Below are 138,241 nucleotides of genomic sequence, written 5' to 3' on the forward strand. Positions count from 1 at the left end.
CTGCTATCCAACATTGTACTGGAAGTTTAACCAGACCACTCAGGAAAGAAGAAGAAATAAGACATTCAAAGTGAGAAGGAAGATGGGAAACTATCTCTGTTTGCATAAGACATGATCCCATATATAGAATATCCCGTAGAATCCACTAAAAAGGTATAAGAGGTAATAAATGAATTCAGCCAAGTTTCAGGGTACAAGTCAAGACACAAAACCAATTGTTTCTATATACCACAATGACCAATCTGAAAAGGAAATTAAGAAAACTTCATTTAAATAGCATCAAAGGGAAAAATAGGGCACCTGGGTGGCTCGGTTGGTTAGGCGTCTGCCTTCGGCTCAGGTCATGATCTCAGGGTCCTAGGACCAAGCCCCAAGTCAGGCTCCCTCATCAGCGGGATGTCTGCTTCTCCCTTTCCCTCTGTCCCACCCTCCCTCCCCTCTCATTCTCTCTCAAATAAAATCTTTTTAAAAAGAAAAAAACCTACAAATAAATTTAGCCAAGGAAGTGAAATACTTGTTTCCTGAGAATTACAAAGCCTTGATAAAAGAAATTAACAAATACATAAATAGTTAGAAAGACATTGAGTCCATGGACTGAACTTAATTGTCTTACAATGTTTGTGCTATCCAGACCAATCTGCAAATTCAATACAAACCATATCAAAATTCCAACAACTTTTTTTGCAGGAATTGAAAAGCCCTCAGATTCATACAGAATTACAAAGGCCCCAAATAGTTAAAACAAGCTTGAAAAGGAAAAACAAGAGAACTCATACTCACCAGTTTCAGAAATTACTACAAAGTTTTAATAATCAAAACAATTTGGTACTGACATAAAGCTATACGTACAGATCAGTGGAATAGAATTGAGAGTCTAGAAATAAACCCAGACATGTGTGACAAATTGATCTGCAAATTGAAGTCAAGACTACTCAGCAAGAAAAGATAATTCTTCAACAGGTGATGCTGGGACAAATGGATATCCACATGCAAAAGAATAAGCTGGGACCCCTACTTCACACCATATACAAAAAATAATTCAGAATGGCCCAACAACCTAAATAAAAAGCTAAAATCATAAAACTCTTAAAACAGGGATAAATTTTTGTAACATTGGGTTTGGCAGTGGATTCTTAGTTCTGACACCAAAAGCGTTCGGAATAAGAGGGGAAAATAGGTAAGATGGACTTTATCACAGTTAAAAACTTTTGGGTATCAAAGGACATTATCAAGAAAGTAAAAAGACATCCTATAGAATGGGAAAAAATCTTAGCAAATTGTATTTCTGGTAAGAGTCTAGCATTCAGAATATATAAAGAACTCTTACAACCCAACAATAAAAAGACAACCCAATTTAAGATGGCCAAAGGACTTAATGCTTTTTGAAAGAACATATGCAAATGGCCAACAAGTACATGAAAAGATGCTTAAATTCATTAGTCATTTGAGAAATGCAAATCAAAACCACAAGGAGATAACCACTTCACACCCACTAAAGTGGCTGTAATGCTTCAGTATGTAACAAGTGTTTTCAAGGGTGTAGACAAATTGAAACTCTCATAATTGCTGGTGGGAATGTGAAGTGGTCCAGGCACTGTGTAATAAAATATGACAGTTCCTCAAAAGTTTAAACATACCATTGCCATAGGACCCAGCAGTGCTAGATAAATACGGGAAGAGTTGAAGACAGATAGGCAAACATGGACCTGTACATCGTGATCATAGAAGCACTATTCACAGTGCCCAAAAGAAAACAGCCTAGATGTCCATCAGTGGAAAATACAGTATATCCGTACAATGGAATATTACTCGAACCAAAAGTGGGGACAGGAAGCAGTGACAGATGCTACAATGTGGGTGAACTTGGAAAAACTTTAGTGAAAGTGAAAGAACCACACCTAGAAGTTCCATGTGATATGATTCCATTTATGTGAGATACCAGGAATAGATAAATGCAGAGTGCGGATTGCCAAGAGTCGGGGCGGAGGGACGTAAACTGACGGTTTAAGAGGCTCTAGTTCGCAGTGACTGCTCTGTTCTGGGACTGGATAGAGGTGTGACGGCACAACATTGTGAATGTACTAAATGCCACTTAAATGTTTTAAACAATTTTATGTTTGTAAATCTCGCCTCTGTAAATAAAGTAAATGAAAAGAAAACCCACTCAGGAGACAGGAAACTAGCGGGGCCTCCACCTGAGTTTGTGCTGACACTTGGGAGTCTGTGCTGCGGGTGGCTGGGTTGGGTGCTGGGTCAGATGACTGCTGCGCCACCTGCAGCCAGTGCACCGCAGGCCCACGTGGCACTCATGTGAGCATGGCTTTGACCTGGGTTCTTACCTAAACTGTTTTCCACAAACCCAGAAGCCATTAATCATAAAGGTCTGAAATGACTGCTTTCTCTCAGGAAAAACTAAGGGATTTGTTGTGTTGTAGATGGGCTCAGAATGCTCTCTCTTTTCTCCAGTGGGGATCAGTCATGGGGGCAGTAAGGATGGTGCAGGCAACTCCATTTGTTTTCACATCTTTCTTTGCCCTTAAACCCAGTTTTTGCTGTTTTAAAAGATTTTATTTTTAAGTCATCTCTGCACCAGGGGCAACATGGGACCCAAATCTACAACCGCAAGGTCAAGAGTCACATGCTCCACTGACCGAGCCAGCCAGGCACCTCCCCTTAAGTCCAGCTCTGTGTGTGTGTGTGTGTGTGTGTGAGAGAGAGAGAAATAAGGGAAACCACATTTCCAATTTTACATTTCCTTTCAAAAGAGAAACTTTCATCATTGTTCCAACAGTTCTAAAGTTGCAGAGAACTACATCAGATTTAATAAATCTAAAGTGACCTCTCACCATCCTCACCCACAGGACTGTTTTATCTCGTGTCTCAATAAAAAGGTTCCAGGTCAGCAGTGGCATGGGGCTGAAAACCAGTCATTGCCACCATCTCCTGAGCCACACTAGTGATCTTATTTCAGGGTCAGCAGATGTGGCCCACAGGCCAGATCCAGCTAACCAGGGATTGGTTGGGGGGGGGGGTTGTTTTTTTGTTTAGCGCCTGCAAGCAAAGAATGGTTTGAGGTTTTTCCAGGCTTGTAACAAAGCAGATCATATAACCAATACCATACAGCCACAAAGCCTAAAATGGGTACCCCGTGACCATTTATGGGAAAGCTCCATTGACTCCTCTGTGTTACTCCCTTCTGGTCCCTACTCCATATCCAGCCAGAGGAGGGTGGGAGGCTCCCTGGGTCAGTTGCTGCAGCCTATGGGGGCATAGTGGGCTTTGGACCAACCTGTGCAGACCCTTGTTTTCCTTAGCAACCTCCCTGTCCCTGCAGCCCTCAGTGAGCCCTCTCCCCATTACTCCTAGGAGCCTAGCCTTATGTGGACATTTCCTAGACACCCCCAGGTCCAGGGCTTCTGACCTGGGGAGCTCTGAGACTCAGAAGAGCATGGTCAACCCGTGTGCAGCACGTGATGATGGGCCTGTCCGAGGGTCAGCAGAAGGGTAAAGCACAGCACCTGTGTGGCTGAGCTCATAGGAGAGAGTCTGACACAAACTCCATGCAAGGGGCAAGGAGTGTGCAGGGGCTTCCAGATATGTGGGCATGACAGGCAGACAGACTGTGTAACCAGGCCAGGTCTGCATTGAGGTTATTCTGGTGGCTCCAGAGGGAATAGAAGTGTCCAGATGAGGCAAGAACACAGAATGCTGTTAGATCCTAGAACTTCCAGATGGGGCGAGGCAGTGTCAGCCTGAACTGAGGGGCCATTCAGAGGGCAGTGAGCCCAACGAAGTATGGGGAAGGGTGTCCACCCACCTACTCAGCACCACTGACTGTGGCCAGATGAGGGGTTACTCCAGTCTGGGGATATGGGGCCCCGTCGGGGAGCGATCAGGGCCGTACAGAAGTATGGGAGGAGCAGTGGAGGGGCAGTGATCAGAGATTGTCTCCAGTGAATTGTGTTTGAACAGACACCAGGCAGAAGTGAAGGAAGAAGCGTGGTACAGTCACTTAAGCATCCGACTCTTAATTGTGGCTCAGATCATGATCCGGCTTCATGCAGAGTCTGCTTAAGTTTCTCCCTCTCTCCCTCCCTCATGCTCATTCTCTTTCTCTCTAAAATAAATAAATCTTAAAAAAAAAAAAAGTGAAGGAGCATGAGAACCATCTGGGAAGTGCTCCCAGCAGGGCAGATCCTAAGGTGAATGTATCCATCCTGCTGTGGGAACAAGCACAGTGGTAAGGGTGAGCTCAGAAAGGGCCTTGGAGAATGTTGTAGTGCTCTGATGTCAGGAGGCTGGCTGTGGGCCGCAGGGGAGGGTGGAAGGCCAGGTAAGCTAGTCAACATCCAAGCAGGAAAAGACAGCCAACAGAGTGGCCCGGGCATTTGACTGAAACAGAGACTTAAGATCTGTGTTCAGCTGAGTGATCCAGGGGAGTGAGGGTTTCCTTGTTCCTTCAGATGTGCGGAGAGAAGAGGGGGAGGTGACCGAGCCCTTCTGGTGGATGAGGAACCTTGTGCACATTTCTGCCTCCAGAATGATGGGGACGACAGCTTTACCGTTGTACCAGGGAAAAGCTGTCCAGCTACCACCTGTCAGAATTTCAGGTTTTGGGGGGTAAGGATTGCTTTGGTAGGACAGTGCACAGTCTCTGAAGCCACCTCTGTTGAACAGGACAGAATCTGGTGTTTCAGGCAAGTCCCCACTGCCATGCAATCAGAAGTACCTGCTTCTCTGAAGGGAACAGTCCCTTTCTGCACCTGCCAGCAGAGAGCCCACACACCCTACTGGTGACTCCTGAAGCAAGGTCTGAATGCCATTAGTTGGTGCTAAAAAAAAGAACCAGCTCTCGAAACACTGTGGGAGAGGCATAAGAGTTCGATGTATAACAGTATAGCATGAGGTGTAGACTTGCTAGTGACCTGCAGTGGGAGAGGGAGGAGCCGTCCAGGGGCATGTGGATTTTTACTTAAAGCAGTAGGGAGCTGCAGGTGATTTCCTGAGATGTGGGTCATGGGGGTGAGCGTCAGTCTTGTAGGTTGAAGGGCCCTGCTGCATCATCCCCTCAGAGCCCCCTCTCTCGTCCCCTGAGAGATTTGGGACTCCCACTCCCAGTGGGTCACATGTTCCCTGACGTGTCATCTGTATTTTCCTGTTCCCTTCCAAGTGACTTTGTTTGTCGTTTCAGATTGGGACACCAGCACTAAGGGCAAGGAATCTCTTCAGAAGAAAGAAGTTTCTGAGGATTTGGAATCACAAGCAGAAATATCAGAAAACGATACCAGTGATTTTTCCCAGGCACCTGAGCTTGAAGAATTCTGTGATGTACTGGAGGGAGAGTGGGGAGTTCCTGCCAGTGAGAGATGGGCGCTGTCGCTCTGCCCGGAGGGAGGCTGCATACCGGTGGCAATGCTCCGTAGGGGCCCCTCAGAAAAAGAGCTGGGCTGTGATGACTTTGTAAGAAGCCTCCGTCTGAGCCCAAACCCAACAGTGTCTCAGGGAATTCCTACAGAAGAGAGGCCACATCTGTATAACATGCGTGGCCAAAGCTTCCAGCACAATATGGACTTAAGTAGCCATGAGGGCCTTCACATAGCCGAAAGCCCACTCATTTGCAATGATTGTGGGAAAACCTTCAGGGGAAACCCTGATCTTATTCAGCATCAGATAACGCATACTGGACAGAAATCCTTCATATGCAGTGAATGTGGAAAATCCTTCAGCCAGAACTCATTTCTTAAAAATCATCAAAGGTCTCATATGAGTGAAAAACCCTACCAGTGCAGTGAGTGCAGGAAAACCTTCAGTGTGCACTCAAACCTCATTAGGCATCAGATTAACCACAGCGGAGAGAAGCCTTATGTATGCAATGATTGTGGAAAAGGCTTCAGCCAGAACTCAAGCCTTAAAAAGCACCAGAAGTCTCACATGAGTGAGAAGCCCTATGAATGCAGTGAATGTGGGAAGGCTTTTAGGCGGAGCTCAAACCTCATCCAACATCAAAGAATTCATTCTGGAGAGAAGCCGTATGTGTGCAGCGAATGTGGGAAGGCCTTTAGGCGGAGCTCAAATCTCATTAAGCACCACAGGATTCACACAGGTGAGAAACCTTTTCAGTGTAGTGAGTGCGGGAAAGCATTCAGCCAGAGCTCACACCTGAGGAAGCATCAGAGGGTTCACACTGGAGAGAGACCTTATGAGTGTAATGAGTGTGGCAAACCATTCAGCCGGGTTTCCAACCTCATTAAGCATCACAGGGTTCACACTGGAGAGAAACCTTATAAGTGCAGTGACTGCGGGAAGGCCTTCAGTCAGAGTTCAAGCCTCATTCAGCATCGGAGAATTCATACTGGAGAAAAGCCTCATGTATGTAATGTGTGTGGAAAAGCCTTTAGTTATAGCTCGGTGCTCAGAAAGCACCAGATAATCCACACAGGAGAGAAGCCGTACGAATGTAGCATCTGTGGGAAGGCCTTCAGTCACAGCTCAGCCCTCATTCAGCATCAGGGTGTACACACGGGTGACAAGCCCTATGAGTGTCACGAATGTGGAAAAACATTTGGTCGGAGCTCCAACCTTATCCTTCATCAGCGAGTTCACACTGGAGAGAAACCCTACGAATGTACCGAATGTGGAAAAACCTTCAGCCAGAGTTCAACTCTGATTCAGCATCAGAGAATCCATAATGGATTGAAACCCCATGAATGTAACCAGTGTGGTAAAGCCTTCAACCGAAGCTCAAACCTCATACATCACCAGAAAGTTCACACTGGAGAGAAGCCATACACGTGTGTCGAATGTGGTAAGGGCTTCAGCCAGAGTTCACACCTTATTCAGCATCAGATAATCCACACTGGTGAAAGGCCGTATAAGTGCAGTGAGTGTGGGAAGGCCTTCAGTCAGCGTTCAGTCCTCATCCAGCACCAGAGGATCCACACTGGTGTGAAGCCCTATGACTGCTCTGCTTGTGGGAAGGCATTCAGCCAGCGGTCCAAGTTGGTCAAACACCAGCTGATCCACACCAGGGAGTGAAACGGCTCCATTCCCAACTCTGCCCATGTCCCAGCTTCACCCTCCCCCCAGACTTGAAGCCAGGTGCACTTGCTGTCCGCTACCCCCCCCCACTCCACTGTCCACAAAGCCCAGACCCTCCTTCCCCTGCCAGCACTCCTGCTTCCTGTGACCTCTTATTTCTTGCTTGTTTTGCTTGTACATTTTGTTATCAGACTGCCACAATTGTTAGGAGGGGAAGGACGATAGAAGCTTCATATTCACAAATAGAGTTTATTACTATAATCAAACAGAACCAAAAAAAGTAAACTGACATTTAGTTTGAAATAACCATAGGAATGCTTTTCTTTGGTAATTAGAATGAACTCTTTGTCTATGGTTTTAATTGATATTCTGCTTACATAAAGTCAGGTCAAGAGTTTCTCTGGTCTGATTCCAGTCATCCTCCCCCAGAAGTGGTGTGCAGTCATTACAAGTTCCTCACACTTTCTTGTCCCTCCTGTGCAGTCACTAGATGCAAGATTCCTTCTGCCTTTCCTTTGTGCAGGATCTGAGGTCATGCTTTCTTACAGTCGCACTCAGGGCTGCTGTGCAGTTATGCAAGCAGCTGTTTCCCACCCTCTGGCCCTGTGCCTTATGATCCTGGCCATTGGCCCCACAGAGGCCTGCCCTCTCCGTGTCCCTCCTGTTCTCACAAGCTCCCAGGCTCAGTTTTCTCCAGTTATGGAGCACCTGTGACTGCCCCTAGTAGGTGGGGACTGACCTCCAAAACTAGTGATGGTTAGCATTTACAGACTGTTATCCACAGTCCCCAGAGCTGTGCCCTTCTCAGTGAGCAGTGGGAGTGGTCCCACAAGCAACACATCTGCCACCAGAGAGGACCTTGATGCCAGCCAGTCCATCCCAACTTGGAGGTATCCAAGGGCAGGTGGACAGAGAGACACCTGTGTTTTTCCAGGAGAACAGGCAGATGTAGTCAGGTTTGCAGTTAGGGTAGGAAGATAGGGGCTTGGCTTTTGTGCTTTCAAGAAAGTAGAGGCAGAGCCATCAGTTGCAAATGAGGGAGGGATTTGAAGAGGGAAGTGTGGGAGAGTTGGTTCAAGGGTGCACAGATCAGGCTTGGGCTACAGTGGGCTGCCTACGCTTCTCTTAGAGGCCATCAGAGGAGTGCATCACTGCTCATCTCCTCCCCTCCACTTCAGCCTCACCTTCCCAGGGAAACATCCTAGACAAGAAATGCCACATTTGCAGTTTTACTGACACCGTTCCTCTGCTAACCCGCCAAGTCACTTGCTCATCTTTCCACCCCATGGAGACCTCCATCTGTTCACCCTCATGCTTCCTAACGCTTGGGCAACCCTCTCTGGCTTCACTTTCCCCCTTGTCCTGCCTGGATTCCATCCTTTTTTCCAGTAACTACTTGAGGGATGCTTACTACATACCATTTGCTGGGGACACAGGAAAATGCCTGTCCTTGAAGACTTCACATTCCAGTGGGTAGAGAAAATGCCAGTATGATTATGATGATCATGAGGCAAAAGGAAAGCAGGAAATGGGGTCTGAGTGTTTTGAGGGGTTCTGCTTTAAATAGCTGACCAAGATGTCCTTTGAGTGATAACTTGAAGCAAATGAGAGAAGGGCCAGTGAAGATGGTGGGCGGGGTGTGGCAGCAAGAATAGCTGGTTTTGTTGGGAAACCAGAATTGGGTGGTAAATTAGGAATTTGCAGATGTGACCTGCTGAAGGAGGCACAAGCCACCCACACAGGTCACCAGGTAGCTCCCTCAGCATCCAACTCCCACTTTGGGAAAATGAAAACCCTGGGGTCTTTTTCATTGAAGACACAGTTTCAGTACACTCACGTGAAGAAATTAAGTTCACAAGATTTAATACACAGATCCCAGAAGCAAGGGGTCACAATGACCCAGGAGAAGTGCAGACCACAATCCCAGGTCATGAAGGTTCTTAGGGTGGAGATCACTAACTAAACTCAAGTTGCAATCCCAGTGTCCACACTCTGGGTGTGTGTAGGGTTAGCATACAGTAAAATGGGCAGCAACTGGGAAAAACAAAAGTTTTCCTCATCATCCCTGTACAGAGGCCCTGAGCAGAGCAGGCCTACAGTGTTCAAGAATCGGAACAGGTCAGTATGGCTAGGAGCTGGGTGAGCAGAGGGAGAAGCAGATGGGGTGGGAGGTAATGGGCCATACCACGAAAGGCCTTATGGCCATGACAAGGACTTTGGCCTTTTATGCTGGGTGAAATGGGAGATGTTGAAGGCCTTCAGCAACATTTTTAACAAGGTCATTGCTATGTGAAGAGGCTCTAGTGGCAAGCATGTCCTCTCTGTTGCTCCCTCCACAACTCCTTTTGCCCCTTTTCCTGGCCTCCACACTGTTGGCACACCCCCTTGGGGCTGAGGCATAGCTGTGGGAGGCCAGAGTCTAGACACAGGAAGGAGGAATGAGTGTCAAACTCCACGGGACCCTTGTCCGTACCCAGTGACTGGGCAAAATTGACCAAAATTTAGGGACCTGCTCTCTGCAGCCTGAGGAATTTTTTTTTCAGTATTTTATTTATTTATTTGACAGAGAGAGAGGTCACAAGGAGGCAGAGAGGCAGGCAGAGAGAGAGGGAGAAACAGGCTCCCCACTGAGCAGAGAGCCTGATGCGGGGCTCGATCCCAGGACCCTGAGATCATGACCTGAGCTGAAGGCAGAAGCTTTAACCCACTGAGCCACCCAGGCACCCCCAACCTGAGGAATTTTAATTTTAGAATATCATGTTTCCAAAGAGAATGTCTGGAAAGCAAATTGTCAACTCCAATTTCTTTTGACTTTCATGATGTCCTTGGAAATGTTCTTGGGGAACAAGTTCTCAGAAGCCTTGGTGCCAGCAGATTTCAAACCATTCAAACCCTGCCGGATAGGGGGTGTGATGGGTGTGTTGCTACCTCATTTCCAGCCACAAGCAAAATTCCAGGCCAATGCCCTTCCATTGCCCCTCAAGCCACTTTGGATCTGCCCTGGGATCCCTCCCCTGCTGACCTCAGGTATCCAATGTGGCATGGGTGGCATTGTCAGTCTTGACCTCTGAGCCAAACTGGGGTGGTGGGGCATCCCCCTGCAGGTAATGAATGGTAAGGATTGGAGTTGGCACTGTGAGCAGGATGTCTAGACGATGGCACCCCAGGGTTCTACCTGCTCTTGCTTTGGTTCACTATCCCGCCCATCATCTGCAAACCAGCGTGCACTCAGCCATGCCACACGTGCTGCATGCTGCACTGCAAACAGAGACTTTGTTACAGATGTAGCTGTCTTAAATCACTTGAGAACTATTTGATGCTTAGAGACAGCAGTGTGGGATTGGAACCCTGCTTAAAGTGGCCCGGATTTGTGTTTCTGATCCCAGACCTACCTGTACACTTGAGACCAAGGCTGCCCTGATTCTAGCTCAGGGGAGAGACCTTACCCTATGTGAGATCCGTGTCCATTAGGTGGCCACTCGGAAGGAGCACATTTGCAAGGAGGCATTAGGTGACATACCAAGTCAGGCCCACACTCCAGAGAGCAGATGCTCACTAGAACCCTTGAATACGGCCACCATCAGAACAAGGATCCTGATCCTCTGGGTTCTAGGGAAGAACACCCCCAGCACAGCCACGAGGTTAATTCAAACCCAAATTAAGCCTGTAAAGCAACCACTGCTATTGGAAGGCCTTCCGACTGCTAAGGCCACCATGTACAGTATAAAGCCAAACCTGGGCTCTCCAGTATATTCCGCCTGCAGAAGGGGCAGCCTCCCTGTCCCCAGTCCCTACCAGATGCCAGGATATTGGAAGGCAGCCCTCCTCAGACCCTTTGACTACCTGGGGAGCCTCTTGGGATGAACTAAGTGAAAAGCAGTGGGGATTCACAGACTATACAAGCAGCACTGCCAATCATCATAGGTGATGGGGCTCAGTGGGGAGCTTCTGTTCCTCATTTCTTAATCAAGACATCCCTAATAAAGAACCAGATCCAAACATCAGCACAATTGGCCACATCCAGGCATTTATCTTAGCCCTGGATGGTCTGGCTAATGAACGGCCGCATCTGCACGTCTTTACGAACTCTTGCGCCATTGCCTAAGAGTTGCCCCCTTTAGGGCAAAGAACTCTCAGAATCTCTTGCCTCACAGATAGATGTCCCCAAAATACCAATCAAGGTCATAGTTCTCCCTACCCATACATAGACCACAGTACAAGGGTCTCACCAGGACCCCCTCATCCCCTCTAGTAGCTGAGGCATTCTTGTCACTTCTTAGAAACACAATGCTGAGCTCTTGAAGAAGGATTCGGTGGGGTTTTCATCTTCCTTGCTGGCTTCAGGCTGCAGGCTGCAAGAGTGCTGGATAGCTTATTTAAACAAGCACTAATTCAATTAAATATGGTGTGTTTCAGTCATCAAATACCAGAGATGAGTTATAATGAGTGGTCTGGTTCCATTTTATGATGCTTGCTGATAGCTTTGGAACCTCATCCCCCTTATTTTCCATGCCCACATCTGGAGAAGCTGATAAGAAAGCTGAGTGCTCTCTCGTTTGACACCAGCAGGAGGTTCAAACCACACAAGACTTCACCTATGCTTGGCAGTCCGCCCACCCACCATACCCACTGACCACATAGAAACCTTAAATCAGTAGCCCTTTCTGGGCTCTCCTCTCAAGCCATTTCAGAAGTGAGAGGCCTTCCCTACTCTCCTCGGACACTTCCATTAGGTAAGTAACAAAACTCCATGCCTTCAGAAAGAAAGAAAAAAACAAACAAACGTTAAGCATTCTTTGGCCCCCATACATTCCAGTCTGCTCTTTGGTTTATGGACATCAACAAATTCGTCTGTGTTGTGACTTCTCTGAAAGTTCCCTTCAATTTCCTGGGTTTTTTAAGGATTTTATTTATTTGTTTGTTTATTTAAGAGAGCACACACAAGCAAGGGGAGAGGCAGAAGGAGAGTAAGAAGCAGACTCCCCACTGAGCAGGGAGTCTCATGAGGGACTGGATCCCAGGACCCTGGAATTGTGACCTGAGCTGAAGACAGATGCCTAACTGACTGAGCCAGCCAGGGGTTCCCCCTCAACTTCCTAAACTAAAACCTGGTTGCCCCCGATCACACAGGTCATCTGAAACCTTCTGCCTCCCCCAGAGGTGGCAACTGGAGGTTGGGAGGACGTTTTCCTTGCTCTTTATTTGCACTCCCAGACATTATTACTATCTTCAACCAACAACCCCAGTTCCTTTGAGAACAACAGACAAGCAGCCCTAACAGTTGGTAGCTGGCCTGGTACAAACTGTGCCAAAAGATTTGTGTGCTTGGTAGAGTCCTAGGACATCTCCCTCATACAACCCCACGGTTCATGCCCGCGAGTGGGTCCTGAAACTTCCAGGGTCAAAGACTGATGAGGGGGAAGAGTTCCCCCCAATGTCCACAGGCACTCCTCCACATAAGGTGAAGCTGGGAAACTCTGGAGCATGGTATGTGCAGAGCAGGGCCAGGATACATGCCAATCCTAAAGCCTCCATGGCTTGGAGGGAACTCCTGAGTTTTAAGGGAGAATAGGACCCTGATGGCTGAGTATAATGCAGGCCATGCCAGGGCAGCTATGACAGCAGCAAAGTCTTAACTGGACCATTCTCCTGGGGCTTGGCAGGCAAGAACCAGACAGTCATTACTGGCTACTGGGCTTCCCTGGAAGTAACGTGAAGGGATGAGGGCAGCCTGGGTCCCAGGTACCCCATGTAGCTTATTCTGCATGTCTTCTGTGCCCATGGGCTAGGCTCGGAGCCTTTCCACCTGCTAGAACATCTGTTGAGAATACCACTCCCATATGGAAATCTGATATAAGAAGAGGGTGGCATCCCCAATCCTCTAATCTAGACTATGAGAGAGAGCCGCCTAGGTGGCTTAGTTGGTTAAGCGTCTGCCTTCAGATCAGGTCATGGTCCCAGAAGTTCTGGGAATGAGCCCCACATCAGGTTCCCTGCTCAGCAGTGAGTCTACTTCTCCCTCTCCCTCCTGCTTGTGCACTCTCTTGCTCTCTCTCTCTTTCTATCAAATAAATTAATAAAATCTTTTTAAAAATGGGGGAAAGGATAAACTTCAAAATATGTGGGTTGGGATAACCAGATAGCCATTTGGGGAAAAAAATAGATCCATTCTTCATATCATATAGCAAAATAAATTCTAAATGAAGATATTCAAATGTAAAGAAACAAAACCAAACAAGTAGTAGATGAAAACATGAATTCCTGTAGAACCTAGAAGTTGGGGAAATTGTATTAGGACTCAGAATCAAGAAACAGTAAGAGAAACAATAAGAGAAAACAGTGATAAATTTGACTACACAGATATCAATATTTGATTAAACACAATCAAAGTAAAAAGACAAACTGGGGGAAATATTTACAATTCATATTACAGATAGCATTTATAAAGTTAATGTATAAACATTTATTTTAAAATTAGGGCTTTATTTCTGTACAGCAAAGGAAACAGTCAACAAAACAAAGAGGAAACCCATGGAATGGGAGAAGATATTCACAAATGACACTACAAAGGGCTGATATCCAAGATCTATAAAGAACTCCTCAAACTCAACACTCAACAAAACAGATAATCACATCAAAAAATGGGCAGAAGACATGAACAGACACTTCTCCAAAGAAGACATACAAATGGCTAACTGACACATGAAAAAAATGTTCATCATCACTAGCCATCAGGGAAATTCAAATCAAAACCACATTGAGGTACCACCTTATACCAGTTAGAATGGCCAAAATTAGCAGGACAGGAAACAACCTGTGTTGGAGAGAATGTGGACAAAGGGGAACCCTCTTACACTGTTGGTGGGAATGCAAGTTGGTGCAGCCACTTTGGAAAACTGTGTGGAGATTCCTTAAGAAATTAAATATAGAGGGGTGCCTGGGTGGCTCAGCTGGTTAAAGCCTCTGCCTTCGGCTCAGGTCATGATCTTAGGGTCCTGGGATTGAGCCCCGCATCGGGCTCTCTGCTCAGCGGGTAGCCTGCTTCCTCCTCTCTCTCTCTCTCTCTCTCTCTCTCTCTCTCTGCCTGCCTCTCTGCCTACTTGTGATCTCTGTCACATAAATAAATAAAATCTTTTAAAAAAAAAGAAATTAAATATAGAGCTACCCTATGACCCTACAATTGCACTACTGGGTATTTACCCCAAAGATACAGATGGAGTGAAAAGAAGGGCCATATGTACCTCAATGTTCATAGCAGCAATGGCCACAGTCACCAAACTGTGGAAAGAACCAAGATGCCCTTCAACGGACGTATGGATAAGGAAGATATGGTCCATATACACGATGGAGTATTATGCCTCCATCAGAAAGGATGAATACCCAACTTTTGTATCAGCATGGATGGGACTGAAGGAGATTATGCAAGTGAAATAAGTCAAGCAGAGAGACTTACGGTTTTGCTTATTTGTGGAGCATAAGGAATAACACGGAGGACATAGGGAGATGGAGAGGAGAAGGGAGTTGGGGGAAATTGGAGACGGAGACAAACCATGAGAGACTATGGACTCTGAGAAACAAACAGAGTTTTGGAGGGGAGGGGGGTGGAAGGTTGGGTGAGTCTGGTCGTGGGTATTCAGGAGGGCACGTATTACATGCAGCACTGGTTGTGGTGCAAAAACAATGAATTCTAGAACACTGAAAAGAAATTTTAAAAATAAATTAAAATTTTAAAAAATTGGGGCTTTATTTTCAACAAACAATGCTTGGACTATTATTGAATAACCTTATACCAACAAAATGAACCTCAACCCTTACACCATACCATATATAAAAGTTAAAAGATATCATCAGCCAACTAAAAAAGGAGGAGTAGGAAGGACTGAAATATAGATATATCATCAACCAAAATGTAAAGTAGAAACTTCTAGAAGAACATAGTAAAAACCTTAGTGACCTTGACTTTGGCCAAGATTTATTAAATAGGATACAGAAGAGCATGACATTTCAAGGCATGAAATCAGTGAATAGAACTTCATCAAAACTTTAAGTTTTTGCTCCCCAAAATGAAATAAAATGAAAAGGCAAAGCACAACCTGAGGGAAAATATTTACAAAACATATATCCAACAAATGACCTGTACCCCATACTACAAAGAAGCCGTACAACTCAATTAGAAGACAAATGACCCAAATGAAAATGGGCTTAAGATTTGAATGGACACTTCACCAAAGAATATATGGCACATAAATACAAGAAATAACACTCTTATTAGAGTGTTATTAAAAACCTGTGGGGCACCTGGGTGGCTCAGTCGGTTAAGTGACTGGTTTCAGCTCAGGTCCTGATCTCATGGGTCATGGAATCAAGGCCCACACACAGCTCCATGCTTAGTGGAAGTCTACCAGGATATTCTCTCCATCTGCCTCTCTGTGACTTGTGTGTGTGTGTTCTCTCTCTCTCAAATAAATAGATCTTTTTTTAAGGGGGCATGAGGCAGAGGGAGAGGGAGAAATAGACTCCCTGCTTAGCAAGGAGTCCAATGCAGGGCTCAATTCCAGAACCCTAGGATCATGACAGGAGCCAAAGGTAGACACTTAACCGATGAGCCACCCAGATGTCCTAAGTCTATTCTTTGTAACCATTTCTCTGTAATCCACCTGCTTATCATAACTTGTACATTTTCAAAAGAGACTATACAGGGCTTACTCTGTAATTTTTAAATCTTAAACAATTGGTAAACTGGTGCTTTAAAAATATCTGCAGCTTGGAGGACCTGGGTGGCCCAGTTAGTTGAGTGTCCAGCTCTTGGTTTCAGTTCAGGCCATGATCTTAGGATAGTGGAATCAAGCCCCATGCCAGGCTCTGGGCTCAGCACAGAATCTGCTTGAGACTCTCCCTCTCCCTCTGCCCCTCCCACTCATGCTCTCTCTCCTTCTTGAATAAATAAATAAATGTTTAAAATTTAGGGACACCTGGGAGGCTCAGTGGGTTAAGCCTCTGCCTTTGGCTCAGGTCATGATCTCAGGGTCCTGGGATCAAGCCCTGCATTGAGCTCTCTGCTCAGCAGGGAGCCTGCTTCCTCCTCTTCTCTCTCTGCCTGCCTCTCTGCCTACTTGTGATCTCTCTCTCTCTCTCTCTCTCTCTCTGCCAAATAAATAAATAAAATCTTTTTTAAAAAATAAATAAAAATAAAGTAAAATAAAATATATATTTGCAGTGTATATCACAAAGGGTTAACATAATAGAACTTCTAAAACCAGAGAGAAGAGAGCACCAACTACGAAAAGAAGCAAATCACGGACAAATAAGTGAAAATGGTGCTTAAATATATGAAAAGATGCTTGACTTCACCCACAAAGATGCAAAAGGAAACCACACTGAAATGCCATTTCTTCTCAGATTGGCAAAATTCCAAATATTTAACAAAATATTTGTTTACAAGTTTGTAAGGAAACATCACCAGTGGGAATGTAAGATAGTGCAACCCTATGGGAGGGAACTAGGCAACACCCAGCAAAAACGAATTACAAATGCCTACTGAAGGGGCGCCTAGGGGCTCAGTCAATTAAGCTCTGCCTTCGGCTCAGGTCAGGATCCCTGGGTCCTGGGACTGAGCCCCACAGCAGGCTCCTGGCTCAGTGGAGAGTCTACTTCTCCCCCTCCCTCTGCCACTCCGCCCTGCTTGTGTGCACACACACTCTCTCTCTCCAATAATAAATATTTAAAACAAAACAAATGCTCACTCACCAATTTGTAGGAATCTACCTCAAAATTAAACTGGCAAAACTATGTGGAGACCTGCACAAAAATATTCACTGTAGCACTATTTTTTAAAGATCTTATTTATTTATTTATTTATTTGAGAGAGAGAACACTTGAGGGGGAGGGTCAGAGGGAGAAGCAGGCTCCCTGTTGAGCAGCCCCCCGCCCCATGCTGACCTCGAGCTCAGGACTCCAGGATCATGACCTGAGCCAAAGATAGACGCTTCACTGACTGAGCCAGCCAGGTGCCCTGCAGCACTATTTTTCATAACAAAAGACGGGAAACAACCCACATGTCCAGTAATTGCCACTTGTCGAATCCACACACAAGCAGGGGAGTGAGTATACCCTTGCAAAAAGGAGTAAGGAGTATTCCTAGATGCTGCTAGTGAGAGGTCTCCAGCATACCGTTAAGTGAAAAAAGCCAAAATGCAAAACAGTGGGCACAGGATGCTACTGTTCGTTGAAATTTACTCAGATTTTTAAATAAATGGTTGCCAACAGGGAGAGGAAGGTAACAGGTTGGTGGGGACAGGGAGAGGAGCTGGACTTCTCTGGATGCACTTTCTTTTGTAGTAATCCTAAAACAAAGTTCATGAAAACCTGAAAACTGGGGCACCTGGCTGGCTCTGTCAGTGGATCGTATGATCTCTGAGTTGTGGGTTTGAGCCCCAAGTTGGGTGTAGAGATTGCTTAAAAATAAAATCTTAAAAAAAAAACAACAAAAAAACGAAAAACTTCACCCTAAAGAGCAAAAGCAAAACGGAACAAAGGAACCAATATAAAGTCTTGACTCCAAAGAAACAAAGTACTTTCCTCTAAAGCAGAGTGATACCCTAAAGGAGGTATAGCCCAACAACAGAAAGAACCACAGAAGAATGTTAGACTGTTTTCAATAATCATACTGTTAGTAAAAATGGCATTGTTATTCTGACACAATTATATATAAATAATAAAGTTAATGATTGTGCTAGAAAATCAGGATCCAAGATTTTTATTTTTATTAAACATTTTTATTTAAATTCAACTAATTAACTTAAAATATATTATTGGTTTCAGAGGTACAGGCCTGTGATTCATCAGTCTTACACAATTCCCAGTGCTCATTGTATCACATGCCTTCCTTAATGTCCATCACCCAATTACCCCATCCCTCCAGCAACCCCAGTTCATTTCCTATGATTAAGACTCTTTTGGGGCACCTGCGTGGCTCAGTTGTTAAGCATCTGCCTTCACCTCAGGTCATGGTTCCAGAGTGCTGGGATCAAGCCCGAATTGCTCCGTGAGGAGTCTGCTTCTCCTTGTGCTCCCTCTCTCTCTGTCAAATAAATAAATAAAATATTTTTTTAAAGGACTCTCTTGGGGCACCTGGGTGGCTCAGTGGGTTAAGCTTCTGCCTTCGGCTCAGGTCATGGTCTCAGGGTCCTGGGATCAAACCCTACATCGGGCTCTCTGCTCTGCAGGGAGTCTGCTTCCCCCTCTGACTGCCTCTCTGCCTACTTGTGATCTCTCTCTCTGTCAAATAAATAAATAAAATCTTTAACAACAACAAAAAAAAAGGACTGTCTTATTGTTTGTCTCCCTCTCTGGTTTCATCAGGATCCAAGATTTTTTTTTTTAATTTATCCATTTGACAGACAGAGATCACAAGTAGGCAGAGAGAGGGAGAGAGAGGAGGAAGCAGGCTCCCTGCTGAGCAGAGAGCCTAATGCGGGGCTCAATCCCAGGGCTCTGGGATCATGACCTGAGCCGAAGGCAGAGGCTTAACCCACTGAGCCACCCAGGTGCCCCGCGGATCCAAGATTTTTTTTTTAAGATTTTATTTATTTATTTGACAGAGAGACACAGTGAGAGAAGGAACACAGCAGGGGAAGTGGCAGAGGGAGAAGCAGGCTTCCCGCCATGCAGGGAGCCGGATGTGAGGCTCAGTCCCAGGATCCTGGGATCATGACCTAAGCTGAATCCAGCCGCTTAACCAACTGACCCACCCAGGCGCCTCAGGATCCAAGATTTTTAACACAAGAGAAAAAGAGATGCAAATATAAAGAAGTTAATAACCACCTAGCCCTAAATCTGAATTTGAAATATCAGTGTGAATTCATGACGTATTTTATTTTATTTTTTTAATATTTTATTTATTTGACAGAGAGAAATCACAACTGGGCACAGAGGCAGGCAGAGAGAGAGGAGGAAGCAGGCCCCCTGCGGAGCAGAGCCCTAGGCAGGGCTCGATCCCAGGACCCTGGGATCATGACCTGAGCCGAAGGCAGAGACTAACCCCTGAGCCACCCAGGCGCCCCTCATGACGTAATTTAAATTTTTTTTCCTAGCTTTGTCCTCTGGAAAGACATAATGACCAACGTGATGGCGACAAGCAGTCCTAGAGCCCAGCTGTGTGCTCCAAATGCCATTTCCCACCGGGATAGACTAGGGCTTCTTGAAAAAAATACGCTGATTCTAGGGTTCCAGGTATTATGGGAGATGAACTTGGAATATCTTTTCTTATTAGAAATCAAGTAAGTGATCAATGATTACAATGTATTAAAAAGACTCAGGGTAAACTTAAAGAGGGTTCCACTGGCCAAAGATGGAATGATTGTTAATTTTAAAAACTGTAATGGATTAAAATATATCAAATATGTTAAAGTCTTTGAGTCCAGATGATAATAGAAAGAAACATACCTACTTGGTCACCTCTGAAGAATGACAGAAAACCAGTTTATTACTCTGAAAGCTCATAAATAAAGGCAATAATTAAGCATTCAACTTGCTGTTCCGTATGGATCCCAAACAACTGGTAGTTTGGGGGGCACGCACATGACCTTCTTGCAAGAATCTCCCATCCTATGTTAATACCTTGCTAGAGGGGAAAAACCACCTTAGCCTGACAACGGCAAGGCCGCAAAGCCTCTGGTATCTTGTAGGTCCTCTTTAGTGTATGAAAGCTCTTTTGAAACCTCCCTTTTTCTTACCTCCCCCAACCCCATAGTATATAGTCGGCCACCCCTCACAACCCTAGGTAGCAGCTTTTTCTGCCCACGTGTCCTGTCCCTGTGCTTTAATAAACCACCATTTTGCCCCAAAGATGTCTCAGGAATTCTTTCTTGGTCATCAGCTCCGGACCTCACCCCACTGAACCTCACTTATATTCTGAAACTTCATCAACCAGGGTAAGTTTGTCTTTCTGGAACTGTTTCCACAAATGCAGCAGGGATACCAATACCAGAATGCTGCCATCTTGCAAACTCCTAATGAAACACAGGCAGGCAGGACTGTTAGAGGAAATGCATAATGCACACTTAGAAGTGTTGTGTGCCAATGCAAAAATCTAATTAGCCTCCACCTCTAAGTTTACAGGAACTCCTAGTGACAGAAAGACACCCCAAGAATGCAAAGGCCAAAATCCCAAAAATGAGAAACTCCACAGGATGCATGATGAGAATTTGATAAATTTCAAAGAGGTTTAAAAAAAAAAAAAAAAGCGGGAGGAAGCGATTGATTACCATATTCAACCCTTATGCTCATTGCAGCACTTTTTACAACAGCTAAAATATGGAGGCCATCCGAGTGTCCAGCTACTGACGAATAAAGGATACTACTCAACCACAAAAAAGAAGGAAATCTTGCCATTTGCAACAACATGGGTGGATCTGGACAGTGTAACGCTGAGTGGGATAGGTCAATCAGAGAAGGTACCATGTGATTTCACGCATGTGAAATTTAAGAAACAAAACAAGGAACAAAAAAGAAAAGCAAAAGGCTGACTGACTACAGCAAACGGACTGGTTGTGGGAAGGGGTTTGGTGAAACAGGTGAAGGGGACTGAGAGCACAAGTATCTCGAGGACTCAGTGACGTAAGAATCGTCGCTCGCTGCCGTACCTAGCATAGGAATGCCCACACCGTGCGCCACCATACACCCGAAACCAATATAACACACGCTAACTACAGCAAATTCAAATTTTTAAAGTAAGTGAGAGTCAAAAAAATAAAAGAAAGTGTCAGTCTGTCACCCAAATGCACTACGCGTTGCTAGTCGTGATGGGTTTGGGAATATGGGTGGCGTCCAGAGCCAGCGCCAAGGAAGGACGTTTGAGACGCCTCCGGAGCGAAAGGCTCGTTCTAGGGCCCGCGGGCAGAAAAATCCGCTCTGGGCGTGTGAGGTGTGGCCGATCGCCTGCTTGGGAATTTGGGGGAGGCATGGAAAAGGCTTCAAAAGGGTTTGTGCATGTTACAGAAGGCTCACAGGACACCAGAGTCCGAGCCATTGTGGAGGGTGTTTCCCCTCTCGGGAGGCATTGGGCGGTGGCTGGGAGCTTCCTGGAGGAACACGACGCTCTGCCCGTGGCGTGTCCGTCAGTGGGTTCGGGTTAGGAGGACACTGATCGTATCTGGAAGCGAGGTCGCTGCGGGTCACTGTGATCTCTGCAAGCCAGCCATCCGCTTGCCTTCAGGGCGGCCGGAGACATCGCACGGTGGCGGGCAGTTGGCGGGGTGTCAGCTTCGGCCTGTCCTCGGCTTGTCCTCTGCTCCCTCGTCAGTCTGCACCGTGACTCCCACAAACCGACTGGAGGCCAGACAGAGCACGACGGACCGAAGGCCCCGGACACCGGCGACCTGATGGCCGCGAAGGGTAATGGCGCACCCTGAGGTGCGATCGTGCTTTTGCAACGTCTCAAGGGCCCTCGTCCGAGACGGATCTGGAAGTCCAACCTGAACTTGAAATGACCCGCTCCGGGGCTGGGGGAGGGAACCAGGCGGGGACACAGGCGAAGCGACTGGGTCAGCAACGGCTTCAGCGGGTAGTGGACACGAGCTACACGACCTTCCCCCCCGTCGCGCTGGAGCTTCCGTCCCGAGCAGCTGAAAAGCAGCAGAAGCGCGGGGCGTCCCCGCACCCCGCACCCCGCCTGCCTGAGCTCACGGGGCGCCCAGTCCCGGGGTTCGCGCATCAGGAGAGGCGACATTGGCCAACTCTCCCTCCCGTCCGCGCCCCTCGTTCCAGTCCGGGTCGCCTGAGGCTCCTCGCCGGGGGCGCTCCCGCGGGACTGCTCACCGCCCTCCGCGGCGCGGGCTTCCAGTGCAGGCGGCGGAGCGGGCCCTCGGTGCCACACGCGACCGCCGCCAGGCCCTTGCCGGGTCCCGGGCCACAGCAACGAGAAGGCACCTTCAGAAGCGGAAATGCCACCCGCTTGAGGCGGTCGGGGGACCGGTGGGGACAGACACCTGAGTCCCACAGCAGCAGCGACACAAGCCGGGCCGCTGCTGGACCGCCGGAAGTGCGGTGCGTGCCAGGCCCGGGCGCGGCGTGTCCTCTCTAGGCGCGCGGGAGGTCTCCGCTCTCGGTGGCTCCGGAGCGCGCCGCAGAGCTGTCCGTCAGGAAAATGGCGCCGGCGGGGAAGGCGGGGCCGAGGGCCGCGCTGGAGGCTGTCGCACGCCAGGATTGGTGGCCCGAGGGTGTGGGCGGGGACTGAGGAGGCGGGGCCCTCCGGGATTGGCGGATGCGCAGACGAGGCGGGGCTTCCCCTTTGTCTGAGTGCGTTGCGGGCGACCGTCCCTTCGCGCGTGAGGCTGCGGCGTGGAAGGTGAGTGGGGGGTTCGCGTGGGCACTGGCAGGTCGGGACCCCCCTGCCCGCACGGAGGCCGGAGCCGGGTCGTCCTCGCGGACAGGGCACTTCCCCGCGGCGCCGGTTCCTTCGCCGGCGGACGCGCAGCGGCCTCCTCTGCCTCCGCGGACCCTGCTGCGCGCCCCCCGCCCCCGCCTTCCGCCACGCCCCAGGGCCCGCCTGCGCCTCGGACGCGGGCCTCTCCTGACCCCCAGCCCTCGGCCCCCGCCGCGCCCCGAGCACCGCCCCCCCAGGCCGCGGGACACTTCAGAACGCCCCGCCCCTCCCCCGCGGCCCCGACCCTCACCCCTCGGCCCCCGCCGCGCCCCGAGCTCCCCCCGCGGACGGCGGGACTCTACAGGCTCCCCCGCCCCCCACCCCGTCGCGCCCCCGGGCCCCTCCCCCGCGGATCGCGGGCCCGGCGGGAGGTGCAGGGATGCGGCGGGGCCTCGGCGGGGAGGACCCGCGCCCCTGCGCGGGGAGGGCGGTCAGTGACCCTGCGTGTCGCGGGCTCCCGGAGTCCAGGGCCGGGGGAGAAGCCCGCCCCGCCCCGCGGCGCCCGCAGCGCCTCCGCACCTCGAGGTCAGCCGTGGCTCCACGTCCGAGCGGCGTCGGGGTCTCGGGACCTGAAGCACTTGGTGATTCTGCGTCTTCCTCCGGTGCTTGGCTTTCCCTGTGACCTCGGAGCGGCCTTTTCAGGGGCCGACACCGGCCTCTCCGGCCTCTTTGCCGAGGCTTCCCCGGTGGGCTCTCGGTTCTCCACGGCCTGATGCAAAACGATGCGCGCCTGGGGAAGCGCGAGCGTCGGGAGCTGAGCGGGGCCGCGGGGACCCGGCTGTGGCACCCGCCGTCCGCAGCTGCGGGGAGGGGTGGCGCCTTGGGTCGCGCGCCCCGCACCGTTGTCGCGTGAGTGTTTGCGTTTCCGTCCCCGGTGCTGGGTGAGGTCGAAACTGGTGCCTTCGTGGCCCCCGCGATAGGCCGGTTCCCGCTCTGCTCGGAAAGCTGACACTTGACTCCGGTCACGGTTTTGTTCGGGTTTGGGGTTTCTGAAGAGATTTCAGCTTTGTAACGGTAAAGTATTTACTCCTAAGGCTTGTGAGCTTTGTTGTTTCAGAGGGCTTTCCCCTTGCCAAGATTATTTTTAAAACCGTTGTTTTTCTCTGTTGCTTGTGCAATGTCGGGTCCATCTGGAATTTATTTTGGTGTGGGGTGAGAGGCATCCAGCGTCGCTTGTTCTCTGTGCTGTTTCTAACCTATTGATTCATTTTTCCATTGATTTGGAAAACCACCTTTGTCGTGCATGAAATTCGTGCGTGATTCTGGGTCCATTCTGGAATTTGGTGGTTTGAAGTGCGTGAGGTCTTGATTTTCATGCAGCCGGTCTGGAAGTCTCTGTCTCGGTATTTCTGCTTGCGGTATTTTGCTTAAAAGGCCCTTCCCACCCGAAGTAAGAAAAACTTACTGCAATCGCGTTCTTTCTAAAAAATGTGATGTAAAATTTCAGCTCTTCATTCATTCATCAGCCTGCCCAGGATTCCCGGGACGTGTAGTTTTTGATGTGAGATGATCTAATGTTTTCTAGCTTTTTTCTTAAATCTCTTTGCCTTCCTCCACTTTCTGAGAGATCTGCTGAACTTCATGTACAGGCCCAATTCTACTTTTCCTAAAGCATTTAGCTGGTCCCAGCCCCATTTACTGAACCCTGCTTCCTCAGCAGTTTGAATTGCCTCATCTGTTCTCCGTTTGTTGATACGCATTTGGCCCTGCTCTGCCCGGTTCCTGTGTTACCCCTTTCCATCCGGGCCACTTGGCTCTGAGGCACCTTGGTTTTGTGGATACAGTGAGAATTTACATCTCATTTCTACAGAAGTAAGTTTATTTTAAGCTTGTTCCTTGTGTCATTTGTGAACAGGATCTTTTTCCCTATGGATTTTCTGACCAGGTCTTGCTGGTGTGTAGGAAGCTCTGGGTCTGGGCGCGTGATCGTTGGCTGTGGAAGATGGCAGGGTTCTGCTCTGTGTTCACACGTGGCGCAGAGAGGCCTCCTGAAGCTGCTTCCCCCATGGAGGGCACGGTGCTCACTCCAGCAGGAAAGCCCGTAGGTGAGAATGGTGAGGACAGAGGAGGAAGATCTTGGGAGCTGCCCAGCCCAGACCGGGGGCTGGGGGTGTGCCTGTCCTGGCCTGGCGTGGTGGGCAAGGTCTTTGGAAGACAGGCATGCTTGTTCTTTTCCCCAGGAGGAATTCAATAAGGGCAACAAGTTCCTAAAACTTAGCTTACAAAACAAAGTGATCATAAATAGTAAAACATTAAGTTCTAAGCTCTTTGCGCCTCCGCGGTCCCTTCCTTAGTTGCTGGCTGCTCAGCCGTCACGAGAGCCAGGGCCTGCTTGGCACAGAATCTCTCTCTGCAGTGTGGCTTCTTTCCCGGGAAGCATCCAGGGCTGCTGAGAACACTGATCTGTTCTGGTTTTGTTTGGGTTAGTCGCTGCTCCCTGAGGAGATTTCCAGAAACAAAATTCCTGCATCTGAGGGCTGGCTGAGACTGGGCAGGCCCCCCGGGGCCATGTTGGGGGTGGCCAGGCCATCTGAACAGAACTGGGCAACCCCCATAATCTCCCTTCCTGTCTCAACTCCTGTGTTGGGGCGCCTGGGTGGCTCCATCCCTTAAGTTTCTGACTCTTGATTTTGCCTCAGGTCATGACCTCAGGGTTGTGAGATCGAGCCTCACATTGGGCTCCGGGCCTGGGCTCCGAGTGTGGAGCCTGCCCAGGATTCCCCGCCCCTCCATCCCCTTGTTTAAAAAACAAACAGGGGCGCCTGGGTGGCTCAGTGGATTAAGCCGCTGCCTTCGGCTCAGGTCATGATCTCAGGGTCCTGGGATCAAGCCCTGCATCGGGCTCTCTGCTCAGCAGGGAGCCTGCTTCCCTTCCTCTCTCTCTGTCTGCCTCTCTGTCTACTCGTGATCTCTCTCTGTCAAGTAAATAAATAAAATCTTAAAAAAAAAAAAAAAAAGTTTAAAAAAAAAAAAAAAGAAGTTTTAAAAAGCAAACAAACAACTCCTGTGTTTTTTCACAGAGCAAAGCCTGGAGGTGGGCATCGGAATCACGGAGGTCAGGGTGGAGGAGAGGGCGGTCAGGAAGTGCCGGTTCTGGGCCCTGATGGCTCTGTTCACCTGCCGGACAGCCGTCAGCTTTGGGGGCCACAGTGTGCAGTCACAGGCCTGTTCAGAACTAGTTAGTACTCCTTCCTGTATTTGTTCTTTTTCTTTATTGGAACACAGGTGTCTTAGTTCCTTCGGCTGCCACAGTAAAATGCTGTAGACTAGGTAACCTGTAAAACAGGCGCTTCTCAAGTTCTGGAGGCTGCAGGGTGCTTCGGTGGCTGGGGACGACCTTTTCGGGCTGCAGACTTGCCGCATCCTCACATGGCGGAAGGAGCGAGGAAGCTCTGTGAGGTTCTTGTCCTGATCCCATTGTGAGGGCTCCAGCCTCACGACCTAAGCATGGCCCAGTGGCCTCACCGCCGAACACTATCCCGCTGGGCATTAGGATTTCACCATATGCATATTGGAAGGACACAAACCTTCAACCAAAGTAACAAGTATACTGGTCTGTATGCTTTTGCTCAGTCACGTGTGACGGTCATCCTGGGTAGAGAGCCTTTGTGTCAGTGCTTTTCTAGGACTGTCCCCTTCCCCTCCACTCGCCCCCGGGAATCTTGCCCTTTGCCCTGTGCACCCGCCTCCACGCCTCACTCGTGTTGACAGCCTGGTCTTTTGAGTTCATCTAAGTGGATGAGCCCAGCAGCGTCTGACTTTGCACCTTGCTGCTTCTTGAGGCCTGCAGAGGAGGGGTGTGGTCTCCCTGATTTATAGGTGAGGACGGAGCACTCACACTTCTTGACCCTGGAGGCATTCTTTCTGAAAGAGGACGTTATGGACATGCTCTCTGCGCCCCATGGTCTCATTTATCTACTGGCTGTCTCCCGCCACTTAAATCTTTCTCAGGGGGTGTGTGACCTGCGTGTGAAAGGACCGTGGCTTGGCAGTCACCATCCTTGGGCCTGTGTCCATTCCAGGGGAGTGCCCACTCTGAAATGCTCTGTCCGATTCATCTGCATACTGCCAAGTGGCTTTCCTGAGAAAGAGTGTGAAGCATGGGCTCATAGCTCTTCTTTCATTCACTTAATCAGCAAACATTGGGTTGCTGGCTGCTCTGGGACACAAAGGGATTATCAGGACTGGGAGACAGGCCTTCAAGGTTGGGGGGGTCAGGAAGGCCCTCGATGAGAGGATTATGTGCCAAGAACCAGCCAAAGGTCAGAAGCCTCCCTAGCGGAAGGGAAGCCCAGGCAGGGGTTCTGACCAGCCTCGAAGCAGCCATGAAGGAGCCAGGAAGGGGTTCAAGCCAGCAACAGTCACTGTTCCCACAGTGGGATTGGGGGTGCACAGGGGAACAGCCCTGCTGCAGCAGGCCCGCGTTCCAGATGTGCTCGGAGGGCGGAGGAGGAGTGGGGTGTGGAGGAGGAGGGGGAGGAGCGCTCGGACGGCCGGTTCTGTTGAGTGTCTGCCTATTGGTGTTGACTCAGGTCATGAGATCAAGCCTTGTGTTGGGCTTCACGCTCAGTGGGGAGTCTCCTTGAAGATTCTTTTGCTCTGCCCTTCCCCCTGCTTGTGCGCGTTCTCTCACTCTCTTTCTCAAATAAAAAAGTCTTCAAAAAAAAAAGCCAGATGCCTCCTCGGGTCCGCTGTACCTGTCTCCAGCACTCACTGGCAGGTCCTGGCTGGTGTTCCCATGGGTGTTCCTTGTTGAGTCCTGGCCCAGTTGCAGTGGGGCCTACTTGTACCTGGTTCCCAGGGCACCAGGACTGGATGATCCAGGAAGGTCTGATTCTCATGCAGGTGAGGATTGAGGGAGCAATGTCCAGGACACGTGGTGGGGACTGAGCTGCAGGAGGACAGGGTGACTAACTCTCACCACTGCCAACAGTGGGCGAGGAGCTGGCCCCGTGGAGGTGGTGGAAGACCCTGACCAGGGCCGCCCTGGTGGGGAGGGTGGAGACCACTCACGGGGAGGCAGCTGGACAGAGCCGTGGGGAAGGTGACTGACCGTGAACAGCGGCAGGTTCGGGGGCTGCTTGAGAGGGTGTGGAGGTCGGATACACCGTCAAGAGGGCGGGGGCAGAGCCGGTGGTGGCAGTGACTTTCTCCTCGTTGTTCTGAGACCTGGTGAGGCCCCCCATTCTTTCAGATTTCACTCTTCCCTGTTCTCCAGCATTTGTTGTTCATATGGATTCTAAGGTTAGTGTCACTCTTTCAAGACCCCTGTTGGGAGCCCAATTCGAGTTCTGTTGCGTGGACACAGACACACAGGTTTGGTGAGAATGGGCATTCTTGGTGAACGGAGGGCGCAGGGGGGCCAGCCTCTCTCCACCCGAGTCTACGCTCCTGTCCCTCAGAGGCAGCTGCAGTTAGGAATTCCGTGTGTATATTCCCAGAAGTTGTCTGTGCAAACATAGGCATACGTTTTATAGTCTACGAAGAAAGTGTGTATGCTTCCTGACTTCCTGCCCCAAAGGCAGCCCACAGTGTGAGGCATCCTGTTTGTCAAGGTGATCTTGGTGGCCGTGTCCCTCTTGGAGATTCCCTTTGACACTCCAAATAATGTGAGCCCCATCCCCCCGTTAGGAGAGCTCTTGGTCGTCCCCCCCCATTTTTCCCAGTAATTTGAATATGACAGACACCTCAGCTAAACTAGTCCTTTCATGTCCCCAGAATCTGCCCACCCACAGGCCTCCCCCAGGTGCTCAGACCAAATCCCTGGGTGACTCTGACCTTAACCTGCCAGAACCAACCATAGGTCACGCCTCCAGTACCGCCCCCGGGCCTCACTGCAGAGCCAGGGCACAACCAGGGCAGCCTGAGGCACCAGCAAGCCCGCAGGAGTCACAGTCGAGTGACTCACAGAGGACATGGGGTGGGCTGCCTCAAGCAACACCACGCGTTCTCAGCCTGTCTTCCCTGGAGCTCATCTCTGGAGGCGGCCTGGCCTGGCACCAGCCCTTCCGCGTGGACTGTGGGCCTGAGCAGATGGCGCCGAGTCCTTGTTAGCTCCCCAGCTGACCGTGAGGACCCCAGGGTCTGGAGAACAAAACCTTCTGGCTGGAGCCGTGGGGTACACCGGTGTCCCCAGGCATCCGAGACGGGATTGTTCCTGGGCTCACAGTCAGAGTCCAGGGACCATGGTTCCTGAACTGTGGAGTAAGACTTGGGGGCGGTTGGACTCCCAGAACGAGGGTCTTGAGGGCAAGGCTGGGCCCCTCACGTCCTCCCTCTTCCTCAACCCCACAGGCTCCTCTGACTTCCATCTCGGAACCCTCGGCGATCCAGCCATGGCAGCAGCCAGGCTCCTGCCGCCGCCAGCAGGACCGCAGGTGAGCCGCCCTCGAGGCCTGTGCGGCACCTCTGGGTTCCCTCACAGCCCTCCTGTGCCCAGGGCTCCGGGTGGTCGCCTGAGTGTCACAGCCTCCGAACCCTGTGGCCTCTCCTGCCACACTCCCCCACCGCCCACCCTTCCCCCGCCAAGCTGGTCACGTGTGTTTCCCCGACCAAGGGCATCTCCACTGGCATCACGCCACCTCGGATGTGGAGACTTAGTCCAACCTGCAGCAGCCCCTGTCATTCCAGGCCAAGGTGACCTTTGAGGACGTGGCCGTGCTCCTCTCCCAGGAGGAATGGGACCGCCTGGGCCCTGCTCAGCGGGGCCTCTACCGACACGTGATGATGGAGACCTACGGGAACGTGGTGTCGCTAGGTATGGCCCCTCAGCAGCCTCGTCTGTGTCTGTGTGCCTGGCCAGTGGGGGCCCTGTGGTGGGGGCTTTGGAGGAACGTCAGTCCTGTCTGTCATGCCTGCAGGTCACTCAGGTGGGGTGGCGTGCGGGTGTTCCCAGATACTGTGCTGACAAAAGGCCTTGCCTCCCATGAGCAGGACTTCCAGGATCAAAGCCCAATGTGATCTCTCAGCTGGAGCGAGGCGAAGAGCCGTGGGTCCTGGACGGGCAAGGGGCTGAGGAGACTCGGGGCCTGGGGAGTGGCCGGTCAGGTGAGTGACAGGAGCCCTCCTTCCCTTGGGTTAGTCAGTCCCCAGCGGCTGTGGGCGCCGACAGGTGACGACAGCAGGAGTAACGTCCAGCCTCTTCTGGCAGAGGCTTAATGTGACGAATGCACTTACGTTGTAACGGTAGATGGAAAGTTCCTCCTCTCGGGAAGTGTTTTGTTTCCCTTCAGCTCTCGTTTCCTTTTCAGACAGCTACAGGCGTGAGCCCACGACAGCTTGGATGCGACAAGACAGTTCGCCCTGTCCATGGGGTAGGTGTGTGTCTCATCGCTCTAACCCATACAGTCCCTGCAGGTTCTAATGCTCAGGGTTCACCAGAGTGTGTTAACTTTGGGGAGGGGATTTCTAAATTAAAAATCCGTTTCAGTGGAAGTGCTTTTTCCCTTTGTCTTGTCACATGTAAAACCTTCTTCCCTGGCCTGTGCTTGCATCTGAAGCCGCCGTTCTGAAAGTGAGGGCTCTGCCTGGGCTCCCGCGCCACGTGGGCACAGGGTGGCCTGGCCCTGACAGCAGCCTGAGTCTGTCTGTGAACAGGAAAGTGTGGTCGCGCGTGGATGTGATGACACGGAGGATTGAGTGGGTGACCTCCTGTACAGTTATTTTTAACTTTTTAAGGTCATCTTGCTCATCCTGTTACTTTGGCATCAGGGGAGAAACTACCCATTCCGGAAGCTTCAAACAATAGAAATGGTACTTTCCAGTGCAAATGGGTAATTGTTTCTTTGGCTTACTAGCTTTATTCTATGATGATGAGGCTTTAGAAGTCAAAAAGCAACTAAACTGTGTTTCCCTGTTTAAAAAACACATAGCATAACCTTTTAAAAGTAAGATGTATATTGGGGCGCTTGGGTGGCTCAGTCATTAAGCCTCTGCATTCAGTTCAGGTCATGATCCCAGGGTCCTGGGATCAAACCCCACATCAGGCTCCCTGCTCTACAGGAGGCCTGCTTCTCCCTCTCCCACTCCCCCTGCTCGTGTTCCCTCTCTGTGTGTCTCTCTCTCTCTTTGTCAAATAAATAAGTAAAATCTTTTAAATAAATTAAAAATAAAAATAAGATGTATAAAAAATGTTATCAGAGGGCATCTGCATGGCTCAGTTGGTTGAGCGACTGCCTTTGGCTCAGGTCATGATCGCGGACTTCCAGGATCTCGTCCCGCATCAGGCTCCCAGCTCCTTGGGGAGTCGGCTTCTCCCTCTGAGCTTCTCTCTCATGCTCTCTCTCACTCATTCTCTCTCCAATAAATAAATAAAATCTTCAAAAAAAAAAAATGTTATCAGGCAGAGGACAGTAGACTCAGATTTTTTAAATGAAGAACCTATTAGTGTTACCATTTGTAACTGTATACACCCAATAATTGTTCTGAAGAGAATAAAAAGTACAGAAACAATCCGGTAATAAGAGTGGGAACACAGCTTGGACAGGTTCTGATAGAGGAGGAAAACCGAAGGGCCAGAAGGGCCAGTAAATGTGAGAACGTGCTCGGCCTCATTATTCATCAATAAAATGGAAATCAAAACCATTCTGATTCACCATGTTACACCTTCAGAATGAAAAAAGGGGGGGGAAAATGGGACTGTCGGGTTTGGGTGAAGCCGTAAGGCTGCTAATGAGGGTGTAAATGTGCACACTCCCTTTCGGAACCCGTTCGGCATTCTGTAATGAAGGTGAAAATGCAGGTCCCTGTGTCATGCTCCGCTCTGGTGTGCACAGTGAGGCTGTTCGTGTGTGAGCACCGAGAAACATACATAAGAGTCTGCGTAGAGGCGTGCAGAATTGGGAATGACCCAAATGTCCACCAGCAGTAAAATAGATAGATGAATAAACTTTGGTGTTTTAATAAAAAAAAATCATAGTGAAAATGGTTTAATAACTACTTTGGAACAATGTGATGAATCAGGAACAGTGTTGGGAGAGGAAAGCAAATTGAAGAAGACTAGGTACTATGAAATTATAAAATCTCATAAATAGGCCTAATTAAGTTATTGGTTAGAGATACAAATTTCTAAGATAAAGCTCTTTAAAAAAAACACACACAAAGGCTTCTACTTCAGCCAAGATGGGAGTAAACGGAGATGGGAGTTACCCCCTCAATTGAAACAACCTAAAAACAACAAGATCTATGAAACCACAGCTCTTAAGGTGTTGGGCATCTTTCTCTCAGTGGATGTCAATCCGTGAAGGAAATTAATCCCCGAGAGACAAGAAACAAAGGGTTGATCCCTACAGTTGCTCTCAGCTTAAAGCTTGGAGAAGATCACAGTGTGGGGAGATGAAGCCTGGGAGAGCCCAGTGGTCTCCCCCACTTGAGAACACAGCCAGGAGACCAGAGACACCAGGGAGGCTAGAAGTCCCACGGAAGCGTCCATCTGACAAAGAGAACTCTGGAGATCTGTAGGAAGACCCCTCGAGTATTAGCACTAGCAAGGAAACAGTCCAGTGCCAGGAAAGAGCCCCATCTTTAGAAGGAGTAGCGGCTACAGTAGTCAGGATTTAAGATGGTCTTCATAATAGAGTGAATGTTTGTGCCCCTCTCCCATTCATCTGTTGGAGCTCTAAACCCCAGTATGAATGTGTTGGTGACAGACCCTTGATAGAAGTAATTAAGGTTAAGTGAGATCACACGGCTAGGGCCTTGATTTGTTAGGGTTAGTGTCTTCATAAGAAGAGGAAGAGAGACCAGCGCTCTCTTTCTGGGCACACAGATCCTCCCAGATCCCTGCCCGCATGGTGTCCGTGCCCTACCTGCATAATCCCCAGGATTGTGAACATGGCTTTTACTCCTATGATTATGTTATATTAAGCTTTTGCTTTTAAGTAATGGAGAGCCCTTTAAATATGGGTCCGGAGGTCAGAGACAGAAGTCACATTCCGGAATGGGAAGGATTTGATGCATCATTGCTGCCTTGAAGGTGAAACGGCCACATGGCAGGGAATGCAGTTAGCAGTTAGGAGCCGAGAGTGGCAAAGAAACAGTCACCTTAGTCCCATAGCTACAAGGGGCTAAATTTTGACAACAGTAAGAGTGAGCTTTGTAGTACATCTATTGCCTGAACCTCCACACAAGAATTCAGACTAACACTTTATTTCAACCTTGTGATACACTGAGCAGAGAAGTCCTGTGCTATAGGACTAGAGAGCTGTAGGCTAGTACTTAAGAGTGCGCAGGCTGGGAATGCATTCTGCTCCCGACAGCGAGAGCGGGAAACCTGTAGCTCACAGGGTCATCAGAGAGCTAACTAGTGGGGAAAGCGCCCTGAGCACTACTCTGGTCAGACCCGACAAAGGAGAAAGGCAAGGACTGGACGTGCTACTTTGAAGTAGCTTAACCAAGGATACTTGAGCTCTAGAATATTTTTTCTTTTTTAATATTTATTTACTTCAGGGGTGCCTGGGTGGCTCAGTTGTTAGGCGTCCGCCTTCAGCTCAGGTCATGATCCCAGGGTCCTGGGATCGAGTTCCGCATCGGGCTCCCTGCTCATCAGGAAGCCTGCTTCTCCCTCTGCCTCTGCTGCTCCCCTGTCGTGTGCTCTCTGTGAAGTAAATAAATAAAATCCTTTTAAAAAATAATTATTAGAGGAGGAGCAGGGAGAGAGAAACTGAAGCAGACTCCATACTGAGCAGAGAGCCCGACGTGGGACTTGATCTCACGACCCAGAGATGACCTGAGCCAAAACCAAGAGTCAGATGCTTAACCAACAGCCCCACCCAGGCTCCCTAAGCTTAAGAAATAGGGGCGCCTGGGTGGCTCGGTGGGTTGAGCCTCTGCCTTCGGCTTGGGTCATGGTCTCAGGGTCCTGGGATCGAGCCCCACGTCGGAGACTCTGCTTGGTGGGGAGCCTGCTTCCCCCCGCCCCCCTCTCTCTGCCTGCTTGTGATCTCTGTCTCTGTCCAGATATATAGATATAGATATAGATATCCAGCACCAGGGCACCTGGGTGGCTCATTCAATTAAGTGTCTGCTTTTTGGCTCAGGTCCTGATCTCAGGGTCCTGGGATAGAGCCCCATATCGAGCTCTCTGCTCCGCGGGGAGCCTGCTTCCCCCCTCCCTCTGCCACTCCTTCTTGTGCTCTCTCTCTCTTCTCTGCCAAATAAATAAAATCGTTTAAAAAATGTATCCAGCATCAAACAAGGTAAAATTTGTAACATCTGATATCAAATAAAAAGTTACCAGACATCCAAAGAAGTAAGAAAACACAACCATGGGCGCCTGGGTGGCTCAGTGGGTTGCGCCTCTGCCTTCGGCTTGGGTCATGGTCTCAGGGTCCTGGGATCGAGCCCCACATCAGACTCTGCTCGGCGGGGAGTCTGCTTCCTCCCCTCTGCCTGCCTCTCTGCCTACTTGTGATCTCTCTCTGTCAGATAAATAAAATCTTAAAAAAATAAACTAACACAACCATAATTAGAAGAAAAAAACAGTCCTATTAAACTGACCGAAAATGACATCAATGATAAAATTAGAAGACAAGGATATTAAAACAAAGAATTTATTCCATGTGTTTCAAGGTCTAGAGGCAATACTGAGCATATTAAGTAGGAGCATGGAAGATTTGTGAAAGACCCATTTCTGATTTCTAAGGATGAAAACAGTGTCTGAAATAAAGAGTTCAATGGGTAAAATTAGTGGCAGATTAGACATTGCATAAGAAAAGATCAGTGGGGGCGCCTGGGTGGCTCAGTGGGTTAAGCTGCTGCCTTCGGCTCAGGTCATGATCTCAGGGTCCTGGGATCGAGTCCCGCATCGGGCTCCCTGCTCAGCAGGGAGCCTGCTTCCCTCTCTCTCTCTCTGCCTGCCTCTCTATCTACTTGTGATCTCTCTGTCAAATAAATAAATAAAATCTTAAAAAAAAAAAAAAATCAGTGAGGAACAGCTGGATGGCTCAGTCTGTTGGGTGTCTTCAGCTCAGGTCGTGATCCCAGAGTCCTGGGATCGAGTCCCGCATCAGGCTCCCTGCTCATTGGGGAATCTGCTTCTCCCCCTCACCTCCCCCTTCCCATGCTCGCTCACTTGCTCTCTAACAAATAAATAAAATCTTAAAAAACAAAAGATTAGTGAAAAGAAAGTCATTTAGAAAGTCCTGAAACAGAAGAAAAAAAAGACTACAGGATATCCGTGAGCTGGGGGACAGTCTGAAATGGCCTAATGTATAGCTGAAGCCAACGAAGCAGGGATGGGGGGTTAGAAAAAATATTCTAAGACATGATGGTTGAAATTTTTCCAAATTTGATGAAAAGTATAAACTCACAGATCTAAGAAACTCTGTCTCTACACGATAAAATTACACTGAACTACATCATAATCAAAAGTACTATAACTAAGAAGCCAAGAAGGGAGATAAAATAGAATCATGAGAAGTCACAATTTTTTTTTAAGGAGAAAGAAGAGGTAACCACAATGTTTAGTGACTGCTCTAGGGCTTACAGTACACATCTCTAGCCATCGAGTACCTTCAGACAAAGTTAACGCCATTTCGCAGTGGGGTAAGACTTAGAACAGTGCCCCGGAATGGCCTGCTCAGGCCGCCGTAACAAATGTCATTGACAGAGTGACTAAACATCAGAAATTTTACTCTCACAGCTCTGGAGGCTGGAAGTCTGAGACAAAACCGCAGTTGGGTTTTGCCGAGGGCTTTCTTCCTGGCTTGCAGACAGCAGCTTTCTGGTGCTCACGTGGCCCCTTTCTGTGCCTGTGCATGCCGGGGTGGGGGGGCGGAGATGGGACGTGAGTAAGCTCCCTGGTGTCTCTGGGCGCTAAACCCATCGTGGGGTCCCATCCTTGTGACCTCGTCTAAGCCTGATCACCTCCCAAAGGCCTGACCAAATATCACATGGGATCTTAGGGCTTCGACGTGTAAATTGAGGGTGGGGGGCACAACATGTAACCCATTAAACAGCCCTCTGTTTCTTCTGGGTAATTTCTGTTGGCCCATTTTCAAGCTCACTGTGTTGGGTCCACTGATGAGCATAGTGGAGGCTTTCTTGTGTGGCTGTGTTTCTACATCTAGCATTTCCCGTTGGGCTCTTACAGCGTCTGTCTGCTGAAACCCCCGTCTGATCATTCACATCGTTCCAGCACACGGGTCATCTCTAATTCTAGTTCCGCTGGTCACTTAGTCTCTTGATTCTGTACGTGTCTTCTTTCTCTTGGTGTCTCATAACTTTATGTCAAATGTCAGCTATCAATTAGAACAGTAGAGATAGAGGTGAGTAGTCTGTCTGCAGAACCTGACCTGCTGGGCTGATAGTGTGTGACCCCCTGAGTCTAGTCAGGGCTTGGGCTGGGCTCTGTTCTTCCCAGAGTGGCCTGCGGCGCACCGCTGAGATTCCTGGGAGACTCTCCATCTCCCAGGTGTGCCCACGAGAGAGGGTTTTCTTCCGTGCTCTTGCCCCCACCCAAGCAGTAGTACGCAGTGGCTGGTTACTCCGGGCTTGCTGGCCTTCAGGCCAGGGGCTGGGGGAAACGAGAGCGTGCACCACTGTCCTGGTCCAGCCTCAGTTTGCAGCAGGTGTTGTGTCCCTGGGTCGCAGCCCTTCCCTTAGTGGAAGCGGACATCTCCCTGCTGGGCTCATGATCATTTCCTGCCTCTCCCTCAGGAGGAGAACATCATTTTCTCTACCCTTCCCAGCCACTGGAATTTTTATCTGTGCCCTAAAATGAGAAGTTTGCTTTCTCTCGCACAGGAACTTGGCAGCGTTTGCTTTGTGGAGGAGAAGGGTCCGAGGGAGGCTTCCTCTGAACCTGCCCCCAGGGGAGAAGCCCAGCATCAGGAGCCCCGCATCTGCGGTTCTTTGGAAATCCATTGTTTTAGCCAGGGGCTTCTTCCTTGCTCGGGCGGTGGCCTGTTTTCCATCTTGCTCTTACCTCTCATCCGGGCACCTCAGCACAGTTGTCTGCCTGTGCAGGCACCTGTCTGTCCTTAGGTTCAGGTCACTTGGTTGCCATCATGACCTCGGCTCTGTGATAGATTCAAGAAAGTTAGGATTTTATAGCTTACCTGACTTTTTCTTGCTGTTAGGGAGGCAGTGATACTCTTTCCAGCTTTCTTCCTCCTGGGGCATTCCAGTCGATATGTAATTAATAATAAGTAGTATAGTAACATTGTTTTACATAATGTATAGTAATAGTGACATTAACAGTAAAAGGGACATGGGAAATGTAACTGGATTGGTCAGTGTATCCACTTGACTGGGTCAGACTGTGCGCTTCTGTTGGTCATGGTGAGGAGTCGTCCCGTGTCACTGATGAGCAGGCAGGGCTGGGCGAGACGGACATGGGACAATAAGCTGTCCCAGGGCTCCTGGGTGCCACAGTCAGTTAAGCATCTGGCTCTTGGTTTCAGCTCAGGTCACAATCTCATGGGTCTTGGGATTGAGCCCTGCATCAGGCTCTGGGCTCAGCATGGAGTCTGCTTATGACTCTCTCTCCCTCTCCCTTTGCTCCTCGTCCTCTCTCTCAAAAATTACAAGATTTTTTTTTTAAAACGGTAAGCTGTCACATGCTGGTCTGACAGTAGGAACTAGGGGTTTGGACACTGATGGGAAAAGAGAAAGATAAGGAATCAAAAAAGAGATGTGCATCCTGAAGCCCACCAGCCACGAGAAGAAGGGCTTATTCTGGGAGGAAGGAGCCACGTTCTCCGTTGGACTCCTGACATGGATATGTGGGTGGGCCGTCTAGACGCAAGGTTAGCAGAGCCCACACCTGAGCCTGGAGAGCACCGGGAGGTGGAGGAGTCAGTGTCCGTGTCTAGAGTGCAGCTGAATCGCGGGGTGGGTGCGGAGAGCCCGTTCATCAAGCCCGGAGTGGGACTCCAGCCTCTACAGGAGCGCCTCACTCAAGGGAGTCTCCCAGTTTCTGGCTCCTGCCTCTTCTGATGACCCTCTGCTGAGGGTCTGCTTCCATCTGGCTGCCACCGACGTCTGCAAGAAGCATTAGCATTTGGTAGGTCTTCCCCCTCCCCGCCCCCGCCAAGGTAACCTAGCTGCCAAAAGGCAACACAGATCAAAACAAGCATATTTTATTTATTGACCACCTTGGCCCAGATCTTTCTCCGAGCCCCAGTCAGAACTCCATTATGGCCCATTATGTAGCATTTGTCTTCCCAGACCAAGTCATGAACTAATTAAAGAGTGAAGCTTGTATCTCAATATGCTGTTACCAGCAAGGTGTGGAGAACTTGACAGTATCCTAGCCTAGACAGGACACAGTTGGAAAACGACTGGGTGCTGTTCAGCTTTCTAATAAAGAACCACATAACGAGACCTACTTGCCACCAAATGGAGGTGAAGGACCACCACAGGCCCCCATCTGGGTACGAGGGAGCAGAGCACCATACGGCTCTCTGAGCTGAGAATGCCCGGTTCTTGCCCCGTGAGCCAGGGAAGTAAGTTCTGGAGAGAAGGGGGGGCAAAGAAGCACCCCACGCATGTGCCTATTTGGGCGCTGTCTTAGCTCGTGGTCTCGAGATGGCTGAGTCAGCGTCTACATTCGCCTCAGGGCTGCAGGCCCCTCGACACCTGTCAGAGAGCCATAGTGCGTCTGAGAGAATTCTCAGCTGTCCTCTGCCTGGAGGCTTCTCATTCCGGAATGACCCTCAAGTGCACCCATTTTTAATGCTGTTCCTGGCCGAGGTCTTTGGGAAACTGGGGGTGGCGGCTCGGTGTTTGGAGGTGGCCTCGTAGGCTGCAGGGTGGAGACTGGTCACTAGAGGGCCCACAGGAGGCCTAGCGGCCGGCCTGCACTCAGGCTCTTGCCTCTGGCCCTGACATGGTGTCGGCACCACCAGTTGGGGGTCCTTGGTAAGGATCACTCCATGAGCACAGTCTCATTCTCCCACAACAGCCCTGAGGTCCCTTGTGAAGTCTTGGTCCTTCCCTGACCGGCATCCTGTCATCTCAATGGCTTGGTCTCCAAGATGTGAAACACTTGTTCTCAGGGGTCCCTGGCTGGCTCAGACGCTAGAGTACACAGGTTTTGATCTCAGGGTCATGAGTTCAAGTCCCATACTGGGCATAGAGCTCCACAAAGCGGGGATTTGGAAGCACCCTTGTCCTCCCCCACTCACACTGCAGAGAGTCCCCAACTTGACACTAAAAACATCTACCGGAGTCGTCTTGTGTGTGTGTGTGTGTGTGTGTATGAGTTGAATTACTTTTTTTTTAATTTGTTTATTTTCAGTGTAACAGTGTTCATTGTTTTTGCACCACACCCAGTGCTCCACTCAGTACGTGCCCTCCCTATTACCCACCACCTGGTTCCTCAACCTCCCACCCCTCCGCCCCTTCAAAACCCTCTGGTTGTTTTTCAGAGTCCATAGTCTCTCATGGTTCGTCTCCCCTTCCAGTTTCCCTCAACTCCCTCTCCTCTCCATCTCCCCATGTCCACCGTGTTCTTTGTTATGCTCCACAAATAAGTGAGACCATATGATACTTGACTCTCTCTGCTTGACTTATTTCACTCAGCATAATTTCTTCCAGTCCCGTCCATGTTGCTACAAAAGTTGGGTATTCATCCTTTCTGATGGAGGCGTAATACTCCATCGTGTATATGGACCACATCTTCCTTATCCATTCATCCGTTGAAGGGCATCTTGGTTCTTTCCACAGTTTGGCGACCATGGCCATTGCTGCAATAAACATTGGGGTACAGATGGCTCTTCTTTTCACTACATCTGTATCTTTGGGTAACTACCCAGCAGTGCAATTGCAGGGTCATAGGGAAGCTCTATTCTTAATTTCTTGAGGAATCGCCACACTGTTCTCCAAAGTGGCTGTACCAACTTGCATTCCCACCAACAGTGTAAGAGGGTTCCCCTTTCTCCACATCCTCTCCAACACACCTTGTTTCCTGTCTTGCTAATTTTGGCCATTCTAACTGGTGTCAGGTGGTATCTCAATGTAGTTTTAATTTGAATCTCCTTGATGGTTAGTGATGATGAACATTTTTTCATGTGTCTGATAGCCATTTTAATGTCTTCGTTGGAGAACTGTCTGTTCATATCTTCTGCCCATTTTTTGATATGATTATCTGTTTTGTGTGTGTTGAATTTGAGAAGTTCTTTTTTTTTTTTTTAAGATTTTATTTATTTATTTGACAGACAGAGATCACAAGTAGGCAGAGAGGCAGGCTCCCCGCTGAGCAGAGAGCCCGATGTGGGACTCGATCCCAGGACCCTGGGATCATGACCTGAGCCGAAGGCAGCGGCTTAACCCACTGAGCCACCCAGGCGCCCGAGTTTGAGAAGTTCTTTATAGATCCTCTACCGGAGCCTTCTCTGCAGTGCTCACTGCTGCTCTGCGGGCCACATTCCAGCCTAGATGTGGCAGACTCCCATTGTGTCTCTCCTCGGGCTTCCGGGTGCATTCTCTGCAGAGAGGAGGTCATGCTTGCCCATGCACGAGTCCTAGGGCCCTGTGTGTGTTGGACAGGCACGTCTACCAGCTCCACCTGCCCTCGTGTTGCTGTCCGCCCAACAAGAGTTCCTGCGGGCCCGGGTGGGGTTGCGGTTTGATGATGGCTTCTGGAAGCTCTGTACCTCAAGACTCCAGGGTGGGGCTCCTGAGTGGCTCAGTGGGTTAAGCATTTGCCTTCCGCTGCAGTCATTTGTCCCGCATTGGGCTCCCTGCTCAGCAGGGAGTTTGCCTCTGTCCCTCTCCCCGCTTGTTCTCTCTCAAATAAAGAAAATCTTAGAAAACAGAGACCACAGGGAGATGGGACTCGGGCAGTAATGGCCTGTCACCTGCCGCTGTGTGCCTCATGTCCTTTCACACCTATCTCCAACTGCCCAGTCTGCCTGGGCACATTTCTAGTTACTGGACACAGTTGTGAGTTTTCTCCCCGACGGCAGCTCACGGGGCCATGTGCATTCAGGGACCACAGCCTGGGGCCAGCTCTGGGGGCCCGTGCTCCTCTGTTTTGAGCAGGTGAGCTGTTAACTTTCACTTTGGGTTTGTTGTTTCAGAGCATGAGAACAAGGGAGAGAACCCGAAGAGGGATTTGAGTCTGAAGCCCTTTCTTTCAGAGGAAGTATCCGGGGTTCTGGGGGAAACACCCTCAAGCCAGCCTGATCACAGACCTTACAAAGCCGAGCGAAGCTGCGATGTGAGCCCAAGCCCCGGCGGCCCACCTGGAGCTCAGGTCTCCAGCCGGAGTGTGCCTGCCCCTCCACAGCAGGGTGTCCCCAGCGGGGAGAGGCCCTACAAGTGCACCGAGTGCGGGAAGTGCTTCGGCCGCAGCTCCCATCTGCTGCAGCACCAGCGAACCCACACCGGGGAGAAGCCCTACGTGTGCGGCGTGTGCGGGAAGGCCTTCAGCCAGAGCTCCGTCCTCAGCAAGCACCGGAGAATCCACACGGGCGAGAAGCCCTACGAGTGCAACGAGTGCGGCAAGGCCTTCCGCGTGAGCTCGGACCTGGCGCAGCACCACAAGATCCACACGGGTGAGAAGCCGCACGAGTGTCTGGAGTGCAGAAAGGCCTTCACGCAGCTCTCGCACCTCATCCAGCACCAGCGCATCCACACGGGCGAGCGGCCCTACGTGTGCCCGCTGTGCGGCAAGGCCTTCAACCACAGCACGGTGCTGCGCAGCCACCAGCGCGTGCACACGGGCGAGAAGCCACACGAGTGCGCGCAGTGCGGCCGCGCCTTCAGCGTCAAGCGCACACTCCTGCAGCACCAGCGCGTGCACACGGGCGAGAAGCCCTACACGTGCAGCGAGTGCGGCCGTGCCTTCAGCGACCGCTCGGTGCTCATCCAGCACCACAACGTGCACACGGGCGAGAAGCCGTACGAGTGCGGCGAGTGCGGCAAGGCCTTCAGCCACCGCTCGACGCTCATGAACCACGAGCGCATCCACACGGAGGAGAAGCCGTACGGCTGCTACGCCTGCGGCAAGGCCTTCGTGCAGCACTCGCACCTGACGCAGCACCAGCGCGTGCACACGGGCGAGAAGCCGTACGTGTGCGGCGAGTGCGGACACGCGTTCAGCGCGCGGCGCTCGCTGGTGCAGCACGAGCGCATCCACACGGGCGAGCGGCCGTTCCGCTGCGCGCAGTGCGGCAAGGCCTTCAGCCTCAAGGCCACGCTGATCGTGCACCTGCGGACACACACGGGCGAGCGGCCCTACGAGTGCAGCCGCTGCGGCAAGGCCTTCAGCCAGTACTCGGTGCTCATCCAGCACCAGCGCATCCACACGGGCGAGCGGCCCTACGAGTGCGCCGAGTGCGGCCGCGCCTTCAACCAGCACGGCCACCTGATCCAGCACCAGAAGGTGCACGCGAAGCTCTGAGCCCCCCGGCTCCGCGCGAGGGGCGGCCGGCAGCGCGGCCCCGGGGAGCCCCGAAGAGCGGCCCAGGGCGCGGCGGGCGGAGGAGCCAGCGGGAGGCTGTCGCGGCCCTCGTGGGTGCGGGGCCGGACGTGCTGGCGGGAGAGCGTGAGGCTCAGGGCCGCAGCAGCAGTTCCCGCCGTCTGAGGAAGGTCGCTCTTCCAACGGGTCATGCCCTTTCCAAAGACAACAGCTGCTCAAACTGCCGCACGTAAGTTTGGGTTGTTTGCACTATTGTTAGACCACTGCGGTGTTGTGTGGATGAAGAGTATCTCCGTGTAATACGGCTAGAAACCCTACGTGTGTGCCGCCACTTGTTCTCTGCGAACAAAGGAAACAGCCTAAGGATGGATTAGGGAGAAATGCTGTGAACTCAGAAAACACTTCAGCTGCTGTCTGACCTTTATTCCAGATCAGAAGGAATGTCCCAAGTGAAAATTCAGCTCAGAAATGGATCTTTGTCTCAAAACCTAGCCTTATGACTTACAGACCTTATGCCCCGGAGATCATGGGATGCCTGGGACCTCCAGACCCTGTGGGTTGGAGGGGAGCTCTGCACTCAGAGCCCAGACCTCATAGCCACTGTGGTACTCAAAAGACAGTTCATTGGTACATATTTTTAAAACCTAAAATTATCAAATTCAAATTGCTTTTTTATTATCTGAAATTTCCATTCCTATATTTGAGGGTTTTTTTTTTTACTCCTGATTGCAAAAGTGTCTAATATCCATTTTCATATACTGTAACGAATCTGGATTATTCATAATTTTTAAAAGATTTTATTTATTTATTTGACAGAGATCACAAGTAGGCAGAGAGGCAGCAGAAAGAGGAGGAAGCAGGCTCCCCTCTGAGCAGAGAGCCCGATGCAGGGCTTGATCCCAGGACCCTGAGATCATGACCTCAGCTGAAAGCAGAGGCTTAACCCACTGAGCCACCCAGGCGCCCTTATTCATAATTTTTTTCATAGTTTTTTAAAGATTTCATTTATTTGACAGAGATCACAAGCAGGCAGAGAGGCAGGCAGAGAGGGGGAGAAGCAGGCTCCCCGCTAAGCAGAGAGCCCGACGCAGGGCTCGATCCCAGAACCCTGGAATCATGACCTGAGCCGAAGGCTGAGGCTTTAACCCACTGAGCCACCCAGACGCCCCTTCATAATTTTTAAAAAACATTTTATTTATCTGACAAAGGCATCGAGAGAAGGAACACAAGCATGGGGACAGGAAGAAACAGGCTCCCCGCTGAGCAGAGAGCCCGATGCGAGGCTTGATCCTGGGACCCAGGGATCATGACCCGAGCCAAAGGCAGACGCCTAAGGACTGAGCCACCCAGACATCTCTAGTTTATTCATAATTTTTAAGTTTTTCCCTCTCTGTTGAAAACAGCTTCTCGGGAGAAATGAAGGACTGTGACCCTTAGGTCCACAGCGGTACACTGACGCACATAGACACTCGTTCTCCCCTCTCTGTGATGCAGGTGGGAGGAGCCATCATCACAGGTGAAACTCTGGAAGCTGAGGCAGCAGGTGTACTGCAGAGAGGAGATGGGCTCCTCCTGAAAGGACTCGACATCACTGATGTGTAGAGCAGAGCAGCTGGGACGACAGGCGCTAAAGCAACAAGCAGACAGGACTTGGGATCACTGAGGAGATGCTAGAGGGAGGATGAACTCGCTGAGACGCTCCTTCCGAGACAGCTGAACCTCCAAGGAGATGCTGTCCAGGCTGGTGTGAGGCAGAGGGGCTAAATCCCTCCAGTCCTCAGGTGTTAGGTGTAGGCAGTAGCTGAAGTCACTGGCCCACGGGGAAGCTGCCGCCCCCGGCCGGCAGAGCCCATAGCTGGCGTCTGACTCAGCGGCTGCCCCTCAGAGCCCACCACTACTCAGGGCACAGTTCCTAACCCTGCGGAGAGTTACAGTGAGAAATAGTCACGTTCTAGTCAAGACGAGAATAAGAGTTCAGGTAAACACAATGTACAGAAATACTTGTTTGGAAAAACGCCGCATGTGCCACAGGACAACGTACGTGAAACAGTACAAGTCATTCTGGATTGCTAAATGCACCAAATATAGGGTTTGCGGGGAAATCTGCAAAATGCATAGTTTGCTTTTCGACCTTAAAAGAAGTGTACCTGCTACCACTCTGCCTTTTCTTCCTGCTGACCTGTCCCTGGCTCATTCATTGGCAAGTGCACAGGTCCGGGTGTCTCTGGAGGTGGGAGGTGAGCTTCAGTGCCCTGATCCCTGGGGAGGGTCCCTGGGCCATGCATTTTTGTCACTCGCCCCTCCAAGGATCAGGACGTAGCACAGAACCTGCTGGAACATATGGGCAGTCTGCGGTTTTGAAAGTGGCATCAGGCACCAAAATGACCTTTGGGATCCCTTCACCCTGTTTTTTGTTGTTGTTGTTGTTTTGTTTTAAAGATTTTATTTATTTATTTGACAGACAGAAATCACAAGCAGACAAAGGGAGGCGGGGGGGGGGGAAAGCAGGCTCCCCGCCGAGCAGAGAGCCCGATGCGGGACTCAATCCCAGGACCCCGAGATCATGACCCGAGTGGAAGGCAGAGGCTTAACCCACTGAGCCACCCAGGCGCCCCTCCCTTCACCTTGTTAATAGCCTTCTCAGCTGTTACTGCCCACCTCTGACTGGTCAGCAACATTCCATGCTTATTTTGGACCTTTTAATTTTTATTTAGAAATCTTTGCATTTTATGCATTTCAATCCTGCTCTTATTTTTCCTTACTGCTACCAAGAATTTGACACTTGGTTCTCAAATTTTCTGTAAGTTAGAAAACACCCAGAGTTTTATTTCCGTGTACTAGGTATGATCTGACGTCCAGTAAAAAAGAATGACCGGAACACCTCTTCATAGGTGAAGGGAGATCAGTAACTCTGCCAGAAGGATCCACGACAAATCGGTGGCCAGAGGACATGTGCTGACAGGTCCCAATAAAGGGAAGTACAATGAGAGCCTGGAAAAGGCTAGAGTGTGCCCATTTCAAACAGAAACATTCCACCTCCTGATCCATTAGCAAAGGTGACCCAGCAACACACAGAGCTACGAAGGTGCTTTCGTGTGTCACTGGTGGTCCAGTCCAGTCCAGCTGCGTCAAGTACGGGACACATGATGACCCATCGCTTCTCTGGAGAAAGACACCTGCACAGCAGGACCCGGACTGAGGTGCCGTGCAGACCAGAGATGGCGCTGAGGGAGGCATGAGCACTCCTAGAGGACAGGCCCACGAGGGTCCTTTGCAGGAGACAGGCGTGCTCTGGGGCTGAAGAAAATTCCGGGATGGGTGTGGGAGTGGTGCTGCCCCACCTGGTGAGTTTGGGGAACATGTGGTTTCATGCACCAGAGTCCGTGAGCTGAGAAAGCAGGTGAGGTATAGGGGCCCCAAGACTGCCCTCCCCGCTGACACCAGTCACAAACTTGGGGATTCCCAAGTTCAATAATTTGCTGCTATGACTCCTCGAACTTGCCTTGAAACCTGATATACACCTGGCTACAGTGTGTTATGGGAAATACCACAAACGAAATCAGACAAGGGATTGCATGGGGGCAGAATCTAGGAAAAGTGAAAAACGGGGCCTTCTGTAAAGTCACAGACGGCATTACTGCCCTGCCTCTGATATGTGACAGTGGGCACAGAGTACTGCCAACAAGGGAAGCCTCAGAGTTCTTGGGGTTTGGTGACATGGACACAGATGGCCACCTTCGTGACTGACCCAGTCTCCAGCCTCTCCACAGGCTCAGTAGATCCCACACGGCCAAAAGCCCCTGCCCTGCTGTTCCTGCAGAGCTCCTGGCTCTAGCTGAGTAAACAAAGACTCTCAGGCAGGACACTCCAGCTGCCCAGAAGCCTGGGACAAAGGCCATCCCTCCCCTGGAGTCAAGATAGTCCTTTTTGCACAAGTGGTGAAGAGTGTGTGGGATCCCAGGCCCACCTCCAACTGCCCCGTGACCTTGGTCCAATCACCTTCTTCAGCCTCCACTTCTGATGTGTAGATGAGAATATCACCATTGACATCACAGAGCTGCTGGGAAAATGAAGTGAAACCTACAGGAAGACCAGCCCAGCATTCAGTTCCATGTGGTCTGTGTGCTGGAAGTTAGTACGACTCCAGATAGGCGGGGCTACCACGGGAGGCAGGGGCCGTACAGAGAACCACAGGCTGGGGGAGCTGCTCACTCATCACAAGGACACGGAAATGCTCTCCAGCCCCAAAGGATCTTGAAGAAACTCAGCCCACAGTCACACAACCCATGCAGAAAGCAGGCGAGGCAGGGCAGAGCTGGCCCTGAGCAAGGACCCACTCCCTCCTCAGCATGAAAGCCCACACAGCTCCACCAGCAGGGACTCTAGGACAGCCTAGAGGACACCAACCCCAGGGAGCACCTGAAGACTGGCACAGCCCCTAAGAACAGGAGTGGGACAGCCCTTACAGAGAGATCCAGCTCTGGGATGCTCTGGCTCAGATCGGATGCTCTGCCTGGGTCCCTCTGCTTCAGGGGTGTGTACTGTCCAGCCACAAAGATGTCGGCACAGGCACCACACACTGTGAGCATGACCTTACCCGGCCTTACCATGACCTTTGGGGTAAGCTGTGTCCTACTTTACCCGGAGGTGCTGACTCAAGGCTCCCCTAACAGGCCTCAGCTCTCCGATCCTCAGACACTAGTAGTTCATCTCCTAACTGGTTACTGCCTACGACTATTAACAATTCCTAACAGTCTCCTGTGGGCTTAGATGACATGGCTCCCAAAGGCCCTCTGTCACCGCAGGCTGACAGCTCAGCCAAGGCAGCAAGAGGACAGCAGCAAGGAGTTAACCCACCAGGCACCCAGACTGTCCAGTTGAGAACCCTTTGCTGGTCCACCCTCCAACCCTTAGATGGGCTTGACACTTGTCCCCTGTAAAAGTGTGTCACCAATGGATGGTGCCAGCCCTCTTCAGGCAAAACCAAACAGCCAAGAAAACTTGTAAAACCATGTTCTCTAGTTTTGCGCCATGAAAACCACCAGCATATTTTTTTCCAGGTATTTCCATTACATACGCTTCTTCAGACCGCACTGCCCACCACACCTCCCTGCCCCCTAACCCTCTCACCTGGGGCTTTAGGGCCCCTTTCAAGGCCACAATCCCTTGGGGGTGCCACTGGCTGTAGGGACACCCATGTCAGTAGGAGGAAGGGACCCCCAGAGCAGCAATCCCTAACAAACAACCCAACGAGAAAGTATCAGGGCCATTAGCAGTGAGTGATAAGGCTGAGGATGTGAAAGATGGCTCCCATTAAAACCAACACAGAGGAATGCAAGTTTCCCGAGTAACCAGTCAAATGCGATACCAACCAGAGTCATGCCCATTTAATTAGCAAGCAGAGGTGAAAATTACAAGACTCAGTACAGGGAGATTGTGTGGGACTCAGACTGTGTTCCACTCAACTTTGCATCCTGACATGGAAGGTGAATGTTTCCAGTGATTCACTGCTGGTGACATCATCTATTGGGTACAACCACTCTGCCAAGCATTTACATCAATGTCCTTTAAAAACGTTTTCCTGTTCCTGGGGGACCTGGGTGGCTCAATTGGTTAAGCATCTGCCTTCGGCTCAGGTCATGATCCCTGGCTCTGGGATTGAGCCCCATGTTGAGCTCCCTGCTCAGTGGGAAGCCTGCTTCTCCCTCTCCCTCTGCTTATACTCTCTTTCAAATGAATAAAACCTTTTTAAAAAAATTATCCTGGTCCTAAGAATGTATTCTAAAGACATCACTTAAAAAGAATAAGACCAGGGTCCCTGGGTGGCTCAGTGGGTTAAAGCCTCTGCCTTTGGCTCAGGTCATGATCTCAGGGTCCTGGGATTGAGTCCCACATCTGGCTCTCTGCTCAGCAGGGAGCCTGCTTCCTTCTCTCTGCCTGCCTCTCTGCCTACTTGTGATCTGTCAAATAAATAAATAAAATCTTAAAAAAAAAAATAAAAAGAATAAGACCTGAAATTTAGTCACTGTAACATATGTCCGTTTTATAGGCTTAGATAGAATTGTGTTGCTGTCACAAAGGCAGCTGTCCATGGAGTAATGTCATGCAGGAAACCATCCCTCCAGCTAAACAGCTACTTGGCCGGGAAGAGCTGTCTGAGGGAACTATTTGGGAACTGTAACTAGTCAAACACTTACTTGCAGCTTCCAGGAGTGAGTTTGATGAAGAAGGTAGTAAATTTCAGCAAATTTCAGTGAACTTCCTTGTCTAGCACTGTACCTACATGCCCATCCCCTACCCCATGGCATGCAGCATGTGGACAGCAGCCTACATTCCTGGCACGACTTGCTGCAGCCAGATTGCATACAGCCCTTGTCCTCCATGTATCAGGCTTGCATGTTTGGACAGTTCATTGCCACTTTTGATCACTGTGATGCTAGCACAGGTTTATCTGCCATCGTTTTAACTACTGATAGTTTCTGGGGAGGGACAGAGGATTAAGGAGATACTTGTTTCTTCTCTTTTTGGGAGACAGACACTCAACGAAATCTTCAGGATGCTGGATGACCACACAGTGGAACACAAACTTCAAAGACCACACACATTGAAGAATACAAACTTTGGAAAACTGAAAAAAGTCACAGATGGCTCCATCCATCGACAAGTAAGATTCAGCAGTCTCTGAGGAGTAGGAGAATTAGAATTCCAGAATCACCACACATAACACTCAAAACATCTAGTTCTCAACAAAAAATATTACAAAATATACAAAGAAATTGGAAAGTATGGCCATTAGTGGGGTAAAAATAACTTGATAGAGACCATTCCTGGAGGGGCGCCTGGGTGGCTCTGCCTAAGAATCTGACTTTGGCTCAGGTCATGATCCTGGGGTCCTAGGATCAAGCCCAACATTGGGCTCCCTGCTCAGCAAAGAGTCTGCTTCTCCCTCTTCCTCTGCCTGCTGCTCCCCCTGCCTGTGCTCTCTCTGTCTACCAAATAAATGAATAAATGAATACCAAATAAATAAAAAGGAAAGGAAGGGAGGGAGGGAAAAGAAAGAAAAGAAAAGGGAAAGGGGAAAGAAACCATTCCTGGAGAAGTCCAGACACGGGATTTATTAGTCAAAGTTGTTACATTAATGGTCTTAAATATGTTGAATGACCAAAAGAAGCCATGGACAAAAAACTAAAGGAAATCAAGAAAATGACTATAAACAAAATGAGAATATTAATAAAGAGACAAAACTTATTAAAAAAGGAACCAAACAAATTCTGGAGCTGGAAGTACAATAACTAAAATGAAAAACACTCACTATAGCAGCTCAAAGATTTGAACAAGCAGAAGAAAGGGTTAATGAACTTGAAGATAGGACAAGTGAAATTATCCAGTATGAGGAGCAGGAAAAAAAATAATGAAGAAAAATGAACAGATCCGATAAACCTATGGAACACCATAAAAAGTACCTACATATGTATCATACAATTCCAAGAAGGAAAAGGAAAGAAAGGAGCAAAAAGGTATTTGAAGAAATAATGGCTAGGACTTCTGAAATCTGAAGAGACGTGAATACGCCCATCCAGGAAACTCACTAAACTCCAACAGGATGAACAAAGAGAGATTCACAGTGAGATTGTAGTCAAACTGTCAAACCCCAACGACAATAAAAATGAAAGCAGCAGCAGAGAAACAATTCCACGTGCACAAAGGGGCCTCAGCGGGACTAGCGGCTGATTTCTCTTCACAAACCATGGAAGCCACGAGGTAGCGGGATGGTGCATTGATAAGTTTGAAAGGAAAAGCATTGTCAACCAAGAATTCAATATCCAGCAAAACTACCCTTCAAGAATGAAAGTGAAATTAAGACCTTTTCATATAAAGAAAAGCTGACAGAGTCCATTATCAGCAGACCTGCTCTACAAAAAATGCTGAAGGGAGTCCCCTGGGCTGAAATGAAAGGACGTTATGAAAGTGACTCAAAACCATAGGAAAAAATAAAGAACAGTAATAAAAGTAACTAAATAGGTAGTGTTACTTTACTTTTGTTAGGGTTTGTAATTCTCCCTATATGATTTAATATTCAAATGCATAAAACAATAATCATATGTCTGTGTTAGCGGACATAAAACAGATAAAGGTGTGCTCTGTGACAATAGGATATTTATACTATTAAAATTACATCAGTATTGTTCAAATTAGGTTGTTATAAGCTTAAGATGTTAATATAATCCCCACAGTAACCACAAGGAAAATAACTAAAAACATACAGAGTACAGAAAAGGAAAGAAAGGAATTAGAATGGTATACTACAAAACACACACACACACAATTACAAAAATAGGCAATAACAGAGAAATTGAGGAACAAAAAAAAAGAAGACATAAGACATGACAGAAGTAAATCTTTCATCAGTAATCATATAAAATACAAATGGATTAAACTATCCTGTTAAAGGTAGAGACTAGCAGGTTGGATTTTAAATAATCAGGATCCAACTCCATGCAGTCTATGAGACTCACCTCAGATATAAGGAACAAAGAGGTTGAAAGGATGGAAAAATATATTCATGCATAGTAACTAGAAGAGAGTTGAAGTGGCTCTAATATCAGACACAAGAGACAAGCTGAAACAAAACAAGGTTAGAGAGAAAGAAGGAAATTATAGATTGATAAAAGCTTCAATATAGCAAGAAAATATAAACACATACACATCTAACATTAGAGTCCCAAAATAAAGCAAAGATGACAGATTTGAAAGGGGAAGAAAAAGTTCTACAGTAAGGATAGGAGGCTTCAGTACTCTGCTTGAAATAATAGATAGAGCCAGACAGGAAATCAACAAGGAAAGAGGACCTAAAAGACATTAAAACCAGTTAGGCCTAACGAGTATCTATAGAACATTCCACCCAACAGCAGAATACATACTCTTCTCAAATGCACATGGAGCATTTTCCAGATCATACTATATAGTCTAAAAGCAAGTAATAATGTATTTTGTTTTATTCTATTTTATTTTTAGAGAGAGCAAGCAGGAGGAAAAGGGCAGAGGGAGGGGGAGGGAGAGAATCTCAAGCAGGCTCCGTGCCCAGTGTGGAGCCCAGTGTGGGGCTTAATCTCATGACCCTGAGATCATGACCTGAGCCAAAATCAAGAGTCAGACGTTTGTGGCACCTGAGCAGCTCAGTCAGTTAAGCATTGCCTTCAGCTCAAGTCATGATCCCAGGGTCCTGGAATTGAGCTCTGTATCAGACTCCCTGCTCATTGGGGAGCCTGCCTCTCCCTCTGCCCCTCTCCACTCATACTCTCTCTCACTCTCAAATAAATAAAATCTTTAAAAAAAAATAAATAAAAAGGCAGACACACTTAACCAACTGAGCCACCCAGGTGCCCTTGTAATATATTTTAAAAGATTAAAATCATAAATTATCTTTTCCAATCACATAGAATAAAACTAGAAATCAATTACAGAAGAAAAACTGGAAAATTAAACCAAGGTCTTAAATAATAAATGGGCCAAAGAAGAAATTACAAGGGAATGTAGAAAATACCTAATGACAAATGGAAACAAAAACAACACACCAAAGCTTATAGGATGTTGTGAAAGCAGTGCAAAAAAGGAAACCTACATCTTTAAAAGCATACATTCAGGGGCATCTGGGTGGCTCAGTCAGTTAAGCATCTGTCTTTGGCTCAGGTCGTGATCCCACGTGCCAGGAACAAGCCTGATGTTGGGCTCCCCGCTTGTCGGGAAGCTTGCATCCCCTTCTCCCTTTGCCTGTTGCTCCCCCTGGTTGTGCTCTCTGTCAAATAAATAAATAAAATCTTTAAAAACAAAACAACTTCAGTTTCTTGGTAAAAGCACTCAATAAACCAGAAATAAAGGGAAATTTCCTCAGCATAATGAAAATTATACAGAAAAACCTAATGTAATAGATAATGGTAAAGACTGAAGGCTTTAAGATCAGAAAAAAGTAAAGGATGCTCATTTTTGCTTCATCTATTCAACAAAGTCCTCGAAATTCTAGCCAGAGCAATTAGGCAAAGAAAATAAGTACAAGGCACCCAAGTTGGAAAAGAAGTAAACTATCTGTGTTCACAGATGACATGATATTCTACAAGGAGACCCTGAAGACTGCACCCACACCAAAAACAAAAAACAAAATCTTAGAAACAAACTAATTCAGCAAACTAGCAATATACAAAATCAAAACATAAAAATTAGGTGCATTTCTATACATTGATAATGAACAGGGGCACTGGGTGGCTCAGTGGGTTAAATGTCTGCCTTTGGCTCGGGTGGTGATCCCAGCATCCTGGGATGGAGCCCCACATCGATCGCAGAGCAGGGAGCCTGCTTCTCCCTTTCCTGCTCCCCCTGCTTGTGTTCCCTATCTCTCCATTTCTCTCTGTCAAATAAATAAATAAAATCTTTTTAAAAATTAAAATAAAAAATAATCCAAAAAAAGAGATTAAGAAAACAATTCCATTCTCAATAGCATTACAATAAATACAATACTTAGGAATAAATTTAATCAAAGAGGCAAAGAACTTGTACACTGAAAACCAGAAATGATCACTATTAAACAAACAAACAAAAAGAACATGTAAACAAATGAAAATACATCCGCTGCTTTGGGAAGACTTGACAGGATTAATATGACACCACCACCCTAACTGATCTACAAATCCAATGCAACCCCTAACAAAAGCTGTGATTTTGCAGAAATATAAAAATACCATCCTAAAATTCATATGGAATCCCAGACAGGGAACCCAAATAGCCAAAATAATCTTGAAAAAGAACAAAGTTGAAGGACTCCCTCCCTGATTCCTACACTTCCTATAAAACTCCAGTAAATGACAGCATGGTGCTGGCATGTAGATGAATAGAACAGAACCCAGAAAGAAACCCCTACATATATGGTCAAGTGATTTTAGAAAAAGGTGCAAAGACCATTTATGAACTGTTTCCCACCCACACACACCCCACCATTCATTATGTTGAAAGTCTAATCCAGTGTGCTTGTATTTGGAGACAGGGACTGTTAACAGGTGATGAAGGTTGAGTGAGATCATATCCGGGCCTCATCGGATAGGGCTGGTGCCCTTGTGCAAGGAAAAGCCGTCTGAGATCCTCTCTACCATGTGAGGACACAGTGAGAAGGCAACTGCATCTCCACAAAAAAGAGAACCTCACTAAGGCTCAATCAGCCTAACCCTTGATCTTGGACTCGGTTTCCAGAACTATGAGAGACAGATTTGTTCTGATATATTGGTTTTTTAAGCCACCCAGTCTGTATTTTTTTGGCAGCCTGGGCTAATACAGGTACCTCCTTTTATTGTGCTTTGCTTTACTGTGTCTCTTACAAACTGAAGACATGGCGTGACCCTACGTTGAGCAAGTCTATTGGCACTACTTTCCCAATAGCACTTACTCACGTTGTGTCTGTCACAACGTGACCCTGCTTCTCCCTCTGCCCCTCCCCTGCTTGTGCACTTTCTCTCAAATAAATAAAATCTTCAAAAAAATGAAGTGTTTACATTAAAGTTTGTACAGTTTTCTTAGACATAGTGCTACTGCACACTTAATACACTGTATTGTATATCTAACTTCCCTATGAATGGAGAATCCAGAACTTAATGACTTGCTTTACTGAGATATCTGCTTTATCACAGCGATCTGGAACTGAACACACAGTATCTCTGAGGTGTGCCTATACTATTCAACGGGGAAAACAGTCTTTTCAAAAAATGTTGTAGGGAAAATTGGATGCAAAAGAAGTTGGACCCTCATACAATACACAAAAATTAGCTTAAAATGGATCAACAACCAAAACCTAAGACCTAAAGCTATAAAACTCGGGAAAAAACATAGGGACAAATCTTCTTAACCTTAGATTTAGCAATGACTTCTTGGTTACGATGCCCAAAGACAGGCAACAAAAGAAAAAATAAACTCAACTTCATAAAAATGAAAATTTTTTGTGCATCAAAGGACATAAACAAGAGAGTAGACAGAATTCACAGAATGAGTAAATATTCAAAAATCATATATCTGATAAGGGATTATTATGCAAAATATACAAAGAACTTCTACATCTCAACACTTAAAAAAAAAAAAAAACCCCAATTCAAAAATGGGCAAAGGAATTGGACAGACATTTCTCCAAAGAAGATATACAAATGTCCAGAAATGCCTGAAAAGATGCTCAACATCATTAGTTATCAGGGAAAATGCAAACCAAAACCACCATGATATACCACTTTACCCGCAATAGAATAGATATTATTTTTAAAAAATGGAAAATAACAAGTATTAGCACGAATGTAGGGAAATTAGAACCTCTATTCATTGCTGGTGGGAATGTAACATGGTGAGCTACTGGGGGCAAGTCTGCCTGTTCCTCCAAAAGTTAAATGTAGGAGTTACCATGACCCAGCAATTTCACTCCCAGAATTAGACCCAGAAGTACTTAAGGATCCAAGGGGTGCCTAGGTGGCTAAGCTGGTCAAGCAACTCTTGAATTCAGCTCAGATCATGGTCGTGGGTCATGAGACTGAGCCCCACATCAGGCTCTGCGCTGGATGTGGAGCCTGCTGAAGATTCTCTCTCCTCCTCCCTCTGCCCCAGCCCCCCAAGCACTGCTCATGCACTCTCCCTCCACCCCAGAAAGGATCCAAGAAGATACTTGTACACCCACTCACAGCAGCAGTTAAGTACAACAGCCAAAAGGCAGAAAAACCCAAGTGTCCGTCAACATATGAGTGGATAAACAAAACATGACAAAACAAAACAAAACAAAAAACATGGTGTCTTAAAAAAAAAACAAAAACAAAAACAAAAAAAAAAACATGGTGTCTACAAACAAGGTCATTTTTTTTCGGCCATAAAAAAGAACGGCATTCTCTGATAACAGGCTACAAAATGGATGAACCTCAAGGACATTATGCAAAGTTACAGAAGCCAGCTATAAAGGGGAGTTAATGTATTATTCCACTTATGAAAAATAGGCAAATTCACAGACAGAAAATTGAACAGAGATTGTCAGCAGCTGTGAGAAAAAGGGGAAAAGGAGTTATTGTTTAATGGGTACAGACTTTCTGTTGCAAATAAAGACAGTGGTGATGGTTATACAACACTGAATGTATTTAATGCCACTGAACTACATACCTAAAAATGGTTAAAATAGTAAATTTTATGTTGTATATATTTTACAATAAAAATGGCAATTATCAACTGTATTATAAAGACACAGAAAAGTATGACTGTTAATCTTTTAATCTTATAATATGTAAAAATATGTGACTGTGTAGAATTCTTCCCGCGTGAGTTCTCCAGGATTGAGGACGTAGCGAAGGTGAGGGTCCGTGTGCTCCCAACACTGTGCGAAAGGAAGCGCATACCAAATGACCAGTGACAGATTCTCTCTCTACGTGGGGGAGAACTACGCTCTCCTTGTCTCTCTCAGTTTCTCCAAAATGAACATGCACTGCTTTTGGTTTAAGAAAACTGTTTGTTTTTAACTAGAAACGTCCCTCGTCTGTAACAGCACTGTGTGGACAATAAATAAAGGGTCGGGTTGTACGGAGGCCGCGCACGGCGGAACTCATGGGCCCTCCTCCGCAGTCAGCGTGGGAAGTCCTCGCGGAGGTGGATCCTCTGGTGCTGGCACATGTTGGAGCTGTGCCGGAAGGCCTTCCCACACTTGCCGCACTTGTAGGGCTTCTCGCCCGTGTGGATCCTCTGGTGCTGGACGAGGTAAGTGCCCTGGCTAAAGGCCTTCTTGCAATCGCTGCATTTGTACGGCTTCTCTCCGTGGTGCGACCTTTGGTGGTGGATGAGTCTGGAACTGTTGTGGAAGGCCTTCCCACACTCACTGCACTTGTACGGCTTCTCTCCTGTGTGGATCCTCTGGTGCTGGATAAGGTGTGTGCTCTGGCTGAACACCTTGCCACAGTCATTACATTCATAGGGCTTCTCGCCGGTGTGGCTTCTCTGATGTTCGACGAGTTTGGTTTTTTGGATGAAGGCTTTCTCACATTCGTTGCATTTATAGGGTTTCTCCCCAGTGTGAATTCTTTGATGTTGGATAAGGTTAGAACTTTGAGTAAAACCTTTGCCACATTCTTTACATTCAAATGGCTTCTCCCCAGTATGGGTCCGACGATGTCGGATGAGGATTGAGCCGTCACTGAAGGCTTTCCCACAGTCGTTACACTTATAGGGTTTCTCTCCAGTGTGGATTCTCTGGTGATAAATAAGGGACGAATAGGCGCTGAAGTGTTTCCCACAATCACCACACTTATAGGGCTTTTCCCCAGTGTGAATCCTCTGATGTTTCATGAGGTTGGGCCTCTGGTTGAATGTCTTCCCACACTCACCGCATCGGTAGGGGATCTCCCCAGAGTGCATCCTTCGGTGATTGATGAACTCGCAGCTCTGACTGAAAGCTTTCCCACACTCATCACACTTATAGGGCTTCTCTTCACTATGAAGCCGCTGGTGTTTGACAAGGTTAGCACTGTACCTGAAGGCTTTCCCACAGTAACCACAATAATGCAATTTTTTCCCAAGAGGAATTTTCTGATCATCTCTAACAACTAAATTTGCACTGAAGAATTCCCCAGAATCATGGACTATATTTGTCTTTTTCGACCGGTGTACACGTTTATGGTTATTGAGGTATGATCTCTGTTCAAAACTTTGTTCACATGTATCGCATTTGTGAGGTCTCTGATCAGAGATAGGGCTGGACTGAAACCTGAGGCTTCCCCCAGACTCCTGGATGTTCTCCTCGTTGGCCAGTGTGACTGGCCTCAGGCCTCTCTGCTCTACAAGCTTATCCAGGCTCTCCTCTGGCTCCCAGACACATGCCTGGCTCTCTCCAGGATGAGGTCCCTGGGGAGCAGCCTTCTGGAGTTGATCCAACTCTTCCCCATCAAGCTTCTCCCCTGAAGACAACTCTTTGTATTCAGTCCCGGTCCCGTGACCTGGAACAACGAACAAAACATCTTAGGACCACCTGTTTGGACTCGAGAAGGAAAAAAACGAAGATGCTGACTACCTGTACAGTATCAATTCCATCACCTCCAAAGTCACAACACCTTGCAGAGACGACAGCCCGTAGCTCGGAGGCTTACAGACTCTGCCCAAGGCTGCAATCCTGCAGTGCTCCAAGTACTTCAACCCCGAGCTGACCGAGCCTGTCTGCCTTCTGCTTAAGTGGGACTGTAGGATACTGGTCCTCACTAGAAAAGGACTGAAGATGGAAGCTTTGTACCACCACGGAGACCAGAAGGGCCCTGAAAGTCATGGAGTACATGTGACAGACAAAGAAGTGAGCCTGAAGCCACTAACAGCCGCTAATCCACCAGAGTCCATGGAAGGAAAACCAGCTGTTTCCTCGGAACAGCAGAGGACCAACGTTGTGCCAACCATGGACAAGAGACACACCAAGACCCTCAGCTCTCCCTAGCAGGCTGAACCCATTCTTTGGGCTTTTGTCAGAGGCCTCAGAGGCAACCCAGTTAATCACCAGCCCCTTAAACTCAAGATGCCATACGGAATGCTTCCTGATACCCTCAAGCCTCCACTTCTTACTTCCTGACTAGACGTTCACTCACCAACGCCACCTGTGGAAATGTACCACGAGGAGTGCATTCTCTGGGAGGAAGAGAAACACGTACGACTATCCCAAAATGGGGACAACCAAGTACTAACAAGAATGGAAAACGTCTGCAGTACATTCATACGATAGAACACCGTAGAGCAATGAAACAGAACATACTCTCTACAACGCCGGAGCCCTCACAACTGCAGATGCCCCGAAAGAGACCAGACACAGAGCTAAGGGGCAGAGAGGCCTTCCGATGTCAGAGAGAAGGACCCTGTGAGGAGCAATGGGAAATGACAGAGGGAGGTCCAGTGGGCTCCCAGGCAAATACAAGTGTTCTGCATTTTGGTTTGGAAGATGGTTTTTACAAAAATTCACTGAGTTATAAACAGGATTTATCCTGGTTCTCCAAGAATTGATATTTGATTAAACAAATTTACGAAAGAGAAATTAGAGTTCTTCAGCCAGTGGTTGCTTCCTAGGACATCATCAAGACGTGCAAAATAAAGCTTATCAGAGCTGTCCACAGCAATGACACCAGAGAGCACCCTTCCCACTGGCACTTCCAGCCAAAGTAGCGACTGAGACTCGTGTATAAACACGGACACTCACTGAGTTAAAAAGGGGACCACAGCAGTACACACGGGATCGCTGCACTCCTGTCAAGAAGCGACCTTCGTCTACGGGTGTGGAACAGACAGCACCAGGGAGGGGACAGCGGGCACACCACAGAACACTCTGCATGTGCGTGAGGAGACAGTCTTTCTTCCTTGTCACGGGTTATAATTGCCAAGTGGATAATTCAGAAGAGGAGAATGAAGCAATGGTCTGCATCACCGTGGTCCCGTGTGAACCTCCTCACAGGGCATGAGCTCTGAAGGGCAGGGCTCCGTGGCGTCCCTCTTCTCCTCTAACCAGCAAGGCCCCCTCTCACCTTCCCAGCAGACTCAACTCAAGAATCTCCACACTGAGGCACCCAGGCTGACAGAGAGGCCTGGACTTCAGCACACGCCATTCCCAGGGTCGCCATGCTGTCCTGATGCACCTTGTTCTAAATACCTAAGTCACTCAGCACGTACCTTGGATCCCAACAAATGCTTGTTCAGCAACTGCTGGGGAAGGGGCCCCCCTCACGCACCTGAGACACTGACTCTCAGTCGCTCTTTCCCCTCGGCGCCCTGTGCATCCAGGACCCACGGCTCATCCCCTCGTTCCAACTGTGTGATCACCCCAGGCTTGGGACCTGCAGGTCCAGCTCCTGGGAAGAAAATGGGGCCTAGAGTTGGTGCCGAGGATGCAGGGCTGTACTGAGTGTGTCTCATCTACAACTGGGGTGGCGAGGAGAAGCACAGGCGAAGTGGGGTGACGGGACGTCTGGACACGCTGGAGGGCTGGGGATGGTCACGAAGACGAAATCTGAGCACAGGGACTCTCTCCACCTGGAGATCTGCAGTCCCTCTACGGAGGAGTCTATCTTGGGCCTGGGGCAGGGGGGCAAGTCTTATCTGGGAGCTCAGAGGAGGGAAGCACTGATGCAGCCCCACTTGGCCTCTCGTCTGCACAAACCAGGTCTGCCTAGGACCAGAGGATGAAGTCCCCAGCCCAGCCCCTGCTGAATCATCAGTGCCCAGGGCCGTTCCTTGACCAGCAGCCTAGTGAGGGGACTTACCCAGGGAGAGCAGGTTCCTGTAGGTCTCCAGCATCCCAGCCCAGCCCCTGCTGAATCATCAGTGCCCAGGGCCATTCCCTGGCCAGCAGCCTAGTGAGGGGACATACCCAGGGAGAGCAGGTTCCCGTAGGTCTCCAGCATCACGTCCCTATAGAGGCCCCTCTGAGCAGGGCCCAGACGGCCCCACTCCTCCCGGGAGAACAGCACGGCCACGTCCTCAAAGGTCACCTCAGCCTGGAATGACAGGGGCTGCTGCAGGCCCGGGTACAGGCCCAGGCTGGAAGAGCAGAAGCATGCCAGGAACAGCAGCACAGGGGTGCCTACAGGCATGATCCCCCAGAACAGGCCAGGGGAGTGACCTGAGTCCCTGGTCACTAAGCCAGTAATTCCGAAGGCTGGTGGAAAGGGGTCCCAGGGTCACCCATCCTCTGCTCAATACCCGAGACCAAGATGCCTGACAGCGTCTGCGAAGACAAAGCAGGCGGGGAAGCCCTCTGCGGAGATTTCAGGGAAATCGGATGCTCACCTGGGGCAGGGCAGACAGGTGCAAAGCCGCCATCACCCGGTACCCTGGGCGTCCCAGTGTGAGTCCCACTGGTGCTGAAGGAAGAGAGAGGGACACATGGCGGCGCCCAGCCTGCCCCTCCTGTGGGCAGCTTCAGGGCCTCACTCATCCCCATCAGGGTACAGCTGGGCTCCCAGGCAGACTCTGCTCCCTGCCTGGGGCTGCCCTGCCTGACCCTCCCCCACCGCAGGGACACCTGCAGGGATAACTCCTCAGGTCATCTGTTCCCCTCAACCTTTCTGACACACCAAGCAGTCTCATTCAGGAGGAAAACGGCAGTACTCACTCACTTTAATGCAACAATAAAGGCAACTTGTTAAGCGTTGAGGACAAAAGAAGTTAAAAAAAATCAACAGAAGGTACAGAAAAAAATCAAAGTACAGATGATAAAAAATACATTAGTAGACATAAGTCAGTGGCTGAGTAATGGTTAGAAATAAAAGAATTAAACTCACCTACTAGAAGCACAAGATTCTCTAACAGATACACACAAAATGCACCTGCATAACCTAAAATAAAGTAACACAGAAAGGCTGAATATAAGACAAGCGTCTGGGAGGCTCAGTGGGTTAAGCCTCTGCCTTCAGCTCAGGTCATGGTCTCAGGGTCCTGGGATCGAGTCCCACATCGGGCTCTCTGCTCAGCGGGGAACCTGCTTCCTCCTCTCTCCCTCCCTGCCTCTCTGCCTATTTCTGATCTCTGTCTGTCAAATAAATAAATAAAATCTTAAAAGAAAATGAATAACACATATCAGTAAAAGGGAAACGCACCCAGAAGCTGTAACTGCAGACAAGTGTGTGTCCACCAAGACACTGGGAACGCAGAAAGCCGATGCTAATGGGAGGAGCAAAGAGCAACCAGCAAAGACCCCCTGGAATGACGGACCCCAGCACACCCCCCTCAGACACAAGTGGAACGAGTACAGAATGGTTGCTTGAAACATAGAGATTTCAAGATATATATTCAAATCTATTAAAAAACACCACACACCAGGCAACAATTCCAAAGATCGATACCATTTGGCAAAACATTCTCTGACCACTGTTGTTATGCTGGAAATATGTGATTAAAAAGGACCACTTCAGGGGCCTTGGGGGGCTCAGTCAGGTAAGCATCTGCCTTTGGGTCAGGTCACGATCCCAGAGTCCTGGGTTTGAGCCCCACATCGGGCTCCCTGCTCAGTGGGGAGTCTGCTTCTCCCTCTCCCTCTGCCCTTCTCCCCGCTCATATGTGCTTTCTCTCAAATAAATAAAATCTTAAAAAAAAAAAAAAAAGAAAAGTACCTCCCCAAGAATAACACAGAGATGGAAAGAGGCTACCGAAGGACAAATGTGCATTCTTCACACAAGAGAGACCAAAATAAGTGAGCTAAACACTCAATAAGAAATTAGATACAGGGGTGCCTGGGTGGCTCAGCTGGTTAAGCGACTGCCTTCAGCTCAGGTCATGATCCTGGAGTCCCAGGATCAAGCCCCCCATCGGGCTCCCCGCTGAGCGGGAAGTCTACTTCTCCCTCTTACCACCCCCCTCTCATGCTCTCTCTCTCTCTCTCCAATTCTCCTTTTCAAATAAATAAATCAAATCTTAAAAAAAAAATAAATTAGACATAGACTAATAAAAGTAATTCAAGAAAAAATGTAAGAAAATAAAGAATACTTGATTTAAAGAAACAAAACATAATCTCAACACTGCTAACAAGACACACAAACATCTGGCAAGCCCAATGGAGGGAGGCAGAAAAGAAAAGGAAAAAGACTATTAAGAACAAAAAAGGGGACATAATTCTACATACCATACACGTGGCAACAGTTGTCAGAGTGCGGTCCAAGACCCTGGGGGCAAAACAGTAGAACTTTATTGAAGGACGTCTAAAAGAGCTATGGTGAAATAGAGAGTGGTCATAAAAAGAAGGACTCAATGTCATAAAAATGTCAGTTTTCCCCAAGTAAATCTATTAATTCTGTACAACCAAAACGGCAATAGGACATAAACACGAAATCTGATCAAAATGACTCAATATCATAATAATGATCCAAGATTAACTAAGGCCAGGCCAGAAGAGAACTAAAGTTAGGCAGACGCATGCCCTCCCACATACCAAGACTTACTGTAAGACTACGGTACTAAGAGTGAGGTTTAAGCGCAGTAAAGAAAATAAGGAACAGATTGGTGCATATATCAATGACGTAACGGCATGCTAATCAAAACGGTATCGACACAACTGATTTTCCATAGGAAAGTAAAATTCAATTGCTGCCTTCTGTGGCACACAAAAATACATTTTAAGAACACTGAAGATCTAAATGCTTAAAACAAAATGTATGACTATTATAAGAAAATAACATGCAAAATACAGTACATCAAGGAACACTTGTTTTACTCCAAAAATTTCTGTACAAGACACATTAAAAGACAAGCTGTAGAATCAAAGATATTTGCAAACATACTTAATACATAAAAAAAGACCTACAAAATGTTTTAAAGTACAAAAAAAAGACCATTTATTTTAAAAATGAACACATGACAACTTGGGAAATCATAGATAATGAAATCAAAGGGACACCTGGGTGACTCAGTCAGTTAACCGTCTGCCTTCAGCTCAGGTCATGATCCTGGGGTCCTAGGATCCAGGCCCGCATCAAGCTCCTTGCTCAGTGGGGAGGCTGCTTCTCACTCTGCTTGCCACGCCCCCTGCTTGTGCTCCCTGAGAAGTAAATAAAATCTTTAAAAAAAATTTTTAAAAATCAAAGAGTCCAATAAACATCTGGAAAGAGGGAGCCTGGGTGGCTGAGTCAGTTAAGCATCTGCCTTCAGCTCAGGTCATGATCCTGGGGTCCTAGGATCGAGTCCCACACTGGGATCCCTGCTCAGTGAGGGGAGCTTGGTTCTCCCTCTGCCCCACCCCCGATCGTGCTCTTTCTCAAATAAAAATCTTTAATTTTTTAAAAAAGATTTTATTTATTTATCTGACAGAGAGATACAGCAAGAGGGAACACAAGCAGGGGGAGTGGTAGAGGGAGAAGGAGGCAGGGCTCAATCCCAGGACCCCAGGATCATGACCTGAGCTGAAGGCAGATGCTTCACGAATGAACCACCCAGGCCCCCTCTAATAAATAAAATCTTTTTTAAAAATCTGAAAAGGGCGCCTGGGTGGCTCAGTGGGTTAAGCCTCTGCCTTTGGCTCAGGTTGTTGCAGGGTCCTGGGATCAAGCCCCGAGTTGGACCCTCTGCTCCGCGGGGAGCCTGCTTCTCCGTCTGCCACCCCCCTGCTCGTGTTCCCTCTGGCTGTCTCTCTCTGTGTCAAGCGAATAAATAAATAAATAAAATCTTAAAAAGAAAAAAGTAAGGGTTGTTTAGGGAACCAAATGGGACTAGGGACCCTGCATCTAAGAGCAATTCCACTTCAACAGCTTTCTTTAAAAAAGGGGAGGGGTGCCTGGCTGGCTCAGCCAGTAGAATATAGGAGTCTCGATCTTCTGGTGGTGAGTTCAAGTCCCACTTTCGCATGGAACCTACATTACACAAAAAGACGGGGGGTGGGGGGGCTGGCTAGCTCAGCTGGTACCTCCTGTCACTCTGGACCTTGTGATGGTAAATTCCAGCCAGACACTGGTCACAGAGATTACTTAGCACACACACACGCGTTTTTATTCCGTTTTGGTTTTTTAAAGATTTATTTGCGAGACACAGAGAGAGAGCTAGGGCCCACAGGGCGGTGGAGGGGGAAGCAGGCTCCCCACAGAGCAGGCGGCCGGATTTGGGACTGATCCCAGGACCCTGGGATCATGACCCGAGCCGAAGGCAGAGGCTTTAACCCACTGAGCCACCCAGGCGCCCCTAAAGTTCTCTTTCAAAAGTTGTTGTGTGTGTGTTTTAACGTCCTTTCAAAGCACAGAAACAGGTGCCGTTTTTATTTAAAAAGTCCGCAGCGTCAGGCTTGAAGAAAGGGCTCTAGAGAAGAGAAGCCAACGTCTGGCTGCGGAGAGGCCGTGGAGCATCGGAAGCGAAAACGGGTGGGAGGCAGGCGCCGCGGGACTGGCACTTCGGGGGCTGCTAACGGCGAGAGGAGGCACGGACGCTGCGCGGGGCGGGGGCACGATCGACACCGGCGCTGCCGGGCACTAAGCGCTCCGAGCGAGACCAGGTGCGGAGGGAAACCGGGCGGGGCGGCGGCCGCGGAGGACGGGGAGGACAACCGGCACCGAGAAGCGAGGGCAAGGCCCGGCTCACGCTGGGGGCTGCGGGGAGTCCCGAGAGCTGGTGGCCGTCCGCGCGGCGCAGAGGAGCCGGGAAGGGAAAGGGCCTCGAGTCAGCGGGCCTTGAGGGCCCCAAAGCAGCCCCTCGGGGCGACCTGGGAAGAGACCCCAGGGTTCCCCGCGCCATCGGACCGCGGAGGAGGACGACCCTGGGGCGGAGCGGGGCCCGGCCAGGAGCAACGCGGGCCAGAGTGGCGGACAGCAGACGCCGGGCCGGGGGACGGCACCGGTCGGGGCTTGCGGCCCATCGGGAAACCCCGAGGCGGGGAACGGGGCATTTCGAGGGGCTCCGAGAGTGGGGACCGGGCCCGCCCGAGGGACGCCGGGCCGGGAGATACTGTCGACCGCGGGGCGGGGCCGGGCACCTCTGTGGTTACAGGGAACGGCCAGCGGCCCGCGCCTGGGAGCCCTCGCGGCCACCACCGCCCTCGCCCGGCCCACACTCACCTCAGCGCCGCAGACGAGCCGCCGCCCGGCCGGGCCGCACTAGCCCCACCCACCGCGCCGACCGATTCCGACCGGAAGTGACGCCCTCACCCCGCGTCCTGCGGGAGACACCCTCGGGCCGCTCTAGGAAACCGACTCCTTGTCTCAGTAGCTAACCTCCCGGAGGAACCGACAGGCGGTGCCCTTCGTCGGGGGGCGGCCACTAGGTGGGAGTCTGGAACCGTAAGCCCGAAGCGGCTGAAACTCCAGAACCGAGGCGAGGGCGAGGGCGAGCAGCTTGGTGATTTGGAAAATCTCGCTTTAGTGAGAGGCTGAAGGCCCTACAGCCAACGCAGATCCAGGCCCTTTCCTTTGGAGCCGGGTGGAGAAGCCGTGCGACCACCGGGAGACAGACACCAGGCTTACGGGTGACGTTTTAGCACACTGAACCCAGGCCCACTCTGGGGCGAGGTGGGGTGGGGTTTCCTTGGGTGCCTGCTACTGGAGCAACCCCTCCCTGATGGCCACCTCTTGGACAAGGTCCCAGACCACTGTGTCCAGGAAGGTGAACCGACAGCATGTTATCTTACAGTCGAGGGAACTGAGCCCAGCCCTCTTTCCTTCACAGGGCAATGTGGCCCTCCTGCTTTTCTTCACCACGTAGGCTGTAGTGGGTGGTCAAGTGGAGACCAAAAAGGCAAGAGTTGGGGGCAAGGCTCATGCTGGAGACAAGTGCTGACCCTGACAGCAAGGAGCCCCGTAGCAGCCACAGAAAGGCCGCCTCAGTGAGGTGGTCCCCAGGAACTCTGGGTCCATCACCTTTCCACCTGCCGTCTGTACAAGAGGCATCCTCCCTCAGCCAGCTTCCTACTGTTCCCCAACCTTGTCTCCATGATTCGGCAGTGGCTTGCTGTCCCTGCTTCTGCGCTGGCTCACAAGGGGAACCCCCGGGGTAAGGGACTCTGGGAAGCAAGCGTCCTGGTCCAGAGGCACTAATGAACCTCCACTACCATCTCTATGCCTCACTGGCTCAACAGATCTGCCCTGGTTCTGTCAGTTTTGATGAGCCTGTCAAAGTTTGGGACAAGATACCAGGGACAAAAGCAGGAAGTCCATTTGTTGAGAAACTCGTCCAACTATTCCGGTCCTCCCACCCGCAAGACAGTCCCGAAGCACCCACACCCTCACCCAGAGAGATCCCCCAAGTGCTCAAGTTCACGCAGATCTGAGTGAGATCCTGTTCCCTGCGCTGGTGGCCTGTGTGTCTGTTTTCCAGGAATCGAGGTGTGAAGATACCCAGCACCCCCACGGCTTCTCTCCAAAACTTTCACTATTTGCTGGTTCATCCAACTGCATCTTTCTCTTTCCTAAACTACAAGCTCCATGGCAGTTCTGTCGAGGCTTCTTCCCCTCTGAAACCATGGACAAGCACAACTTAGTGGCAGAAGGACACACTTTATTGAGCCCCTCAACCCTAGTTCTCCTTCTCCTGCACAGTCTTGGTTCCCCGGAGACGCCCAGTCCGGCGGGCAGCAATAAGACCCACTTTGCGGCCAGCAGGGGCATCTCTGCGGATAGTGGAGGGTTTGCCAATGTGCTGGTGGTTGCCACCTCCAAAAGGATGCTCCACAGGCTGCGAAGAGAAAAGTGGCATTAGTACAGGGGTATGGACCCACCTACCTCAGGACCTGGTTAAAAACAGGATCAAGTGACCTGTGCCAACAAACGGCAACCCAAAGCCTCACACTACAGACCCTTTGTCACAGAAGGGAGATGCTCCAAGGAAGGACTTGTCCATCTTGCCTCCCAGTCGCCAATCCCTGCCCCAACACCCATTTCTGGACTACTCACGTTCATGGCCACACCCCGCACACGTGGCCAGCAATTCCTCTTTGCCTTGTACTTGTGGTAGGCACGACCAGCCTTCAGAATGGGCTTGTCAATGCGGCCACCTCCAGCCACCACACCTGTTGGGAAAATCAGGCACCTCAGCGGAGTGCACCAGACCTTCCCTAACCCTCCGGACCCTACCAGGCAGAGCATCCTCACGGGTGCCCCCACCCCCGTGGGGCTCATCCTCTCACTGTACTCACACACCGCCACGGGGCTCCCAGCATCTCCCTAACATCTTCCCAATTACCACCAAGCAGCCTAGCAGACGACCCCAAGTTCCCAGTCTGCTGGGCAGCCTAGTCGGGCCCCTGCACACGCCATGGGCAATGGCTCCCTCCGCCTCCGGTCCCCCAGGAAGACCCCCGCACCCCGTCCCGCACCCCGTCTCGGCAAGCACAAGCGGAAGGCGGACTCAGTCTGCCATGTCTCAAGCAGCGCTGCTGGTTTTGAAAACTTCCGCTCGAGAATGCTTCTCGGCGGAGGTACCAGGGCGGCTCCGCTGGCTGAGGATCCAGCTCTTGGCCCTGGTATCTCGGGGTTGTAGGCTCTAGCGGGGCGCCAGCTCGGACACTCACTCCCTCTACCCAACTCACACCTGCGCTTTCTCCGACCAACCTGTAAGACCCCGCGTAGAGAGCGTGAGCGGGCGGGGGCGGGGTACAGAGGGAGAAGCAGGCTTCCCGCTAAACAGGGAGCGTGACTCGGCTTGATCCCAGGACCCTGGCAGAACTGGCCCCCCAGGCGCCCCTCCAAGACTCTAAGAAATTGGAACCTTCCCGAGAAAGGTGGTTCCTGGTTTGCCCCGCTTCAAAGGCGCTGCTGCAAGGGCACCACGAACCAGGTCTCCCGTCCCTTCCTAAGACACTTACTGGGTCGCTTCACGACCGCCGCACGCCCACGGGGACCACCCGCCGGCGGACGTGGGTGCGGCGCCCCGCAGCCGCCGCCACTCACCGACCACAGCTCTGTTGGCCGAAGAAATGACCTTCTTTGAGCCCGAGGGCAGCTTCACGCGGGTCTTCTTGGTCTCCGGGTTGTGGGAGATGACGGTGGCATAGTTCCCCGAGGCTCGCGCCAGCTTGCCCCGGTCCCCGGGCTTCTCCTCCAGACAGCACACGATGGTGCCCTCGGGCATGGTGCCCACCGGGAGCACGTTGCCGATGTTGAGCTGGGCTGCAAGGGGCCCGCGGGTCAGCGTCAGCCGGGCGCCGCGCCCCCCGCCGCCCCCGCGCCCCCCGCCGCCCCCGCGCCGCCCCCGCGCCGCGCACCCTTCTTGCCGCAGTACACGAACTGGCCCGTGTGGATGCCCTCGGCGGCGATGAACAGCTCCGTCCGCTTCTTAAACCGGTACGGATCCCGGAAGACCACCTTGGCGAGGGGTGCGCCGCGGCCCGGGTCGTGGATGATGTCCTGCGGGCCGAGCGCGCGTGAGCGGCGGGTCCGCGCGAGGCTCCCCGCGTCCCCGCCCGCCCGCGGAGAAGGGCTGCCCGCACCTTGACGATGCCCTTGATGTAGCCGTGGCGCTCGGCGAAGTCCACGGCGCGCAGGCGCGCGGCGCCCTTGCGGTGCTTCACGTGCGCGCGGAACACCGAGCCGGCGCCCTTTCTCTGCCCACGGATGACACGGCCCATGGCGGTCTGGAGGCGGCTCACGGTTAGCGCCCAAGCGGCTCAGGAACCCCCGCCGCCCCGGCTTCAGGGTCCCCGCTCCCCAGCATCCTCCCTCCAGATGCCACCCCTCCGCGCCCCCATCCCTGGCAGTGCGCCCCAGCTCCCTCGGGAGTCCCGGCGGGGTCCCTAGCGGGCCTCAGGGCGACGGATGACGACGGATGGCGCCAGGGCCGCCATGCCACACGCACGTCCTACCTGCTGCCGAGCGCGGCCGGAAAAAGAGACACGGGCCCGGACAGCCGCTTTATCTTCCGGAGCGGGGCCGAGAGGCGCTTGACCTTCCGGCGCGGCGTGAGCGCGGTGCACGCCGGGACTTACTCCTCCCGCGGCCCCCTCCGGCCTCAGGGGCCTCTGCGCAGGCGCATGGGGATGTCTGGGGGCCCGGGGAGCCTAGGTGGCCCGACGTCTGGCTGCTCTCTGGCCGGGGACCCACTCCCCCGTCGCGTGGTCATTGTGTGGGCGGCGCCCGGGGGGAGGTCGGAACCTCCCAGGAGTCTCCCGGTGGGCGAGCGTCGCCCCTGAGCAGCCGAGGAGGCCCGGAGAGGTTGAGGGACTTTACAGAGCGCCTCGGTCCGGGCGTGGGGTCGCCGGGCCCCCCTCTTGGCCTGGTGACGACCCCTTTCCTTGGCTAGAGACTCCGTGCAAGGTAACTGGCTCCCCCGTAGGGCGAGCGGCGCTTCCTCGTGGGGTGAGGGCCTCCTTTGAAGGAAACGGAGGGACCGTGTGGGGCTGGTGGTGCTTCGCGGGAAACCGGGGTCCGGACGACCGACAGTGCGGCCGCTCCGAGGCCGCTGGGTTTTCGGAGAGGTCAACGCGGCCGAACCTGGACGTGGGCGTTGGGGCGAGAGACAGGGGCGTCCTGGCGCGGCGCGCTGGGGCGGGGCATGGGACCTCGAAGTGGCTGCCGCGGAGGGACTGGGCGGCCGCCGAGGTGCGGGAGTCGCCGCCGGGACGGTGGGCCCCTCCCCGGCTGGTGGAGGAGGGGAAGCGAGCCCAGGAAATAGAGCACCCCTGGGGGTTGGGAGGGGGAGCAGAAAGGGTTGAGCAAAGGGGGCCCGGACAGATGACCCTGGGGTGAGGGAACTCGAAGACTCTGCTCAGAACCCTGTGGGGAGGAGGGTGCGGTTGGAGCGGAGCAAGGGAACAGCAGGTGGAGGGCCCAGGGCGGTGTGAGCTGGAGGAAGAGAAAGAGCCGGTCCGCCAGCACGGGGAACCTCCGTAAGCTGCTGCGTGAGGGCTTCCTGGACGCAGAGGGGCGGGAGGGGCCTTCAGGAGAGGGTGCGTGGAGGTGGGACCCCCGTCCGAACTGCCCACAAGCAGGCCAGAGCTTCTTGACCAGGGCTGTGGGTGTGCAGGTGAGGCCAGGAGGGGGGAGCCAGCGACGGCGGAGGGAGGGAGTAAAGGCAGACGTCCCAGTGGACGGAGGCTTGCACTCGGGACTTCCAGGTAGGGGTTTGCTCCCGTGTGGTCAGGTAGGCTTTGGAGGGAGGGTGGCGAGAATGACGTCATGGGACGGTAAGAAGAGGGGAGGAAGGAAGGCCATGTGGCCACATCCTGAAGCTACAGAGAAGCAGAGGGGACTGGTGAAGCCCCAAGAGAGGCAGCAGGTGGGTTGGCAGGCATGGGGGATCAGGGGCAGGCCAAGGGGTACCTGGGCCTCTTTGGGGCAGAATGAGGGGTTTTGAGGTCATCCCAGGATAGGCTCAGAGAGTCAGAAAGGCAGAGAGAGAGTGGATTGGAGGTAGGGACAGTACTTGGACATTCAGGCTCTCAGGTCCCCGAGAGGGTCCCGTGGGTTTCTGGGATGGGATATGGTCGGGCAGGGCTCGCATTCTCCCTCTCCGGGAGCTGGATGCAGCCAGAAGGTGGCTAAGCAGGCCCCCTGCAGGATGTGTGTTCAAAGTCTTCCCATTGATAGATGGTCAGTGACTTGGGAAACAAAGGCTGAAGAAAAATTACTAAATTTCCTTTTTATCTATAGCCCATTGACAAGTCCTTAAAACAGACAGAGTGACCTTCCTCTAGGAGCTCAGCCACCTCAGTGCTAATACCTTGCGAAAGACAAAAGGCAATCTTAGCCCAACCCCCAGGATCCCATAAGTCTACTCTAACATATAAAAATACTTTTAGGGGTGCCTGAGTGGCTCAGTGGGTTGAAGCCTCTGCCTTCCACTCAAATTGTGATCCCCGGGTCTGGGATCAAGCCCCGCATCGGGCTCTCTGCTTGGCGGGGAGCCTGCTTCCCCCTTTCTCTCTGCCTGTCTCTCTGCCTATTTGTGATCTCTGTAAAATAAAATATTTTAAATAAACAAAATATTTTAAAAAAGAATAAAAAAATAAGTAAAAATAAAAATGTCTGTAGGGGCGCTTGGGTGGCTCAGTCAGTTGTCTGCCTTCAGCTCAGGTCATAATCTTGGGGTCTTGGGATTGAGCCCCATGTCTGACTGCTCCCTCTCCTCCCTCTGCTGCTCTCCTTGCTTGTGCTCTCTCTTTGGCTTTTTCTCAAATAAATAAAATATTTTTTAAAAATGCCTTTGGAAACTTCTTATCTCCACAAGATACCTGTTGGCAATCACCCCTCCCCAAGCACATGACCCAGCAAAACACATCTGAAGGGTCTCATGAGTGAGGTTTTACTAGACGGCAATAAATGACTTTTTCCCAACAACAGCTAGTCCCCTCAGGGTCCTGGAAACCTTGCTTCCAAAATTCCTTAGAGACTTACGTCATCCCTGACCCACTCCCAGTTTGGTAGTATATAATGGGCCACGCCTCATGACCCCAGCGCAGCTCTTTCTGCCCACGGGTCCTGTCCCCATGCTTTAATAAAACCACATTTTTGCTGGGGCGTGGGAGGGGAGGAAGAGGGTGGCTGGGTTATGGACATTGGGAGGGTATGTGCTATGGTGACTGCTGTTGAATTGTGTAAGACTGATAATTCACAGACCTGTACCCCTGAAGCAAATAATATATTTTATGTTTAAAAAAAAAAAACCACCTTTTTGCACCAAATACGTCTCAAGAATTCTTTTCTGGCTGTGGGCTTTGAGCCCAGCTTTCCTACATCAGTTGGGGCCACAGTCTGCAGTGAAATGGTCAGCAACGCCAGAGTTGCAAGGGCTGTGGCAGCCAGGACCAGGGAAGAAGTGCCGCTCCAGGGGCATGCTTGCTCGGGCTCCCAAAGGCCTATCTGGAGATGACAGGCATGGACTTAAGTGGGGGCAGCCAGTGCTGGGGCTTTAGAGGTGCAGACGTGACCAGTGCATCTATCCTTGCAGAAATGGGGTTTATTTATAAATAAAAATCTTTTTAAAAATTGTGCAGATGGCAAGGAAGAAGCAGACTCCCCGCTGAGCAAGCAGCCAAACGGGGACTTGATTCCAGGATTCTGGGATCATGACGTGAGTCAAATCAGACAGACACTTAACCAACTGAGCCACCCAGGTTTCCCTACATTTTGATAATTCTTTTTTTTTTTTTTTTTTTTTTTAGGATTTTATTTATTTATTTATTTAACAGAGAGACACCAAGAGAGGGCACACAAGCAGGGGAAGTGGGAGAGGGAGAAGCAGGCTTCCCATTGAGCTGGGAGCCTGATGAGGGGCTCAATTCCAGGACCCTGGGATCATGACCTGAGTCTAAGGCAGACGCTTAACGACTGAGCCCCCCCAGGTGTCCCAGCAATAAAACATTGTGAAATTAAAGTGTGAATGTTCCTTTTATAGGTATAATGCTATTGCACACTTAAGAGCCTGCTGCATAAACATAACTTTTTTTAAAGATTGTTTTTTTGAGAAAGAGTTTTTCGGGGGGCAATAAAGGGAGAGTCTCTAGCCCACTCCATACAGAGGGGACTAAATCCCACTACCCTAGGCTCATGATCTGAGCCAAAGGCGAGAGTTGGATGCTCACCAACTGCACCAAGCTCCCCCAGAGCAGGAGAGCAGACTGAGGGGCAGAGGGAGGAAAGCGAGATAATCTACAGCAGACTGTGTTGAGCGAAGAGCCCGACCTGGGGCTCAAACCCAGGACCTGAGCCAAAATCAAGCATCAGGCACTTAATTGACCAGGCCACCCAGGCACCTCCCTAAACATCACTTTTATATGCACTAAGCAACCAAAAATTCATTCACCTTATTGCAGTGGTCTGGAACCAAACTTGCAAGTTTGGTTCAGCCCTTCGCCCGGACCCCCGACTCCGGCAGCGCGCTCGCCCCTCGGACCTGAGGGCTCCGGCGGGATCCGCTCCAAAACAGCGCCTCGCCCTTCCCGGAGCCCTGGCCTTCGCCGCCGGCGGCCCCAGGAGCCAGAGGGCGTCTACCGAGGCGCGCGGTCCTCCGAGCCTCCTAGAGCGGCCCCGGGGCCCGTTTCCGGGGGCGGGCCGGAAGCGGACTGTCCGCGCCTGGCCGCTCCTCGAGCGGTCGGGGATGGCCGCCCGGGGTGAGTGGACCCTGGCCGCGGGGCGGTGGGCGGAGCGGGCGGAGGGCGGGTCTCCGATCCCGGCCTGCCAGAGGCTGTGGTCCGCACCGAGACCGCGCTGAGCACCGCGGGGGCTGCAGACCGGCAGCCGGCGCCGCCCCTCGCTTCTCCTTCGGTTCTGGGCCTTAGGGAGCGTCCGCGTTCCCGTTGGCCCCACCGACTGCGGCGGGAGGCGTGGGGCGGGGGCCCGAGCCTTGCGTCCCCAGAGCCCGGGTGGCCGCGCAGAGCTGAGGCTGCGGGGGTGGGAGACCTGGGACACCAGTTCTGCCCGCGCTGCGTCCCCCTCGACCTCTCGCCTGCACGTGCCGGGGCGCATCCGCGGGCGCCACCCCCGTGCGCGGCCTCTCCCCGGGGCTGCGTCGCTGGTCCGACCGCCGCGCGGAGTCCTTCCCGCGTCCCCAGGACCCTGCTCGTGCCGGGGATGCCGCCGTGGAGCCAGACAGCGTCCCTGGCCTCGGGAGCATATCCCGTAGTAGGGGTGAGGCGTTCGTGTCACCGCGGCAACGAACGAGTAAGAAAGTGGTTGATCCTGCGAGGGCCCTGAAGAGAACGGGCCCAGGGCACAGGCTGGTGCGAGTCGAGTTTCTTCCGGGAGTAAACCTGCGGGCGGAGCGGCTCGGGCTGGTTCCGGTAACCGTGGAGCGCAGTCCGGCCGCAGTGGAGTCCGCAGGGGTGGGTGAGGCAGGGCCCCGGGGAACAGAGTTTTCTTCTAAGTCAGAGGCAAGAATGACTTGTGCTGGCCCTCCAGGCCCAGTAAGTGCAGTCCCCCCGGAAGCCCTCCCTGCTCCCCCGAAGTCAGCACTGCCCTCCCCCGATGCTGTCTCCCCGGGATCTGAGCAGGAGCCCGGCTATCTTTTACCGCTCTTTCCCCTGCCCCACTTTTTTCAACTCAGGCGTTTTTCTCTGGTTGAAACTTACTCCCTTGTTCACAGGGAGGCCTGAACTCGGGGTTTTCTCTCTGTAACCAGAGGGTCGCTCCCTGTGGACGTGCATTCCCCAGATACAGGCAAGCAAAGACCAGCAAGGTAACGTCCCCTCCTAACGAGAACGGTGTGTGCTGAGCTGAGGCCAGGTCTTCCCAGGAGCTGCTCATCCTCTTGAGATGCTCTGCTTGCCTCGCTGGGGTGAGGAGGACGGCAGATCAGTCGGCAGCGGCGGCGGCAGTGGTCCAGGCAGGTCCTGCCCTCTGCCCTGAACAGGCAGCCCAGAGGGTAGTGGTGTGGCTCTGCCCTTTGCATCTGTGGTTCACGCTGTCCAGGCACGGACGACCCACCCCACCTCTCCGCTCATTGTGTAGCCTGTTACACGGTCCCATGTTTAAAAGCTTCCTGCCGCCTGTCACCTCACGGCATCATAACTACAGGATTTCTGTTAACCCACGCCCGAAACAGACATCACTCTACAAAGTGGCAGGTACTTCGGAGGCTCAAGCCCCACAGAAAAGTGTACCCCAGAGACCGCCACCTAACCAGGAGAGCTCAGGTATCCACTGAGAAAGGGACGTGAAGATCAGGGCCGACTCTGTAGGCGGAATTGTATTTATTGGTTTTTAAATAACTGTTCTCCGTCTGCAACATGCATTTGCAAATGAGCAGGGAGTTTTGGAGAAATCAGAACAATGGGAAGAAGGAGGATGAGAGTCACCCAGAAAGAAACCAAGCTTAATGTGCAGGGGTGTTGTGTTGCCAGACTTGTTTTTCCTGCTTCCCGTCTGCTTTTTCTCACAGTAGTGCGGCAGGAGCGCTTTCTGATGCTCCACCACGTGGCCTCGCTGGTGGCAGTCACCCACTGTCATGGGGACACTCCTTCATTCCACAGACCCTCGCTGAACACCTGCTTTGTGTCAAGCCCTCCCCCAGGCGCGGGTTCAGACTGCAGGCCTTCGTTCATGGGGGAAGGCAGAGAAGAAGCAAGTAAGTTGACTGCATTGTGTCAACAGAAGTGCTGTGAAGAAAAGGAAAACGGGAAAAAATAAGTAAAACAGGAGTAGGGAGGGTAGGGAAGGAATTCTGCGGTGGGGGTGGCCTTTTATATAGGCTGGTCCAGGAAGCCGTCGCTGGGAAGATTAGGAGTGAGGGGTGGGCCGTGTGGGTGAGCGGGTCTCAGGGCGGGGCTTCTCAGGATATGAGTGTATCATCTGGGCTGACCGGGTGTGTTTGCCCTTCCCTGTCTCTTCTGTATCTGGGTGGTCCTTCTGGGGGACAGGGACAGGGGTGGGTGGGACTCAGGCCTGCCTCCTTCCACTTAACGCTCACTGTCCCCAGCACCTGCTCTTCCCCGGACGGGGACCCTGGAATGGCGGTGCCACTTGCGATGCCCACACTCCAGGTGAGTGCCCCTTCTGAGCCTTTTGGCTCCTTCATCCCCAGCCCTCAGCTTTTCAGCCCTGAGCGCCTTCCCAGGGGCCCAGACCCATTCACATGGCTCTCATTCCTGCAGGTGAGTCACGGGATGGATGCTACAAGACAGGGTCTGCCCCCTCCCTATGAAATTGCACAGGGCTCTGTCACATGCTTCCTGAGGCTTTGGGCGGAAGTGGGTTGCCTAGGATCTCCTGCAGCCCTTGCGCTTCCAGGGTCAGCCAGGAAGGTCGGGGTCCCTGTCCCCGGCCCCAGCACCCGCCTCCGTCCTGGTGTGAGAGCTCAGCTCTTCTTTGTGCACACAGCCTTTGGCTCCTCTCCTCAGATCAGAGAAGCAGAGCACAGGACAGGAACACCCCACCAGTATAGAGGCTCGACCACCAACATCTCCAGGGTGCCCCTCCCCAGATCCCTGTTAGCCTCTTGGGGGGCATGAGGCTGAGGTGGAGACCCACACCCTGGCTTTATGGCAGTAGGACTGTTCACTTTCCTTGGGGAGTATTGAGGTGTCCTCCTTGTGCCAGGCCTTGGGGATCCAGCAGGGACCACCTAGACAGAGGCCTTGACTCCCAGAACTGAACAGGCGCCCGAATATCCCTGACCTGGTCTCTGCATCCCCTGCCCAGATACCCCCAGATAGCAGGGTTTATGATTGCAGGAGTCCATTGTGTTTGAGGACGTGGCCGTGTACTTCACAAGGATAGAGTGGAGTTGCCTGGCCCCCGACCAGCGGGCGCTATACAGGGATGTGATGCTGGAGAACTACGGGCACGTGGCCTCGCTGGGTGAAGCTTCCCCATCCATCCCCGGGTGGGGCTCGGGCAACCCTGCCTCTTCCACTGGGCTCTTAGGAGAGTTGGTTCTTTACCAAATTCAAGGTCCAGCATGTTTAGGGAAGCTGGAGGGCTGCCTCCATCTCTCCATGGCCACCCAACTGCCCCACTTCTGGGAAAGTAGGTGCTCCCAATCCATTCCAAGTGCCATGTGTCCCCTAAAGCCTCCAGCCCTGCAGCAGGGCATCCTTCCTTCCCTCTGCTGCCTGACACCTACTGCTCTCCTTGCATGTAGGCTTTCTCGTTGCTAAACCAGCACTGATCTCCCTCTTGGAGCAAGGGGAGGAGCCAGGGGCTTTGATTCTGCAGGTGACTCAGGAGCAGGGGTCTGCAGCCAGCATGTGCCCAGGTAAGTGGGCCTGGCATTCACACAACTCTCTGTAGCCTCCTGGGTGCTTGGGCAGTGCGAAGGCTGTACATTTAGCTCCTCACAGCAGGGCCAGATTTCCTACCAAACACCTTGGTTGTCATCCAGAGTCACCCAGGACTAACCCATGCAAGCAACCCAGGTGCATGAAATGCCCTTCCCGGTTGTCTGAGGTGCCGGGCCAGGTCTGTGGGGGCAGTGAGTGTGTGAGGAGGACCCAGCAGGGAAGACCCTTGGGCTACTTTGGTTCTCTGAGCCAGGGCCTGGGGTTGGGACTGCAGAGGCTGCAGAAAGGGAGGAAAGGCCGTCCCTGGGCCCTACTTGGGGCTGATGTGTCTGCCGAGTAGGTGAGCTGGGAGTGAGTCCTCAGAGCAAGAGGGGAGCAAAGGATAGCAGCACCCCACACCCTGCAGGCCTCCCTCCTGCTGCAAGCCCACTCCCCCTGCAGTCCTTTAGACCAAGCCTGTGTCTTCCCTTCTCCCCTTTCGGGAGCTCTTCTCCTAAGCCAACTTCCCACCGTGCTTAAGCCCTTATTAATATTAACCTTCCTTTAGGTCCTCTTTCTTCCAAAAACCCCAATTTTACAGATTCTTGGAAGAAGTTCCCAAACCTCCCTATTTCTTTGACATAAAGGTTCTGTCTTCAAAGCATGGAGTTCGTCTATGAATATAGAGGCCAGGTCATTTTTCCATTTTCTGTTCGTTCTTCCAGATTCTAGGATGGAGGCTGTGGTCAAGGAATCTTCTCTGAGGACACTGTCTTCTAAGCAGTTAGGGTTATTGGGCACGGTTTGGGGGCGCCTCCCTAAGGGGAGGCTGAAGCGTCCCCAGCGGAGTGGCAGTCCTGAGGGTGGGTCAGATAGACGACCCCTCCTCGACCCTGAGGCAGGCGGCCCTGGCGGGGACCTTCAGCCATCTCCCACGGACCCCATGGAGGGAGCACGCGGCCCCGGCCTGGGGGCTGCTGCCGGGCAGAGGGCGCGTGGCTGTGCCTGTGGCAAGGCCTTCAAGTACAAGTCGCTGCTGCTCCGGCACCAGGTCATCCACACCGGGGCCAAGCCCTACCTGTGCACCGAGTGCGGCAAGGCCTTCAAGCAGAGTTCCATCCTCCGGCGACACCAGCTGATCCACACGGAGGAGAAGCCCTTCCAGTGCGGCGAGTGCGGCAAGGCCTTCCTGCAGAGCGCGCAGCTCACGGCCCACCGCAGGGTCCACGCGCGGGAGAAGCTGTACGAGTGCGGCGAGTGCGGGAAGGCCTTCGGCCGCCGGTTCACGCTCACGGAGCACGGCCGCCTGCACAGCGGGGAGAGGCCTTACCCGTGCCTGCAGTGCGGCCAGCGCTTCGTCCGGGGGTCCTCGCTGCTCAAGCACCTAAGCCTGCACGCGCGGGAGGGCCCTCCCGAGGACCGCGGCCGCCCGGTCCCCCTGCTCGGCGCCGCGCAGAAGCCAGCCACGGGCGCCGGGCTCCACCTGTGCGCCGTGTGCCGCAGGCCCTTCTGGCACGGGTCCCTGCTGCTGCTGCACCAGCGACTGCACACGGGCGAGAAGCCGTTCGAGTGCGGGGACTGCGGCAAGGCCTTCAGCCGGAAGTCCAGCCTGACGCTGCACCGGAGGACGCACGGCCGGGAGAGGCCGTTCGCCTGCAGCGAGTGCGGCAAGGCCTTCCGCAGGAGCTACACGCTGAGCGAGCACTACCGGCTGCACAGCGGGGACGGGCCGTGCAGGGGCCGGGTCTGGGGCCGGCGGTGCGCCCTCGTCCCGCGCCCCGAAGGCCGCGGCCCAGACTGTGCCCGGGCCGGCGCCGAGGCCAGACGGGCTCCCCGCGCAGTTGGCAAACGTCGGAGAACCCGGGGCGCCCGGGGGGCTCTGCCGGTTGAGGGTCGGACTCTCGAGGTGGGCTCCGGTCAGGATCTGGGGGTCGTGAGCTCGAGCCCGGCGTCAGGCTCCGCGCTGGGCGGGGAGCCTGCCGGAGACCCTCCCTCTCCCCATCTCGGAGCAGCAACGAACAGGGCGGAGAGCCCGCCTGCGGGAGGCGCGGAGGCGGAGAGCTGGCCGTGCCGTTCGCCTGTGCGGCAGGACGTCGGCGTCGGCGGGAGACGGGACCGGCGGGCCGTGGTCTAGCAGCCTGCAGGCCCAGCCGGAGCGGGGCTCCCCAACGCCGTCGGGCCTGGGTGCCTGCCGGAGAGCAGCGTTTCTCAGCCATCCAGGCCTGTGCCCGGTGGACACTCCGGCTTTAATAAGTCCCATGGGGATCGTGGGTGGGTTTTGTTTGCTTCCTTCACTCATCTGTTTTCCAAATACCTGTGATAAGGAAACAAAAAGATGTTGGCTATTTTTGGTGGTTCATTTGTTACTAGGACTGAGGAAGATCAGACCCTGTTTGCGGGGCCCCAGCCACCTGGTCCGGGTGGGGTGCAGGGCTAGAGTCCACACAGCATCTGGCCTGGGGATATTTGGGGTTCCGAGGTGGACCGAGGGTTTGTCAGCAAGCCAGGGCAAGGCTGGAGGGTAGTGGTGACTGAAGCCAGGGCCCACGATGGGGTTTGTAAGGCTCCGGGGCGGGGTCTCAGGAGCCCCAGCCAGGCTGAGTGGGCCCTGCTGTCAGCAGAAGCGCTGGCCGGCAGGAGCCTCCTGGGGTCCGAAGTGACCCTCTTCTCCATCCGTACTCATGCCCCAGAGACCCTGAGAATGCTGGCCGGCACCACCAGTCCCAAGCAGAGCTGAAGAGCTAACCAGTGAATGTGTATTGTTTAATCAACATTTTTTTCCCTAAGTATAAATTTTTTTTTTTAAGATTTTTATTTATTTCTTTGACAGAGAGATCACAAGCAGGCAGAGAGGCAGGCAGAGAGAGAGGAGGAAGCAGGCTCCCCGCTGAGCAGTGAGCCCGATGCGGGACTCGATCCCAGGACCCTGAGATCATGACCCGAGCCGAAGGCAGCGGCCTAATCCACTGAGCCACCCAGGCGCCCCAGTATAAATTTTTTTGTAGGGCATTTGTGAAATGCAAAAACTTATAAAAAATATAGAGGAGTGCTTGGGCGGCTCAGTCAGTTAAGTGTCTGCCTTCGGCTCAAGTCTTGGGGCTCATGATCTTGGGGTCCTGGGATTGAGCCTCACATCGGGCTCCCTGGTCAGCGGGTGGTCTGTTTCTGTCCCTCCCGCTGCCTGCTGCTCACGCTGCTCACGCTTGTGCGCGTGCTCACTCTCCCACATAGACGGAATCTTTAACAAAACAAAAAATACATATATACACATATATGTGTGTGTGTGTGTGTGTCTGTGTGTGTGTCTATATATGTGGGTGCCTGGGTGGCTTAGTCTGTTAAAGCATCTGATTCTTGATTTCAGCTCAGGTCATAATCTTGCGTTGTGGGATCGAACCCCAAGTCTGGCTCCCACTCAATGTGGATTCAGCTTCTCTGTCTCTGCTCCTCTCTCTCCTGCTCATATGCTCTCTTTCTAAAATAAAATCTTTAAAAAAACAAAAAAAGAAATGTAAAAAACTGCCCTTTGTCACACCCTTCAGAGACCATCACCGGGTGTTTGATGTGTTTTCTTAGCCTCTTTTTTTTTTTTTTAAGGATTTTAAAAGGAGAGCAGGGGGAGGGGCAGAGGCCAAGGGAGAGAATCTCAAGCAGACTCCCTACTGCGCAGGGCATGAGGTGGGGCTCAAACCCAGGGCTCTAAGGTCATGACCCGAGCCAGCCGGCAGCTCCCCTTACCCTCTTTTTAGTGCACAGTGTGAATATTTATTTGACAAATTGTGCTTGGAGCGGTGTGCCCGCGGCTTGTTGCTGCTTGAGCACCAGCCATCTTGGGCCGTTTATGTAGCAGCCGCGGTTGTTGCACATCTGTCTCCCGCGTCTGCCTCCCCGCGTCTGCGCTCTTGCTGCTGGCCGCCCAGCCGACGGGCGCACACGTGCTCTTGCCCGCTGACAAAAGCCGGGGCTGAGGTGGACGTTCCCTGTCGGGGATACTGGGAGTCGGGGGGGACTGTTTTTAATCGTTTGATTAATCACTCTTGTTTTCATTTAGATTTCTTGGCCTTTTAGTGAGTAAATTCCCTGGAAGTTCTTATACCAGTTTTTATTGGGTTTGTAAGCCTCTGTGTTGAGCTCCAATCCTTTCTTTTCCTTACTGTTTCCTCCATCGTAATACAAACCACGGGTTTTTGGTGGTGGGTGAGCAGGGGAGAGGTGAGAGGGAAACTGCGTCTTCGAACTGAGAAAGTGAAATACTGATCTTTTTTCCAGTTCTTTATTTCCCTTTAGTTATGAGGTTTTTGATATGAAAAATACATGTCCCCTATGGCCAAAATTAGTAATTAGAAAGGCCTTCTCCACTCCAAGATTTTATAAAACACTTTTTTAAAGATTTTATTTATTTATTTATTTATTTTTTTTTTTTTTAAAGATTTTATTTATTTATTTGACAGAGAGAGATCACAAGTAGACAGAGAGGCAGGCAGAGAGAGAGGGAAGCAGGCTCGCTGCTGAGCAGAGAGCCCGATGTGGGACTCGATCCCAGGACCCTGGGATCATGACCTGAGCCGAAGGCAGAGGCTTTAACCCCCTGAACCACCCAGGCGCCCTTACAAAACATTTTTTAGGGGCACCTGAGTACCTCAATGGGCTGAATGTCCTGGGCTGGAGAAGATACCCCAGCTGTGAACCCACTGTAGAAGCCCTGATACGGAGTGCTCCTGAAGGGTCGAGGGATGGCCCTGAAGCGACTGCGCTGTCCACCTCGTAGAAGTAGAAGGACCCCAGTGAACGCGAGTGCTAGGCCCCAACCCAAATCCCTCACCTAAAGCTACTGGCTTCAGACTTCTTTGATTCTGGAACTGAAGCTCAACCATTCTGCTCTCCTCCATTATTTGCGGTGAGCACCAAAGCCTAGCCTGTGGGGGTGGACAGAGGGGTTTGGACTCCTGAAAAGTGAAATTCTCAGAAGACTACAAGCCACTTGCAAGAGCCTAAGGTGTCATCGGAAAACACACCAGTAAAGAGGGATCCAACCTGAATTACACCAGCCACCTCTCCTTTCTTTCCGCTCCTGACCCACACCTGCCCTCCCAGGTGCGCCCACTCCCTCGGTCACTGTACCCCGCGGCTTCATCCTTCCAGGAAGTCCTTGTGCGTGCTGCGCACCGGTGTATGATGATGAAGAAGGAAGCACGGCCCTGACTTCATGGGACACACAGACTGTGTCCTCCACCTCTCAGAAGTGGATGAAAAGGTGGGTGAGTCCGGGGCGCCTGGGTGGCTGAGTGGGTTAAAGCCTCTGCGTTCGGCTCAGGTCATGATCTCAGGGTCCTGGGATCGAGCCCTGCATTGGGCTCTCTGTTCAGCAGGAAGCCTGCTTCCTCCTCTCTCTCTGCCTGCTTCTCTGCCTGCTTGTGATCTCTCTCTGTCTGTCAGATAAATAAATAAAATCTTTTTTTTAAAAAGGTGGGTGAGCCACACAGTGGACTACTGCTCAGCATCACAAGGCATGCCGTGTGGTGACAGACAGCAGCTACACCAGCGAGTGGCACGTGACAGTCACTATGTTGTTCCCTAACACCAGCGCAACATCCCGGGTCAACCGGACTTGGACAACAAGGAAAAGAAACACGTCCTGATTCGTGAGACAACATAGATAAGCCTTGAAGACATTATGCCAAGTGAAAGAAGCCAAGCACATGGGGCACCTGGGGCGCAGACGGTAGATGCCAGCTCGGTTTCAGCTCTGGTCATGATCTCAGGGTCATGAGTTCAAGCCCCAGGTCGGGCTCTGCACTCAGCACAGAGTCTGCTTGTCCCGCTGCCTCCGCTCCTTCCCCTGCGCACTCGCTCTCTCTCTCCCTCTCTCCCTCTCAAATACATAAATTAAATATTTTTTTACAAAAGAAGCAGGCACAAATGATGTATAAAATCATATATGATTTCATTTATGTGAAGTCCAGAATAGGTAAATACATACAGACAGAAAGTAGGTTGTTGTTTCCCTAGGGATGGGGCAGATAGTAACATTGGGGAGTGATGGGAAGGGGTACAGGGTTTCTTTTGGGGTTAATAAAAATTCTCTAGAATTGGTCACCGTGATGGGTGCACGCTCTGTGACTGTATTAAAAACACTGAATTGTACACATGAAGTGTGTGAATTGTGGATCAGGAGAGCTGCTTACAACTGTAAAAAAGCTAGGGCACCTGGGAGGCTCAGTTGGTTGAGCTCCTGATTCTTGATTTCAGCTCAGGTCATGACCTCAAGGTCTTGGGATCAAGTCTTGCATCGTGCTGGGCAGGGAGCCTGCTTAAGGTTCTCCCTCTCCCTGTCTCCTCCCCCACCCCCGACTTTAAAAATTTTTTTTTCCTTTTGAGCAAGCCATTCGAACCTGAGAATTCTCCAAGAAGGGAGAGTAACGCATTGATCAAAAAAGAGCTAGAGGCTGCGGAGCTGCCAAGGCTGGAAATGGAGGAGGTGGTTTCTCCAGTCGCTAGGGGCCAGGGCGGGGTTTACGACCTCCACCTTGACCTCCAGAACTACAGGGAAGCCCACGAAATGAACAGGGGACGAAGGAATTTGTCATCCTTCGGGACAGAACGGAAGCGTGTGCTCTGCAGGACGGGATGAGGCGAAACAGTGAGGTTTGAGCAGATCTTCAGTCCGTGAGTTCGACCCTAGAGCTGCGTCAGGGAAGGAAGCAGTGATGTGACAGAGACACGCCAAGATGCTGCTTGTTCTCGTAGTGTTTGGGATCCCAGGCAACGAGGACATGAAGCCAGTACATGGAAGCTCGTGTACGGTGAGTAACCAGTAAGTAGCTATTCCGTATGCCATTCTGTGTCCTCTTTTTTTTTTTAACATTTTATTTATTTGAGAGAGAAAGCGTACACAACCGGGGGAGGGGGGCAGAGGGTCAGTGGGAGAAGCAGGCTCCCCACTGAGCAGGGAGCCCGATGTAGGGCTCAATCCCAAGACCCTGGGATCATAAATGGAGCTGAACGCAGACGTCCAACTGACTGAGCCACCGAGGCACCCCTACTTTTTTATCAAGTTTATTTATTTATTTATTTCTATTTTTATCTCTACACCCAATGTGGGGCTCAACGCACAACGCCAAGATCATACGCTCTTATGACTGAGCCCACCCGCCGCCCCGATTCTACTTTTCGTTTGAACATTTCTATTAAAACATACGTTCAAAATGCGGACAGATACTAGGCAAATGAGATACTTGGGGCATGTCCCCTTCCAGGAATGATGCCGAAGCTTAACCCTAACCCTAACCCCAACCCTAACCCCCGCACGTGCCAGCAGCATTTATCAAAGCTGACAGCGGATGGGCCCTTTGCAGAGCCAAGTCACTGTGGCAACCTGGGGCCCCAGAGCAGGATCAACTCGGGGCCCAGAGCCTCTGCAAACTCACAGGACATCAAGGAAGGGCAGGTTGCAGACTGGCCCAGGATCTCTAGGACGTCATGGGAACAGGCAGGCCCCCAGCTCAGCACAACACCCAGGCCACAGGCTCCTGGGAGACGTGCTCTGCGGCCTCCGTCCCAGAAGCTAGACACCCAGCTCCGATGTCCAGCCTTGCCCAGTGCAGACCACACGGGGAGTCACGGGTCTCCCAGAGCACAGGCAGAGCCCATTCTGTCCCTTTCTCGGGAAAACGCGTGCTGGCACAGCCGTCACACGAATGACTCCGCAGTCATTTGGTGGAGCCAAGTGCTGGGCCCCAGTCCCCCACTCTGCCTCCAAGGCTAGCCCAGGGCCACTGCATCACATGCCAGCAGGAGCGTGGAGAACATGCTCTGAGGTGCTGAGTTCCAGGCTCAGGGACCCTAGCCAAGGGCGGGAGCTGGCCCTCACCCTCAGGATCGCCTGGGAAGGGTGAATGCTGGTCAGCCTCCAGCTTAGGGAAGTCACAGGCACCAGAGCAGAGACAGCCTGTGAAGGTGGCCCTCCACACCGCTGCCTTGAATCACGATGTCTACAATCCGCTTTAAAATGTTCCAGCAAAGGGGCGCCTGGGTGGCTCAGTGGGTTAAGCCTCTGCCTTCGGCTCAGGTCATGATCCCAGGGTCCTGGGATCGAGCCCCGCATCGGGCTCTCTGCTCCGCGGGGAGCCTGCTTCCCCCCGCCCCGCCTGCCTCTCTGCCTACTTGTGATCTCTGTCTGTCAAATAAATAAATAAAATCTTTAAAAAAATATTCCAGCAAAAATGTGGGGGGATAGCTGACAAAGGGTAGCCACACGGTAGTAGCTGTTGGGGTTAGGGTGTGAGTGTGGGGGTCTGCTGTTCTCTGCACTTTTGTATAAAGAATAATAGGGCACTTAAACGTTTTTAAAATGAACACCTCCTCCACCCCCACAACAAGCCCCAAACAGGAAGGAACACATCTTTCCCTGCACGTTTATGCATTAGCACATAACGCGTGGAAAGAAACACGGGAGGATTCTACTCACTCATTCACTGGTTTACCTAGAGGGTGAGCTGCAGAAGGAGAGATGATAGATGCTGTTCTTAGTTAAAAGTGTTGTCTTTTCAGAAACAGGCACGCAGTCCTTTTGCAATGAGACATTTAAGGAAGAAAGAGAAAATCACCACTACCAGGAGATCCCCTGCCTAATTTAAAACAAAGTGACATTGCCCCCCGAGAGTCACAACAGCACGTCGCTCTTCATAGTCCTCCTTGTGGGAAGCCCTGAGCCCCCTGGACAGCCCAGTCCGCCCTCCGGAGCCGCCTCCCAGCGCTGCTCCTCTCAAGCCATCAGCCTCTTCCCGGATGGCCTTCCTGGCCTCAGGCTCTACGGGCACAGTCCGACAGGAGTGGAATGCCAGCCACCGCGGTCATTTCAAAGTCACGAGTCACACACACACACACACACACACACACACACAATGAAAAGAAATGGGACTAAATGTAACCACGTATTTAAGCTAACACGTCTAAAACACCATTTGAACACGTAACCAGCGTAACGGCTCTTGTGAGACGTCATCCGTGCGCGTTCATATCCGGCCTTTGCAATCCCGCGCTCGCTTCGCTCTTCCAGCACGTCTCAGGCTCAGCTCACGCGCTTGACAGCGGCTCAGGGTTCGCGGCCAAGCCGCTGGGCAGTGTGGATCAGACTACAGGCCTCCCCGGCCCTCCCCCGGCAGGAGCCCTTCCCCGCAGCCGTCTTCCCTGGGGGCCGCTGCTTCCTCCACTCTCGGCTCCAGACTGATGGGGGCAGAGGCCAGCATACCCTTTGTCCCTCAGGAGTTAAATCAAGGGGCCAGCCAGCAGGCTCTGGCCATCAGGTCTCCTGCTGGAGACTTCAGCACGACTGGTCCCAGTTAACCCGGATTCCCCCACAACAGGCAAAGTGTCGGTTCCCACTGGGGGCAGCAGCTGCCTCTGACTCGGACCAGACACCGTGCGGGCGGCCCTCGGTGTTGAGGGTGGTGAAGCCCCTCAGGCTGGGCCCACAGGAGCCTCCTGAGGCCACCAGGGGGATGAGGTTTCCAGTCAGAACTCAGACCTGAAGCCAGACCACATCCTGGAGAGCTCTAGGAAGGGATTCACCTCATTGTCTGAAGTCTGAATTCTTTTCGAGGTTCTTAAGATTTTAAGTGGTCCCTATACCCAGTCTGCGGCTTGAGCCTGCAACGCTGAGATTAGGAGCAGCTCGCTCCCGCAGCTGAGCCAGCCAGGTGCTCCTTTTGAACGTTTTCTAAGGTGCCGGGTCTGGTTCAAGAAAAAACTTGCGGTGAGCTGAGGAGTCTGGCCAACGTCTCACCTGAGGCCAGAAGTGCGTGTCGTGGCACCACGTGGTGTTGGTCTCTCCCTCTGAACTTTATTTATTTGAGAGGGAGAGAGCGCCGCAGGGAAAGACCCCTCACTGAGTGCGGAGCCTGACGTGGGGCCCGATCTCGCAACCCTGAGATCAAGACCCGAGCCAAAACCAAGAGTCCAACACCACCCACCGAGCCTCCCAGGCGTCTCTCATCCCTCCCTCTGAACCTTAAAAACAAGGAGGCTGTCAGCCTGTGGGACACTGACCCCGGACCGCCTGTCCCCATCCTCCCCTCCTGCCCAACGTCACACCCGGGCCTGTGCTCAGCCAGAGCCGACACCCTCCCCCCGGCACACCCCCTCCCGGCCCCACCCAGCCGCCGAGATGGGAGGCAGAAGGGCTGTGGGTAAGAGGCGCGGGCCAGGCTGCCCCAGCAGCCCAGAGGCTGGTCTCGCGGGGCGGTGGCCCGCAGGAGCTGAGGGATGCGGGTGAAGCTGGGAACCGCCACCGCACAGGGACGCGCTGCGACGGACCCGGAGCTGTGCCGGACCCTGGAGGAGCCCCGGTGAACCGGACACACGGTCCCTGCAGAAGCCCAGGGCTCCGGGGTGCAGCGCTGCCCGGTCCGCAGGGGGACGCCGTGTGCCCTGGGTGACCGCCACACCGCAGCGGCCGCTTCCCTGCCGGTGGGACCCGCGGCGTCTCCCCGCAGCCCCTTCCTCGCGGATCAGGCCTCCCAGGCCGCGTGGCTCTGTGGCTCCGGAACCAGCCCTTGGCAATGCGCTGCCCCGCGCGGGGCCCTCAGGACCCCCGGCCTCGGCTTCTGCAGCGCACAGGCCCGCCCGTTCTCAGCACCTACAACAGGCATGGAGAGCGGATCAAAGCACAGCCGGCTGCCTGCTGGGGAGAGGGGTTCGGCCCTCAGGTCGAGAAGGAAGGAACGAAGCCGGAGCAGAACTGGGCCTCTCCAGTTCGGGAGGCTTGGCCTGGTGGGGGCCAGACCGTGTGGAGGCAGCGGTTGCCTGGAAAGATGGGGAGGCTCCGGTGGTCTCCTCCCGCTTCCCTGCACCACCCGCATCCCTCTCCCTGCCAAGGGAAAAGGGTCTTTGGGGAGATAGAATGGGGCCATGGAGGACAGCCAGGGAGACGTGCTCTCTGGACCCTGCCACCGGCTGCCTGTGTCTGTGACCAGCTTCCTAACTTGGGGGGCCGAGCCTGCTTTGAGGGAAGACTGTCGGGAGGCAGGGGCTGGGGAGAAGCTCGCTGAGGACAGACACACTCGCGTTCCAGAGATACCGCAGATACGGGCCTGGTCCCCCTGACCTCACCCGCCGAGAACACAGCACCCCACCTGCAGGAAGCACACACCTCACTTTCCCTCTACCTGCACCCCTGAGGTCAGGGCCAAACTCGAAGCTTTGGAGCCAAGTTTGCTTCAAAATAGTCACCCCAACAGATGTTGGGGAATATCATCAAAATGATGTGACCACCAACTGCCCCTGGGCGGGACCTGGATGTTCACAAGGCTCTGCCCTGCTCCCCGGTCCTTGGCATGTGGGCTCCCCTTGCCTTTCCTGCTCCCAGAGACGGCCGCAAGGCCAGACCTTTGAGACAGGGACGTGATGTTGAAAACACCTGCACCATGTGTGTGTGACTGGATCCAGTTAGGGCCTCTTTTTACAGATTGTTATTTTTATTTATCGATTTCTTTTTCATTTGGGGCAGGGGGCTAGCAGGAGAGGGAGAAAGAGAATCCCAAGCAGGTTCCTGGCCCAGCACGGAGCCGATGTGGAGCTGAGATCATGACCTGAGGCGGAACCAAGAGTTGTATGCGTAACCGAGCCACTCAGGGGCCCCGTGGTTAGGGCCTCTTTATAAACTTTTAGGACTGGGTGGGTGGGTGCAGGGATCCATTCATCTTGCCGCCTCCCAAGACAAGTTTCGTGTGTAAGTTCCCTTTGCTAATTAAAACTTCCCCTCCCCACCTCAGTGGCCTTCCCTATTTCTTTGGTCTCTCCCTGTCCTCTGCGCACAGGGCTGGTTTCAGATTATGCTGGAGAAGTTCCCGAGAGGGTTGGGAATCAACAACAGCCAGAGGGCCCCCAAGCCCCGTGCCCCACCGTCGGCCTGGCTGGCTGCACCCCAGGGACGCAGCAGTGCGGGTGACACCGGGCTCTCCAATGCCAGGCTGGTGTGTGTACCCACAACCTCGTGAACGGGGCAAGCCGCTGAGGCTTCCGTGAAGGCAAGTGAACCTGGACGATAGGCGGGGAACCTTGGACGTGCGTCTGGTTCCAGCGGCCAGCTCCTGCGCTCTCCGCTGTTCTCACCCACTTGCACTCCTCCAGGGCCTGCGACTTCCTGCTCTGGCCTCCACTGACGATCCTGGACCCTCCTCAGGCTTCTCCTCCCCATCCAAGCGATGCCAGCCATGATGTGTCTTGAGGTCTGAGCTACTGGCTGAGGGTCTCTGCCCAGATGCTGGCAAGTGAGCTCCTGATTCCATTTTCCAAGACACCTTGGAAAACTACCCGTTCCTGGGCATGCTGGGATCCAGAGTCTCCTCCCCAATCCAAAGAGTGTCAGGAAACAGCAGGCGAATCTCGGCCGTCCTCACCCACAAGCTCCATGGGCAGTCTGACCCCCATCCCTCTGTCCTCCTGCGCCGAGCCCTTCTAGCCCTTCCTGGATGCCTCAGCGGGCCCGCCAGCCTCCCGCCATCCTGCACCCCAGGTCAGGCGTCACCCCGGCCCCGACAGTGAACAGACAGCTCCCCTCCATCCCGCGTCCCCGCGCCCCGCCAGCCAGGCTGCCGTGTTTGGTCAGTCGGTGTTCACAGAGCAGCTGCTCCCAGGAGCAGGACAGACAGGGTCTCTGCTCTCACCAGTTACAGGCTGTTGATGGACCTAAGCCCTTCCCCGCTGGAAACCTGGGAAGGACCTACTGCTCATGAAATCCAGTTCCCGTGTCATGGACGGCTCGCAAGACCCGGCGTCCCCGTCCCCGTCCCTGCCGGAGCCACCCCTCCCGCTGCTGCCGCCCTGCCTGGGTGACACGGTTTTGCCGTCAGCCACGCCGCCCTCTTCTCAGGCTCCCTGACGCCCACTTGAGAAGATCCTCCAAGGCCACGTGAGCGGATCCCTCACAAAGCCAACCATGGCTCCGTGGGCGAAACACCACACCCTCGTTTGGAAGCCAGAGGCCGAGCTGCTCTCAGGTGAGGTGCCGTGTGGCCCACACTTTGTGCCCGGAGCCTGAGCGCTGGGCTCCCTGCATGGCATGGTGGTCGGCATGCCTCGCCTGGCCCAGGATGCACGCCCAGTGGACATCACGGTGGTCGTGCAATCCCGGGTCCCCACTGTCACTCCCGTGGGTTCCAGCCCGCGGTCCGTAAGGCAGGGGCATGGCTGCCCCCAGCCTCCTGTCTGCCCCACATCGCCCCGTCCTCACAGCTGTGGCCTGGAAGGGACTCAGGTCAGCATGCTTGTTCTCGTCCCCTCAGCAAGTGTCTCTCAGAAGCACTCTCTCCCCGTTTCTGGCCAAGTGAGGCTCTGTGGCACCCCCCGGCTTCAGCAAGGGGTTGGGCTGGGGTTTGGCGGCCAGGAGTCCTGCTTGAGAGACACAAGGGCTGGTCTGGGCACACCCAGGGTGGCCGGCCTCGTGGTTAGAGCCAGGACTGGGGCAGATCTGGGAAGTCCGCACTCTTGTACCCAGCTGGGGATGCCTGTAGGACACTCATGGGACAGGAAGGGGCTTCCCAGATCTCAACCTCGGGAACTTGGGAACTCATCCAACCCTCTCTACCTTTAGCCTTAGGACTTCTGGAAGCCTGGGTCGCCTGCCGTCCTCCCCCAGTGAGGCCACATACCCACAGTCCTGCAGCCTCACGTCCCAGGAGAGCTGCCTCTGATGGGGGCCCAAACACCGCCACCCCTGGCCGGTGACTACACAGCCCCCTCCTTGAAGGTCATGGGGTCCTGAAACACTGGGACTCTGTGGGCCACACAAGGCTGGGACAAAGCTTCTGACGGGGGGCGGAGCCAGAAAGACCCAAAGAGCCAATGCACCTACAGGGCTGCAGCCCGACCTCAGAAGAAGTGTCTCCTGTAGGCCCAGAGAAAGAGTTCCTCACGTCTGGGGTGGGGCTGGCTTGATGCCCCCACCACGGGGAGAGGCCCACAGGCCCCTGGCAGTGGCTGGGGGTTGACCAAGGCTGGTTCACGGGGAGTCCTCTTGCCCTGCCCTGCGGCACAGTGGCTCGCGATGCCCTGCATTCACTCCCTGGTGCCCACGGAGGTGGTCTCACCACAGGCCATCTCGCCCCGGCTCAGCCTCACCCCTGTCATGCCCCCACACTCTCCCACCAGCCCTGCCTCTCCACGGCCACAGTCAGCCCTTGGGTTTGAGCTGCCTCTGCTCTACCTGGACACCAGCTCTTGGCGGGTCTCGCGTGCAGGCCCAGAAGCTCTTGAGGCCCCACTGGGGGGTTCTGGTGGGTCCGGCAGGGCCGGCCGAGTCTGCACATGCCCCTGACCCCTCCTGCCCCTTCGGCTTGTCCTGCTGCTCCACCCTGACCCCTGTCTGATGGTCCTGGTCTGGCCGGGGCGTACCCCGACCACACCACAGCCCCCCGAGGCGGACAGTGAGAGCGAGGGGCTGTGCCTGCCCACCCCCCAAAATACCCAGCTTCATTCCAAGACAAGTTTGCTCAGGAGGGACAGCCCCACTTTCCGAGAAGAAATGGGGGTGCCTGGTGGTTCAGTCACTTGAGAGTCCAGCTCTCAGTCTGGGCTCAGGTCATGATCTTGGGGTCGGGAGATCGAGCCCTGGGTCAGGCTCCCCACTCAGCGAGGTGCCCGGATGAGATTCTTTCTCCCTTCTCCTCCCTTCCTCTCTGCCCCTGCCCCAACTTACATGAGCATCGCCCACGCTCCCGTAAACAAATAGATAAGTAATAGGTAGATAGATAGATAGAATCTTGAAAAGGAAAGAAAAGAAACAGGGCCATGAGCCCAGCTCTGTAAGCCTGTGGGCTGCGTTTCCATCCCAGGCCACGTGTCTCCTCATCCAGCAGGACACAAGGCGCAGGTGCCGTAATGCCCAGGTCGCAGCCTTCGTCCCCTCCCGCAGACCCTGTGGACCCTGAACCCAGGTTTGCTCCCGTGGCCCCTGCGAGGGGTGGGAAACGCACCCGCACAGCTGCTGCCCTGTAGCCCTTACTCGCGGCTGTAGGGAACGGCCACAGGCAGCAAGTGCTCACCCCTCGTCCCAAACCTGCCTCTGGCCTACCACAGCCCAGCCGGCACATCAGGGGCTAGGTGCCTGCTCTGGGGGCGTCTGCATTTGGGCCTTTCACACTCCACCTCCCCAGTACACGTGTCCAACCTCCTGCAGAAGACAGCGAGGGGCTAGGTGCCTGTGTCACCTGCTGGGGCCTCCCTTTGGGGGTGCTGCTCTGCCTCAGCCCTGGACACTCTGTCACGGGCCGTCCTGGGAAGAGGCACTTGCTGCCGGAACACAACTGAACCCAGCTCAGTCATTCCACCTGCTGAAGCCTCTCGAGCTCTGTCACATCTAGAAACTGAAGTCGCCGCGCTGGGTGACATCTTGCCCTTCCTGCCAGCCCTGTGTGTGCAGGTCACCTTCCCCAGCTCCGCAACCCACCACAACTCTAGATCAACCTATAATCACAGGACCTGGGTCTGTGCGTCAGACGCTCCCGAGGAGCCATGTGGGGCCGACTCCCCCGTCCGATGCCTGGACGGTCCCTGGAGGACCCGGCGCCTGCCCGTTGTAGGAACTTGGCACATAAGGAATGGAGGGACCTGAGGTCCCCTCGGCAAGGCCACCTAAGCCCTGGCTGGATGGCGCTGAAGGCTGAGATGGACTTTGTGTGTGACGTCCCTCCCTCTGCTCTGTGCTCCCTGCTGACCCCAGCTCTGTGCACGGGGAGGGGGGTTTGTCTTTCTGTTTCGTTTTCTTGTCTCAGGCAGCGCTGGTGAGCCTCCATGCTCTTCTCCACAGTCAACGCATGTTTTCTACATGTTTGTAGCTTCTGCTTACAAAGCACTAAACTGGGAGAAACCAAAAGAGTGGAGACCTTCACCCTCAGAGCGAGGCCGTGGTGTGCGGACGTGCTGGCCGGCCCAGCAGGCTGCCCGAGGCAGCGCCGGGCCTCGGGAGCAGCAGGGACAGATGCTGTCATTTCAGCCAAAGAACCGGCAGGAGAAAATGTCTCAGAGGCTCCGACTTCTCAGAAGACGCCCTCTTTCTGCTCGGCACCCAGGTTCCTTGTCACAGGAAGATACCTTCTAAGTACAGTGCTCAGAGGCGTGGCGGCGGGCTCGCAGAGCATGTCTCTCACTTTCACAGACGTCGGGGAATCCCAGTGTGGCCACTTGGAGACTGGTGTCTTTTCTCCTCCCTCTTCTAAAACCAGAGAACACATCCCCTTATGGTGGTGGGACGTGGGAGTGTGTAGGCAGCCCTCCCAGGCAGCAAACCACAAATTAGACGGCGCATTTAATGACACACCGGCCCAACCCGATGAGCTGTCTGGAATCAGGCGGGAAGTGCGTGGTTGACAGTTTCTACATATAATTTGTCTCTTCTTGAATTTTTTTTTAAAGTAAGCTCCATGCCCAGCGCGGAGCCCAATCTGGGGCTCGATCTGATGACCCAGGCTGAGATCAAGACCTGAGCTGAAATCAGGCCTCAGGTGCTCCACCAACCGAGTCACGGAGGTGCCCTTTGAACCCTTTCCACATCTGTAATCAAAGTCAAGCCACCAGCCCAGCCCTTCCCGGTACCTTTGTCTGACCCCTCCTTGGCCGGTGCGAGTGATCAGCTCCCTCTGGGCTGTGGGGAGCTGCCCTTCCAGCAGGCAAAGACCCCATCCCAGGACGGCCCCCCTCAGGCCGAGTAGCAGAATCTGTCCGGGCCCCAGGTGGCTGTGGGCCTCACGGTTCGTATCTGACGGGGCTCCTGCCCCTGCAGATGGCACTGTCCTACAGTGACTTCCCACGGGTTTGGAGAGTCGAAATCTCTGGCAGCAGGAGAGCACTGCAGTCCAAAGCAGGCCCCCACCCCTTTACATTGTGCTGCGGGGTGCTGCGGGGTGAGGGCTGTGGGCAGAGCCGCCCCCTCCCCCATGCCCATGCCCCAACCTTGACCTCAGCACAGCCCATCCTCCAGAGGGCCCCCGAGCCCACTGGATGCTGAGGATAGAGCCCTAAAGCACAGCCAGGACGAACCCAGCCCCAGGAAGGATCTTCAGGGTCTTCAGGGTCTTCATTTCTGTATGAAACCCTCCACACTGGATCCCCGAATCCTCCGGTTCCCATGGATCCCCCTGTGGACGCAGCCCAAGTAGGAAGTCTGCAGAGCTGCCTTGTGCCAGGTAACCAGGCCCCTGCCCTGGAGGGTTCGCAGCCGTCCCTCCCCTAACTCCTGTCCGACAGCCGAGAGACCGCGAGCCGTAGACCATAAGGACAGAGTGCTGGGAGGTGGGACGCCAGGCTGACGGCCCTTCGTGGCCCCCGCACCCTCAGCCAGGACGTGGGGAGTCTCACCCTGCAGCTGAGGAAGCATCGGAAGCGGCCGGCGATTTTACGTTTCCTCTGCCCAGCGGTTCTCAAACTTCACTGCAGGTTAACGTCACCCAGGAACCCGATGTGATGTCCAGGCTGCACCCCATATACGAATACAGCCTCTGCGGGCAGGGTCCAGGCAGCGACCCAACACGCAGCCAGCCTGCAGAGCTCACGGCCACTGACGATGCACCGCAGCCTCCCTGAGCCCTCCCACCCTGGTCGGCTTGGGGCTGGCCGCTCGGGAGCTGCCCCTCTGCCCTGAGGCCCGGAGATAGCCGCTTATCAGTGACCCAGAGCTCGCAGCTCTCTGTGGGCCAGGAGGGGGACAGCCTGGGGATGGGCACAGGGAGACCCTGAAGTCTGTGCGGGAATCTAGGGTGGGTGGGACCTAGGGAGCAGCCCAAGCTGGAGGCAGGCAAAGCAGCTTGAATGAGCTGGCAAAAGGCCCCCTGCCTCCTGGTCACCACGCTGAGGCTGCACAGCCCCTCCCTCATGCTGTCCCCTGCTGCATGGGTCCCAAGGGGCAGGGCAGACTGGAAGACTCAAAGACCCCTTGAACTGACACGAGGAACTTCCCACAGTGTCTCCTCCTGGGGAACCCCCACCCTCCTGATGGCTCCCTGTGCAGGATTTGGTCCTGACCACCACCATGTGTCCCCAGGCATTTCTAGCCCTGCCCTAGGCGAGGTGCTGGTGCCCGCAGGGACTGTCCTGGCCTCGGACCTGGGTTCCGTGCTTGCTTGTGCACACCTTTGTCAACGGCAGGCCCTGCTCAGCCCCCAAGGCCCAGATTAGGCATCATGTTTCCCCCGAAGCTTTCCAGAGGTAGATTTGATTGACCGAAACATGCCACCTCTGTGTCCCTGTTGCACTTTATAAACGTCAGTGGAAGCACAACTGTTAGTCATTTGTTTGTAAAACCAAGATATTTGGGACCAAACCGCTGCTTCGCCACTTCCTAGGCATTTGAGCTTGAGCAAGTTGCTTAGCTGCCTCAGTTTCCTAAACGATACAACGGGGATAGTCGTACCTGCCTCACAAGGTGTGGAGGGTTAAATGACAACCTGTGAATACACTAGCCCACGCCAGGCTCTCTGGACGAGGTCACCAGGTGCTGCCCGTTTCCCACTTACCTCTCAAGTCCAGCCCTCCGTCGTCATATTCTAGCGGTGCCAAGACCTCTGACCGCCGGCAGAGCTCAGCTCGCCTCCCCAAAGCTGGGCGGAGATGCTGGCTGGATTCTACAGACCTCGTCCAACCTGCTTGATGAGGTTGCCCTCCAGGGCCGTCCTGTTTTCAGGGGACGGCAAACTCAAGTCCCGGAGCGCACTGGCATCCGGATACCGGCCCAGCGAACAGGTCCAAAAGTGTCCCCGGCACCGGCTCCCTGCTTCCTTCCCAGCTGCGTCTTTGTTGGCATCTCACACTCTGTGGTCACACTGAAAGAATCTGCCCGTCAGCCCCCTGGTTCACAAGCAACCACACCTGCTCAGTCTATGCCAACCCAGAGCCACACCTAGGGGACGTGTCCTCCTGGCTGAGCCTGGCTCGCCCCCAGGACATCCCAGATATAGGGGAAGGGGACACTGCTAAGTGCAAGTGTTCCTTCCGGCTGCAGAGGCGGCTGGCTCATATCTCTGTGCGGGTTGTATGTCCAGGTAAGACTTCAGGGGAAGGAGGGACGGCTACACGGCAGGAGTCCCCACAGCCAGAGAAGGCGGGCAGCACATGACCGGAAGGGCCCGACTGAGGGAGGAGTATGGGAAAGGTTGCGTGGAGCCGAGGGCATCACTGAGGACTGGCTCCAGATGGTGTGAGGGGACAGTGAGGGGAGCAGAATGGACACAGAGAGACCTGGCTCCCAGGAGTGGCCGTGCCAGGCAGAAGGGTAGCTGGAAGTGGGGTGTGTTTGCACAGGTGCTCAGTGGATGGTGCCGATGGCCTGGAGGCCAGCTTTCAAGGAGGCGCCAGACAGAGGCGCCAGGAGAAATGAGGAGTGTTGGTGATGGGGCAAGGCTGGGAGTCAGTGCTCAGAGTCTCTCTCTGAGCAGAGAGCCTGATGCGGGGCTGGATCCCAGGACCCTGAGATCATGACCTGAGCTGAAGGCTTAACCCACTGAGCCACCCAAGCACCTGTCTTCAATTTATTTTCTTTCTTTTTTTTTTTTTTTTACTGTGGTAAAATATGCATAACGTAATAATTTACCATCTTAACCATTCCTACATGCACAGTTTGGTGGCATCAGGTCATTCATGTTGTGCAGTCATCACGACCATCCAACCTGAGAACTTCGTTCATCTTGCAAAACCAAAACTCTGCCCCCACTGAACAAATAACTCCCTATCTCCCCTTCTCCCAGATCCTGGCAAGTACCATTCTACTTTCTGTCCCTGTAAGTTTGACTACTCCAGGTGACTTGTCTGAGTGACCTCGACAGTGTCTGTCCCTTGTGACTGGTTTATTTCAGAGTTTAACGTCCTCCAGGTTCATCGATACTGCTGCACGTGACAGATTCCTCGTTGGAAGATTGAGGGATCTCGTGCGGAAGGAACGCATCGTGCTGACCCACCCGCCGGTCGTGGACACTTGGGTTGCTCCCACCTTTCAGCTGTTACAAGTAATACACTATGAACATGGGCGTACAGACATGTCTGCGAGATCCCGCGTCCGGTCCCGTTGTGTATATGCCCAGCGGTGGCATTGCTGGGCCATAGAGTAGTTGTGTTTAATTTCTGCCGAACCTCCACACTGGTTTCCACACTGGCTGCACCAGCGGCACGCTCGCCAGCGGGGCACAAGGGCTGCCTTTCTCCACATCCTTGTCAATACTTGCTTCCTGTCGCTTTGATAGTAACCATCCTCATGGGTAGGAGGCCTGACTTTTTTTTTGAACTTGCAGTATTCAAATAGACACTAACAGGAAGCAGCTTTCCTCTTGGAAAAGAATCCAAAAGTATCAGTAAATCTGGTAAAGTGAATGTTGTAAAAGGGTTATCTCTGAGTCCTACTTCAGCCTCATTTTCCATATTTGAGGTCCACCCAATTAAGCTTGAACTCCCGTGAAAGAAATCCATTTCCTTTCTGGAAATCCTGTTTTTCAACTTTCATGTTCCTTTAAGGAAAAGTAAGATTGCTGACTCAGAGTTTAGTCAGTTTTTTTAATTTTTAAAAAAGATTTTATTTATTTATTTGACAGAGATCCCAAGTAGGTGGTGGGGGCGGGGAGCAGACTCCCGGCTGAGCAGAGAGCCAGATGATGGGGGCTCCATCCCAGGACCCTATGACCATGACCTGAGCTGAAGGCTCAGTTTTTTAAACAAGTTTCTATTGAACATGGGATTCTAGTTGAGCACAGGAGAGACAGATGGAACCATCGCCGGCTCTGCCATGGAGGGACTTGGGTCTGAGTAGGGGAAAAGGAGTCAGATGGGAGCAGGAGGAGGTGGAGCCTCAGGAAGGTCCCGGTGCAGAGGGAGAGCCCAGGGTGGGGCTGAGCACAGGCCACCCACCTCCTCAGGCCCTCCAGCTCCTGACCTCCTCAGGCAGCATTTCCATGGTCAGGGGATCAGGAAAATTCTGCTTCTCTGCATGGCCCTTGGGTCTACTGGTTTTTCCCATCAGCTTTCCAGCCCAGCAGGCCCAGATCCAAAGAGTCACTCCTAGACCCAGCAAACACCCTCCAGAGCAAGGTTCGATCCAGGCCGACCGCGCGCGGGAAGGGAGATGGTCTCTGCGGAGGACCCGGCAAGGCCCTTTCCCCTAGGACCACCTCGGAGCTGGGGACCGGGAGCGGACTCCGCCCACCGCCACGTTCACCGCGGAGGTCGGCGACCCCAGGATCTGGGTCAGCGACCGGCGCGGCCGTAGGTGCCCTGCGTCCCCGCCCTGTCCCGACGGCGCCCTCCGCCTAGACCAAGACCCCCACCCGCCCAGAACGCAGCGGCCGGCTCCACTCGGCTTCTCCGCCCTCCTCCCCCGCTGGCCGCTCCCCGTGCCCTCTGCGCCCCCGCCGGGGCGTCTCCGCTGCCCGGAACGTGCCCAGCGGGAGCTTCCGTAGGAAAGTCCGGGCACAGACGCGGTGCGGGGACCTGCGCCCCCGCGGTGATCCGACGTAGGCGGGGCCCGGCCGGGGCGACCCCCAGGCTTTCCACCTGCTTCGCCCTGATCGGTTCCGCCCTCTGGACCGCGGGTCCTTCGCCTCCCGGGGCCGCGAGACTCTGGCCCTGCCCCCGCTCCACTTTGGCCCCGCCCCTCCCTGGCCCCGCCCACGGCCCGGGCCTGTCGTCGGCGCTCTGGCCCCGCCCCTTCTCCCGCACGCCGGCCGCGAGGCTGGGAACCACTGAGACGACCGAGCCTCCGAGCCGCCCAGAGAGGCCGGAAGTCTGTGAGACGGAGCGGGAGCGTGCGTCGAAGGCCCGTTTCCGGTGTTGTCGCGCGTTCGGAGCCTCGGGCGGCCGGCGGGGAGGGTGAGTGGGCGCGTCGGGCGCGGACTCGGGGCAGGCGGCTGACGCGCTCCTCGGGCTCGGGCGGAGCGGCAGCTGGCCGACCCCCGCGTCCGGCCGCCTCCGGCACTGCGGGGGAGCGCGCGTGGCGCGAGCGGCTTGGGGACGCCGTGGGCGCCGGGCGCGGGGCTGGTGGAGCTGCGGCCGCCGTGGCCCGCGGGGGCAGGAGGCGTGTGGCCGAGGCCCGCAGGCCCGGCCGCGTCGCGCGGTGCTGGCGGCGGGCTCCTCCCGCGGCCTCCCCCGGGTCTCGGCGTGCTCCGCGCGGGTACCCCTTTCCGCAGAGCCGCCGCCTCGCGGGTCCTCCTTTCCCCGGTTGCGGCCTGTGGAAGACCCGACGCCAGCGGCGGCGGCCAGAGGGGCTGTGCCGTGGGCAGGGCGGGCTGTCCGCGCCGAGTTCTGGGGACGCTCGGCTCTTCTCCGCGGGGACCAGCGTCCCTGCTGGGCGGGGGGTCCCTGCTGCCCGGGTCCGCCCCACGGCGCCGCAGCCTGGGGCTGCCGCGCACGAGCCACTTGGAGCCAGAAGCCCCCGCAGGAGGCCGCGTCTCAGTCAGACCCGCGGGAGCGGCGGGTCCCGCCCCGCTGCTTCCTGTGGCCCCGTCCTCGGGTCGCGCCGCCGCCTCCCCTGCCGCCGTTAGCGCCTCTGGGCCCGGATCCACCACCCTGAACCCGAGCTTCCCGGCTCAGAGGCTTCAGAGTTTCTCCCGCGGAGGCCCGGCCCGGCTGCGTAACTCCTGAGACCCGAGGCAGCGCGCTCGGGCCGTGACGGGACCGCGCGGAGCCGGCAGCCCGCGCCCGCCCGTGTCTGCGGAGTGACTCGCGCCCCGGACTCAGCGGAAGGAGGAAGGGCTTCCGGGCAGCTGCTCGCGAGCTGTGGCCACTTTGGCTGCCCCTCCTGTCCCTGCGGAAGAACACTGGGGTCGGAGGTAAAGGGAACACAGTACCTTACTCCGGCGGGGTCCTCCGGCGCCCTGACCCCTGACCCTTTCACTCCTGCCCACAGGCTCCGCGGCGGGACACATGGATGCGCACTCACCGAGCCTCATGGTAGGAGTCTGCCTGCCCCTTCCCTCACTTGCCTTGTGAGGGCCCCGACCTTCCCGGGGAGCCTACGCTGCCCCTGGGCCTGGTCCTAGACCCTCAGCTGGCCCCTCTGGCCCTTGCCAGGCTCAGGCATGCCCGCCCTCAAGGGAGCGAGCAAACCCCTGCCGAGACTGGGGCCTGCCAGAGGCCCTTGTGGGGGGAGGTTTGTAGATCACCAGGCTCCGGCTGCCTCCGCCGCCTCCATACTGCCGCTCCCTCACCTTCTAGAGCCAGAGGGGCCCGGTGACTCGTCCAGCCCCGTGGTGCGTGTGCCTGAGACACGCCATGACGTGGAGCCAGAGTGGGGCTGGCACCCAGGGTTCCCTGGGGTGCTGGTGTGTGTCTTTTCAGGAGGCTGTGACGTTCGGCGATGTGGCCGTACACTTCTCCAGGGAGGAGTGGCAGTGTCTGGACCCTGGCCAGAGGGCCCTCTACAAGGAGGTGATGCTGGAGAACCACAGCAGTGTGGCTGGACTAGGTGAGGCTGCGTCTCGGGACTCCCTCCCCCACGCCACCGGTCAGCGGAGGGGTAATGGGTCTTCCTAGGTCCGGAGCTTTCCCTGGGAGGTGTCACAGCGAGTTCTGTGCGTTATAATAACTTTTCCCGTCCTGTTTGTTAACTTCGTGGGGTCAGATTTTAATGAAATTAAGTCCACTTGTTTTTGCCTTATGGGTTGTACCTTTGAAATTTTATTTAAAAGTTCTTTCCTGCTCCAAGGTTATAGAGACAATCTGTATGTTCTCCTGTGGATTTTATAGTTTGTCTTTCTCATTTAGGGCTGGGGTCCGCGTGTGTGTCTGGAGTTCCGTAGGACTCCGACCTTTTCCATTGATTTGTAGAGGGCCCTGCTTGCCTCATGCGTGTGACACTGTTTCTGAGCAGGCCTTGTAGTGTGTCCTGGTAGGACAGCTTCCCCTTCTGTTCTTTTTTTTTTTATTATTATTTTTTTTAAAGATTTTTTATTTATTTATTTGACAGCGAGAGAGAGATCACAAGTAGACAGAGAGGCAGGCAGAGAGAGAGAGGGAAGCAGGTTCCCTGCCAAGCAGAGAGCCCGATGCGGGGCTTGATCCCAGGACCCTGAGATCATGACCTGAGGCTGAAGGCAGCGGCTTAACCCACTGAGCCACCCAGGCGCCCCTCCCCTTCTGTTCTTTTTAAAACTTCACACCTACTCGTGGGTAGTGGGGTAATTCTTTCCTATCAACTTAGAGTAAGTTTGAGTTTTTTAATTCGTGGAACTGGCATTTTTTTGGAGGGTGATTCACAAGAGAAGAGCTAACCACTTTCTCATATTAAATATTACCACCCAAGACCATGGACTTTGTCTCCATTTATCCCATTTACCTTCTGTGTGCTTTGTTAGAGTTCTGGGATTTTCTCCGGAGTGTCTGGTACCTACTCATGCTTTGTTTTTGGTTGTTTTGTCAATGTGTCTCTTCATGTTGCTCTTTCCATATATATGTTTTTAAAGATTTTATTTATTTATTTGACAGAGATCACCAGTAGGCAGAGAGCAAGGAGGAGGCAGGCTCCCCGCTGAGCAGAGAGCCCGATGCGGGTCTCGGGGATCATGACCTGAGCCGAAAGCGGAGGCTTTAACCCACCGAGCTACCCAGACGCCCCAATGTTGCTATGTTTTTAACAATAACCAGTTATTGTTGCGGTAGGAAATGCTGTTGGGTTTGGGGGGTTGATCTTGTACTTGGCAACTTTGTTGAACTTGCTGCTAGTCTGGTGCTGGATTTAGGAGGAGGAGCCTGCGACTGGGAGGGTGGTGTTTTCCCTCTTGGTCCGGCAGGATCCCAGCTTAGCCGGGGCCAGAGCCCTAGTGCTGTCGACAGGACTGCTGTGGGCAGGCCTGTTGGTTCCTCATTTTAAAGGGAATACTTCTGGGGGCACCTGGCTGGCTCACTTGGTGGAGTGAACTCTTGATCTCAGGGTTGTAAGTTCGAGCCCCACATTGGGTGTGGAGATCACTTTAAAACATTTTAAGAAATAACAAAAAAAATTAAAACTTCTTTCGAAAAAAAAATAATAAGAACACATCTAATTAAAATCAGAAGAGGGTGCATAGGTGGCTCAGTGGGTTAAGCCTCTGTCTTCAGCTCAGATCATGATCTCAGGGTCCTGGGATCAAGTCCCGCATCAGGCTCTCTGCTCAGCAGGAAGCCTGCTCCCCGCCGCCCCCCCCCCCCCCCCGCCTGCCTCTCTGCCTACTGGTGATCTCTCTGTGTGTGTCAAATAAATAAATAAAATCTTTAAATAAATAAAATCAGAAGAAAGTAGCTGAGGAATTTTCTTTTTAATCATAAACAAGTACATTGGGCGGGGCGCCTGGCAGAGTCACTCGGTGGAGCATGCAACTCCCTGATCTTGGGGCTGTGAGTTCAAGCCACATGTTGGGTGTAGAGATTACTTAAAAAATAAAGCTTAAAAAAAAAAAACAAGTACATTGAATTTCAAATTCTTTTTTGCATCGAGAATTTGTATCTTTTTATTAGTCTAGTAAATTATATTGTATATGTGCTGCCGAAGCGAGCACAATTATATTGACGTTTTGTTTTATTTGGGGCTAAACCCTACTTAAATTATACTTTACATAAAAACTTTGATATCATGAGACTATCATCAGGTAGTATTGTATTTCAGATTTTTCATCCATGTTCATAGTGAACTGTTCTTATATATTTTTGGCCAATGGCAGTTGGCATATCAGTTTCATAAGATGAACAGGACATCTTTTTGATTTCTGGAAGAATTTTTGTAGGTGGAATTGCAGTTATTGGTAGAACTCTCATGTAAAACCCTCTGGGCCTTGGGCAAGGAAGGTTTTGCGCTAGCGTTTTTTTTTTAGTGACTAAGAGTCTGTTAAGTTCATGAATTTCGTTTTGTGCTAATTTTGTCATTTATATGTCACATTACAAGTTGATGTGTTTGTTTAGATGTTGAATTGCTTCACCGTCTTTGCTCTTTATTTTTAGTCTCCATTACGTGTGTAGTTATTTCCCTGGTGTATTTTTTTAACCATGTTGACCTTGATTGGTTTTGCCACGAAACTGTCATTTTCATCTTTTCAAAGAACCAGTCGGTGTCTGGTTTTGCTGAGCTTCCTTTGCAGTGGGGGATGTGACCTTTGTTCTCTAATCACCGAATCCTGCCCCGTGGTTATTTTCTTCCTCCGTGTACGGGTTTGCTGTGTTGATTTGCCCCCGACTTCTTGAATTTGATAGTTACCTCATTTGTGTTTTACCATTTTCATTTCTAGTAAATGTATTTAAAAATGAAAAGGTTTATGTGTAAGTACTACTTAAACTTCATCCCGCGAGTTCGATAGTAAACACAGCTGCCACGGGGTAATTTGTTACTCAGTTTTCGGGTCGTTAGTACTTTCGAGGTACCTCTGCCTACCTTCGTATCCAGTTGCATTTTGGTTGGGGCACAGTGCCCTTGAATGGGGCCATGACCACCTTCCGAGCTGAAGCCCCCCAAGGGTGTTTCTCTGTGGACATCCCACGTGTACTTGGAGAGAACACGTGTTTCCTGCTGAGCATGAAGTCCCGTGTGCACATGAGGCCTTTACCCATGGGCTCCCTGCCTGCCCTCCTCCATCCCTACAGCCAGAAGGATACCTGAGGGAAGCCCTGACCAGAGGGTTTGCGCAGCCCTTGGATGGGCTGGGAGGACACCGCAGCGCTGTCCCCTCCAGTGTGGGGGCTGGTGGCCCTGGAAGGTGGGTGCCACTGCAGTCTGCTGAGGCCCCCGCAGGTTGGCACGAGGACATGAAGCAGGGGCAGCCAGGTGAGGGTCGGACCTCAGCATCTTCTGAATTAAAATCCGTTCATCTGTTCGTTTATTGTTTTTTTTCTTGTTTCTTGGCCACTCGTACCCCCAGAATGTTTCAGCCTTGAACCGGGGCACAGTCCGTCTCTGCTGAGGGAAGCGCTGGCAGTGTCTGGCCGCTTTCTCCCTGGGCCAGAGCTGGCTCTTTGCAGACTGTTTGGTGTCAGATCCCCTGAGGATCCTGGCCCTGCTGTGGACGGGGATGGGCTGAGAATCCAGGCGTCTCACTGTCAAACCTCAGGAGCTGGACCGATCTGGACAGAGAGGGCCACTGTGTTCACAGCCTCACCCCGATGCTCCCTTCAGACGCTGTCCCTGTGCTGCAGCAGCCCCTGCCTCTTTACTCCTGGAAACCAAGGGGGCTGGGCCCTGTGCTGTACCCTCAGCCGCACTGACACGGTCCCCTTCTCTGCCATCCCCACAGCAGGATTCCTGGTCTTCAAGCCTGAGCTGATCTCCCGGCTGGAGCAGGGGCAGGAGCCATGGGTCCTTGACCTGAAGGGAGTCGAGGGGAGAGAGGGGGCAAGAACCTTCCTTCCAGGTGAGGCTCAGGCTTAAGAAGCTTCTGGGGGCGGGTGAGGAGGTGTACAGAGAACCCGTGCCCAGCAAGGGTAGAGAGGGTGGGAAGCTAGAGATGGACCCTGGGTACTGGCCAGGCAGGCTGGGACGCCTGTGGACACCAGGGGCCACAGCAGGCTCACCGACAAGCCCCACGCAGTCATGGGCTGCATTGGGAGAGACTGAACTAGAGAAAAGCAGGGACGTGAAATTCTTGCACGTCACAGCAAAACCAGTTTGTTGTTCAGTTTCTAGTTTTACTGATGTTCTTATTAGGCAAAGATATGGATCCACGGGAATCACCAAGTTTGACTCTTAGCAGCTTTTCAGGCAAATGTCAGTTCCCTCCCTCTCACCAGCAGCTCCCTCCAGGACTTCTTGGGGCCTCTCAGTTCAGGCTTCAGGGCAGTGGTAGTGCCCTGAGGCTTCTGGAACGAAGCGCCACAGACTGAGGCTTGAGACCACAGCGATTTCATTGTCTCCCGGTTCTGGAAGCCAGACATCCAAAATCCAGGCATCAGCAGCTTCCTGTCCCCTGTGAAACCTACAGGGGATGACCCTTCCTACCTCCTCCAGCTTCTGGTGGCCCCAAGTGTTCTTTGGCTTGTGTCCGTGTCCCTCCAGGGTCCGCGTCCGTCGTCACCTGGCCTCCCCATGTCTTCTTGGAAGGTTCTGTCGTACCGGGTTAGGCCTGTCCTTACTTCAGTGCAACCTCATCTTCACTAACACTGTCTCAACAGTCTTTTTACAGAGAAGGTCATATTCTGAGGTCCTGGTTTGGGGGGGAGCACAGTCAGCCCATAACGGGGGCACCTGTCGCCTCACCTTGGTGGCTCCCACTGGGCTTCGTTGAGGAGATGACGTTACCCCAGCCTTATCTGGACCTCCCTGGCAGACATGCTGCCCAGTTTGGTTCGGGCACTGTGATGGCATGTGTCTTCACCACAGAAAGGAGTCCTTGCTAACGCCGTGTCCCTTGGTCACTGCCACAGCGGAGCAGGGCCTGGCGCCACGCGCTCTGATCCCTGGCTGGCTGGAAGCAGGTTGGAGCATCAGACTGTGCCAGTGAACGGTAGTGCGCTTCCTGCCTGGGAGGGCCCGGAGTCAGCCTTACAGCAGGTCACCAAATCTCTGTAAAGCTTCGTCACGCACTTGCTTGTGTGGAAGGCGGCAGCGCTTGGGCAGCTGTGTTGGGAACCCTGATCCCAGCCCCCAGTGTCCTCGGCTCTGTAACTGAAGGCCCTGCTTCCCACTTGAGGCCCCTTTCCTCTCCTTCCTGGGAAGAGGGTAAAGCTGTGGGCCAGCCCAGTTAAAACCCAGCCACCAGTAGATAGCTCCAAGGTGGAGGGGAGATTTCGAAGGGGTACCGTGGCAGGAGAGCTAGCTGGAGCTGGCAGAATTGGGTAGTTTGGGGGTTTATGTGCAGCAAATGGTTTTCAATGGTGACGAGGCAGCAGCAAAGAAAACACCCCCCAGTGGGATAGAGACTTGCTCTTGGGCCTAAGAGCACAGGGCAGGAGCGCGGCCTCGCCGATGGAAGCGTGTGGAGCGCGTTAGACAGTGTACGTGCCCAGAGGTTACTTGTGCCTGCCTCGTCCAGCAGACAACCAAGGAGTGGCCCAGAGTGGTCGCAGGGTGCAGAGCTGCACACCTGTCCCCAGCCTGCAGGGACACACACGCACCTGTTCTCTGAGGGAGAACCACTTCCAGAATGAGGCTGTTTTTTAACACGTGGTGTATCTCCTCAGGCTCTCTAGAGCCGTGGAGAAAAGCTCTCAAGTTCCAGGGGAGGGTGAGAACTCGGGGCTTCGTTAGGAGTTCCCAAGGATGTGATGCCCTGAAGCGAGGGAGCATATGCAAGGAAGCCCCTGAGGCTGGTGCTGGGCCCTGCTGCGTGGGGAGGCTTCTCAGAGTTGGTTCTAGGGAACCAGATGGAGGCCGACACCTGCGAGGTCAATGGCTTTGAGGCTGCTTAGCCACATGGGGTCATCCTTTCTCCTGTTGTGAGCCGGAGGGCCCAGTCCCAGCACTGCAGACATCACCGTGTTCTTCCCTGGTGTCCGTAGAGGCCTCTGCTTTCCAGCAGGAGGCAGCGGAGAACAGTGCTTGTCTATCTGCTCATCTCCGGGTCAGGGAGGCCTGGCAGAGGCTGGAATGGGCCAGCACCCCGCAGCCAGTCCTGCATTGTGGGAGGGTGTGTGGTTGTGCATCGAGGACCAGGCGGGGGACGCCCCGTTTCATAAGGACACAGGGAGGTCAAAAGGGCAGGTGTTGGGGGAACAGACCTGGGTCCGTCTCACGATGGTCTCATGAGCTGTGTGACTGAGGAGCCCCAGAGTCCTTACGTGTGGGGTGGTGATTCCACGGCTGACCTCACTGGATTGTCACAAAGACTCATCGAGAAGTGGCGGAGCTAAGTGTTCCTTACCCACGGAAGATGCTCTGTGTGGGATGGCCTGTGGCTCACCTGGGCCCGCCCACAAACTGCGGATCCCGCCCACAAACTGCGGAGCTGGAGAAGGTGCTGATGTTAGGAACCACCAGGAGCCCTAGAGCTGGGCCCTGGAGGATTTTGCTGTGGGGTAGTAATGAGCTGCTCGTAACTGGTTGTCACACGGGTTATGAAGTTGGCAGTGATGTGAGTTATGACCCTGGGCGTGATCATGGACACCACGGAAGTGTCTGACGTTACCAAGGTGCTCTCTGGGACTGCAGAGTACGAGACAGCCTGACACACACTTGGAGCATACAAAGGAAGGTGGATGGATGTCGGGAAGCCTCGTGGGGGGCAGGCCGGGGTAGCTGGAGCCTCCAGAACCCCAAGGGAACAAGAAAGCAGTAGGACCCCTGGGTGTGGCCTCCTGGAAGCCGAGGGCCCACAAGCAGTGGTTGTGCACGGGCAGGGCTGCGTAAGGGTGGCTTGGCAGCAGCTGAAGAAAGCAGGAGTCGGGCCTGGGGTCCCACTCAGAGCCCCAGCCGGCCCCTCTGGCTCACCCCTGGTATGCCCCTCGGCAGCCGTCTGGCCTTAGTTTCCTCCGGGCCTGCCTGTCCCCCGACTCAAAGTCTTCAAACCCTCTTACCCTCACTCCGCCTCCTCTGGGTCCAGGAGCCTCTGGCCACACTTGCCAGGCTGTCAGGTTCACTGTGTCTTTATGGATTCTCGCTCATCCCGGTTCCCCACAGGACGGCCCTCTCCTCACGCACGCACACACAGGAGTACACAGTTGTTGAATGGACGCATAAAGTAAAAGTATTAATGAAACCAAATGTTGGAAACTGTCAAAGGCATGACTTCCGGTAGTGCTTCTCCATGCGGGTGTGTCCGGCCTGCTGCAGCCCAGCCTGGCGGGGAGTGCGGCTCCCAGGGATGGTGTGCAGTCCCTGTCCCACCCCCGGTGTCTGTCCTGTCTCGAAGCACAGGGGGTGAGGGACATTCTTTCCTGTTTCTTTCAGATTCTGCGGTTGGGATTGCGAGTGAGCCGGCCTGTGAGGACCTGGATGTTCTGAAATCAGAACCCTGTGTGGCGATGGTCAGGAGCCCCGCACGGGGTTTTCCTCAGACTTCGAGCTTTAGAGACACCCGTGGTTCTGAGGTCTGGTCAGAGACTAAGCCAGGCTCCCTCCTCCAGAGAAAGTGCTTGAACACAGGGACCCTGGCTGCCAGGAAGACCTTCGCCAAGGAGGGTGCCCAGGGATGTGGCGAGCTGGAGAGCAGTGGTGGCCTGGGTGGTCAGCCTGGCAGACGTCCAGGAGCGGCCGCTGAGGGGACGTCCCGAAGATGCGACACGTGCGGCACAAGGTTGAGACCTTCCGGCGTCATTCCGCAGCACGGGGTGAACACACCGAAGAGACCTGGTAGATGTCCAGAGTGCCAAAGAAGTTCACCTGATCGTTCGCAGGGGAAAAACGGAAGTAACTGCCGCAGAGAGAAGCCGTACGAGTGTGAGGAGTGTGGGAAAGTGTTCAGGTTGTGCTCACAGCTGAATCAGCATCAGAGAATCCACACTGGAGAAAAGCCGTTCAAATGCATCGAGTGTGGAAAAGCCTTTCGTCTGAGCTCGAAACTTATTCAGCATCAAAGAATCCATACTGGAGAGAAGCCCTACAGGTGTGAGGAGTGCGGAAAGGCCTTCGGTCAGAGCTCCAGCCTCATCCACCACCAGAGGGTCCACACAGGGGAGAGGCCCTATGGCTGTCGGGAGTGTGGGAAGGCCTTCAGCCAGCAGTCCCAGCTGGTCAGACACCAGAGGACCCACACCGGGGAGAGGCCCTACCAGTGCCAGGAGTGTGGGAAGGCCTTCAGCCAGAGCTCAACGCTGGCCCAGCACCAGCGGATGCACGCTGGGGACAAACCCCAACTTCCACGGGGCCCGGATGGTGCCGGGCTCATGGCACATCAGAGAACCCACCCTGCGGAGAAGCCGTTTAAGTGTGATGAGTGCGGGAAGGCCTTCAGGTGGGTGTCTCGCCTCAGTCAGCACCAGCTGACTCACACCGGAGAGAAACCTTACAAATGCAACAAGTGTGCCAAAGCCTTTGGTTGTAGCTCACGACTTATTCGCCATCAGAGAACTCACACTGGAGAAAAACCATTTAAGTGTGAGGAGTGTGGGAAAGGCTTTGTCCAGGGCTCACACCTAATTCAGCACCAGAGAATTCACACTGGAGAGAAGCCCTATGAGTGTAGTGACTGTGGAAAAGCCTTCAGCCAGAGCTCAAGCCTTATTTACCATCAGAGAATCCATAAGGGAGAGAAGCCCTACGAGTGCCTCGAATGTGGAAAAGCTTTCAGTATGAGCACACAGCTCACAATACATCAGAGGGTCCACACCGGGGAGAGACCCTACAAGTGTACCGAATGCGGGAAAGCCTTCAGTCAAAACTCCACCCTCTTCCAGCACCAGATAATCCACGCAGGAGTGAAGCCCTACGGGTGCAGTGAGTGTGGGAAAGCCTTCAGCCGCAGCTCCTACCTTATCGAGCACCAGAGGATCCACACCCGGGCCCAGTGGTATCACGAGTATGGGAATACCTTGGAAGCTTCTACCCACGTGAGCCGTAAGAAAGTCAGTACTGTAAAGAAACTGCATAAATGTAATGAATGCGAGAAAATATTCAGGTGGCGCTCACATCTCATCATACATCAGAGAATTCACACCGGAGAGAAACCTTACCAATGTAACGATTGTGGCAAAGCTTTTAATCGGAGTTCAAGGCTTACTCAGCATCAGAAAATTCACATGGGCTAGGCCCCGTACCTTTATAAATGTGTATAAGTGTGAATAAACCTACAGCCTTAACTTTACGTGTTTTATATGGGATCGTTTATACTAACAAGAATTTAGAATGTGGGGAGAGAGTCCAAATTCCTCTCCTAGGAAAGAAAATGTCCAAATTCCTATAAAGTTGGATGTTACTTTCCTGGCATGTGTGACCTTAGCCCACTCAGCAAAGCCAGTGTCCCTCGAGTCGGTGCACATGTAGGGTTTTGAGTTCACAGAGGGAAGACCCTCGGTCCTGTGGATGAGGAAGGTCGTGGGAAAAGGCCTGTGAGCTTTGCCACACAGCTTAGAAGTTACCCAAAATGTCTTCCCTGAGCACTGGTCCCTCAGACTGGCTTCAGCAATCAGGATGTGTTAGTTTGTGCTCATGGAAGCCCAGAGCAAGGAGCCTAGAACTCCCTTCTCTCGCCTTCACCCGACTCCTTCTGGTCAGCCCCACCAGAGCAGGCCGGGGATACACCTGAGAGTCCCGGGGACCAGTCTCTGCAGAGAGGAGCTCGGATCAGCACGCGACTCCAGGAATCCCAAGCCCAGGTTGTGATTGAGGGACCTATTCTGTGACTCTGGGATGTCACTGTCCTTGAAATCCAGAGTCTCTCTGCTTGCCAGCATCATTACAGGGTGATCGGAAGAACTGAACTGTGTGTGAGAGCTCCCCTGCCCCCAACTCTGAGACCCCCGAGCCAGCGTCTCCAGCCAAACCCAATGCGGACCTGGCCTCAGCAGGAAGAGCCTGTGGGAGCCCAGCGGATGCCCCCCAGAGGCCAGGGTGTGACGCTTCCTGCTGCTTCCCAGACTTCCTCAGACTTGGTCCTGCCGTACAAGCTGCCAGAACTGGGAGGGTCTGCAAGCAGACAGGTGGGCCTGTTGCCTTTTCCCAGAGGCCGGTGGAGATGGAGACTGACCGCTCCCGGCAGCGTGAAACTGAGGACAGTGTGGATCGTGGCCCTGCCCTGGGCTCCTGGGCTCCTCCGCTGTGACTGACGGCACCAGACAGTTTGCTCAGACTGGCTCCTACCTGCTGCCACTCACGCAGGACCGGCCGGTCACTGGTGTCACTGCCAGTCACCACTTAGACAAAACGTGGGCCAAAGAGCCCTCCTCCCTGTCCTGGTGGAGAGGCCCATGTCTCCCACATACAGTTTGGGATGGTCAGGTCCATGTGGGTGTCTGTTCTAGCACACAGACCGGGATCTCAGCCCAATCACCAGCCACCGCTGGTGACCAAAGGGACACAGGCAGCCGTCCGCAATTTATGGCAATACTTGATTTGGGTCACCGTCACACCAGTCTGGCTAAGCCTCTGGGTAGGTCCCTGAGACGTAGCCTTGATGGCCGAGTGTTGTGCCACTCAATAGCAGGTTATAGATTTGTATCGGGAAAAAAGGGCTGGTTCCTGTGTTCACAGTGGGAGGTACCAGAATTTCTGGCAGTTTGGGATGGTCAGGCCCATGTGGGTTTCTGTTCTAGCACACGGACCAGGATCTCACCCCGTCCCCAGCCACGCTGGTTAGCCAAGGCCAAAGTCCAGTGCGCCGTCCGGCTGCGGTACTAGTTGTCGGGGTGAAGATAGTGCCCTCAGCCTGTGCCTGCGCATTTGGAGGTGTGCCCTCTCCAGGTGCCAGGGCACGATGAAACCACTGTGCCCATTTCAGTAGCTGTAACCGCCTCTGCAGTGTCCCTGCTCCACCCAGAACTTGGGTCCAGAAAGGTCAGTGCAAGAGGACCAGGGACTGTGGGCCCACATGCCTTAGGAAGGCAGGTTGGTCACTGACGGCCGTCCCCTGACGGGAATCCTCTTGACCACTTCCTGGGTAGTGATAGGACAAAGGGGTGGGAGGTTCCATGAAGGCTTCCAGATTCCAACCTGGGCGTGACACTGTCCTCTACCAGCAGCTCCAGGCCGGTCAGAAAGGGCCATAGGCTTCCACATAGATCACCCAGGCCCCTGGATTTTCTCTTCGGATTGACCTGGTCCTAGATCAGGGCCTGGAACATGGAGGCTCTTAGACTGGGTGGCTCTCTCTCCTTGGGAGCGCCGCAGGCTGACCAAAATCTAGGCCAGAGTCGATTCCCGTAAGTGCGCTCATCTGGGAAGAAGAAATGTAAGAACCGCCCATCACAGCCACGAGCAGTCTCCTCTGTGAGACTCCCCCCGTCTCCTGCTGGCACAGCACTCATTGTTAGGTGGGCACTGCCTGGCTCCAGCCCACATTCGTGCAAACAAACTCTAAAACTTGGACGTACCTCACTTTACCTCTTTAAAGGCTTAAAAGCTAAGAAGGGTTTTTACATTTTTAAGTGGGGGGGGGAGACTATTTTGTGACATTTCAAAGTTCTGTTGAAATGAGATTTCAGTGTGACCAAATAAAGTTTATTGGAACAGACTGGCCACTATTGTGCGATGCGAGCGAAGTTCTCACTTGCTGGCCTTGTCCCCTTGGGTAGGAACTCCATGCCCTCCAGCCTTAGAGGAGTCATTTTTTCTCTCAATTCTGAGTGTGGTTTGTTCACTCAAATGTCCCAATACAGCCAAGAATTCAGTAGAAATAACCCCGGAGGCTTAGACTCCAGTCCGGAGCCTCCACGGCAGGGAGAGGAGCCCTTTCTCAGCCGCGCCCAGGCGAACGAGAAGTGCGACTCTGGCCGGCTCCGGGCTCTGAACTCCGACTGCGTCTGCGCACATCCCGCGCGGGCGGCCCTCTGCAAGGGCGGGGAGGAGGGCCACCTGTCGGGAGTGCAAGCTTTGGGATCATGCGTTCTACTCTCAAGCTGTATCTCCCAGCTTGGGCTTCAGTGACTGTAACGAGTATTTTTAAGACTATCCAGAACTCTGTTTCAGAGCAGGTGTTACTTCGATTTCTCTGTGGAGACAATAAACCCGTAATTTTGACCTGAAACTGCTTTTTACTCAGTTACCAGATGAAGCTTTGATGTGGGACATTGGATTGGAACCATGGAGCTTCCCCGAAGCTTCACAAAGGGGCGGGGGTGCAGAGCCCAGGTGCGCTCACACTCAGAGCCCAGGAAATGTTCGTCTAAACGTCCCGACCTGCAGCATGGGGATGCTCCCGAGGCAGTATTTCCTTGTTCAGCCCTCGGGGAAGAGAGGAGGCCCACTGGCATCAGGAATCTCCACAGAGGGCGTCTGGCGAGCTCCTGACAGTGATCTCGGGTGGTCACTTTGAGCCCACGTTGACTGTAGAGATTTTTTTTTAAGTTTTCACAGAGATCTGAAAAAGATCCAGAAAATGGAAAAGGTGGAAAAGGGTGATCTTGCAAGTGAACGTCCGTTCTCTGTACAAGCCTTGTGCGGGCCTGGGAACAAAGATGGACCTCGGGTCCGGTCAGCGGTAGGGCTGACCACCGACGAGGGTGCACAGCTGCTCGGGGCACACGGGGTCCACACCCCAGCCTGGCAAGAGCCGGGCTGAGGCAAGCGGAGCAGAGCTACCCCTCCCCCCCAACCACCTGGTTTTTGTAGGCCCTGGAGGGGAGGATGGTCTTTAAATGGCCGAAAGAAGATGATTTTGTGACACGTGACGTTAGTCTCGGCACCAACAGTACAAAACTGCCATCGAACACGACTGTGCCCACTGACGTATGTCGCGTCTGCCTGCTTTCAAGCCACAGCGGCCCAGCGGATGGAATCCTCGTGACCTGGGAAGCTGGCACAGTCGCTCCGGGCCATCTCCTGCCGTGGCAGCAGGGGAGTGGAGGGCAGGGCTGCCTGCAGCGGCCGTGGGAGGGACGGCGAGCTCAGGGCCACCACGCCCAGTACCGACGGAGGACAGTGCTCCCGCCCCAGCGTTCCTGACTGAAAGCGGCACAGACCAAGCCTTCTGGTGGGGGCTGGCAAGGGCGCAGAGCACTAAAGCCCCCTTCCATGTGCCTGGAACCCGGCGGGAGCAGAGGGCCATCCCAGACCCTCCGGGGCCTGCGGAGTGGACGCACCCAACAGTGTGGAGACAGACTGCTGGCCACCCCAGCCAGGTGCACAGGGACGAGGGGAAGCAGGCCTCAGCGCCCTCTGGGCAGGGAAAGGGAGTGCTGACTCGGGTGCTTGTCCACTGGGCAACTCCTGGAACCCCAAGTCTCCATCAGCCCGTCTCGGCGTGGAAATGTGCCTTCTCCCCGGAAGCGCTGCCTCGGGGCTTTAGGTGGGCTCCAGGTGAGAGCTCTGTCCTCTGAGGGCCTCTCGGGAAGGGGCTGTGCATGTTCTCCCCGATGCCAGCAATGGGGTGGCCTGGAAAGCGCCTCTCCTCTCTACTCATATGGTTTAGAACCACTGGGGCCCAGCTACGTGGCCCTTGAGTGGCAGCACAGCTCGGGGCCCCTGAGCCTTGGGGCATGTAAGCCTGGCTCAGACCCTAGGTCCCCATCCCTGCTTGCACCAGCCAAATTCCAGCCACCCTGCACAGCAGAAGCCCTCAGTGGCTCTCAGCCTGAACCGTGTGTCCACATCAGCCAGCTCCCAGGTGAGACTTGCTGCCCCTCCAGCCGGGCGGCGCAGCCACTCTCCCGGGCAGCAGTCAAAGCACAGGCCAGCGGGAAGCCCCGTCCAAGTCGGGAGGGAAGGCTGACCACGCCAGCTCCCCCATCAGCTGTTGGACGCTGGACAGGCCTCTGACCTCTGCTCCGTCGCCTGTGAAGTGGGGAAAGTCCACAGGCAGAGCGACCACAGGTGCGGTGCATGGGCCGGAGCGCAGCACCCGTCCATTCCGCCTGGAATCACCGCGTGCTCGCAGCTGCCTCGCCGGGGACTGGCCGGCGGGGACACGTGTACAGACGGCGTGCTTTGGGTCAGTTTGACAGTATCAAGAGCTTTAAAATGTTCACATTCTGCGTCCTCTGTTCCCACTTCTAAACAGTTTCCGTTCGTGAAACGGTTTTCCCACTAACGTCACTGTGATTCTTAACAGGAAAACAACACAGAAACTGCTCCGTGTCCCTCCCTCACCTCTAAAATCTCAACGCCGAAACCCTGGCGCCCCGTGTAATGTAGGAGGGGCTGGGGCCTCGGGGAGGCAACTCGGCGTGGGTTCAGAGCCCCCAGAGAACTCCCGACCCCTGGAACCTTGTGAGGGCCCAGGAAGAGGCCTGCAGCGAGCCAGGCCAGCCTGCGGTGCTCGGTTTGCTGTGTCCGAGGTGACCCCGCGCGCCCGCCCAGGGGACGGCTGTGTTCCGCAGCCACGAGCCACAGCTGCCTCACTTGGGACTTCAGTGAACAGAGCTACACACGCAGACGCAGCGTCCTTCAGTCTCTGTGGCTGTCTGTGGGCAAAAGGACTTTAAGATTCTTGTTTTTACTTTTTTTTCCAAATGTATCCTGAGTTTGTACTCCCTGAACACGTGTAACAGTCACGACAGACACACCTTGCACGGAAGGCCTCCATCACTGGGCGGGGGGACACGGTGGTCAGCATGTGCGAGGGCCAAGCGGCAGCCGGACAGCCCCGTCCACTCCCGGCCTCGGGGCAGCAGGGCCCCGCTGGCCGCTGATGCTGGTGACAGTCCGCGCCCCTCAGTGGAGCCTGGTCCAGGCCGCACCTGGGGGTTCTGCCCCGGATCGGCCTCGGAAACCCTACCTCTCCGTGGGCAGCACCACCCCCCTGTCCCCCACGCCCACCCTGCCGTGACCCGCACTCGGAGGGAAGATTACCGGAGAGGCTGGGAGTGCCCTGCCCTGCACGGGGCGGCAGGGAGCAGGGCAGGGCTTGTGCGCTGTTTCTCGGGGAAGCTCCCGCACACTGCTCAGGCCGGTTTACCGGAGACTTGTGGGCCGGTTGCCTGACAGCTGACCGCGGGGACGCTGCTGGGGGAAACACAGACCGAAGCAAATGTCTGCAAAAATCAGGACCCAAGTCCCCTAAGTGGGGGCCGGTTATGTTGGAAGCTGCAGCGTTGGCCACAGACCCTGAACACCCCACCCCGGAGACAGCCAGCAGAGACCCCGCTCCCCTCCATCCTGCACTCTCTCACTGCCAAGGGCTGAACGCTGTCCCCGGCTCAGTTCATGGTGAAGCCCGAACCCCCGGTGTGACTGCTTGTGGCCATGGGGCCTCCGGGGAGATTAAGGTTAATGAAGTAGTGGGGGGGGGCTCCGCCCCAACGGCGGGACTGGTGTCGGAATGAGAGGAAGAGAGCTCTGCTCTCTCACACGCGCTCGCGGCCGGAGGAAAGGCCGTCGGCAGGCCACTCACTGGGACAGACTCTGACCTCACACTTCCAGCCTCCAGAATGGTGAGGACATAGAGTTCCACTGTTTAAGCCACTTACTCTAGGATGTTACCGCAGCCCGAGCCGCCTGGGACCCCCACTTAGAGGGTCCCAGGAGCGGCCCCTGCTGCCCTTTCCCCAACTCCACCTCAACCCCCGCAACAGCCTCTCCATCAGGCGCCCAGCCCGAGCCCCTGGGCTCTGCTCCGCTCTCAACTCAGCATGCGGCGAGGCCCCTTCGGAGCAACTGCGACATCACCCCCACTCAAGTCCTCAGAGAGGCCTTCGGGGCCTGCCCTCCCCACACTCTGCTCAGCCCCTCACCAGCCACAGCCGGTCGTGCACTATGAGCTGCTCCCCCTGCCCAGAACCCCCCTCCTCCGACCACTCTGCTCCCTTCAAATCTTTGCTCATAAACCGTCTCCTCCCGGAGGCCCCACCCATGACCCAACTTAGGGCGGCAGCCCAGCTCTTCGGGTCCTGGGTCCCTGCTCCTTTCTTTTTCTAAAAAAGACTTTAGGGCGCTTGGGTGGCTCAGTGGGTCAAGCCTCTGCCTTCGGTTGGGTCGTGGTCTCAGGGTCCTGGGATCGAGCCCCACATCGGGCTCCCTGCTCAGCGGGGAGCCTGCTTCCCCCTCTCTGCCCACTTGTGATCTGTCAAATAAATAAAATCTTTTTGAAAAAGTATTTTATTTATTTGAAAGAGAAACATAAGAGGGGGGCAGAGGTGCTGAGCAAGGATCCAGACACAGGGCTCCATCCCAGGACCTGGGAACATGGCCTAGGTCTAAGGCAGACCCTTAACTGACCAAGCCACCCAGGTGCCACTCCTTTTCCTTTGTAAATATTTACCTTAGAGAGAGAAAGAGCATGAGTGGGAGGAGGGGCAGAGGGAGAGAGCTCCAGCAGACTCCCTGCTGAGCAAGGAGTCTTGATCCCAGGACCCTGAGATCACGACACGAGCGGAAATCAAGAGTCAGAGGCTTAATCGACCGAGCCACCCAGGGGCCACCCCCCTGCTCTCTTGCTGCACCACTTACCCTCCTCTGACAAGCTTTGCCAGTCATTCTGTATTATGCATTTTGTAATGTCTCCCCCTCACACTACAATGTTGGCTCGGTGAGGTCAAGGATGTGAGGCAGGAAAAAGAAATGCCCACACTAAGACACAGGGTTGACAAAAGCAAGTAAGCAGAGAGCTCAGACGCTACATGAGGCCAGGCGGCAGCAGCAGGCGCCCTCACCCAGCAGCAAGACCAACAGCCGGGGGAGGGGGAGGCGCCGTCTGACGCCCACCCAGGAGGACACTTGTTTGTAATTGCTTTATTTCCAGGAAAAAAAGAGGATTCAGGTTTCCCGACGGAAGAGACACTCACATGAGATTCAAACATCTCACTGAGGAGCGGCTCCTGGAAGGGCAGGCTTTGTCTGGGACGCCCGTCAGAGCCAGCTCTCCCCAGTGACTGCAAAGGGTCACAAGTTCGGTCAGGCCTGCAGTCTGAGCTCACACCGCTTCTCCAGGTCGGCCATCTCCTTGAGGACCAGCGCCACGCTGTACCGCAGCTCTTGGAACTTGGCCGTGGGGATCTCGAAGCGGTGTGCTGAGCCATCCGAAAGCTTCAGCTGCATCAGGACACTCGGCTGTAGGGAGCGTGCCAGGACACTGGTGGAGATCGCCACATCCACCCTCCAGCACAGGCGGGAAACGTGGGGCAGCCAGGCCCCCTGCTGCCTGGCCACAGAGTTGAGGAGAGGCCGTTGGCTCCCAAACACCACACTGGCCAAGTCGGTGACCAGGTCTTGGGGGATGCAGAGCTCCTGGAGCTGGTCCTGGAAAGCGTCGGGCTTCAGGCTGGCTGGGGGCAGCCGGACGGCCTGCTGGAGCAGTGTGTTTGTGCCGGCGAGGAGGACGCCCAGCCGCTCTTCTGACAGGTGTGCGCTGGCCCTGAGGCGCTGCACAGCCTCCCGGCAGTCCTCTCCCTGCAGACTGCTGACCACCAGCTTCAGCAACTTTCTGAACGTGCCCCTGTCCAGCTCTCCCAGGAGCCGGGGCATTGCAGCCACTTCTGGGGGGAGCTGGGCCCCCAGGAAACTCACCCGGCCACTGTGACTCTCGGCAGGGTAATGCAGGTATGGGGCTGCAGCCCCCACGGCAGACATGGCTGCTTCCTCCTCTTTGGTCAGGCAGCCCAGAGGAAAGGTCCCAGCTGCAACTGCCAGGGCGGGGGAGAAGAGAAGTCCCGTAACTCCCACGTGCTCTAGGCCAGAAAATGAGGACTAACAGGGCCTCTGCCTTCAAGGTGCGGACAGCATGAATCTCCTGCAACACCCAACGTCATGGGAGGTGCTCTGAGAGCAGGTGGCAAACGGGCCCACTTTAATGCCGGGAAGAGAGGAGCCAGGAGGTGGCAGGGAAGGGTGACAGGGTGGGGAGGGAAAGAGAACCAGAAACCAGAAGAGGAGAAGTAAGTTCTCCAAACACCTAAGGGAGAAAAGACTGAAGGAGAAGAAAAGTCCAGGGAACCCAGGGACGTAACAGCCACTGCTGCTGTCACCAACCACACTAAGATCACTCCACTTGGAATCGTGACAATGGCTTTGCAGGAGCCAATAAGGAAACTGAGGCTCAACAAGCCCAACCGCCCAAGGACGTCCCGCTGTGTGCACAGCGCAGGAGAAACCAGACACCGGCGGGCAGCAGGGCACGCGACACAGAGGCACCTGCCGTGCCTGGAGGGAAGGTCTGTGTCAGTACCTGAAACGACAGTGTAACGTCCTGGCGCGTGTCGGGCGACCGAGCCACACACCTGCTTATACAGGAGAGGCGGGCTCGTCCGCTCCGAGCGCTGGGCGGAGCTCGGCAGACAGATCCTGTCCCCACGGCGCCCACCAGGCCCAGGGTCCTCACCACACAGCGAAGCTCGGGGACCGGGGGGCACAGGGAGACCTCGACTGGCTTCACCGTACCGCATCCTCCCGGGAAGGCCGGGGCCCCTCCCCTGCGTCAACGACCACGCAAGGCCCAGACGGGTTCTCCGCAGCTGCCCGGCCCCTACCAGGAACGGCCTTCCGGCCGCCCCGCTGCTCAGGCCCTGCTCCCGGGAGGCTGCACGCTGACCCCGATGACGCTCTCCTGGCCACCGGCCCGAGGAAGGAGCTGACAGAGACCGGCCGGGCTGGAGCTGCGCCCCGTGCTCGCCGGGGGACCGCGACCACCTGCCGCACGGCCGAGCGGCCGCCCACGAGCCCCGGACCCCGCCCCCAGAACTTCCCGGATAGAGCGGCCGAGGAGCCAAGTAGCGGTCTGCGGCCTCCGCCCGGAAAGAGCGACCCCAACCCCGCACCCCAAAGCCCGAGACGCCCCCGCACCTGCAGAGCTCAGACCGCAGCGGACCCGCCCAGCAAAGCCCAACGGCGCGGCCAGACCGGAAGCGGGCAAGTTCCCGGAAGCGACCCCGAGACACTTCCGGGCCGCTCTAGGACGCCGGGAGGACTGGGCCCTCTGTGGCCCGGCCACGTGAGTCAGGCCCCCGGCCCCGTTGTGAGGGGGTGCACCGGCCGCCGTCGCCCGCGGGGACTTCAAAGGCCGCTCAGGGAGCGGCGGGCGCTGGGCTCCGCTGGTGTCCGGGGCGGAGGGGGGTGGCGGGCCCTGACCCACCGAGGCGGACCGAGAAGGCCCGGGAGAGGAGGGCCCGCACCCCGCGCGGCCGCGCACCTGCGGGCGCCTGACCTCCCGGCGGCACGTCCGAAGGCCGGGCCGTGCGGGCTCCGCGGTCGCGAGTCGGCGCGGGGAGGGCGGACCGCCCGTCGAAAAAGACCCTGGTCCCAGCGGGACGGCCGCGGCGGTGGGGCCTTCGGGCGGGCGCTGGGCCGTGAGGCTGGGGCCCCGACATTGGGGTTCGCGCCTTCGGGAAGCGGGCGGGGGACCGTGAGAAGCCGGCGGTCGACATTCCGGGCCGGGGCTTCGGCCGAGCCGCCGAGCGGGCGCCGTGGGCTCGGGCTTCCCGCCGCCAGGACCCGGAGCAGAGCGAGGGGTGGCGCGGGGTCGGCCGCAGGGGCCCTTGCAAGCTCTGGGCGGGAGCTTGGGAGCGGGGAGCAGAGGGTCTTGCGTCGCCGTAAGACGCGGCTCAGATCGACCCTCAAGTCAGTCAGCCGGTCCCGGTCCCGCGAAACGGGTTCCTCGGTGTGGAAGGGCGGGGAAGGGACCCTCCGTTGGGATGGCGCCACGAGGCCAGCAGGGGGCGCGCGGACCCGGACTTCTCTCCCGCGCCCCCGCAGCCCAGCCAATGAGAAGCCGCCATACTTCCAGCCCCGGTTTAGTCCAATGGGCTCTCCGTTTACAACAGCCCCGCCCCGCTGGGCCGCCCTGCGGGTCTGCGCGGAGGGTTGGCGTCGGGAGCTGCGGCTCTGTGCGCGCGGGGAAGCGGGGTTTGCCGGTGAAATGAGGGGCGCGCGGCGGGCTGGGTGGTCGGAGCTGGTGGGGGTCGGGGCGCCCCGCTGAGCGGTTCCCTTCCCCGACGGCGCGCGACAGCCTCGGGGTCTCTGGAAGGCGTCACCGTAGTTGACGGAGCGGGTGGGCCGGGGTCGCCGCCACAGCCACGTGCTGACGTGCGACCGACACAGCAGCGGCGCCGGGGTCGGATGCGTTTGGGGACACGGACCCTCCCACCCCCGTCCGCGGGCTCCGCGCCTGGGGCGGGGTTCCGTGGCCGAGTCGGCGTCGCCGGCCGCCGGCGCTGCCCCGCGAGGCTCTGCGCGCTGCACCGTCCCGCGCTCCTGCCGCCCGCGCCCTCCCCGGCCCGGCGACCGCAGTGCCGCCTCCGTCGCTGCCGGTCTGACTGGATTCGACCCCGCGGAAGGGCGGTGACGCAGGGTCTGCCGTTCTGTGTCCGGCTCGCCTCCCTCAGCGTCGTGTCCTCCGGGCTCGGCTGTGCTGAGCTTGTGCGGACGATCCCGTCCCGGACACGCTCGGGAGAAAGTGCGCGAAGTCGTGCACCGACAGCGACGCGCACTCTGCTTGGTTGACTGTGTCCGAAGCTTGGCTCTTGTGAACAGGGCTGCAAGGGACAGGGGACTGCTGGAATTTCTGGGAGATCCTGTTTCCAGTTCTGTCGGATAAATACCCAACAGTGGGCCTTTTAATTTTTTGAGGAGTCTTCGTACGGTTCCATAATGGCTGTAGCAGTTGACATTCCCACCAGCGGCGCACGAGGGTCTCCTTTTCTCCACACCCTTGCCAATACTTGTTGGGCTTTTTTTTTTTTTTAGGATTTTATTTATTTGAGAGGGAGAGCACAATAGGGGGGAGGAGCAGAGGACTGGGGACAAGCCAGGCCAGGTGCAGACCCTGATGCAGAGCTCGATCCCATGACCCGGGACCATGACCTGAGCCAAAACCGAGAGTTGGAAGTGTAAGCAGCTGAGCCACCCAGGCATGCTGGGTTGGTTGGTTGGTTGGTTTAGCAACACCGCCCTAGCAGCTCTGCGCTTTCGATTTGCATTTCCCTGATGAGTGATGCCGAACACCTTTTCCTGTACCGTTGGCCATCTATATGTCGTCTTTGGAGGAGTGTCTTTTCAGGAACTTAGCGCCTTTCAAAATCTAGTTATTTGGGGCTTTTGTTTTGTCTGTTTTGTTTTTCTTGCCGTTGAGCTGTATGAGTGCCTCGTATATTTTGAATCTGAGCCCCTTATTAGGTATGGGGCTTGCGAACATCTCCCCCGCTCCACAGGTTGCCTTGTCACTTGGTGGTGGTGTCTGCTGCTGTGCAGAAGCTTTTAGTTTGTTGTAGTCCCCCTGGTTTATTTTTGCTTCCCTTGCTTATGCTTTTGACGTCACATACAAAAACTCATCAATGTCAAGGAGCTTTACTCCTGTTTTAGGAGTTTTATGGTTTTAGGGTGTATGTTTAACTAACTATTTAATCCATTTGAGTTGATTATTGCATATGGTGTAAGATAAGGGTCCAATTTCATTCTTTGGCATGTGGACATCCAGTTTCCCAATGTGAAATACTAAGAAACACATATGTATGTCTCTGCCCCAAGTTCCCACTAATATTTAGTCTTTGACTTCACTTCAGCACCGAGCTTCTAAATGCCTTGTAATTTCCAAAGTGATAGGAGTGTCTGAGTGATGGTGTCCAAAGTGATAGGAGTTTAAGGAGTAACCCTTAAAACACTTGCAATTACCTTGGTGATAGGAGTGTCTTTTTTTAAAGATTGTTTATTTATTTATGTGCGAGAGAGCAAGCATGCATGCAAGTCGGGGTAGGTGCAGAGGGAGAGAGTCCTCAAGCAGACTCCTTGCTGAGTGTGGAGCCCAGCCCGGGGCTCCATCTCATGACCCTGAGATCACGACCCGAGCCCAAACCAAGAGCTGGACATTCAACTAACTGAGCCACCGGGCACCATGTGGAGTCTTCTGTTCTAACGTGGTGACTCTCAGTGTGCTCTTGAGTGGTCTGAGTAGAAACTTGGAATGTTCAGTCCTACTCCCTTGTCCTCCAGAGAGGGGAGAGGAACTGGGAAATAAGTTAACTATCGATCCTGCCCATGTGATGAAGCCTCCATAAAAATTCCCAAAATGTGGGGTTCAGTGAACTCCAGGGTTGGTGAACACTTGGAGATGCGGGGAGAGTCACACCTTCAAGGGCATAGCGGACCCCATCGTCCTGTGCATCTGCTTAGCTGTTCCCGATGAGACTCTTCTTCATAAACCGGTCATCTAGTAAGCCAAGTGTTCTCCTGACCTCTTGGCCACTCTAGCAAATGGTCAAACCCGAGGACGGTCGTGGAGCCTTTGACTACGGCCAGTTATTGAGAATCACAGGTGACAGCCTGATCTTGGCAGTTGGTGTCTGAAGAGGAACTGAGTCCTTCCCTTGGGGAGCTGCCTCGACTTTCCCAGTCCGCCCGCTGTGTTTACACGGGGCTGGCATGGCTATCATTACCCACACTGCAAGGCTGCCCTCCTTGCCCTTCTCCGACACACCATTCTTATGTGCCCCTGACTTAGAGCTTTCAGACTGAAGACAAAAGGGAAGCAAGAATTTCATTAGTCAGCATTTTCATTAGCAACTTCCTGAACCCATGAGCTCTTCCTTTTTTCCCAAATAGGCAACAAATACCTTGCTTGGCAACCATGGTGGCCAAGAGAAAGTTCTAACACACCTGCAATTACAGGGACCTCATTAATTAAGGGCTCCGTGGTTGAGCTCTGAATCTTACTAACATGTTTGTGCTGAGGCCCACCTCCCAGGGCTGGTCCCCCCCAGCTACCGAGCATGGCAGGGACACGAAGGCAGACCCATTCCTGGAATACACAGGATCGCAAGGTGGCAGACTTGGTCTCAGTAAGTTTGCTTAGATGGCACAAGCCTGGGATGATTCCATCCAAAGTTCTCCTCTGTTTGGGTCAGACTTGAATTGTGGCCAGATAGCTTTCCCCATCTTCCCTGACTCCCTACTTTCTCTTATGCCAGTTCTTTCCCTAATAAAACTTCTGCATGTATAATCCTGTCTTGGTGTCTGCTTCCTGGAGTACCCAGACTAACACAAATGACCGTGCATGGGTGATCGAGAACACATCTGGGGTTGTTTTGCCCACTGTCTGGCTGGTGAGGATGACACTGTCCTGGTTAATAGGTGGACTCTGGCACGAAATGGTGACTTGGTTGCTAAGCTGTCACCTGACCCAGTGGGAGGAAATGCCACCAGAAGTGCAAGGACACGGGCATTTGGAAAACAGAATTCGGAATGACAGAATGACAGAGTCCTGAGATTTTGGACCATGGCCGTGCCCTCTGCAGAAGAGAATTATTTGCCATTTGAGAAGGAGGTCTTGGCATATTCCTGGACCCTGGTAGGGGAAAAAACGCTGATTATGGGAGATCAAGTGGCTATGTGTCCTTATACTCCTCCCATTACAAGGTGAGGTCTATATGGCCTGCAGAGGCGTAGTGTTAAGGAGGCCCAGCAGCAATCCATTATAAAGTGGAAATGGTACATCCAGGATGATGCCCCAGTGCGGCAGGGGACACAAGTTGAGTGAGCAGGTAGCACAGCCTCCTGTGTGCCTCACCCCCCAGCTCGCAGCCATGACCGTATAGGGGTTTCTGCATGACCATGACCAGCTAAAGGAGGAAGGGGGGCGTTGACTTGCTTTCTAAGTGGATCAGCTCAGTACCTGGGTACATGTCAAAGATGGACAGCAGCAGCTGCGTCACAGCCACACACAAGCGTGGCCTCGAAAGCCAAGGGGAGGGGCAATCCGCAAGGGCTGGAGCTGCCAGCTGGGCACCTGCATCCACCCTGTGTTGAGACATAAGTGGCTTGTGGTGAGAATATACAGATTCCTGGGCAGTGCCAGGGTCTTGGCTGCCCGGTTGGGGCCCAGAAGTAAGAGCTTGGGAACAAAGAGGTCTGAAGTAGTGGGCATGGGATGTGCAAATTTTTGTATTAGAGCTGAACCAGAAAGCATCCACCACAGAAGAGGCACCAGACTACCTAGATGTCAAAAGAACTTGGGACATCAGCCAGCCTTCACACTCAGCCACTCGGAGCCAACAAAGTGGGTTCCTGAAAGTGACTGTGGTAACAGAAATGGCTCTCCACGGGCTGCAGCATGACCCTGCCCCTGGGATGGGGCCTGTCTAGCAGCTGCCCCTTCTGACTGTCCAGTGTGTGGGAACAAAGCTGACTACACCAGGCAGGCTGCTTCTACCTGGAAAGGCCAGCAGTTTGTTCTCACAGAGATGGAGACCAGCTCTAGGCATGACTTCGCCTGATCTCCCCACCCTCAGCCAGTACACCTGGGGCTTGCAGACTGCTTCACCCACAGGCATGGAATCTCACCTGGTGTGAGGTCCACATAGGGGACCCACTTTACAGTGACGGAAGTGTGAGACCCAGCATATTACCCAGAGGCAGCTGGCCTCACAGAATACAGGACTGGCCTTCTGAGAGGTCAGCTGAGGCACAAGGTTGGAGAAAATACCATCCTTTGGGACATGTGCATTAAATCATACTTTGTGCTTACAACATGAAGATCACATGAGTCTGGGGATCTAAGGGCTGAAGCAGTAGTGGACCTACTCACTAGAAGTCCTCACTATCCACTGGGGGTTTGTACTTCAGAGGCCCACGGTTCGGGATTTTGCAGAATCCTGGTCTCCAAGAGGATGCTGCAAGGGTCCCCCTGAACAAGCTCTCGCCGCTGCCAGGATTGATTGGCAGGAGTCACTGGATCATGACTCAGTCACCAGGAGACTGGCCTACAGTTATATGAGGGAGGCAGGGAGGAGTGCGTCCAGACCCAGATTGTCTGTCTTGGCCTCTCCTGGTTCTCCCACGTACCACAGTATCCGTAAACAAACAAAGGCAGCTCAGCTAAGAAGGGTACAAGTGTAGGGGGCTCAGACCCTTCTGAATGAAGGTTTGCATCACAACACAGGGTGAGACAAGACCTGCCATGTTGAGAACAGAGGGTGGGGTACTTGACAGTGGATAATGGAGGGGAGAGTGAACTTTTTTGCCCTGAGATCAACTTCAGTGCTGGGAGTCTGTTCATCCCACTGACCTTCTGACCTTCGTGAGTTTCAGGAAGAAAGACCACAGGAGAGCATGGATATCTGAACTATAGTTTCAGCTACAGAGCGCAAGGGGTGGACTGTGGTGGTCATGAGAATGCACCTTACAGACCTCCCACTATAGGAGATGGAACTCAGGTCATAAAATTCATTGCTTAGTTTGCCAAGTCAGTGCTAAGGCTAACCCTCCCGCAGGCTACTCCCTGCCAACAACTGAGTACAGCAGGAATAACAGGCACTGTCTGGGGTTGGCTGGGACTCCTTTGACAGCTGGCTTTAGTTCAAGGACTCCCTGACAGCTTTGTTGACTCTGCCGTGGACTGCTTGGCAGTGTGGAATGCTTCCACCCAACCTTCTCTTCTTCATTCTGGGTCAAATCTGCATTGTCCTGATTGCCTCAGTGTTCTCTGTTACACAGATACTTCTCCTAGGACTATCCTTGCATGTTTATTCTCATCTCGGCATCTGCTTCCTGGAGCCCCTTGACTAACACGGAAATGTTTTCCTGTCATCCTTTACCCCAACTGCTTGGATGAAAGCCGTTTCATTCTTCTCAACTGACTTCCTCAGTTAGTGCCCTGCATGCACCTGATGCTGACAGGACTCTTTTGACAACACTCAGGGCCCCCTTTCTCTTGGGCTTCCCTGGAATCCTAAGCCCACTTTTCCCTGGGCTAACATTATCGTATTTCCTAGAGTGTCCTTCTGATGGCCTGCCAGTTAGTTCTGTGGGGCATAGGGCTGCCACTTCTATCCTTCCTGGCTTGCTATTGGGAGCCACCAACCAGTGTTTGTATCCTATGTTAGAATGTTCACATTGTGGGGTGCCTGGGTGGCTCAGTCACTTAAGTATCTGACTTTTGGTGTTGGCTCAGGCCCTGATCTCAGGGTCCTGGGATGAAGCCTGCCATCAGGCTCCCTGCTCAGTGCAGAGTCTGCTTGAGATTCTCTCTCCCTCCCCCTCTGCCCTTCCTGCTGTGCGCGCTCTCTCTTGTTCTCTTTCACTTGCTCTAAAATAAATAAACAAATTTAAAAAAAATTTTTTTAAGGATTTTATTTTTTTATTTGACAGACAGAAATCACAAGTAGGCAGAGAGGCAAGCAGAGAGAGAGGAGGAAGCAGGCTCCCCGCCGAGCAGAGAGCCCGATGCGGGGCTCGATCCCAGGACCCTGGGATCATGACCTGAGCCAAAGGCAGAGGCTTTAACCCACTGAGCCACCCAGGCGCCCCTTAAAAAAAATTTTAAAGAATGTTTATGTTGTTTTAATTTCCATGTTATGTCTCCAGGAGGGTGTTCCAGACCAGCTTAACTTAAATCTCCACTAACTATCAATAAGATAAAGTTTGTACAAACAGGGTTACACTACTATGAATGCTCTAAGTGTAAATACAAGCTTTTCCTGAGATCTTTCCAATACTCTGAGGATTTTGCAGCAAGACAAAGACTGATGTGGAATGACTGAGAGCGTCAACTAAAGTCTTATCTGCATTTCCAAAATTAATCCTAATCCCGTAAGCATACAATATCTGATGGTGACATTGGCTTGATTTCTCTCTAGTATGAATTTAACTATAAGAAAACATGTGGTTCCCTTGGGGCACCTTGACTCAGGTTGTGATTCCAGGGTCCTGGGATGGAGCCCCACATCATGCTCCTTGCTCAACAGGGAGCCTGCTTCTCCCCTGCCTGCTGCCCACCCCCTGCTTGTGCATGCTGTCTGTCTCTCTCTCTCTCATTCACTTTCTCTGTGCCAATAAATAAGTAAAATCTTTATTTAAAAAAAAAAGGAAAGAAAGAAAAGAAAAGAAAACATGTGGTTCCCAACTATAGGCTTCCCATGTCTGTTGTGTATATGCAGCTCCTTTCCAGAATAAATTTGACATTTAATAAAGTTTGAAAAGAGTGGTATTCAGATGTAATACATCAACAGAGCTTTTTCCATCAGGGTGGGTTTTCTGATGTAGAGTAAGATATGAACTCTGGATAAAGGTTTTCCACATTGTTTCTCCAGGATGAACCCTCTGATGGTGAGTAAGCAGAGAACTCTGACAGAAAGCTTCTCTGCATTCATTATATTTGCATATTTCTAGGGTGAACTCTCTGGTGTGGTGTAAGTTGGGAGCTCTGGCTGAAGGTTTCCCACACATAGGATCTCTCCCGTCTTTGCTGCTAAATCTGCTGTGAGCTTCGAATGAAGGCTTTCCCCCACACACTGCATTTACTGGGTTTCTCTCCAGTGTTAGGTAACATGTTGAATAAGATGTAAGCCCCAACTAAAGGGTTTCCCACATTCATTACTGTGTAGGGTTTCACTCCAGGGAGAAGTCTATAATGTAGAGCAAGACATAAATTTAGAGTGAAGGCTTCCCCACACTCTACACGAATAAGGCCTCTCTCCTGCATGAATTCTCTGATGTCTACTAAAGAGCGGTCTCTGATTGAGAACATTTCCATATTCATTGCATTCATGGGGTTTCTCTCCAGTATGAATTCTTTTATATAGAATAAGTCGTTATTTCTGACTGAAGTCTTTTCCACATTTTGTTTTACAACCATTCTCCCATGCTGAAAATGACCACAGCGTTTTCTACATTCTTCGCACTTAAATGGCTTCTCTCCAGTGTGAGTTCTCTGGTGTTAAGTTGTGAGTTAAGACTGACTGCCTTTCCATATTTATTACACCCCTAAATTTTCCCTTTGCTATGAATAAGTTGATTCATGGTTAGTTGCATAAGCTATAAGCCATAAAGTCTTTCAAATATTTATTATATTTATATGGTTTCTCTCCAGTGTGAATTTTCTTTTTTTTTTCTTGTGGTCCTCTAAGATTTAAAGTTTGACTAAAATCTTTCCCACAGGGGCACCTGCATGCCTCAGTTGTTAAGCATCTGCCTTCAGTTTAGGTCATGATCTCAGGCTCCTGGGATTGAGACCCACATGAGTACCTCCGCTCAATAGAAAGCCTGCTTCTCCCTCTCCCACTCCCCCTGCTCATGTTCCCTCTCTCTCTGTGTTTCTCTCTGTCAAATGAATAAATAAATATCTTTTTAAAAAAATATTTCACATGTTCAGGGCACCTGTGGGACTTTTTTTCCAGTATGAATTTGCTGATGAAGAATAAGATCTGAATTGTATTGAAGCTTTGACCACACTCATCCCATCTATGGACTTTGTCCTCTCTGGGATGTTTCTCACTGAAGTTTTCTCCTAATTCATAAAATTCCTGCTCACTCTGCCACATTGAGTGTTTCATTCTGTGATATGATCATTTCACTAAAGCTTTTATTCCAAGTTAGGGATTTCCTCAAAGGAGCCCCTTTGGTATTTTTTTTTTTACAGTTGTCTGATACCTCTTCATCTTCCCTAAGTCTTGGCAGGAAATCCTGAGGGAGTATTTCTAATACACCACGGGTGGCTATGTATAAAATCTTTCCAAATAATTGTTCATTCTCAATCCCCATTACAGAATATGGAAGAAAGAAGAGGAACAAAGATGCAAACATGACCCCCACTGTGCAGGCCCTGAGGAGTCATGTTTAGGCAGCTGCTGATTCCTATCTCCAGAGCACATGCTGGTTGAAAGTGGTGGTGATTAGATTTGCCAGTGATTTCTTGGAGATGACAACAAATGCCACAGGGAACAAATTGAAAAATAGACAAACTGGACTTCATGAAAAAAAATTTTTAATTGTGCATCAAAAACATGATCAATAGTAGTGCTTGGCTGGCTCAGCTGGTAAAGCCTGTGACTCTAGATCTCAAGATCGTGAGTTTAAGCCCCATGTTGGGTGTGGAGTTAAAGTCCCACGGGTGTGGAGCATACTTAAGATAAATTTTTTTTAATGAAAAAAAACAAAAACCCCACTATCAACAGAGTAAAAAGGCAACACAGAAAATGGGAGATATATTTGTAAATCAAAGATCTGAAAAGGGATTGATATCCAGATCATATGGTTAATTCCTAAAACTCAACAACCACAAAACACATGACAACCTGAGTAAAATATGGGCAAAAGACTTGAATTACTACATTCCTACAAAGAAATTACTACAAAGGCTTTACGACAAAGAAATTGTACAAATGGTCAATAAGCACATGAAAAGATGAGCAACATCACTAATCACTAGGGGAATGCAAATCAAAACCACACTGAGATACCAGCACACACCCATGAGGATGGCTATGGAAGGAGGGGAAGGAAGGGAAGAAGGAAAGACAAGAACAAATGTTGACAAGAATGTGGAGGAATTGGAACACTTGTGCACTGTTGGTACAAGTGTAAATGGGGGCAATTACTTAAAAATTTTAAAAATTAAAAAAATTTAAAATGTGATCCAGTAATTCTGAGACAGACCGGGGGCTGGACTTGGGTCGCCTCAACCCTGAGCACAAAATCCAGTGTTCCTTGGCTGCCTCCATAAGAAGAGAGAGGAGGGAAAAAAGCTGAAACTATGCCTCTTGAGTAGCAGATCCTGCTGGAATGCAGAGGGAAGACTCGCACTGAAAGGAGGGTGCTTATTACAAAGACTAGCAAAGAACACTTCGTAACTCGACCCTCACCTTTGCTAGTGCCTTAGATCTGCAGGTAAGTATATTACCTGTTTACCCTGGTACTCTCTCCGAAGTGTTCGCCATCAGCTTTTGGTTGGTTGGAGTTTTTCTTATAGTAGCTTATTTAGAAAGGCTGTTATGAGTAGTATGCCCCAAATTTGTGCACATTCAGAGTTGGTTGTATGAAGCTGTTAGTTTTCAAAGGTAGAAGCTTAGATCACTGATTTAAGATACTTCTTCTTACAAGCATTTAAAGTTATACATTTTCTTTAAGCATAGCTTTAGATACATCCAAAAAAATTTTAATATGTTGTATTTTCATCATCTTTTAGTTCAAAATATTATCTAATTTTTCTTGTGATTTCTGCTTTGACTTCCTGATTGTTTGGATATGTATTTAATTTCCAAATAGCTAATGTTTTCCTAGTTATTATTGTTACTAATTTATAATTTTTTTAAGATTTTATTTATTTATTTGACAGACAGAGATCACAAGTAGGCAGAGAGGCAGGCAGAGAGAGAGAGGAAGAGAAGCAGGCCTCCTGCTGAGCAGAGAGCCCAATGCAGGGCTCGATCCCAGGATCCTGAGATCATGACCTGAGCCGAAAGCAGAGGCTTTAACCCACTGAGCCACATAGGTGCCCCTTAATTTATAATTTAATTCTGTTGTGGTCAGAAACATAATCTGTATGGTTTCATTATTTTCACATGTATTTGCTCATTTTATGACCCAAAATTTGGTCTATCCTGGTAAATGTACCATGTAAACTTTAAAAGAATGAGTATTCTGCTTTTATGAGGCTATGTAAATATCAATTAAGTGACGATGTTGATAGCATTGTTCATATCTTCTATGTCTTAGCGAGATTTTGTCTAGTTTTCCTTTCATCTGAGAGAGATGTACCCAACTATGGTTGTGAGGTTATCTCTTTCTCCCCCCTTTATTTCCTATTTGCCTAATATATTTTGAAGCTGTGTTATTTGGCTCATTCACATTAATGATAACCATTATCAAGTGTCCCTCCTTATCCTCTGATAATACATTTTGTTCTGAAATATATTCTATCTGATACTAACATAGCCACTCCAGCCTCCTTACACTTCCTATAATTTAACCTTGCTGTGTCTATAATTTAAGTGAATCTCTTGTAGACAGCATGCAGATGGGTCCTTTTTAAGTTTTTTCATTTTTATTTTTTTAGTCCATCTTGACAATCCTTGTCTTTTAATTGGGGTGCTTTGCCTATTAATGTTTAATGTAATTATTGATACATTCAGAAAGGCATTTGTGAATATTTTATTTCTTATTTTACAAATATCTCTGTTTTGTGTTCCCCTGTGCCTCTTTCTTGCCTTTATTTGGGTTATTTGAATATTTTTAGAATTCCATTTTTTAAAAATATTTTATTTATTTGACAGAGAGAAATCACAACTGGCAGAGAGGCTGGCAGAGAGAGAGGAGGCAGTAGGCTCCCTGCAGAGCAGAGAGCCCGATGCGGGGCTCGATCCCAGGACTCCGGGATCAGACCTGAGCCGAAGGCAGAGGCTTTAACCCACTGAGCCACCCAGGCGCCCTAGAATTCCATTTTAATTTGTCTATTTGCTGTTTATCTTTTTCATTTTTAAATTTTTATTCTTTAAGATTTTATTTCTTTATATGAGAGAGAGGGAGAGAGAGAATGCATGAGATGGGGGAGGGTCAGAGGGAGAAGCAGACACCCAGCCAAGTGGGGACCCTGATGTGGATCTTGATCCTGGGACTAGAGGATCATGATCTGAGCCAAAGACAGACATTTAACTGACTGAGCCACCAACTTTTTGCATTTTTTAAATAGTGATTTTTTCCTAGGGATTACAATTTACATACTTAAGTTTCACAGCGTACTAATGGTTCATCATGTACTATTTCATAAAATCCAGAAATCTTGCAAACATCCCATCCTTGTTATGGGTGTGCGACGTATTACATCTGTATACATATTTAAACTCAACAAGAAAATGTTGTGCTTAGTTTTAAAGTTCTATTATTTACAAAAAATTCAAAGAAAAAGGTGCCTCAAAGCAGTTTTTTTCATTTACCCTAATATTTCCATGTCCAGTGCTCTTCGTTCCTCTCTGACAGGCTGAGTATCTACTGGGTGTTATTTCCCGTCATTCAGAAGAACTTCCTTTGGCATTTCTTGTGGTGCACATTTGCTGCATCAATTCTTTTTTTCTTTTTTATGCAAATACCTTTATTCTTTCATTCCTAGGTGATATTTTCTTTGGACATAGAAATCTGGATTTACAGTGTTTATCATGCAGTTTCTCTTTCTTTTCTTTGCTTTTCCTTCTTTCTTTCTTTCAGAGAGGGAATGGGAGGGGCAGAGGGAGGAGGAGAGAATCCTAAGCAGGATCCACGCCCAGTACAGCGAGCCTGACATGGGGGCTTGATCCAACAACGCTGAGATCATGACCTGGTGGAAACCTAGAGTCCGATGCTTAACCAGCTGAGCCACCCAGGCATCCCTCAAAGATGTTTCCCTCTCTCTTGGTCTCTGTGGTTTTCAATAATTATTACTGTTATTAATTACAACATTGTTTCTGTGTATGTAATAAGTTATTCTCTTGCTTTCAAGATTTGCTCTTTAGGCTTGTTTTTCCATAGTTTGACCTTGACACGCCTCAGTATGGGCCTTCGTGTTTATTCTGCTTGTTGTTGTTTAGCATCTGGACTCTGCAAATTTTTGTCTTTATCAAACTCAGGAAATGTTTGAACATTATTTCTTCTGAATTTTCTTATGTTCTGTACTCTTTGGTTTCCTTCTGGGATTCTAGCTATATAAATACATATTATATATCCAATTTCTTTAAACAGGTACCCAAGGTTCTGTTTATTATTTTTTAAATCTTTTAAATTTAGGCATTTGGGTGGCTCAGTCGGCTAAGCATTTGCCTTCCAATCAGGTCATGATCCTAGGATCCTGCCCATATCAGACTCCCTGCTCAGTGGGGAGTCTGCTTCTCCCTCTCGCTGGCCCCTCCCCTGGCTCCTGTGCTCTCTCTCTCTCTCTTTCTCATGCTCCCTCTCTCAATTAAATACAATCTTTAAAAAATCATTTTTAAGGGGCGCCTGGGTGCTTCAGTGGATTAAGGCCTCTGCCTTCGGCTTGGGTCGAGGTCCCAGGGTCCTGGGATCGAGCCCCATGTCGGGCTCTCTGCTCAGCAGGGGGCCTGCTCCCCTACCCCGCCTGCCTCTGACTATTTGTGATCTCTCTCTGTGTGTCAAATAAATAAAAAATCTTTTTTAAAAAATCTTTTTTAGGGCACCTGGGTGGCTAGTTGGTTAAGCGTTTGTCTTCGACTCGAGGAATGATCCCAGGGGTTCTGGGATCAAGCCCCACACCAGGCTCTCTGCTCAGCAGGGAGCCTGCTTCCCTCTCTCTCTGCCTGCCTCTCTGCCTACCTGTGATCTCTCTCGTCAAATAAATGAATAAAATCTTTTAAAGAATTAAAGTACTATCTCTGTTTTGTGTAGTGCTTGTTCTCCTTACGTCCCTTCATTGAGAATTTTTTTCCTGCCCCTCCTCCGCCAGATCCGTCAGTCTATTTCTGCCTCTCGTGTGGCCATCACCTTCTAGAGTCTGTTCATCCCTTCTTTGATTTCTGGTATTTCCCCTTATGGATCCCTTCATAGTTCAAGTTTTTGTTTCTTAATTCATGTTGACATGTTAGGTAATAGTTTTCATTTGCTTCATGGCATTTTTCTGATGCCTTTTCATTGACGTTATAAAGTTGCTGTTTTCCATGTGTTCTCCTTTTTTTTTTTAAAGACATTATTTATATATTTAAAAGAGAGAGAGCATGAACAAGGGGAGAGGCAGAGGGAGAATCAGAACCCACACTGAGCAGGTAGGCTGACATAGGCCTCAATCTCAGGACCTTGAGATCATGACCTGAGCTGAAGGCAAGTGTTTAACCGACGGAGTCCCCCAGGTTCAGGCCCTCTCCTTGTTATTCTTTTCTTTTTAAGATTATTTATTTATTTATTTGACACAGAGATGACAAGTAGGCAGAGAATGGGGGTGGAAAGCAGGATCCTTACTGAGCAGGGAGCCTGATGCGGGGCTTGATCCCAAGACCCTGAGATCATGACCTGAGCCGAAGGCAGAGGCTCAACCCACTGAGCCACCCAGGCGCCCCTGTTGTTGCTTTTCAAAGTAAATTGCAGACATCAGCTCACTTCCTTTAAATACATGTGTATCATTAATTGGAGATAAGTGTTTCCTCAGTTTTTCTTTTGAGGCAAAATGTACCAACATGCATTTTGAGGTGAAATGTACAAATCTAAGTGTAAATTTGTTGACTTTTAACAATTCAGCACACCCATATAAACCAAATCTATAGATACAGAGCATTGTCACTCAGAAAGTTCCTGAGCTGGGGTTTTATTGGGTCAGGGTTAACCCTTCAAAATCCGTTCTCACCTCATCTTCCCACGCTCCTCTCCTCTCCTCTTCAAGACTTTTTTTTAAGTCTGGAATTTGATTAATTCTGTCACATATCACTCTAGGCCTTTGTTTCTGCCTTCGCTAACTGTGCCATTTCTGGGTTTAAGCTTAAACCTCACTTCCTCCTAGATGTCTTCTCTGACCATGTAGACTCGCTTGAAGCCCGTGACTTATTTTCACATATTTCCCTATAGTTTCTGCCACATGGTTTATCGTTCTTGCTAAAAATTTTGCCTGCTTAATTGTCTACTGAATATAATGTAACCTTCATGAGGTGAAGGACTGTATTTGTTTTCCTAAAGATGATATTCTCTATATAACACATGCCTGGCCTTTTAGATATTTGTTGAATGGATTAATTTGCCATTTTATATAATAAAAAAATAATTATTTGATTACTAAATGAACTTAAATTTCCTAAATTTGTACCTTGTTGATTGGACATCTCTACTTCTGATTTCTGCCTATAACTTATTTTTCTATTGGAGCATTTATCTTTTGCATAACAATTTATAGGAGCTTTTAACACATTATGGATATTATCCCTCACAGGTGGTTTTCTGTAGTAATTTCCTGATGTTTTGTGTAGCAGATTCTGAGATTGGGCGTTAGAAGGAACTACTCATTCTAAACCAGAAATACTCTGTTATAAAAGCCCCAGAATTGATATCAAGAAGACTTTCAAGGCGTAATCCACAGGGATTCGAGTTTCGGGAAGCTTGGGACTATGGAGTAAACTAGAACACCGGGAGAGTTCTGTTGGGCAGAATGTGAAGAAACTCCATCTTCACAAGAGGGTTTAGGAAAGAAATGTTCATGTGTACAGAAGATCTCCAGGAGAAAAACACTCAGGTGTGTGGTGCATTTGATAGAAATTTGAATCTAAACCAAAATGTTTTTAGAATTCAAGGAAATAACACAGGAGAGACAGTCTTTAAATGTAATATGTGGAACAAAACCTTCAAATATAATTCAGACCTAACCAGACATCAGAGAAGTCACAACGGGGAAGAGCCTTCTGAGTGTGGTCAGTGTGGGTACCATGGAGTTCACACTGGGAAGAAACCATTTAAATGTAACGAATGCGGGAAAACGTTTGGTCTTAATTCCCACCTACTTCTGCATCAGAGAATTCAAAAGGGAGAAAAATCTTTTGGGTGTAGTGAATGTGGGAAGGCTTTCAGTTGAAGTTCAAAACTTACTCAACATCATATAATTCACACAGGAGAGAAACCTTACAAACGTCATGAAAGTGAAAGAGCCTTCAGCCAGAGTCCACGATTAACACGGCATCAGAGAATTCACAGTGGTCAGAGACCCCATAAATGTAATCAGGGTGGCAAGGCCGCCAGGCGGAACTCAAGCCTCTTCCTCCAACACGGGGCTCATGCTAGGGAGAAGCCCTACGAATGTAATGAGTGCAGGAGAACCTTTGGTTTTAGCTCACCTTACTGAACACATAAGGATTCACACTGGAGGAAAACCTTGTATTTGTAATGAGTGTGGCAAAGCCTTTATTTAGTTGGAGTCCAACACTCAGCACCAAAGAAGTCACACTGAGGAGAAACCCTATCAGTGCAGTGAATGTGGGAAAGTTTTGTCAGAGCTCACAACCTGTCCTATACCAGAGTTCACATTGGAGAAAAGCCCTACGGATGTGGTGACTGTGGGAAAGCCTTCAGCCAGCGGTCAACCTTCACTCAGCAACAGAGAATTCATACTGGAGAGAATCCTCATGAATGCAGAAAATGTGGTCCAGCCTTTGCTCGTGGCTTCGGCCTCAGGCCACATGGACAGATTCGCACTGGAGAGAAATGCTGCGTGGGAAGGGCGGACAGACTTCAGCTGTGGTCCAAAGCTTGTTCTGCACTGGACAGGTCACTGGCGAGAAATGCTCTGGGTATAATGATACAAAACGAATGTGGAAAACCTTTCAGTCCCACCGTACGTCCCACTGAACTCCAGAAAATTTGTGCTGGAGGAAAGACCTGCCACGAATGTGGAAGAAACTTCCGTCAGGTCCGACCCTTCTGAACCCTGGGTAACTCAAGCCGGTAAGAGACGTGATTACTGCCTGGCGTGTGCAAAGACATTCGGGTGGAGCCCACCCCTCAAACTGCATCAGCGAACTCATGCAGGAGAGAACCCTCCTGTAAGTGATCAATGTGAGAGACAGTTTATTCACATCAAAAAGATTTTTAAAGAAAGACTTTTTTCAACGATTTTCAGTATTTTTTCATTATCTTCAATTTGATTTAATTCAACAGACATTTATTTCAAGGCACACTGGAGGGAAAGGGGTAGAATGAAACCTGTTCTCTGATCGCAGTGAACTTGCCGCGCAGCGGGGAAACCAGACGTGCGCGATGATGAGGTAAGGAAGGCGGCAGCTATTAGAACAAATGTTTTGCAGCATAAAGAAGGCTGCGTTTCCTCTCAACTTGGGAGTGGGATGGGGTGACGGAGGGGAAAGTAAGGAAGGGGGCATGTCTGATCTCTCAAGTTTTCCAAACAAGGACAAAAGATATGAATTTTTCCAGTCAATTAACATATAATGTATTACTTTCAGAGGTAGAGTTCAGTGATTCATCATTTGCAAACAACACCCAGTGCTCATTCCATCACATGCCCTCCTTAATGTCCATCACCCAGTTACCCCCTCCCCCCTCCCCCTCCCCCTCCAGCAACCCTGTTTGTTTCCTGCGATTAAGAGTCTCTTTCGGGGCGCCTGGGTGGCTCAGTCCATTAAGCGTCTGCCTTTGGCTCCGATCACGTTCCCAGAGTCCTGGAATCGAGCCCCGCATCAGACTCCCTGCCCCAATGGTCAATCTGCCTCTCCTTCTCCCTCTGCCCCTCCCCCCTGGTCATGCTCCGTCTCTCTCAAATAAAATCTTTGGGGGAAAAATTTCATGGTTTATTTCCCTTTCTTATTTTGTCTTTATTTTTCCCTCCTTCCCTATGACCTTGTTTTGTTTCTTTAATTCCATGAGTGAAATCATGTAATTCTAAATAAAGACATTTTTAAAAAGATTTTACTTATTTGACAGACGGAGATCACAAGCAGGCAGAGAGGCAGGCAGAGAGAGAGGAGGAAGCAGGCTCCCCGCGGAGCAGAGAGCCCGATGCGGGGCTCGATCCCAGGACCCTGAGATCATGACCCGAGCGGAAGGCAGCGGCTTTAACCCCCTGAGCCACACACGCTCACTCGGGGGCAGTATGGGAACGGTGCGCGCGACGACGCGGTGCGCCTGTGTCTTGCTCGTGAAGCTCACCCTGGGTGACAACCTGCTCCTCTGAAACCACTAGCGGGTCCTGCAGACACGATCTCCCCGCCCCAGAGCGCGCGCGCAGGGGCTGGAGCGGAGGGAGACGGAGCGTCTGACGCTCCGCACCCAGCACAGAGCCGGACCGGGGCTCGACCCCACCACCCTGAGATCACGACCTGAGCAAAAATCAAGCGTCGGACGCTTAACCAGCCGAGCCCCGCCGCCCCAGGGACCACCCCGGAAAAAGCGCACCCGCGGGAAGCACTGGTCCGACCGGGTCCCGAGCGGGGGCCCTTGCTTACCGCGCAGTCAAGGACAACTCGTGGTTGAGGACGGGGAAGAGTCACGAAAATCAGGTTCGGGTGAGTACCTGGACGGGGGCCGCTCGGGGGCCTTGGCCTGCCGACAGCCGCTGTGGAGCAGCACTGAGGCCGGGGGCGCCGGACGACAGCGGGACCCCACACCCCTGCCTGGAGCTGGACCGCAGGACCGAACCCCGTGTGTGAAGGTGAACGAGGGGCACCCACGGGCTCGCCCAGACCCGCTGGGCCGGAGATGCGGAGGACGCGCCGCCGAGCTGCGTCCGGAGAGGCAGTCGGCTGGGAGCGGGCGGCGGGACGTTGGTCGTGGAGCCCCGCCCGCCCAGTCGCCAGACCAAACGGCCGCGGGGCAGAGGCGCGTCCACTGCTTGCGCCGCCGTCCTTGGCTCAGGAACTGCGGAGGGGCCCCTCTTGGCCAGCCCCGTCCCAGGGTCCGCGGCGACGAAGCCGCGCAGCCCCTCCCGCGCGCACCGTAGCGACCTGCACCTGCTCCTGCGCCGCGGCGGCTCGTCCGGGTGCGACCGGAGCGGCGGGCCGGGCCGGGGCTGGGGGTGCCCGTCCGGACGCGACCGCTCGGCGGGGGTCCCGGCGGGGAGGCGGGGGAAGCAGGCGCGGGAAGGGGGGAGGAGGCGGAGAGCGCAGGCTCAGCGCCCCGCGGCTGGCGAGGAGGGCGCGCAGGAAGACCGCCGGACCTCAGACCTCCTGACGGGCGACCGGGCCACGAGGGCCCGAGAGGAGGAGCCCTCAGGGAGGGGCGGCCGGGGAACCGCGTGGGAGACGCGACCTGTGCTGGCCGCGGATTCTGGCCAGTGGACCGGAGCGTGGGGCGTGGGTACTGATGCCTCCACGCCCCGAAAGGCTGTTGAGGGAGAAGAGGCCCTCGTCCGCCTGTGGCTTCTCAAGGTCTGATCAGTTGAAGAAGGGGGCGTCCTGGGGTGTCTTATGCCCCCCCAAAATGGGTCCGTGATTAAAGAAGCGAGACTGATACAAAGCGAATGTCAAGCAAAGCTTTATTTCGCCCCAAGCATCGAGAATCAAACTGACCTGCCAGGACCGCGCCTCTTACAGAGAGGGCGACCCCTCTCTGTTTCGCAGAGTACCTTTTAAGGGCAAAGGCCATGCGGTGGGGCCTGGCCACGCACAGGTGGCCAATGAGATTGTAACACAGAGAAAGCTGCACAGTCCCGCTGGGTCACACGTAAGTGACCAGTTGAATTACAAT

The 138,241-nt window shown here is 52.6% G+C and overlaps 7 protein-coding genes across 41 annotated transcripts in view; 4 read left to right on the top strand and 3 right to left on the bottom strand.

Moving 5' to 3' along the window:
* ZNF16 (zinc finger protein 16) overlaps positions 1 to 7,408 on the top strand; it is a 16,366-nt gene extending 8,958 nt beyond the window's left edge. The window contains exon 3 of the mRNA XM_046011521.1: positions 5,192 to 7,408. Coding sequence (XP_045867477.1) covers positions 5,192 to 7,035 — 1,844 coding nt within the window. The 3' untranslated portion in view covers positions 7,036 to 7,408. The remainder of the gene's footprint in view (positions 1 to 5,191) is intronic.
* Positions 7,409 to 22,315: 14,907 nt separating this feature from the next.
* Positions 22,316 to 53,277, top strand: ZNF250 (zinc finger protein 250). 4 transcript variants are annotated; one of them, XR_006819608.1, is made up of 7 exons: positions 22,316 to 22,384; positions 28,757 to 28,839; positions 29,078 to 29,219; positions 29,396 to 29,509; positions 29,713 to 29,775; positions 40,486 to 42,057; positions 52,864 to 53,277. XR_006819608.1 is itself a non-coding variant. In XM_046011533.1 (6 exons), exons 2-6 carry the CDS (start codon positions 28,798 to 28,800, stop codon positions 41,808 to 41,810), a joined length of 1,686 nt encoding a protein of 561 aa, XP_045867489.1. In that variant the 5' UTR covers positions 22,316 to 22,384; positions 28,757 to 28,797; the 3' UTR covers positions 41,811 to 42,687. The 4 variants fall into 4 exon arrangements, 2 of the variants coding, with proteins under 2 accessions (XP_045867489.1, XP_045867508.1); XR_006819607.1 differs by lacking the exon at positions 52,864 to 53,277 and adding an exon at positions 48,364 to 48,775; XM_046011533.1 differs by lacking the exon at positions 52,864 to 53,277 and having other exon boundaries at positions 40,486 to 42,687.
* Positions 53,278 to 54,659: 1,382 nt separating this feature from the next.
* On the bottom strand, positions 54,660 to 72,225 carry ZNF34 (zinc finger protein 34). 7 transcript variants are annotated; one of them, XM_046011585.1, is made up of 7 exons: positions 72,051 to 72,225; positions 61,465 to 61,504; positions 60,128 to 60,181; positions 59,634 to 59,707; positions 59,215 to 59,341; positions 58,577 to 58,696; positions 54,660 to 56,815 (listed from the first exon to the last, which is right to left on the bottom strand). In XM_046011585.1, the coding sequence occupies exons 4-7, from the start codon at positions 59,664 to 59,666 to the stop codon at positions 55,452 to 55,454; spliced, it is 1,644 nt and encodes a 547-aa protein (XP_045867541.1). In that variant the 5' UTR covers positions 59,667 to 59,707; positions 60,128 to 60,181; positions 61,465 to 61,504; positions 72,051 to 72,225; the 3' UTR covers positions 54,660 to 55,451. The 7 variants fall into 7 exon arrangements, with proteins under 7 accessions (XP_045867541.1, XP_045867581.1, XP_045867533.1 ...); XM_046011625.1 differs by lacking the exon at positions 72,051 to 72,225 and adding an exon at positions 64,376 to 64,396; XM_046011577.1 differs by lacking the exon at positions 72,051 to 72,225 and adding an exon at positions 62,236 to 62,285.
* RPL8 (ribosomal protein L8) lies at positions 65,790 to 68,236 on the bottom strand. Its single transcript, XM_046011651.1, has 6 exons — positions 68,113 to 68,236; positions 67,741 to 67,884; positions 67,516 to 67,657; positions 67,202 to 67,420; positions 66,206 to 66,321; positions 65,790 to 65,987 (listed from the first exon to the last, which is right to left on the bottom strand). Exons 2-6 carry the CDS (start codon positions 67,876 to 67,878, stop codon positions 65,829 to 65,831), a joined length of 774 nt encoding a protein of 257 aa, XP_045867607.1. The 5' UTR covers positions 67,879 to 67,884; positions 68,113 to 68,236; the 3' UTR covers positions 65,790 to 65,828.
* ZNF517 (zinc finger protein 517) lies at positions 68,269 to 78,270 on the top strand. Of its 20 annotated transcripts, none has more exons than XM_046011273.1 (7): positions 68,269 to 68,563; positions 73,329 to 73,878; positions 74,124 to 74,309; positions 74,661 to 74,724; positions 75,414 to 75,709; positions 75,825 to 75,938; positions 76,668 to 78,270. In XM_046011273.1, exons 2-7 carry the CDS (start codon positions 73,710 to 73,712, stop codon positions 78,074 to 78,076), a joined length of 2,238 nt encoding a protein of 745 aa, XP_045867229.1. In that variant the 5' UTR covers positions 68,269 to 68,563; positions 73,329 to 73,709; the 3' UTR covers positions 78,077 to 78,270. The 20 variants fall into 20 exon arrangements, with proteins under 20 accessions (XP_045867229.1, XP_045867349.1, XP_045867368.1 ...); XM_046011431.1 differs by having other exon boundaries at positions 68,322 to 68,563; positions 73,329 to 73,402; positions 75,415 to 75,709; XM_046011303.1 differs by having other exon boundaries at positions 68,396 to 68,563; positions 73,365 to 73,878.
* Positions 78,271 to 97,686: 19,416 nt separating this feature from the next.
* On the top strand, positions 97,687 to 110,969 carry ZNF7 (zinc finger protein 7). 7 transcript variants are annotated; one of them, XM_046011489.1, is made up of 5 exons: positions 97,687 to 97,782; positions 98,819 to 98,862; positions 99,217 to 99,376; positions 103,167 to 103,283; positions 106,754 to 110,969. In XM_046011489.1, exons 2-5 carry the CDS (start codon positions 98,836 to 98,838, stop codon positions 108,547 to 108,549), a joined length of 2,100 nt encoding a protein of 699 aa, XP_045867445.1. In that variant the 5' UTR covers positions 97,687 to 97,782; positions 98,819 to 98,835; the 3' UTR covers positions 108,550 to 110,969. The 7 variants fall into 7 exon arrangements, with proteins under 7 accessions (XP_045867445.1, XP_045867465.1, XP_045867420.1 ...); XM_046011509.1 differs by having other exon boundaries at positions 99,250 to 99,376; XM_046011481.1 differs by lacking the exon at positions 97,687 to 97,782 and adding an exon at positions 98,492 to 98,741.
* Positions 110,970 to 116,106: 5,137 nt separating this feature from the next.
* COMMD5 (COMM domain containing 5) lies at positions 116,107 to 118,255 on the bottom strand. The gene is made up of 2 exons (XM_046011639.1): positions 118,169 to 118,255; positions 116,107 to 117,012 (listed from the first exon to the last, which is right to left on the bottom strand). Exon 2 carries the CDS (start codon positions 116,957 to 116,959, stop codon positions 116,285 to 116,287), a length of 675 nt encoding a protein of 224 aa, XP_045867595.1. The 5' UTR covers positions 116,960 to 117,012; positions 118,169 to 118,255; the 3' UTR covers positions 116,107 to 116,284.
* Between the last annotated feature and the right edge of the window lie 19,986 nt (positions 118,256 to 138,241).

Source organism: Meles meles, chromosome 1 (assembly GCF_922984935.1).
Source record: "Meles meles chromosome 1, mMelMel3.1 paternal haplotype, whole genome shotgun sequence".
Taxonomy (NCBI): Eukaryota; Metazoa; Chordata; class Mammalia; order Carnivora; family Mustelidae; genus Meles; species Meles meles.

Coding starts and splice junctions, on each gene's coding strand:
- COMMD5 (XM_046011639.1), bottom strand. CDS start 116,959: ATGTCTGCCGTGGGGGCTGCAGCCCCATACCTGCATTACCCTGCCGAG.
- ZNF34 (XM_046011603.1), bottom strand. CDS start 59,666: ATGGCGGCTTTGCACCTGTCTGCCCTGCCCCAG. Junction 59,342..59,633: donor ACCTGTCTGCCCTGCCCCAG/GTGAGCATCCGA, acceptor CTGTCATTCCAG/GCTGAGGTGACCTTTGAGGA. Junction 58,697..59,214: donor CGGGAACCTGCTCTCCCTGG/GTATGTCCCCTC, acceptor TTTTCTTCCCAG/GAGCTGGACCTGCAGGTCCC.
- ZNF517 (XM_046011273.1), top strand. CDS start 73,710: ATGTTTAAAAGCTTCCTGCCGCCTGTCACCTCACGGCATCATAACTAC. Junction 74,310..74,660: donor GGAAGGCAGAGAAGAAGCAA/GTAAGTTGACTG, acceptor CACTGTCCCCAG/CACCTGCTCTTCCCCGGACG. Junction 74,725..75,413: donor TTGCGATGCCCACACTCCAG/GTGAGTGCCCCT, acceptor TTTATGATTGCA/GGAGTCCATTGTGTTTGAGG.
- ZNF7 (XM_046011464.1), top strand. CDS start 99,184: ATGACGTGGAGCCAGAGTGGGGCTGGCACCCAGGGTTCCCTGGGGTGC. Junction 99,377..103,166: donor CAGCAGTGTGGCTGGACTAG/GTGAGGCTGCGT, acceptor CCATCCCCACAG/CAGGATTCCTGGTCTTCAAG. Junction 103,284..106,753: donor GGCAAGAACCTTCCTTCCAG/GTGAGGCTCAGG, acceptor TGTTTCTTTCAG/ATTCTGCGGTTGGGATTGCG.
- ZNF250 (XM_046011533.1), top strand. CDS start 28,798: ATGGCAGCAGCCAGGCTCCTGCCGCCGCCAGCAGGACCGCAG. Junction 29,220..29,395: donor CGGGAACGTGGTGTCGCTAG/GTATGGCCCCTC, acceptor TCCCATGAGCAG/GACTTCCAGGATCAAAGCCC. Junction 29,776..40,485: donor CAGTTCGCCCTGTCCATGGG/GTAGGTGTGTGT, acceptor TTGTTGTTTCAG/AGCATGAGAACAAGGGAGAG.
- RPL8 (XM_046011651.1), bottom strand. CDS start 67,878: ATGGGCCGTGTCATCCGTGGGCAGAGAAAGGGCGCCGGCTCGGTGTTC. Junction 67,658..67,740: donor ACATCAAGGGCATCGTCAAG/GTGCGGGCAGCC, acceptor CTCGGCCCGCAG/GACATCATCCACGACCCGGG. Junction 65,988..66,205: donor TGCGGGGTGTGGCCATGAAC/GTGAGTAGTCCA, acceptor TTCTCTTCGCAG/CCTGTGGAGCATCCTTTTGG.